The 123,821-nt window shown below is 38.8% G+C and overlaps 6 protein-coding genes across 8 annotated transcripts; 2 read left to right on the top strand and 4 right to left on the bottom strand.

The window, feature by feature from the left end:
* Positions 1 to 2,404: 2,404 nt before the first annotated feature.
* ndufab1b (NADH:ubiquinone oxidoreductase subunit AB1b) lies at positions 2,405 to 7,982 on the bottom strand. Its single transcript, XM_041778012.1, has 5 exons — positions 7,779 to 7,982; positions 4,867 to 4,986; positions 4,690 to 4,777; positions 2,780 to 2,895; positions 2,405 to 2,691 (listed from the first exon to the last, which is right to left on the bottom strand). Exons 1-4 carry the CDS (start codon positions 7,947 to 7,949, stop codon positions 2,804 to 2,806), a joined length of 471 nt encoding a protein of 156 aa, XP_041633946.1. The 5' UTR covers positions 7,950 to 7,982; the 3' UTR covers positions 2,405 to 2,691; positions 2,780 to 2,803.
* A 1,685-nt stretch (positions 7,983 to 9,667) lies between these two features.
* Positions 9,668 to 13,888, top strand: dctn5 (dynactin 5). The gene is made up of 6 exons (XM_041816909.1): positions 9,668 to 9,834; positions 10,008 to 10,076; positions 10,146 to 10,264; positions 11,628 to 11,739; positions 12,534 to 12,636; positions 13,101 to 13,888. The coding sequence occupies exons 1-6, from the start codon at positions 9,787 to 9,789 to the stop codon at positions 13,196 to 13,198; spliced, it is 549 nt and encodes a 182-aa protein (XP_041672843.1). The 5' UTR covers positions 9,668 to 9,786; the 3' UTR covers positions 13,199 to 13,888.
* Positions 13,889 to 15,812: 1,924 nt separating this feature from the next.
* Positions 15,813 to 33,388, bottom strand: c21h16orf72 (chromosome 21 C16orf72 homolog). The gene is made up of 5 exons (XM_041816976.1): positions 33,028 to 33,388; positions 31,845 to 31,925; positions 31,148 to 31,215; positions 29,140 to 29,350; positions 15,813 to 24,223 (listed from the first exon to the last, which is right to left on the bottom strand). The coding sequence occupies exons 1-5, from the start codon at positions 33,221 to 33,223 to the stop codon at positions 23,907 to 23,909; spliced, it is 873 nt and encodes a 290-aa protein (XP_041672910.1). The 5' UTR covers positions 33,224 to 33,388; the 3' UTR covers positions 15,813 to 23,906.
* Positions 33,389 to 35,818: 2,430 nt separating this feature from the next.
* usp7 (ubiquitin specific peptidase 7 (herpes virus-associated)) lies at positions 35,819 to 83,509 on the top strand. Of its 3 annotated transcripts, none has more exons than XM_041817351.1 (31): positions 35,819 to 36,826; positions 41,074 to 41,178; positions 41,265 to 41,463; positions 44,936 to 45,074; positions 45,276 to 45,364; positions 45,461 to 45,569; positions 48,707 to 48,837; positions 49,190 to 49,244; positions 49,351 to 49,431; positions 49,754 to 49,844; positions 49,998 to 50,080; positions 54,194 to 54,303; positions 54,943 to 55,099; positions 57,594 to 57,738; positions 57,851 to 57,981; positions 61,861 to 61,995; positions 63,789 to 63,890; positions 66,282 to 66,387; positions 66,709 to 66,801; positions 66,901 to 66,968; positions 67,239 to 67,339; positions 70,578 to 70,731; positions 71,082 to 71,149; positions 71,533 to 71,641; positions 73,794 to 73,871; positions 74,012 to 74,112; positions 77,771 to 77,870; positions 78,895 to 79,014; positions 79,120 to 79,191; positions 79,393 to 79,483; positions 81,537 to 83,509. In XM_041817351.1, the coding sequence occupies exons 1-31, from the start codon at positions 36,736 to 36,738 to the stop codon at positions 81,641 to 81,643; spliced, it is 3,321 nt and encodes a 1,106-aa protein (XP_041673285.1). In that variant the 5' UTR covers positions 35,819 to 36,735; the 3' UTR covers positions 81,644 to 83,509. The 3 variants fall into 3 exon arrangements, with proteins under 3 accessions (XP_041673285.1, XP_041673284.1, XP_041673283.1); XM_041817350.1 differs by having other exon boundaries at positions 54,943 to 55,120; positions 71,539 to 71,641; XM_041817349.1 differs by having other exon boundaries at positions 54,943 to 55,120.
* A 1,755-nt stretch (positions 83,510 to 85,264) lies between these two features.
* On the bottom strand, positions 85,265 to 98,108 carry si:ch211-157c3.4 (uncharacterized protein LOC561592 homolog). Its single transcript, XM_041778253.1, has 5 exons — positions 98,021 to 98,108; positions 88,619 to 88,665; positions 88,446 to 88,532; positions 88,147 to 88,348; positions 85,265 to 86,340 (listed from the first exon to the last, which is right to left on the bottom strand). The coding sequence occupies exons 2-5, from the start codon at positions 88,659 to 88,661 to the stop codon at positions 86,223 to 86,225; spliced, it is 450 nt and encodes a 149-aa protein (XP_041634187.1). The 5' UTR covers positions 88,662 to 88,665; positions 98,021 to 98,108; the 3' UTR covers positions 85,265 to 86,222.
* Positions 98,109 to 113,310: 15,202 nt separating this feature from the next.
* slc2a6 (solute carrier family 2 member 6) lies at positions 113,311 to 122,806 on the bottom strand. The gene is made up of 8 exons (XM_041816874.1): positions 122,328 to 122,806; positions 120,373 to 120,644; positions 118,976 to 119,072; positions 118,476 to 118,575; positions 118,171 to 118,364; positions 117,777 to 117,952; positions 117,268 to 117,545; positions 113,311 to 114,534 (listed from the first exon to the last, which is right to left on the bottom strand). The coding sequence occupies exons 1-8, from the start codon at positions 122,373 to 122,375 to the stop codon at positions 114,206 to 114,208; spliced, it is 1,494 nt and encodes a 497-aa protein (XP_041672808.1). The 5' UTR covers positions 122,376 to 122,806; the 3' UTR covers positions 113,311 to 114,205.
* Positions 122,807 to 123,821: the final 1,015 nt, after the last annotated feature.

Here is a 123,821-nt window from a genome sequence, read left to right as displayed (position 1 = left end):
AATGGGCAAAAAGCAAAGAGTGATAAAAATGCGAAAAAAGTGGCATTTAATGGCAAGGCGAAAAATTGCAAATAGCCAAAAGCAGGATAAAAGTGGCAAAAATGTGGCATAAAAATTATGAAAAGGGGCTAAAATGAACAAAAATCAGGATAAAAATGGCAAAGTTAGCTAAAAGTGTGGGAAACAAACTGATTAATGCAACCTGCAATGGATAATTTCCGTGGTCAAAGTTTCCCTTTTTTTAAGGTTTTCTGGGGGAATAATATTTCAAATTAAGATTAAGAGAGCCACAAATCATCACAAAAGAGCCTTATGTGGCTCAAGAGCCACGCGTTGAGTAACACTGTTAGGACAAACTTAGCTTGAACACAGATACACTACATGGACTAAAGTATTTGGCCACACCTGTTCGCCCCTTTAGCTGATGAAAAATATTTTCAGGTCCCCCCTACTCCTCAACCTTACATGTCAAAATGTGAAAAAATGAAAATGTATGACAAACCCACTGTCATTCACAATTTTTGCTTAAAAAGTCCTTATTTTTTTAGAATTTACTACAACATAAAACCTAAAAATGTTCAATAATGTGGCTCTGAAGATGAACAATTTCCCAAAAATAAGAACTTATTAAACATTTTTAAATTTATACACAATAATTTCAGTGATTATTGTGGGCTTATTTGGTGCCACAGATCTTCTTGAGTCCTGGATGCAGTTGTGAGGCAGCTCTCAGTGCATTTTCAATGTCCAGCTTTGATTTGTTTTTTAACTGAGGCAACAGTAGGAAAAAAAAAAATCTCAAGGCTCTCTTGCCTTCTTTTCCACTCAGCTCCAAACTACTCCTCTTCTACAGCGCTGAAGTCATCAGCTTGCCTTGCCACGCCCCCCACCATGGCCCCGCCCCCCCCCCAGGGGGGTTTCACACAGCCCACTTTGGGAACCACTGGTATAATGGAAGGGGGTCCCAAAAACCTTTGTCCATAAGGTGTACCATAAATCCATCTTATCAAAGATGGAAAATACATTTTCACTGAAGTGTACCTTGCAATACTTTGTTTAACCAGCGGGGGGCGCTGTCTGCTTTTATCGTCTCTTGCTCTACTCTAGGCTTCACAAAGGGTGAGCTGCTGCCGTCTGGTGGGCCCCAGCGGTACTGCAGACGGGGCACAAGGACTCATTTAGCACAAATGACAACCATACATTTAAGAATGAAAATAATCTTAAAATCACTGGTTCCCAGCCTAAGTCCAGGCGCTCCTAGGGGGTGCAGCAAAGATCTCGGGGGTCTCAAAAAGGCTGGACACGGCAATTTGACTCCATTCTTCTTTGCAAAACCACTCAAGCTCTGGATATGCATTGTTCATGTATGCTATAACATTCCTGTTTTTCCATATCTTATGTTTATCACCATATTCAACCTTATGTCACACACTCACTGGCCACTTTATTGGGTACATCTGTTCAACTACTCATTAATGCAAATATCTAATCAGCCGATTACGTCAGCAACAAATGCATTTAAACATGGTGAAGACAGTCTGCTGAACGTCAAACTGAACACCAGAATGAAGAAGAAAGGTGGTTTAGGTGGCTTTTATCTTGCTTATATCAACCAATTGAATGTTTCAGCAGAATAAAGACTCATCAGACCATGCAGTGTTTTTCTAACCTTCTATTGTCCAGTCTTGGTGAGTCTGGTGGCAGCAAAGATGATCTGCTGACATGCTATGGTTGCCGGTGCCAGAGGGTCTCATGAAGTATTTAAGAAACTGCTGATTTTACTGGGATTTCCTCACATGACCATTTCCAGGGTTTACAGGGAACGATCCGGAAACGAGAAAATATCCACTGAGCTGCAGTTTTCTGGGCCAAAACACCACGTTGATGGCCGAGGTCAGAGAATGACAAGACTGAGGCAACAATAACCACTTGTTGCATCTCTGAGCATACATGAACCTTACAGCCAAAGGTTTACAACAGAAGTCAACTTAAAACTGAAAACAGGAAACTGAGGCTACAATTCAGGCTAAAATTTCCACCACGCTCTGACTCTGCATACATAAAAGACTATTTTTTTTAAATCAAAAAAATGAATGATATTTACCATGGTTATCTATAAAAATCAATTAAAGGGTAAAAAAAAATCAAAGGGAGTAAATACTTTTTATAGGCATTGTAAATCCCCTTCTTCTCCACTCTGTTGCTCGGTTTGAGCCGAGATCATCTTGACCAGGTCTACATGCCTAAATGCACTGGTTGCTGCAATGTGATTGGCTGAACAAATCCTGATATTGAAGGCTTTTAACTCAATGACTGTCTCCAACAATGTACCTTAAGGTAACCGTATGGCTTCCCTTCTCTAGCATAGTTCTTCACCATTATTAAGAGCAGATGAGCACAGAACTTCACAGCATGTGTCTTTATTGATTTATTCATGAGAAATTATACATCAGAACCACAGGGTGGAGCTGGAAGAAGAACACAAAAATAGAACGGTGATAGAACCTTGTTTAATATTCTGTTTTGTCTCCACGCTCCAAAAGCACATGTTCATTTAAATACAGTCAAACACAAGACTGGCAGCCGACGATGACAGTGCTGTTACGGACAGAAGAGCTGACGGGGAGGAAGTGGGAAATGGTTTGGTGCCCATCTGCTACTTCCTGTGGGGTCACGCCGGGGTCAACCTCTCTGGAAGAAATACACAGTTTAATATTAAAAACTGAACAAACAGATGAGGTAATAAAGGAGCAGAAACATGGCCGACAGAGAGACCTACCTCTGCAGTGAGTTTGAGAACAGCTTATTCATAAACGTCCTTCTTGTCTGCGATATACTGTACAATCTCCTCAGGACTCATCAACTTTTCTGCTTCTGCATCAGGGATTTCAAAGCCTGCAGGAGAAACACAGAGTTCAAAATGACTGACTTATGTTACACAAGACAGACTGAACCTGGCTGCAGACATTCACACACAGTAACTGTTAATGCATGAATCTTCAAGATTAGACTGTATGAAGTGCTGAAGATGATTTTAAAAATTCCAGATACATCTCTGAAATAATTTCATGAAGTTTTATATCAAAAATAACAGCACTAAAAAGAGCACGATCCACTTTTTTGTTTGCATCAACATTAAAATGTTAACATGCAAAGGATAAACACATTAAAACCTGCTCAAAAGTGTACATGAAAAAAAAAATTCAGAATTCTGAAGTTTTCCACCACATGCTTTAAACAACCTGATCTGACGGGTGTAGGGTATCAGGACTCCTCAGCTCACAACCTCCTGACAGAAAGCCAAGCATGTTTGATTTTCAGGGTTTCTACACACTTAAAAAATCTAACTTGAAACTTTTTAAGACCTGAACTAAGAAAAATGAACACTATTTTCTGCACAGTCAAATATGAGAGGTATGTAAGATGTCGCGGTACAAAAGTTAATTATTCTATTAAACCAGGGGTGTCAAACGCATGGCCCAGGGGCCAAATCCAACCTGTGGTACAGTTATACACGGCCCACCAGATCATATTATATTTTGATTATAACTGACCCACTGGTTTGAGGTCTGCAGATTCCCTCCAGTTTAAAAAGGTAAACTTAACCTTGATGATTTAAAATATCTTTATAAGATCATACAAATAAAAAACTTAATTATATAAAAAGTCAGAAGTGTGGAAAAAATTCATTCCTATTTTCATTTCATATTCTTAATCTTGCATCTCACAGTTATGATGCAAAGTTATGGTTTTGACTTTTTATTTATTTTGTTGACCTTTTCAATTCACAATTTTGACCTTTAAGATCCTCAATTTTAAATTTTTTGAGTAATATTTTGACCTTTAAACTCATAATTTGGAATATTTTCTCTCACATTTTAACCTTTTTAGCTCCTTACTTTGACTTTTATCTCATAATGTGAACTTTAAGATCCACAATTTTTAATTTTGAGTAACATTTTGACCTTTAAAATTCAAAATTGAAATGTTTTTCTCGCACTTGATATATACAACAGATGATTCTGAATTTTATCTCATATTTTGACCATTACGAATCATGATTTCAACTTTCTATCTCATATAATAGCCTTTTAAAAACACTATTTTGACTCTAAATGCCATGTTTTGACCTTTTGTGCTAATACGTTCGAATGTTTATCTCAGATTTTGAGCCTTTAAATTTATCATGTTGACTTTTTTCAATCTCAAAATCCTTTTTTATCAAAGCTAGGGGTTTTTCCCCCCACAATTCATTGCTGGTGAAAATGAGGTTGACAGTTTATGGTTAAATGTACACGGTTCGGCCCTTAGGTGGGACCAAATTCAGAATTTGGCCCCTGCTGTGATTAAGTTTGACATCCCTGTATTAAACTATTAAAAAGCAGAATAATGCTTTTATCAAGTAAGACCTGTTAAAACGAGGGTGGGCTGCAGACGTATTTTTAAGTTTGTAACCTTGCAGCTTAGATGTAAGAGAAGTGGGACAGTGTTTTACAACAGTACAAGGTTTATGTAATGAAAGTGAAAACTATAAAATAAGAGGTGTTCACTGTCCAACCCCCAATATTCCTGAGAGTAGCTTAATTCACTAAGGACCAAGTCAATCAGAGCAGACCGCAGACAGGTTTTTAAAAATACTGGACATTTTACAGACGGGGAGAGCTACATGCTTACACATTACACACTCACCAAACTCATCCTCCATGGCCATGATGATCTCCACCTGGTCCAAGCTGTCCAGGCCGAGGTCTTTCATAAAGTGGGAGGTCGTCTGCAGCTGAGGAGCAGAAGGTCACACACATATTAGCCGTCAGTGTGCAGATTTTAGGCTTCTTAGACTCTTGGCTAGTCCCGGCTCACTCTTACCTTCTCGGGGTTGATCTTGTCGTAGAGCTTGAGGACGTACATGACGCGCTCTTTGATGGTCTCTAGGGTGAGGGGGGGCAGGTCCCCGTACTGTCGGCACAGAACGCCTACTGAAGGGATCTGATGGGGGAAAGAGAAAAGAAAAAGGGGTGAGTGGCAGATAAGATGATGAGGATGACCACAGTCATGTAGGGTTATTTTTCACTGAACTTTTCTGAATTTTAACTTGAGTGTTGCCTTCAAAAAGACCATGATGAGATGGAGTTCATATAAACAACACTAGAGTTCATTCATTAGGGTCAACAGGATGAGAACAACGCTCCATCCCTCAGAAAGAGGAGACGCTGATTGCTCATCTCCACGTTATTGAGACACAAAACAAGCAAACTGCCGAAGGCTGACAAATTTTATAGGAGTTTTGGTGCTTGAATGTGAATAGCATGATGTACTTTGTACGATTACTGCTGCTACAATCTTCTATCTTCATTCATCAGGGTGTCTTTAATCATGACTCTGTTATTTTGGTTGTCTATTTGTGTATCATTTACATTGGCGTCTCAATTTAGTCATTAAAAAGGTCAAATTCTTTTTGTCAAAATGTTTGTTTACAGAATTAAAACAACAGCACAACCTTGTCTCTAAACCAAGACGGACAATAAAGTCAAGCTGGGGCTACGTGTTTCAATATGGACTTTAATTCATTTTTACACCCCTTTTCAAGAGAATCCCCAGTGTCATGATTTAAAGCACACAGACCAGATAATAGGGCCACCTCTTAATGATCCTTATTTTTTTAACCTCTTCTTTCATGTTGTATTCATTGGCTGTTGCATAATTTAAACAAGATTACAAAGCTGTAACGCTGCTCTCTAGGTGTAGACCAATTATAAGCCTGGCCGGTTATCGATGCTGACATTTGGTTGATTATCAATATCATCATTTTATTTTACAGATAAATGACAGAATTAAGAAAAGGTGTGGTACACCACTGCAAGGTGCATCTTCCTCTCTGGCTTTTTACACTCATACAGTCTCATATTTTCTTATCTCTGTTCTTTACTGACTCCAAAAGCTGTCAGTAGCTGTAATCTTCATTCTCATGGATTCATCATGTATGAGATTCTTCGAACTCGCTCTGCCTTTGGTCAAAGAGCTTTCAATGTTTTTGCTCCATCGTCTTGGTCAGAGTTACAGGGTCATCTTAAACTTAAGCGTTGTGTTAGTTTAGGAGATTTCAAAACTAGAGAATAAAGGACCACTTGACCAGTGTGTGCACGTTTTTCTGCTGAAAGCTGCTGATTTGTTAGTTAATGTAACCTTTGTTCTATGTCCTGTTTAATGTCATGTATGTGAAAATTATCATGCTGCTGTCTTGACCAGGACACCCTTGTAAAAGAGATTTTTGTATGTGTATGGGAATAAATCCTTGTTAAATGAAGGTTAATGTCGCACAACTACCAGCCAATAAACACAGGGCTGAAATCTTGCATTTTAACTGAAAACTTCAATTCGAATTGAAAATTTATTGAACAATTACAACTATTTTTGTGACTTCTGCCCCAAACAAAGATCATCTATTCTCGCACGGTGTATGATATGCAGGTCAGAACACCTTTCTGCAAAATATCTGGATTTAAATTGTACTGAGATAAATTTTTCCACCCTGAATACTGCAAGTTTGGAAATATCATCAGTCCATTTTACAATTTAAACAACAGTTACGGATGCAGATTGTAAAACAATCCATCACTTCTTTTTGCATAAAATGCCTAGCATGCCACGCTGTCTTTCGTGTTTGACCATGACAACAGATCAGGGTTTGTCTGACTGGTCACCTCTTCTGCCATTTAAACATAACTTATTTGATTCAGCAGCTCGGTGGATAACTGACTGGACACAACAGCTAACATTCATAACTGATAAATGTTCATGCCACATCATGTGGCCGATGGCAGATGTTTGTAAACTGGACTCGTACAGATGTTAAGCCAATGCATTCCTGGGACTCTCCATTTATTTTCTGCCCTGCCCTTGGCTCTGACTGTGTAAATGTAGGTGTGTATATAATAATACAATAATAATAAAGGTAAAAACCTGAGTACAGCCTTTAAAAACAGCAGGCATGAACATTAAACAACATTTATTTTATAGGGAATAATGTGAAGAACATCCATGTTGTTTTCATTCAGGTCACATATTTTCATTGTGCAGAGGTGGGGTGCTGCTGACCTCTTGGCCGGGTCACCCTTGTGGAATAGATCTCGATTTTAACGAGTCCTCATCTAGTTAAATAAAGGTTTAGAAAGTCTCTAAAGCTGACTGTTGCTGTTTGAATTCATGAAATGTAAATGTTTCTACTTCTTTCATCATTTAAAATCTGCATAGCAAGCTTTAAGATCACTGATAGTTAGATTAAATCGACATGCTTATTTTTTCATTCTTGTCATATAATGAAAACAGTGACATTTATGTCAATACTACTTTATTTCTAAACGGCAGCGGTTTAGCCTTCTTTGCTAAATGCTTTTGGAGCATTTTCATTAAGGTATATCTCTAAGCCATGGACTGGATAAAGTCACTGACAATATATTAGAAGGCGTCCATGTTAAGTTAAGACATCCAGACTTCAGGTGAGGGATGAGCAACAACACAAATGTGTTCACTCTGCTAACTAGCGCGCTAGCTAACAACCAAAACATGGCTGTTGTGTAATCATAAATACGAAGTAACAAGGTTTACTGGATTTTGACCAGAATTTCACACCCACAAATATCCCGTTGTGGCCAAAGAAACACCCTGAATGTCGCTGAGAACTTTCAGCAGGCTGGGTGAGCCTGACAGTTTTGAAAGACGTCGGTAGGTCACAGCAGAGAGCGGTAGGCCACGACTTCTCAATGTTAGCGGACACTCACCGAGCTCTGTCCGAGCCATCGCGTCCTCCGGCTGTCTGCGGCGAAAGAGAGGGGTCGGTGGAGGGCTGCTACCGGGGCTGCAGCGGCTCTGACTGCCAGGTTAGCCGAGGACAGCCTCAGCGAGGGCCGGGCGAGCGAGCGGACACACTGCAGCAGGACACGGGACGCCATGATGGGGATAGGTGACTGAAAGCTCCCAGCGTGCACAGCGAAGAAGAAACGGGGTCAAGCAAGGGCTCAGCTGTACGCATGCGCGCCACGCACGCTGTTGCTTTATTTTTCACATTTTATCTGTTGTTATTCTGCATAAAGTAAAAACAATCGAAGACAATAAACATAATAATAACACACAAAATCACAAATAAATAAGCGAGAGGGTTTCACATTTTTTGCAGGCTCAACCACTCGATTACCGAATCGCATGAAGGATTAATTCTTTTTAAAGTCGACCCTTTTTTGTCTGTTTTTTTATTATCCCGTTTCCATTTTGGAGAAACTAGAGGGGACAGATTTTTCCAAACTCAGATTACAAAAGTAACTCAGATAACTTTAATTTTTAATAAAATTGAGATCTAAAACAATCAGCAAACTGTGGCGAAGCAATGCCAGAAGTTTATACTTACACTAAGATACAAAATATTAAACACAGATGATACCTATTTTCATTTCATGGCAATAAAAAAAAGTTATTTGAAAGTTTTATTTTAATTTAATTATATCTGACATGCAAATAAATATAATGATATAATTTTAGCTGATACTGATATTGATATTTTACTGTAGTTCAGACATAAAACATCAGCTATCGAAACACACAATTTAACAATTTGTAAACGAACAAGTCAAACTTCAGTCAAACACACTTAAAAGTTTAAGAAATAATCACGAATAAAGAAAAATACCTAAGATGACATTAGTCTGTTGGTCCAGGCTTAAACTCCATGAACTTTTTTTTTTTTTTTTTTTTTTTTTTTTTGTATGGCCGATAATTACAGCTAATATAGGCCGATTTATAACCAATATATCATGGTAAATATGGATATTTTCATGCCAATACCGGTATCATACTGATAATATCATGCATCCCTAATATGATACAATATAACACAACAGGATACAATGCAATGATGTGATACTGATGCACTTAACATCCCCTCAGGGAATTCATCTCAGTTTGCAGGTGCTGCATATGTCTTTTTGTTTTTTGTTTTTTGTTGTTTTTTTTTTTTTTTTTGCCTCAAAAGCAGTGTTAATAAATTAAGAAAATTAACAACAATCATTATATAGACAAAGTAATAAAGTAACAATAACATTACAAAAACAGTAAAAAGATAATAAAAAGAAGAGACAAATAGAAGTGATAAGAGACAGAATGAAAATGCAAAGGAGTAAACAAATATGAATACACGAAAACATGAAACATTACCATTCAATAAAAAGTGATAAAACAATAATCAAAGGTTAATTAAAAATCCCAAACAATTAGATGCCTGTACAATTTGAGATAAATAGACATAATAAGAGATATCATAATAAGAGATTAATAAAATACTTGGAAACATGTTATAAACATTCAAATGTGAAACAAAAGTGGAATAAAAATAATGGTGTTTTTTTAATTTGATAATCATAAAATAAGAAAAAACACCATGAAGGCCAGCCTAAATAAATTAGTTTTAGCTTGTGTTTAACAGTCTCGATACTCTCAGCTCCTCTCAGATACCCTGGAAGGCTATTTCTTGTAATGTTGAATTTTTAAAACATGCCGTAGGTTAATTTTTACCCACTGGTTTATTTATTTTTAAGCTGAAAACCAACTTTCTACCAGTCTGCTGCCCGCTGTCAATCGATGAATCGGCGCTCAACCCATACAGTCTGAAACCCTTTCAGCAGTGTATGCATCACAAGAGAAGAGGCTGACAGCATAGCAAAGAGCAAAAACAGATGCGTCTGTTATTAGTGCTTAATTAATCCACTTTGGCCTAGTTTTAGTTGTAAATCCACAAACATGGAGTTGTCTGAAATACTGTACAACAAAGCGGAGTACATAGAAACGGTAAGATGTTTGATTTTAGCCGTTGTTAGCTTGCTTGACGCTAGCTGTCAAGCTAACTGAAGCTAAAGGGGCGTTGGGCGTAATGTTAACGAAATAGCAGCTCTTTAAATTGACATTAATGTATGGAAATCAAATTAAAACGGTTATTTAATGTATGCGCTGTTTAATTTCAGGCTTCTGGGAACAAAGTGAGCAGACAGTCAGTGCTGTGTGGGAGTCAAAACATCGTCCTCAATGGCAAAGTAAGAATAAACAATAGATGAGCTTTCTGTGAAGGCAATGGTGTGTAACTGTGTGTTTATTTCCCTCAGACTATAGTGATGAATGACTGCATCATCAGAGGAGACCTGGCTAATGTGAGGGTGGGCAGACACTGTGTTGTGAAGAGCCGGAGCGTCATTAGACCACCTTTCAAAAAGTTCAGCAAAGGGTAAATCATCTTTTTTATGGCTTATATGAGGTATAGTTGTTTAAAAAACGAGACTAATGCTGTAATACAATTTTATTGAACGGAAACATTGTTTAGTGTCTTTCTCCTTCAATATACTCCCTCTGCATCATCAACAAACCGCTGCATTCAGGTCCAAAGCAGTAGGTCTTCTTCAGACAGTTGTCTCAGAACCTCTGTTGCTCTTTTATTTACTTCTGAAAGACTCAAAATGAGTTCCTTTAAGCACAGATTTGATCTTAGGGGAAGGAAAAACTCACAAAGTGCTAGATGAGGAGAATTGGGAGGGTGATCAAGCACTGTTTTGTTTTTGGGACAGAAACTGCTATACTGAGAGCGCAGTGTGAGTTGGTGTGTTGTCTTGATGAAGAATTAAACCTTTTTTCCACAGTTGTGGTCTTTGTCTTCAGACTTTTTCCTGCAGTTTTTCTGTTTATCCACCATTGACCCACTACTCCAAAATTTTACCCTTAATTTCAAAACAACAATCAACATGGCCTTGATTTAGACTTCCTTTGACATGCTTTTGTCATCCTTGGTGACGACGGTGTTTTCCACTGCACTGACTGCTGTTTTGTCTCTTGAACATATTCCAGGATCCAAGTTTCATCACAAGTAATCATTCCTTCTAAAAAAATTGGGTTTCTTTCAATTTGTTCCAAAATGTCTCCACAGGTATGCTTGTGTCCTTCCTTTGGATCAGGAGTCAGAAGTTTTAGGACACCTTTAACACACTTTTTTCATGTTTTTCAGAAGTTTTTGATGACCATGGGTGTCCAGAATGTTCATCTTTTGCTCCATTTGAACACATGTGCACATGACACATGGAAAAATGAAAATTGCAGCAGGACATGTTGTGATTTGATTTAAATTTCTATTATTGACAGGCTTTAATAAAACCCAGCTAATTCTGATTTAAAGCAATTCTAAATGTAGGAAAAGTCAGCAAAAATGCAAACATTGTGAGTTATTTTAACAATGATACATTCATGCTTTTCCATATACTTGTGCAGTGTGTAGAGGCATTTAGATAGATCTATCTGCAACGGAAGAAATGTCCCACATTGATATTTTTTCCCAGATTACCTTGAAATAACAATAACCACTCACATCTGTTTAATCTGAAGACTATGTCAGTCCTGGTATTCAACTTTGATCATTTAAACAATATGAAGCAAATGTCAGTCTCTCTTAACCAGTTTGCTACTACTAGTAAAGTTCCACTGATAAAAGTTTATTTCAGGAGTTTTGTTTTGTGATTCTGCAAAAAAGTTTATACTGGAAGATAGTCTGTGTCCACAGGATTAAACTAACACCTGGGCTGATTTTTCTCTTCCTTTTGCAGAGTGGCGTTCTTCCCTCTGCACATTGGAGACCACGTCTTCATCGAGGAGGACTGTGTGGTCAATGCAGCGCAGATCGGTTCCTACGTCCACATTGGGAAGAACTGTGTCATAGTGAGTGGGCTAAACACAGAAACACACATACGATGTAGTAGACAAAAGAAGGAGACACTGCTCTGCTCTGGCTTTGGAGGACACAGACAGTGTCAGTGTTTGGTCTTGCCTGTGGCGGAAGAGTCACATGCTGGTCATGATCTGAAGAAGAGAGAGCTGCAGAAAACACTGCCTGCAGGCAGCTTCCAGCACAGACTCTGCCCTGAAATATGAAATTAACCCATGTGGTGGAATTTTTTGTGTCAATGCCATTTAGCAGACTGCCCATCCTCAGCACAAAGACATTCCATGCCAAAACCCATTCAGTGAAGCTCCCACTGTAGTTTTTGTGCTTACATTAATGCCAGTGGAAGTTCAGCATTCTTTAGCTATGGAAATAGCAAAGCATTGCTGACTTTTAAGCACCACGTGCCTTAGCTGTTACTGACCCCGCTCTGTGATTTTATGTTGCCGAGTTGCTGTTGTTCCTAAACACTTCCACTCTCTGATATCACTTGCAGTTGACTGTAAAGGATGAAATTTTACCAAACGTCTTACTGAAAAGGTGGCATTAATCAGGGTACCATGCTTGAAGTCATGGAGCTCTTCAGAACCACCCATTGTATCACAAATGTTAGAAAAGACACAGATGTGTCTGCCTCCCAAGTCATTTAACATCCTCTTAAAAGTGTCAAATGAGGCCAGGTCATAAAGTTTCAGATCATTTTTTTCTGATTGCAGTCTATGACTTTTGCACTGTTGAGCTAAAGACCGATATTAAAGCGGTCAATTGATTCCTTGTTTTGTGTTTGTAGGGTCGTCGTTGTGTGCTGAAGGACTGCTGTAAGATCTTAGACAACACCGTGCTCCCTCCTGAGACTGTGGTGCCACCGTTCACTGTCTTCTCTGGATGCCCAGGTCCTCCTCAACACACAGACACAACAATGAAACATCATTATGAAGGCCTTTTTTGTCTACTTCCTGTTCATTGTGGTTCTCGAGGTCATAGAGTTGTCTTTGTTGTGGGATGAGGTTGTGAATTTACTCAGAAATTTTGGTCTGGAATAAACCAGAGAGGACTTTCTCTCAAAATGTATATATTTTTACAGTTTTATTCCCTAAATCGAGGAGAGTGCCAGCGGATAGAATTAAATTTTAAAGTTTTGTTTCTAGCCTACTTAGACTCCTTATTTAAGATGCTGTTGAGTCTGCACTCCTCTAATGATGATGAGTGAGAAGCTTTTCACCATTTCTTATTCTGTTATTGAAGCATCTAGAGGAGCTTGTTTGTGTTAGACTACTTGTTCTAAAGTTTTTCCTTTGTGTGTTTTGTTTCGGTTAATTTTCCCAGTCATTTGAATCCTCTGTTGTCTTTCTCTCAGGTTTATTTTCAGGGGAGCTTCCAGAGTGCACACAGGACCTGATGATTGACGTCACAAAGAGTTACTACCAGAAGTTTCTGCCCCTCAGTCAGATCTAATCTCAAACTGAACCTTCAGCAGGACCCACACCCTTTCCAGCCTGCTCCAACTCCAGGTCCAGATCTTTGTCCGGTCCCTAGACTTTGTTAAGCTTACCTTCTGCACTCAGAGGCCGTGGATTTCTCAGACCAAGAAAAAAACATACAGTTCCATTCAAAGCTAAAATATGAAGTTACTCTGGAAAAGCTCTAAAATCAAGTCATGCAGCCGGTGTGTGAATGCAGGGAGAGTTTTAAAGTTATTTAATTCACAGATCACATGTTTACACAGCATGTTTGTGCATAACATATCAACCAGTCCGGTGTGTAGAGAGATTCACGGTCCTCTGTGTAGCTGAGCAATCACTGTTGTAGCTTTATGTAGGTGGAGATGAAGAAGGGTGTACGTTTAGATTTGACATTCATGGACCAAAACAACAGCAAACACAACAGATGTTTGATTATTAATGTCTACACTTCATAAGGCAAATAATGCAGAAAAACTTAGACGAATGCTTCTGTTATTTTATTTTTGAGCTATCTTTTTTTTCTTTTAAAAATCTTTTTTTTTTCCTTTGCTTCACAGTTTTTGTAATTTGTCATGAAACTTATTTAATACTGTGTTTAAATTTATTTCCATACATTCAGGAAGTCCCATGTAAAGTCTGGAATAGTTCAACTATTGAATAAATACTAAATGGATACCTCTAAGGGGCTCACGTTGTCTTTTATAATGGAGGAAATGGGAGAACTGCAGGGCTATTTGACATTTCATTGCAGTATTATAGTACAAAACATTTTAAAAAATAAAGTTGAATGTTTGAATGTTTGTTTAATATTCCATTGTTCTATTATTAATATATAAGCTGATTGGCTTGAAATGTAAAAACAAGTTAATGCTTGTAACTTTAGTTCTTCCTGTGAGGAACTTATGATTTGAAGGGCAGATCATGATAGTAATGTTTAGTTTATTCTGTTTTAAATCTTTATCATACTGCTAGTTTTAACTTATTTTAATGCATTAACGTCCCTGTAAAGAGATTAAAAAGTCTTCATTTTAGGTTTGTTTTATGACATACCACTGTGTTATGAACCAACAGGTCAACTTTCAGTCATGAAAAGCATCTCTTTAGAAAATTAAGCTTCAAAATCATGAAAAATAAGGCAGTTATATCTGCTCTAAACTGATGTGGGCGTGTCGCTTTAAATGAGCTGAAGCCACGCCCACTCAGGAGAAATACAATCCTCCCAGATTTTTAAAAGCGCTTCTGGTCAGCGCAGCTCTCTGGCTCTGCACCACAGCAGAGAGACTGAAGTTGGGTATTAAATTTACTGTTTTCTGGCACAAATCTTTCTGATAGTCTTGATGACCTGTAGGCCACTGTGACTCACAGAATAGGAAGATTTACTCTTACTGAACAAAAACAATGAATGCAGTGACATCAACTGACAACATACTGTATTAAGATGAAATCTTATGTGATTTTATATTATTGTAGCGTTAGGGGGGTGAGGACATTCTTCATCAAGACTAGTGATGTCATGGGCTCATGTATTTGCTCAGCCCAATTTATACCCAGCCAGGAAAGAGGTGAATAACTTTCTAGCAGTCTAAATCAAAAATTCAGACACATGTAGATCTCAGTGTTTTTACATATCTTTTCCAACATATCTAGTGTGTAAAGACACAAAGTTTAGAATTTTGCCTTACAAGGACTTGCAAATTTTTGCAGGTTATAACGTGGAACTTCAATCTACAGCGCAAAAAACAATAAAAGGTGTTACACCTGTTCCTCAGAGCAGACCTGCTGATGGAGGGTTGAACTGCCCACTCTTCACTTAGAGGTTGGAAGAGAGGGGCGGGGTAAGAAGGAGCTTATTTGCATTAAAAGGGACACACCAAAAGCAAGCATCCTAAGAAAGGCTGTGTAGATCTGGTTTACACAGGGTTAAAAACCTCCTTTGATGCTGGATTATGTATATATTTTGCCCAAAGCACAACACAGGCACTCTAGAAAACATAAGGCTGTGGTAAAAAGTGGACAGAGACTATTATGTATTCTTTTGATGCTCTGGTACCATTCTGAACATTTTAGACCACAAAGGAGGGATTTTCTGTATTTTTTGGGCACTTGTTTCAGCTGTGTAGCTAGTTATGGTACCATTCTCTTACTCCATATATTTGGAAATTAACTTACATTTTTCAAGTGTCTGTGATTCGCTGTTTACATTTTACCACCCATGAAGATCAAATTTTCCACTTCAAAAAAATATAAAAATATTGTGGTTGAATATTTGAATCAACTTAAAGGGGACATATTTTGCCCTTTTAAGAGAAGTTTATATTGGTCTCAGAGGTCCACAAAACATGCCTGTGAAGTTTGTTGCTAAAAAAAAAAAAAAACACCAGCATAGGTTTTTGCATGTCCAAAAACCACTCATAAACTAAATTATGGATAACCAGGAAGGTTTTTTAAATCACAAGCCTGGATGAGTCAAGTTGAATTTAATAGAGATATAATGCTAATAAACTGGCAGATAAAATCCCAAAAATGTTTGAACATTTGGTCGTTTTTGTCAGGACTGGAGTTGATTAAAAGACAAAAAGGGGAGAAAAAATATATATAGTTAGTGAATCTGACTGCAACCCTGGATGGAATAAGTGGCTAAGATAATGAATGGGATGATGGATGTTCGTTGAAGTGTTAATTTTTTGTCCTTAATGAGTTAGTTCGATACTACACGATTACAAATTTCTCGATGGACATTTGACATTTAGTAAGCTGGTTTACCCAATGCTGTCCTCTGGCTCCCTCTAGTGGCCCAAAGGAATGATGACCCTAATGAGAGCAGCTAAAGTTGTTGTATTGGTCTTTTTATCACTCAGTTTTTTTTAAATTTACACATGTATATAAAGGATCCTGTCGTGCCAGCTCCTGTTACCAATATATCTCCCAAAACACTGACACAAATCTGAGTTTTACTGCCAAAAAATGTACGAATTTTAAAAGCTGTAACCAATCCTAAACTATCATACTGGGTTTGTCTTTTGGCATGGTGATTAAGAAAAAACAATTTTATTTTTTTTAAAAATCCAACACTTAAAAAGCAACCAAGTAAATCCACACACTCCTTTTACTTTCTTGTTTTTTAATGAAACATATTCCATCCAATTGCAACTCATGGTTTTATTTCTTTTACAATGTGAACCACATATAATTTTACCAACAATTAAATGTTAAGTATATAGATTAGCCATTTATTACTTTTTTTTCAACAAATAAGTATCAAGAAACAGCTGATAATAGTATTGGCTCCAGAGACACAAGGCATGGGTCAGCCTTTTAGAAACGGTGTGGATGAAGGCCGGCGACTGGCTCAGGGGAAGAGAAGGAAAACAAAAGCGCCCCCCCTCTGGTGTAAACTGGATAATCAACGCGGTTTAAATGCTGACATTTAAAGATAAGGATCTAAAGACAGCATAATCCTGCTCATAGCCAACTCTTTTAAGTCAAGTTTTGGACAAAATTATCAAGATTTTAAGTTAAGACCTCACTCTGCAAACAAGTTAATCATGACTATCACAAATTAATGATCTAGGAAGGAGAAAGGCTGTTTAAAAACTAATGTCATGATAAAGTCTACAGAGACGGGTGCCTTTAAGCCTCTGACAGAAAAACTGCTCATTGCATACTGACTTAGTTTGGTGTAAAGGTTTCTTCTTGTCCATTTTAACAAAGAGTTGAGTTGTTGCTGGCTTTTGCAAGGTAAACTGTGCAGGACTGGGTTTTATAAGCATAAAAATGTGGGAAAAGTGTATAGGAAGACAGAAGTGGAAAAAAGGAATCAAAAGAGGACGTACTTAGGCAAAACCTGGATTTGATAAGGGTTCATTGCATGACTTAACAAGGCGAGATTAAGAAACTCAAAGAGATCATTTCTCCAGAAAAAAAAACAAGAAGTACAGTAGCCTTAAGCAGACATGCATCTCATGGGAATAGTCATTTTCTGCTGATCTATGGAGCTGCCTTCACTAAGGCGGTAAGTCAAGCCTCTGTGCTGCTACTTTCAGAAAAAGGCATCAATAAAAGGCCCTTTCTGCAAGGTTTCATTGACAGAGGTGGAATGATGGGGATGAAAGTAGTCATGAAAGCATAGCAGATGCCTCTCAATGCTGCAACTAGGGATGCACTATTGGGATACCAATGTTTATCTGTTGTGTTCTATATATTCAGTGTTATCATTTGGTAGATCCAGCCACTGAATCAAATTTGAGGTTTTTTAACAGGGCAAAAGACGTGACCAGTTAGACAAACTGATCTGTTCTTATGGCTTGGCATGAGAGAAAAGAAGTAACTAAATCAACGGCCCTAATTTTCACAATCTGTGCATTTGTAGCTGTTACACAAGGCAAAACAGACTGAACTCTAACACTGCGATGCTGACATTCTGATGCTCACCTTGTTTACCATCTTTATTAAGCATGTGGCATGCTTGTAGTTAAATATTAGCAGTAGCACAGAAACTTTTCCATCTTTTAAGATAAACGGTGAGGAAGGGCGGATGTCCTCACTAGTGATGCCCTGGTACCAACCCTATTTTACAGCATTATTTCAGCATTAATTCACTAATGGGTGGAAATTTAACTTTTTTCGAAAGCTAAAGACTGATTGTATTCTACTAAAGGTAGTAGCATCTTTCCACCTTGGATCCTTGGTATGAGTAAGTACTCAAATGTAAGCAAAAGTGGTGCAATCTTAGTCTTCACTCTCAAGGCAATCAATCCAAATGTTTTCGATGTATTTCAGAATGGACCCGACATTCCTAAAGAATCATTTACAAAAGAAAAACCAGCTCCATCTGGTCTTATAAAACCTAAAGCATGAGAAAGGCACTACTGTGGAATCACAGAACCTATGTTTATGTTTTTGCAGTCTTAGAATATGAAATAAATAAGATATGGAGAAAACACCCAGACATGACTCTTTATCAAGGGAAAAAAGGATACTTAAAATGTCTAGATGTATGTCCTCTTAGGGCTTCTGTAGAAATGACAGGACGTCAAACTGTGTCAATAAACGTTCTCCTCTGGTAGACACAGCATGTTTATAAAACCCAAAGATGTGCTGAAAGCTCAGTCTGAAAGAGGTGACATTTATGATGGTGTCAAGTTTTTCCTCTTCAGGAGGCATGACTGACAAACATGTTGGACTGAGCAGGAACTCGCAGCAAGAGAAAAACATTCAAAGAGCAGCTTACTCTGAAAGTTAAGGGGATAGAAACCTTGTAGCAGTCGAGGCCAGGCAAGCGACTCTAATTAGACTTTAGTTCATGCTCTTATCCTCTGCCAGCACTTTACACCATGGTCTGTAACAATCCCCCTGCAGGGCCCATTAGTGTTTAAATAACATGGACACTAATGAGACTTCATGGGTGAGGTTCTGATTAAAGAAACATGTATTTTTCCTTTTTAAAACATAATTTATCAGACCTGCAATAGCCGGAACTAAGCAAAACTTACAAAACATTGTTTTTTTAAGCACAAGATACATTTTCAAACTGAGACAGTCATGAATTACCCTCTGAATTACTTATTGGCACTCCTTCACAGGAATCAGAGTCTCATTAGGCAAATCACATTACATTTTTCCTTATATTAAGGTTCAGCTGTCAAATTCAGTGGTTTCACTTGTATGAAAGAAAAAAACTTGAATTCTTCATTCGCTTTGATGGAATCGACGAATCTCAGCCTGGTTCGTTTCTTACTCTGACAAGCCAGTAATTATTCAGGAATAGAGAAGCCAACCAATAAACGCAAAAAAGTGAAATCTGTGACCAAAATGTAACAGAAGAACTGGCATGCTTTATACAACAAAAAGATAAAATTCCTGTTTCCAGGTTTTAAAGGTGAAGGGGAGAGCGAACAAGTCAACACAAATAAGGGAACACAAAGAGGAGGAGCAGTGAGATAGCACAAGTCAGTCACAGTGGGAGTTACTCCTCAGTGATGTTTTCAAGATGTTTTAAATTATTTAACTTGTAGTAGCTTCAATGCTAAATGAGTAGAGCTGCCTTCTTATAGTTGACCCAACTTTACCTAATGAGTTGAAAAGGTCTGTTTCAGGGAATCGCTGACAAAGAGAAACTGGTGACTGGTAGGTCTTTTAGGAGAGCTGAGTCTCTCCTGAGGTTCTCAAGGACTCTCCTCTCCTATTTTGGACACCACAAAACCTCTAGATAGGGATGCATATATTATCAAACATGGCTGATAATAGCTCAGAGTCATTAATTAGTGTAAGCAGGTGTGAAATGTTGGAGAGTGGTCTGGCTGCAGACCGTATGTTTCTGACGGTCCCTGTCACAGACTGTTTATCTTAGACGCCATATAGCTCAGAATGGAAGTGCTGCAATTGGCCGGTACAACATATTTCCAATTTAAGATGTTTTTTTTTTTTTTTTTCATAAACAAATCTGGCTGTTACATTAATGATATGACCACACACTTAGAAACATTTAATAAATAAAACAGAAAAAAGTTATGAGGTCTATCTGGGAATAAACTATGAACAGACCCATTTTGGAAGTAGATATATGAACAGTGGCTAGCTTTGGCTTCATCAGCTTCAGCTGAAGCTAACATAGCTCCACTAGCTACGTAATGTTACTCCATAAGCCAAAGTAGCCAAGTTAGCTTTAGCAATGTTAGTGTCAGCAGATGTAGCTAAAGATACCTTATCTATATGGATAATGTACCTACGTAGCTTACATAACTGCTTTGTGAGCTTAACTTTAGCTTTGTTAGCAATGTAGCTCTGTTATCTATAGCAAGTTGGCTTTAGCAAACATAGCTAAAGCTACCTTAGCTATGTAGATATGTAGCTTACGTAGCTGCTTTGTGAGCTTAGCTTCAGTTTTGTTAGCTATGTAGCGCTGTTATCTATAGCTTAAGTAAGCTTTAGCAAAATGAGCTTAGCAAATGTAGCTAAAGCTACCATAGCTATATAGATAAACATAGCTATATAGCTTATGTAGCTGCTTTATGAGCATAGCTGTAGCTTTGGTGACTCTATAGCTCCATTGTCTACTTAGCTTATATAGCTAAAGGAGCTACGCAAGCTACACTGGCTGCTTTAGTACAAGCGTTTTCCCTGTAAGCAGACTCTTTACTCTGCTTTACTAAACATTTTGTTGTTCCGGTTTTTGACTAATGGTATCCCAACTGTTACTTTAAACCCTTACCCTAAATGGAAGTTTAATACGATTTTATTTTGAAAGTTTTTGCGTGCATTTCCGTTCTGAGATATCCAGCGTCTCAGAAGAATGGTCTGTGAGAGATGGACGGCCTGCACCCAGACTGTCCTGAAAAATTCTGCAAGCATTTTCAGCCAAACAAATCAAAAGAAAGTGGCTGTTTTAAAAGTCACTTCAAGGTAAATGCGAAAAAATAAAGAGATGGAAGGGATGTTAGCTTGAGGCTAACACAGAAGAGAAATTGCCATTAACGGGCCTATTTAAACTTTATCTATTTCACTTAAAAACATGAATATTTAACACGGCTTATATATTCATTTACACAATAAATGTATTTTAGTGAAATAGATTATTTCTTGAGATAAGAGAAATGTAGTTAGTTTCTTAGCACCTTCGATTTTCCTTTTGTTAGTCAATGGCAGTTAGTTTTTACAGCCCTAATAAAACCAGGTGCCAAAAAATAACACTAAAATAAGGTTAGATTAAGGTAATAGTGGCAACAAATCATATTTGATTGACATAATGATCTTATATTTGAAAACCATTTCCCATCATGTGATTCATAAGGTAAGCTTGAAGTTGTGAAGTTTTAGGCAGACCCTTGTATGTATTGCTATTGAAATAAGTAGCCGCAAAAATGAATTATTGGCAAAAGTTCAACATTTCCAACATGCATCCCTTTTTTTTGTCAGTACATCATGTTCTAAAAATAGTACAACCATTGTTATATTAATGATTGGTAGAATCTTCAAGTACTAAAGCTTTGAAAACCTCGTATCTTAAGTCATTTATCACCAAAAGCTGCTGGGTGAGGTGGAACGAGTGGTTTCAACAACTATGCTGCCAACATATATGTTCAGTGTGCAGGACTTGGCTACAATTTTCATTCTCCAAAAACAAGAAATTACTCGATATTTAGTGCCTAGTCTCTTTTTTTGTTGTCATGGAATTGAAACAGGCTTCAACATTTGGGATGTAGCAATACACTCAACTCCTAAAACGATGATTTGGGATTGCTGCATTCACTTTGCAGTTAAACAATGTTTGCATGAGTGAGAGCAGACATGTCAAAGTCCAAGCTTTATTTAATAGACTGCCTATAGAATATTACTTCCTGTTTTGATCACGTTTTTATATTGGAAGGATGCAAAAGAAGTTCCACTCAACTTCAAAGGATCGTAAATGAGAGAAGTCAAAAGTAGACGTCGCAGTTTGAAAATACAAATCACCTTTTATTCAAACTGTCTCGGATGATTACTTCCAAATAGATTATGCTTGATTTCTACTAGTATCAGAGCAATGTTTACGTTTTTGTGTAGTGACAGGCTTCCACTATGAAGTGTCCAGAAAAGCTTGGATACATCAGAGTTGTGAAAAGAGAGGTGGATTGTGCTTGCATCACCAGTTAAATTAAAAGCCTGTTTCATACTCATTACCATGTCTTGCAGCTTTCCGGCAATACTTAGCTTAACTACAAGCTATGTTTGTCTTCCTACGCCAACTAGGGAACCACTCTTGAATTTGTCACCAACAGGCAGCTTGCTTTGTGTGTGTTCTGCTAATGGCTTATAATTAGTGTTACTCTGCCATGTAGCGCAGTGTTAATGTTTCTTTTAACATTCCTTTCAGCATTTGAACTTCTATTCTCCCACTCCCCTGAAATATTTAATCAGATAAATAAAATATCACAAGCACACAAAACACCTAGTTGACTACTGTTTTAAATTAAGAACTACTAGTTGACAGGGAATATTTTTAGTGTGGGCAGCCCTGGGAGCAATATCATATTCCAATGATTTGACAAGGTTTCTCCAATTATCTCCTACATTTTTGCCTGCATCAGTTCAGGATTGGCACACATTACTAAGCAATTTACCAAATATAATTCAAATTCTGACTTGTGTGATTTCAGTGTCTCCTCCTCCACTCCCTAAGAGAAGGATGGAAGGCAGCAACCATTTCAAGAAAGAAAAAGGCTGCTTGTTGCGTCATCCTGTACCACGTTAAATCAAACCCATCCACATCTTATTAATGCACACATCCCTTATACAAAGAGCAGACAGTGTCCAGTCCAAACATCTGCCAGCCGGGCCTGATTTACAGCCCCTTTTTAGCACCTTCTTCCATTTGTGTATTTTAAAGAAGCTACCTTTGTTAGAACATTATGTGATTCATACTTCCTTTACAGCACCAATTATCTTTTAAGTTAATTCTTCTGCCGGACAGCAAAGGACTTAGAGTCCCAAAAGCGCCACAACGTGTTCAAATACTTCCGAAGAGATTATCTGAAATCAAAGATGTGTGAAAGAGAGCTCAATTTCTATGTTTCCTAAGCACCAACCTGTAAGTAATGTGTGGTCCGACCACAGCGGGCCTTGTCTAGGGCTACAACTGGGATACAATGGAAGAGCCGATTTTGTTTGCATGAGTTAGAGGTGAAAGCTAAGTGCAAAAAATTCCTTATTGCAACTCATCAGCATAATCACGAGATCACATAAAACAGCAGCTGCTTTCATAATAAGATGAGGGTAAAGGAGGGAGAGGGCGTCGCAGACAGGAAACAGCCGTCTGAGAAGCTGTGTACACAAAAGAAAATTTTTAAAAAATCCTTTCCATTATCCTCAAAAACAAACAGAAAAACAAGATGGAGAAAGAACACAATGTTAACTTGGCTATCACTGCTGACAAACCGTGGCAACAAACCTAAGATTTAACACTGGTGGCTGAAGAATTGAAGACAAAAACGGTGACTGGATGAACTAAACTGAGCCAGTGTTGAAGCAGGAATAACAGCCTGAATGTTCAAACGCCTTTAAACGAGTGAAATAACTGGGAACGCGCGACAGGATGATGTCAAAGATCTTCTCCTGTTGGACAATTAATCTAAAAGTAACAGAAAGAGGTGTCAGCCAGTTACTAACAGAGCGGGAATCAACATTTGGCGAGATTCTCTAAATGAGAGACGATTTGATCATGGCCCTCACTTCCTTATTAAGGTGGCAGGTGAGGATGGGTGAGGTTAAGGTAAGGGAGGGAAGAGCACTAATGTGTCAAGGATCAAGTGGCTTTTACTCATCAAGCAGCACACTGCATGTTTACCCCCTTTGAGAACTGTAAGAATCCAAGAATGAGTTGGTGACTCCCTTCACTGTCTCCTTTCCAGGGCAGAGATGTGGTACTCACACCCTAGTCTCCCCTACACTCACACTATTTGAGTGTTCTGATTGCAGATCAGCGATTTGTAGAAATAATGTCGGGAAAGGAGACAAGGAACAGAATTCGTTCAACATCTCAGGAGAGTAAACAAGAGACCTTCAGTCTCTGTTTTCATGTTCAGCGGGATCTTTAGCACAGTCAGGCATCCGTACGTCTGTCCGTCCATCTGTCCCACATAAGCCCGTCCATCCCCCTCTCCTCTCCTCGCCTCGGCTTCCAAGGCTTCCCCCCACCTCCCTCACACACATAAGCAGGCAGCAGATCAGATCATCCTGTTGCGTTTGTGTGTGGGGGAGTCTGTGATGACATCGCTGCACTGGGTGGAGTTTCGTTTCCTGGTTCCTCCCCCTCCGGTGGAGGCGGAGCCTGTAGAGTCCAGATGCAGGGCCATTTCCTCTGAGATGAAAGTGTTCAGGTCGACGTCCTGGAGCCCGTTACGCCTGCTGCGGCAGACCGGCCCGGAGCCAGAGGAGCCGCCTCCAGCAGCGCCGCCTCCGTTACTGCTGCTCCCACTCACATGTGTTGGAGAACCGGGAGCTCCTGAGCGAACACTGATACTCGCCATGGCTCCACTCAGACCTGAGGATACAAGGAAAGTGAAACACTGAGAATCATCGGATAAAGACACAGGGCACCCTTGATATCCAAATTACTTTTATGAATTATGAAGTAGTTTTGCAAGACATCTTGATCTGAAATTTATACCAATGTCACTGCAAAACTGGCAAAAGTAAAATGAACACAGTGAGATGGTATAGATTTAGAACCCTCGGAGAGGACTGGTTAGGATTAAATTAGACTTTCCATAACAATAACTAAAAACATTAAAATGACACACCAGGGTGGGAAATTGGCACCCTCCACCAGCCAAACGTGGGTATTTTTGAGCAGTTTCGAGGGAATCTGCTCAATTTACCGGCCCTCGGGGCAGGGAAATAAAAGTCGCCTGGCCTAAAAGAGTGATTTAAATTAACGTCATAAATAAACCCCCTTTTCCCGCTTGTTCCTTCTGACTTTATGAGCAAAGCTGAGTGGACCTACTAGCTCACTGACCAAAAAAATCCCTGCCTCCTCCTCCTTATGCCAGAGCTGCTGCCAAATGTTTACAGGCAGCTGTGTGCTGGGATGATTTGACTCAGTATGATATCAGAGTAGTTCTCCATTTCAACTACAATATGTCTGCTCACGATGGGTTTGAACCAATGTCTTGCCTGATAAAAGTCCACAAAAGTTGAGAAAAGCCTGAATTCTGGCTTGAGACTGCTGAAACTATTAAATTCTAACGAGTCCAAAACTTAGAATTCAGTATTGTAAGCTATGAATTTACAGTGCCCCTGGAGAAAGCACAGCAAACTTTTACATCAGGGGTCGACTGATGTTGGTTTTTCAGGGCTGATGAGATTATAAGTAGATCATGAGAACGATAGCAGATATTTGGAACCAATATGCCTTTACTATGGTGTACAGATTGTAGTTAATGTGGCAATGGCAATATTGTAGGATCAAAAAATAAATGAAATAAACAACTTAGCCCAAGTACAACACAGTAGAAGCAGAAAAACTGTAAGTGATGCCATATGCTCCTTACTGTGTCAGTAGTACACAGGCTTAAGAGTAGCTTGGCTAGTGCTAATGTGACATCTTGCCAATCAGAATGTGTCTGACACAGGACATTTGTTCAGACTGTGGTGAGTGGAAAATAAAGTCAGAGAACAGTGTTAATTTCGTCGACCAAAAATGTTAGTCGACAGCCTTTTTCCATGACAAAAACTAGACTAAAACGAACAAAAACAGCTAGATCTGTGATGACTACAACTGACAAATACAAAGTTTAGTTTTCATCAAGATGACTAAAACTAGACTACAATATAATGTAGTTTTCGTCGGACAATCGAAATCCAAAATGATATTTGTCCACTTAGGGTAAATCTGTCAAAAACAATGCAGATGTCGATATTTTTCCTCTTAGCTGTAGAAAGCAGGGACCCCAGGTTTGGCAGGGTGCAGAGAACACACTACCATGATTTGGTACCTGATTTAGGCAAGAAAATAAATGCTTGGACTAAAAGTAAAGACTAAAATGTGAGGACTTTATATGGACCAAAACTGGACCAAATGTTTTGAGTTTTCATTGACTACAACTAGACTAAAACTAAAAAGGATAGAAATGACTTAGCTAAATGTGACTAAAACTAAAATGCATTTCATTTAAAGACTAAAACTAGGACTAAAATTAAAAATAGTTGCCAAAATTAACACTGCCAGAGAGGAATACATACTCTGCAGTGGAACCAAAGTAGCACCACTTTTGGATTAATTAACTGTATCTATAATTGGTCAAACAAAATGCAGATAGTGATAACTGGTCAAAGGCTAAATATCTGCCTACATAATCGGTCAGGCTTGCATGGTCTAGTACACGACAAACAGGCTGAAAAATGGGGTTTAAAATAAGCAACAGTTTGGATTACAACTTCCTCTTATTAAGTAGCCTATAAGTGGAATACTATAAGCCTTAATTATTATATCGTACCTTAAGTAATACGGCAGGTAAATGAAAAAGTGGCACACTACAAATTAAGGCTGGGCAATTTATTGAAACTTGGATTAAATGGTAATCTGTCCTACTGTAATGTTTAAATTGCAGATGATGCAATATTTCTTTGACCAGAATGTGTTATAAAATACCAGTTTAATACATTGTGAAATGCAGAGATTATGTTTTTATCATGCTTTTTCGTTTTATCTATATTTCATAAATATGTATTTCTGTCATGTATGCAGTACACAAATTTATGCTTTATGTTGCTTATCTGATTGTTTGTGTCATGATTTGCTGATTGTTCTAACTTAAATTTTTAATTTCAGTTCAGGTCAGGTTCAGATATAAGGAAATCAACCTGTTTTGGTTGAACCCCCTCGTACTCTCTCGTGTTAAAAGTACAAGGTGCTTGTTGGCATTTTCAGTACTGGGGTTATTTATTATCAGTTCTTTACACATCTGATATTTATACCCAGAGCTAAAAGTTGGTCAGTAAATAACTAAGTTGGTCTGCTATAACTAACAACATTTACATTGTGTACTTGCAAGTATATTCACTTTATCATATCAATATGTTACATATAAGCATGTGCAATTACTGTGTTCAAAAAAGATTGGATCTTTTCACAAACGTATATATAATCAGGATATATAGAAAAATTCTGACATTAGATTTAAGAATTTTAAGACCTTTAACATCTTCAATTTCTAACCAGTTACATTTACAACACAGCTATGTGTATGCTTAGTGGTGAGTGTAAGAAAAAAATAAAATTAAAGCTTAACACAAATTAAGCTTTTTTGGAGCAATTTCAGAAGAGACTATGAGAAAAAAATACCTTGTACCTTAAGCTGAATTGAAAGTCTTTTATTTTCCTTTTTTACTTTAGTGGCCTAAAACTAGCTGTACTGCAGTCTAGAAGTACATATTTACAAACACTGTGGTTAAAAACAAAAACCTGAACAGCCAACATATATGATATAAATGCCAATTTCAGGATAATTACAATCTTTAATTCTAATTTAAAAGCATTGATGTGTCAATGATATATCACTTTACTGGTGTAGCTAATCAGTCATGATTCACAATAACACAGTTGTGTTCATTTAATGATTTATCTCCAAATGTCTGGGAAGAATTCAGGTCAGATCTGGTGAAGTTTCAAAAAATCTAGTGTGACTGAATATAAATACAAAAAAATATATTAGGCAAAAACCCCTTTAGATGAACAGGCTACAAAATTAAATAAAAACAACTACATTTAAGACATTTCAGCCTCTCATTTACGACGTTTTAATACTTTTTAAAAGCCTTATTCTTGGCTTTATTGATTCATCAACCTGTAATACTTTAAGACCCCGCAGACACCCTGATAATACCATTACTCTCATTCTTACTGTGTTCATTGCTAGTATGCTTGTCATTTACAGTTTGTTACTTATTGCTTGACTGGCTTTCTCTTCTATTGTTCTCTACTAAGATGATGCAACAACAAAAATGTCCCCAATATGGGATCAATAAGGTCTCCTGTTATGTCTTATCTTGTTTGACAAACACTGACAAAAGATAATTTTTAAAATTTTCTCTAACATAAAAAATTGAAGAAATCGGACACCCTTCTTCCCTTGATTTTGCTCAAAAAAAAACCCAAAACTAACTGACCTGCATTAACACGACTATTGTTTTAGAACACAATTAGAAGCTGTTAAAACGTGTGGCCCTGTTTGCGTGAGGAAGGGTGCAGCTCTTTGGCTTGATTCTTGGAAGTCTCTCACTCATGTGGTTATTTCAAGGTCTGTTCTTGTCTTCACATTGGATTTCAGAGAATTACTTGAGTCACGTTCCTCTTTGTCAGAACTGCTTTATGGGGATGTTTCTTTAACACATCAGAAATTGACATAGCCATCTCAAAAAGACCGAGCATTACTTAGTGCCAATCACATGCACAAAATGAGTCAGAGGAAACTGATATAAGACATTCATGTCTGTGGGATCTCTTCTGGCATCAGAGCCTGTGACCTAAACGATGCTGAAAGGACATTTCTATCTTCAACCTGTGGGAATTTAAATGTTGTTTTGAGTGTCAGAGTCAAGAATGTAGTTCACAGAAACTTAAAATACGTTACGATCATGTCAATGCCAAGAATTAACATCTGTGTTGAAAGGCAAAAGGGATCTGATAACTGAGAAAGGAGACACACTGCAACCTTCTGACACACACTGAACTTGTGCGTCTGAAACCTAAACCAGCAAATGCCTCTCATCATCCACCCTCACTTCAGTTACACCCTAAAATGGCCCCTTTAAAAACGGAGGAAACTCCGGATAAGTTTGCACACTTATCACACACAGCTCAATAGAAACATCAACTTCAGATATACTGCAAATAGCCAGTTTCTTCTATATATTAAAAAAAAAAATAAAAATTTTGTTTTTTTAAAAATAACCTTGTATAGTGGAAGTTTTTTATCTTATAAACAAAAAACGTGCACAGGAGGGGCCGAAGAGAGGCCCTCTTTCACCATTGGCTGATAGTAACACACCCATTCACAACACACCCTTATCTCTGAAGCACATGTGAGTACAACAACTGAAGGGCAGACTTATTTTTTCACACACAAACACACACTCTCTCAGCAACACTCATATGAACTAAATCTCAGTTCTTGGAACTTCATCATTCAGGTAAAACTGTTGACTAATAATGATCAACTGGATGACATTTTAACCAGTTTTCCTCCCTTAGAAGACATTATTAAAACAAAAATAAGGCATACGTCTAAAAATAGACCTTATAACCTGTGCTAAGCTTCAAAAAATGTGAGACTGTCTACACGCATAAACAGATATCCAACATCAGATACTCTCTATAGTGACTTTAAAGACCAGCAGTGACACTGAACAAAGCACACTTAGTAAAAGGCCATTGAGGGTTGATTCCAGTGACCTCACCATGCAGTGCTATGGCCTCCCTGAAGGGCTGGAGGTCTGCTTCCACAGATGAGCCAGTCTCAGCTGGTGAATTAGCCCGGCTGGGGGCCACCATGGTCAGTCGGGTGCTGGCCCTGCTACTCCTGTGTGGTGGTGCTTTGCCACATAGAAAGCTGATAAGATCCTCTCTGCGTATAGTTCTCCTGCGCTTTTTCACCCAGGCCAACATGTCCTATGATCAAAACAAGAGCAAGAATCCATTAAACAAGGCTTGATTTAAATAAGAGCACTTACTACTTCTGGTTGAAGGATATTTGTACTGTTCCTAAAGCTTTAAATGGTCTTGCCCAGCATTACAGTGCTGTGAGTAAGTACATAACCCCTTCCTGATTTCTTATTTTTTGCATATTTGTCACACTTGTGTTTCAGATTCTCAAAAAATAGGAATTTTAGACAAAGATAACCAGAGTAAATACAACATGCGGTTTTTAAAAGATTATTTCATTTATTAAGGGAAAAAAGTGAGTTCAATGTCACTGGCAACACCAAGGCCTGATTATTGTCAGACCTGTTAGATTAAAAAATACCTTAAATATAACCTGTCTTACAAAGTGAAGTAGGGTGAAAGATCTCCTAGAGCAACCATCGTGTATCATGCTGCAAGCTAAAAAAATTCAACACCAGATGAGAAACAAAGTTATTCACATCCATCAGTCTAGAAATGGTTACAAAAAAAGCCATTTCTGGGGCTTTGGGACTCCAGCGAACCACAGTGAGAGCCATTATCCACAAATTGAGAAAACTTGGAACAGTGGGGAACATTCCAAGAAGTGGCTGACCAACATAAATGACTCCAGCCATCCAGGAGGTCACAAAAGAACCTTGTCTAACATTCAAATTTGTTTGATGATCTGAAATACTGAAGTGTGACAAATATGTGCAAAGATAAGAAATAAAAAGGGGGCAAATACTTCTCCACAGCAATGTCAAGACTTTATCCCAAAATTGCAAAAAAATAGAATGGTTACCAAAGTAGAAAATAAGGTAGACTGTAAAAAAAACCTTGTTTAGAAGTGAATGTAGTCAAAAGGGGCTGTCTTCTTGAGGTACATATTATAACCATGATTAATCAGGTTTTATTGTCCCTTTCAGCACAATTTTGTTGAGCCATGTCAGCATCTCCCTGCAGCCACAGTGATGTAAAATTAGTCCACCACTGCTCCTTAATTACTCAATTCACTTTAAACCTCACAGCAAACTCAGTGGACAAGTCAAAAGTCATCTGCTCCTTGTAATATCAACCTTTTTACTGTCCCCTTATTTCTTTTCCAATCACAACAAGTCCCCTTTCCGAGGTGAATTTCATGTCATATTTTCAAAGTTTCCTATTATCTTTCAAAATAAAATCAGCTCTGTATCCAAACAGGAAGTAAGGTAAACTCAGTTTAAGACAGCGGAAAAAAAAAACAAAAACAGTTTTAAATGCTAAACAGTACAATTTCAAAATGTGACAAAAGGGTGAGATTAAGTGTGGTTATCCACAAAAACATCCAGAGATGAATCATTAAAAAAAAAAAAAAAAAAAAAAAAAACAGTCATGTAACCACACAGAAAATCTTTGATCTCTTCTGCTGCCCATTCCCAGGATTTCTGGCTCATCCTGCATCTTATTCAGTTAATTGAAAGCTAGTCTGCTACTTGCAGAGTAAAAAGAGCATCCACTTTTTGCTTGAAACCATTTGTGAGCTTTTATAAGCATTGTGCTGTGAAAAAAATTCGAGGTGTCCTGTAATTATAAACTTTTGTGTCATGTTTTCAAAGTACCTGCCTGAGGAATGGACCACATTTATGTAGATGCACATCACTTATAAGTTGATTAATGAGCACTGTTCTAATTCAAGATTGAAAAACAAAATATGTTCCTATTAACATCTCTGTTGTGTAAACCTTTTGTTGTATGTAAACATCTGTCCAGGTACATAAGAAGAGGAGAGAGCAATAAAAAAGCCAAGAGAAGAAACGGGCTCACCTTATTGCGTCGTTGGTGTCCTATCTGGAAGCCCCTGTCAAAGCTCCTCTGATGGGCCTCTACACTCTCTGTGATTGAAGACAAAAGCATAATCATCATTGTTGATCGTAGACAATACCAACGGTCAAGCAGTAACTCTATTTTAAGCTGAAGACCGCAAACCATGGAAAAATCTTTGCATTATTGATCATAATATAAATACTGTTTTGTTGTAAAAACATAAACAAGTGGCTGCTTTAACAACTCAACATGACCTTTTTTCTAGAGGGTGAACACTTTTCATCCTTTTCTGGCTCTTTTGACAAATTTTGGGGTGGTACATTCCTGTTCAAGAGTGACATTCGGCCTAGTCTCATTCTTACCTAAACAAAACAGCTCTGTTTCACTGGTGGATTCCCGGCATTGTCATAAACAAGTTTTGAAATTGAGTTTTCACCTCATGGTGAACTTGTCTTTCACTGACATACAAAAACCCCACAGTGACAACATGATCAATACATCACTGATAAGAGTGTCAGGTCTGTGTTTGACACGTTAGGTGAGCTTATCAATAAAACCTATGACTATGTTATTTAGTGTAATAACAACTAGCTGCAGTCCGTATTGATCAGATACAGCACAGCACCAGTAGGTCTGCAGATCAATATATTTTGCCAAAAGGAAGAGGGAAAAAGGAAGAATGCATGTGGGGAGATACCTTTGTAGAGGTTGGTCACTGCTGTGGCAGAGTTCTGAAATGGCACCCACAATGACAGGCCCTGCTGATGACATACTCTGTCTGTGGGAGGAAAAAGGGAAATATGTTTTGTTTCTGTACATGATGCATTTGCTATTTAAAACCAAGCAACCGAGGATAATGTGACCAAAAGACAACAAAACACCAGAGAGGCACAAAAGCTAGAAGATTGCAGGGTTGAGGTGAAGATAATTTTCATTCGCCATTTTGTCTAGCATCTAGAATTGCATGGACAGGGTTTGGCGTATAAATAACTGTCAGCCGGCGCTAGATGGCCAACTTGGCAGCAGCTTGTTTAGCAAAGAAGCACCGACACACCAACTTAACTGCCCTCTCAGCAGGAAAGTTGCAAACCCATGTAAAACATGCATCACAGCACAAAGACATATAAAAAAGTCGAGCTTAATCAACTTGTCGGGGGATTTGCTCAGTCTGAAAACGACACAATCGAAGCAGATTGTAGACATACCACTATATTCAGGTCGAACCAATACTATCCTCGCCATTTTGTGATAATAACCTAAGCTCTCGTTGCCTTACAATCTGCACACTCAGCAGCAATCACTGAAACTGAACACAAATGTACACTTCTGTGTCGTTAACTCTGCAAGTTAATGCCGCATTTCAACAGCTAATCGCATCCGGTATAACAGATGGTAACACTGACAGTTTACAGGAGACTGTCATCTGGGAATGTCGCGTAGCTACGATTGTTGTTACCTTCGCCATTTTGTAACTAGCCCGGCTAGCGGTGGGTTAGCTAACCTTTCCTGTCTAACTTGGTGTCAACAAGCCGTTGACAAAGGAAAAAAAACATAAACCGGACGTTATATGATTTCGTTTCTTAATGTAGCTCTGGTTGCCCATCACTCGAAAATAATGCATAAGGCAGTATCTGAGTTCATAACTATTTTTGCTGGATAGCAGAAGCTAGCTAAATTTAGCATTGCAAAATCAGCTGTAAACGTTACCCAGTGCTGGTCAGCGAGTTTGCTAACGAGCTAGTTAGCATTCTGCTGATACTGACGCTAACGTTAGTTCCCTTTAACGGTCGATAAGTAGCCAGGTTGCTAACCAACAAGAGAAATGTACACTGACAGCGCATTATCGGACAAACAAGTACACAGACAGTGCTGATTTGAACCTTTGTATAACTGAGCTACAGCTGTGGCGGAGTTCTGGAAAAGATGCCACAGTTTATCCTGGTCGTTGTCGGCCTCCTCCTCGCTCAGCTCCCTCTGCTCCGCTTCGGCCAAACACTGCCGCTCCCATTTTGAGAACCAGTGCTCGGGTCCGTGTTCCTGAATCTCCGAGTCTCCGTCTTCCTTCTTCTCCTCCATTTAATGCACCAAACTCGATGGAAATGCGCTTTTAGCTTGTCAAAATATTGATATGTGGACACGGGTATGACGAATTATATGGGAAAACTTATGAATAATGTCAGTGTTATATTATTTCGCCCTGTAATGTAACATGAGCCCTTCGTATTTAACCATCTGTGGGGATAAGCTTTGCTAACTGTTTTCCCCAGTTGCCGACGTCGGTATATATACTTCGCAGACTATAATGCTGTTGACTTTAGTCCGCCTATTGCACTACATGTCAGCGGCTATTGGCTAATTGAACCTTGCGGGGTGGGCTCAAAGACCTGTTTCAGAATTTGACTGGCTCTCTGTCACGCTAATCACAGCGTTGACACAAAAGAACAACATTGAAATTCTACATAAGTAAGCTTGCAAGAGAGGGCAATGTTTGTCATGAAAACCAGCAAACTGCTTTTTGACACAAATAAAAAACATAGTATTAGGGCTGTTAAAAGAGCCATTGTTTCAATCGCGATTAAGCCCTGGATTCCGGTATTCATTCTCGATAAGTCGCACATCCCCCTACCACATTTTCAAATCCCATTACTTTTTTTCCATTTCTTTCCTTTTTATTTTGTTTTTTGTTTTGTTTTGTTTTGTTTTGTTTTGTTTTGTTTTGTTTTTGTGTTGTTTTGTTTAAATGAATGTTTTTACTGTTTGAAACAAGGGGTAATTGACTTCCTGTCTGGATAAAGCCCTGCTTTTATTGGTAGATCAAAGATTTTAACATGACCATAAACACAGAAAAGGGTCTTGCTTCGGTTTGAAAATAAAATTAGAGAACAGACAACGTTCTGACAACGTTCAGACGACTGAATTGTCCATCGAGCTTTTTATACGTTGTATTTCTTTATTTATTTGGAGTAAATTGAGACATCATGGGGGCTTTGGGGACTTGTCTTATATCAACGTGGCTGCAGGGAGATGCTGAAATGCCTTAACCAAAAGTGTTGAAGGAGAGAATAAAGCATGCGATTAATTGCGATAAAACATATAGTGCCCCTAATATGGACTTTGAATAATTGAGATTAACTTAATAAATCTTAACAGCCCTACATATAATATAATATAATATAATATAATATAATATAATATAATATAATATAATATTCAAGCAGGTCCATTGTCACTAGAACACCATGCACGCACATGAAAAAGGACAAGATGAGGAACTCAGGGTACTTGGGTTAAGAATAAACATTAATATAAAAACAAAAACTACAGTATATTTAACAAAATAAATAACACAATAAAAAATATACCAATACATATAAATATTATATGATTCAAAAAACTCTATAGATATCTATTAGAGGACTGAACAGTAAATACTTTATGATTTATGGTTTGATAAAGCAATAAATAATCCTCTTATTCAAGTGCAAACTTTTAAATGAATATTGTACATGTTAAGATGTGACTCGTATAGATATATCATTAAAATATAGCCCTGAAAATAAAAACAAACAAAAGCCGAGATCATGGCAAGACAATTAAAGCCTAGTTGGTTTTTACCACTAGGTGGTGCCATTTATTCAAAATCCAAATTTAACTATTTCATCCACTGCAGCTCTGACGCTCCAGTTGACAATTGCTGACACCTCATTCTCGATAGGATGTTGAAGTTATCAATATCCCTGGTTAAAAATAAAGTTATTCACCTAGTAAATCAAATAATGATCGCAGGTATCATAATTAGTAGTCGGAATTTGCTGGGCATGTACTGTATAGCCAATGTTTTTATTCTTGTTGGTGTATGTGTATATAGAACATTAATAAAATAACGGTAGATACTATTAAACAATTAACAAGATAATGCTGTTTTAAATACTTTAATCTGATTTTTATGAATTAAATAATTAAAAAAAAGGAAATAAAAGTAAACAGAATGAATTAAGGCTACAATTATTATTTTTTAAAGTTACAAAAAATATTATTGAGAGGTGCAATCAGTGAATAGGTGCAATAAAATCATATACAAATGTAAAATAATGGACTGAATGACCTAATATACATGTAAATGTTTTTCCCGGTAAAATAGAGGTATTTGAAGGACGACTTTTGCTCTTTGTAGACAGGTACAATCTGGTGATTATTTTATCTATTATGGTACATATGCTGTTTGTGGGAGCCAAACTTTCTAATCATACATGTGCTCTTTAACTTTGTTAAAACAGCCAGTATAATTCACCATTACATAAAAAGTATCGATTACCTATTGTGTCCGAAGGTAAATGATTCAATTTTTTGTTTTACAATTTAAAAAATAACTATTTCTACTCATATCAGTTGTTAGGTTTAGTCAGACAATGATTATTTTGCTCCAAAAGCAGAAAGTGTGATTTAGGCCATAATGCAAAACGCAGTATCCAGGCCCGGGCCCTCTTCATAATCTAAATTTTTGCCTAAAACTGACTGAAGTACTTCTACTCTTTCCTCCTGTATCATGAGCAGTGTACCGATCCGTATTATTTAATGTGGATGTGAACCTGGCTGGGGATGGGCCTGTGTTTGGATCTCCATGCGGATGTGACATTTCAGAGAAGAGCGCGACCGCCATTTTGAGATTTACCTCAGACTGAGCACATCTCAAGCCGTACGGGAGGAGCGGGTTGAGAGCTACACGGCTGGGGCTAACGTAGTGTGACCGGGCACCTTCTTTCCTAGGAAACCAGAGGTTAGCCAGAAATGCAACGAGGTGCGACTTTCTGTCATTTGTCATATTAGGGTCGGTTTGGTTAATGTTGGGCCGTGGCAACTCTCGTCTCCGCGAACTTCCAAAGCAACATTAACGTTAGCGCTATTCCGTATTGGAAACGGCTTTGAATGGATAGCTTTTTCCTCCGCTCTCCCCCAGACGAGGGACAATCGGAGGAGCACACGGACTGGGGATATCGTAAGCAAAGTTGTTGAATGTGTGTCAATATCAAATGAGCCTTTGTTTTCATTGTTGTTGTTCCTATATCAGCAGTTGGCTGCCTAGTGTAAGGTAGCTTAACGCTAACGTTAGCTATAAACAGGGTTTTGTTCCTCAAGGTGCAGGTCGTGCTGCGCGTTGTCTCACTAGTTACCGTTACCCCACATTTCCCGGGGTAAAGCCGGATTGATTTAGCTAATTTCAGCGGGCCTCCCTCTTCGGAGCCCCAGTCCATCCATCCCCACCCCCTGCAGTCAGACAGCGACTTGCACCCACCAACGGCGCCGCGATTGGGCGAATAGCGAGCAAATACGTCCGCGTTTCTCTACCCGCTCCCCCGCCGACCTCCCCTCCTCACTCCCCGGCGCTGACAGCGGACAAGGCCGAGGACGCAACAGAGCAGGCCCGGCCGCCAAGGCTCGACCTGTCCACCCCACCTCCGCATCCTACCACACCTCACCAGCAGTCCAGAACCCGGTTCCCAACCGAGGCGACCCTGGAAAAGGTCGAGGGTACCACAGATAGCAAGGAGCCCCGCATCACAACCACCACAACAACAGCAGCTGCGAACATGAACCACCATCATCACCACACGCAGCAGCAGCAGCAACAGAAAGCCGGCGAGCAGCAGCTCAGCGAACCAGAGGACATGGAGATGGAAGGTAAGAAAATGTGATTGGAAGGGTGAACTGGCATGTTAGAACCACATTTTTCATTATTTTATAGCTGCGTGAGAAATGTAGAAACTTGAAATCGTGCAGACTGCGCTCAACTGTACAGTAAACATGAAGGCCCAAAGCTAGCTAGGATAGCCGGCTGCATTTTTGCTGATTGTGCGTCCGTTGCAGCATACTTGTGTGGAGCTGACCTCATTTTGCGTTATAAGCCAATAGACCTTGTTTTTCCGCGTATGCCTGGACGTTTCAGTTTTATTCTAGATAACCCAAAACAGCTGTTCATCCACAAGGTTGGAGATTAGCCACACAAATCATTCATTTGGTCAGGCCAAATATTTCTTAACAAGCTGTCAAGTTTTCCCTGTGTATTCCAACTAATGAGATGCATTTGCCAAATCATCCCTGTTTTGTCACCATGCCGTTAGGCAATCACATTCCTGTCGTTTGTTTGTAACCTAAATGTTTGTAAACAGTCTGGCACTTAACATGGAGGTGAATTAATCTTGATAATGTGACTTGTTTGTGCGCATTGGGTCCATTTTGACAGGTATCGGCACCTGTCTTCCGTGACAAAGTCAGCTTTACGTAAAAAGTGACAGTAGGTTCGCTTTCTTGTCCATGACGTTACATTTTGTCGTTTTAAAACTGGTTGTTTCTTTTCATCAGCTTCAATAACATTGTGTGTTAGCATCGTGTCTGACGGCTTGTGCAGCACATACAGGCCTGCCGACTGATTTTGGTTAACGAGAGGTTAATATCAGTCAGATTGCCCTCATAGATGATAAGTATTTTCAATTTATCTTAATATCTTTGTGTAAGTTGATGTATTGCGGTTAGTGATGCGAATCTGTTAATCGGTTACATGCGTTTATATAGCTGTTAAAAACGTTGTGCAGTGCTAGCGGTACAGCTAATTTAGTGCTAGTAAATTAACCTCCAATCACAGTTTTAAACGTTCATTTAGTGGCTAGCATGCTAGTTAGCTCCTCGGCTAACCCTCACAGAGGGGGTGTGTGGCGTTCCAAAATGGTGGCTTGTATTTTGCATCGGTCGATTTGGCTTTTGCTCGAATGTTAGGCCTTGAATATCTGCCTCACGTAATCAGGATTTTTTATATTTACTAGAATATTTCCCACACGGTTTGATGTACACATTCTTGATATTATTATCACTCTAACTAATATTCCAGCTTGCTCGCCGGTAGAAGTGATTCAAGCTAATGTTAGCTAGTAACGGCCTGTAGATGAATCTGTGGCGAGTGCTTGCTGGAGAGCTAGGAAGCTAACGCTAACGCAGATGCGTCAATCGTGATTTGCCAAATTGGCTGTGGAATAACAAGTTCAGCCATTCTTTTAGATCATATGACAGTGTGAATGTGGATTATGCTTAGTTTTAGCTGTTTGTGTTAATGATTATTTGTGTCATATGAGACGTATGCACGCTGCTGGCAATATAACGGCAGTCACCGCTGCGGTAAGCCAGGCCCGCACAGGGGCAGCGCGGGGATTTGCTGCTTCATTGTATGGAGGACCAAACGGCATGGAGCTCGCCATTTTTAATGATCTGTGTTTTTGTTTGGCAGAATTTGAGACAGGACCACCCCTGTCTCAGTTTAGCTGGTGTCATACATCAGAACCACCCGCCTCACAACAAAGTTTTTACTAATGTCAACTTTGACCAGAGAAGATGCTTGATGGAGCCCTCAGCATCACTGCGTCATTTAGTGCTGGGGATTTTATTACGTTTGCAGACATTTTTCTCAGTAATCGACTGCACCATTGTATTGGGCCTCTTTTTTGAAGAAAGACATAGGCAATGAAAAACTTTACTGGATGGCATTAATATTTCTCTGCCTTTCACTTTATATTCATCTTTCCCCAGACATTATCACCCCTACTTTGTACTTCACCCTCTTTTCTCGGTGCACTGCAGCTTTACAAGGGCAGTGAAAACAAGTTTACATCATAAACTCTTTATGTTTTTGTATAGCTTGTAAGTGCAGAAACAACTTTTTTTAACAACACAAAGTGTGCAGTGGCATTTAACCATCACCTGCTCTGCATATCTAATTAATTTTATTTGTTCAGGAGAAGTAATTTTATTGGATGCCAGGTTTTCGCTGCGACACAATCAACCCAATGTTTATGCCAGTAGAGGCTCCAAAAATGCATGAATCATTGTAAGTGATAAAAAGCCAAGTGTGTGTACTGTCTTTTAAAAGAACCTACGATTAAAGTCCATATTGTCTGATAAGACAAGATTGAAACTTTTATTAGTGAGCTGGTATGAAATACTAAGAGTTTTTTTGTGTGAGCTGAGGATATTGCTTGTTTAAGGGAGTCACTTCTTATCTGCTGTTGGAAAGGGAAAACTTATAGAAAGTTTGATGCATTTTAGCATCTCAATGCCAGAGCATTGTAACAGGATCAGCGGTGCTGTCATAAGCTTGTTGCTGTAGGTTAATACATCTGGAGTTGTGTTTCCAACCAGATAACAGTGTCAGCAGAGGAGAAACCTTTTCTTGTGGAGGGTTTTTTAAATTCTATAGTGAATTTCATAAAGTAGAGAGGATAAAATACATTTGTGTAACTCCTTTGCTCGATTTGAAAGATGGTTTTGGCAACCAGAAATGTCCTTTGGATAGAAAAGAAACCTGAAATGATGGTCCTGCAGGCCAACTTTTCAGTTTTGTCTTTTTTGGTTGCACACCTAAAGAGATAAAATATTTGCATTTGCCCCTTTCTTTGTCTTTGTTGATTTTGCTAACATGTATCAGGTTAGAGTACAGATTTCATCCAGTCACTGCGATGCTTTTTAAAAACAAAATCATGCAAAGTAAATCGGCTCTTTGTCCTGGCGGTACTTTTAAGTGCTTTTACAGGAAAGTGATAAACTGAGCAGTTACAACATTTTATTTTTGATATTAAAAACTGCATGTAGTTCCAGTCTATGCAGATTTTAGCCTCTTATCTGTCAGTATGGACTTCTCAGAGGTTTCCAAGTAGTGGGCGGGACAAGAACCTGTCATGGGGTTGACTGACAGACCCCATTAACAAGGTGTAATCCACTTGGGTAAACCAGGTCAGTGTCCCGAAGGACTCCGTTGGTAAAATTACCCGAGGAGGCACTCACTGACACCGCTGCTTCTGTCAGTTTTGAGGAAGCGAAGGGAAAAAGAGGGACACATACAGAAACAGATTTCTGAAGTGTGGCTTCTGAAGCGTCATTGTCCTCATCACAGGGCTCAGACAGATTTCACACAGTCCTTGAAGTCGACTCAAAGCCCCTCTGGTTCTGTTATCAACATGTTTGAATTGATGAGACGGTGCAGCGAGCCGCCTCATTATGCGACTGGGATGATTGTTGTTCTGCCTGTGCGTTTGTTTTTGTTTGAGCGATGACTTGCAGCTTAATCCTGTATTGTGTCCATAATTACCCGGCCTACTGTAATGTCGCATGATCCGCGATACACACAAGCGCACACACATTTCTCTCGCTGTGGCCCTCATTCAGACTGCCAGTCTGGTAAAGAAGACTTGTCATGCTGTCTCAGCAGGGTTTTCCCACTGAAAAAGAGTGTGCAAGGGCAAAGGAAACATCACTGTGTGTGGATGCGTAGGACATGCAGAGGGAGAAAGTAGTCGTCCATACCAGATATTTAAACATCAATACAAACCTGGTTAAAAAAAAAAAAAAAAAACTAAAGGATGTTGATGCCTGTTTAAATACTAAGGCAACAAAAAGAAGTCTTAGGCACCCAGTATTGAGTCGTGCCTTGTTTTAAATGACCAGTAAAGCTGTTTAGACAGCACTTTTCCCTTTGTTTGTTTTGGCGCAAACTGTCATGAAGATAAGTAACAAGTAGATGTGTATTTATCTACCACCATCTCTACTACCATTAGACATTTATTTCCAAAACTGAGATCAATCTACATGTGCAAATGTAATCGAAGGAAGTATTATCATGGCATGAAGTGTTTTTAAACATTAACTGTTTCAGCAGTTGTTTAGACAATCAAGCAGGGTGTCTGTTGTCCTTTTTGTGTCTTTTCTGGCAAATACAGACAAATACGAATTTAAAGAAAGGAAGCCTTACATGTGGCCTTTTACAGCTTTTAATAATTGACATTGCCTTTGACCTTCTGATTGCACATAGGCTTCAGCATCCGTCCTCCAGTGTCTCATCTGCTGTCCCTTCCCTCCAATAATAATGTCTTGTTTTCTCTTTACAGCTGGGGACACAGATGACCCCCCAAGAATCCCAGCCAACCCAGTGATCAATGGTAACGTGGCCATGGCAGATGGACACAACAACACAGAGGAGGATATGGAGGATGGTGAGGATGATGTGCTTTTAGAGAAACAAACCCCTTTATCATAACACATTCACTGTCTTAACTAGCTTCTGGCCTCCTTCCCGCAGACACTAGTTGGCGGTCAGAGACAACGTTTCGCTTCGTGGTGGAGCGCTTCAGCCGCCTGAGCGAGTCAGTTCTCAGCCCGTCCTGTTTCGTCCGGAACCTCCCGTGGAAGATAATGGTGATGCCCCGCTTCTACCCGGACCGACCACACCAGAAGAGCGTGGGCTTCTTCCTGCAGTGCAACGCAGAGTCGGAGTCCACGTAGGTTTCTTGTTGGGACGGGGATTTTAAGGGGCACACACATGCACACCTTTGATAGCCCGGTACACCAAATCTTCCTACTTCCGCAGTGAAAAATCACTTTCAGAGGCATTACCTGTATGTGTAATTTCTAACTGAAAGGTTTGGCTGCTTTTAATGACTACAGTTAAAGTTTTGAGGTCAGACTATGAGTTCAGGACATGCAGTAAAATGTGCACATAATGGAGTGTATAGAAATTGCTCCCCTCCCACACATGCCCACTCTTCAGAGTTTTATAACATTGAGTCACAGTAATGGAGTTTTACTCTTTGATAGTAAAAGACTATTTCATGTCAGCATGAAAAGATATCAGCAAATTTCCTGAACTTAGTACAGAACATAGAGCATATTCTTCCATATCTTTTAGCCAATTTTTAGCTTCAAGTGTGACACAGCATGTTAGCATGCCCACAGTATGTGTCATCACCAGCAGCATGGTGTGTGGTGTCTGGATTATATCAAACGTAAAACTCACCTTCAGTGTCATCAAGCAGACAAGCCTTTTTTAAAACTGTAGAAGTTGTCCTCTGGTAGATGATAGTCAAGATGTAATTGGTTTTTTTTTCCAACAGAGTCAGTCTTTAATTTTACCCAGTTCAACTTAATATCTGTAACATCTTTCATGTATCAAAGTATGAAGCTCAAGTGCTTCACAAAAGAGCAGAATCAACGGAAATGATAACTCGAAGTGACAGCAATAGATACATTTTTTAAAATACTATAGCAAGAGAGAATTTAGAGAAATGATTAGAGAAAAAGTGAAATACACAAATTAAAAAGAACCAATGAAAAGAACTGAATATACCAAAAAGAAGAAATCTGTAAAAAATCGAAAGCCCCAAATAAACACTAGAAATGAAGCAATTATTAAAGCAATGGTAAATGAACAAGGCTATAAAATTACTTCAAATTAAAGACCACATCACTGAGATCCTGAGTTAACTTTATTATCACATCAAGTGGCAGGCAATGCATGCACATGCAGTTAGGAAAAGTTGAATTATGTTAGTCCAAATTAAACTGGAATTTTAAAATGCAGGTAAACATGTTGGCCCGACTGATATAGTACAGTCATTTTTCCTGAAGGAGCTCTAAGGTAATACAGTTGGACATCAGTGTTCTCTTGCATTTATACGAGAGATGTTCCAGTACCATGTTTCCTCCCTGACACTGATTCTGATGCCAGAACATCCAATTCAAGTGCCAATCCAATACCAGTGTAAACATTCTGAATCACCTGTGCTAATCTCAGAACATAACTTAACAAATAGAATCATAATGTACAGCCTCTCTGTTACACTTGAAGTGTTTTTACTGCTAATTGTTGTGAGTTGTACTGATAAATATTGAAATAACATTAACACAGAGGGCCACATCAAGGCCCTCTGTCTATCTTTCTCTCCATTATGCGATTCAGGTTATCTCCAGACGGATCTACATTTGAGCATGCAGTTTGACAAAGCATTTTGAGAAAACAATATGGCTATTAGCATTCAAGCTACCTGCAATAAATATGATTTATGGTTCAAAAGTAATTAGTCTTTTATATATATATTTTTAAGAGCTGTTTTTGTGCCTTTTCGTGCCTTTATTGGATAGAGGAGGACAGTGGATAGACTCAGAAACAGGGACGAGAGTGGGGGAGAGACATGCAGCACAGGGCCTTCTGTGATAGGGTTTTTTTCTTGGTATGTATTTAACAAATACATACCAAGAATCACAAATGTCATTCTGCATCCAAGCATTGCTGCTGCAGTGGGTCATTTTCCCCTCCTTTGTTTTGTTCTTCTTCGCTGCTATAAACACAGTAGCTTGTGCGTACAGTGTTTTCAAGCAGTGAAGAAGAATTCATTTTCTGTTTATAACACTAACGTATAGCATGGCTAAATTAAGCAAAATATAAACTTAATCAAAATGGTATCTGATAGGTGCATAAATATGTGTACTTGGTGAAACCAGTACCTGCATTTTAAGCACTATCAGGCATATTTCCAATACTGGTAGGGGAATCAGAACAACTTTAAATTATATGCTTGAATCAGAGCCTAATTGGACCCTGTTCTACATGCTAAACAGTGTGACAGTTGGATAACATACATGCTATGCATAGCAGGAGTCACGTTTTTGTCTGCCTTCAGTAATCATCATGAGCTCCTTCTAGTGTCATGAATGAAGTTTCCTCAGTTTAGATGGAGGGTTTAAATGGAGCAGCAGGCTTTGATGCAAACTCCCTTCACTGCAATGGAACAGCTTTGGTGGCATTTCCTATTTTTTCAATAATTTTACAATTTCAGTCTGATGTTTATAAGATGATCAGTTTTTTTCAGTCCATGTAAAATGATAACACATTTGTTTGCCAAATTTGACTATTAGATCCTGATAGTAGATTTTTTTTTTACATTTTAAATCTGTGTGATACTGTTTGTTTTTTTAAACTTTTTTAGATTTAAGTTCTTGTGGGTGACGACATGGGTAACAGGTGTTACACCTGTTCATCAAGTTGGCATCTGTGCTGATTCTCTGATGCAGGGTTCAATACCGCACTCTCGCTCTACACTCAAAGGTTTAGGACAGCTCTCAATGTGGCGAACCCTCAATGAGAGTGGACAAATGGAGTGGAAGTGTGTAGGGGGAGAGTGATGGGAGTGGTTTTAGAAAGGCCAAACCAGTTAACGAGCTCAACAGAAAGAAGGTCCATAGTAGCAAGCTGAATCATCCACTCCTGTCAATAATTAATTCTCCCACTATGCATGTATACCAGAACAACTAGAGTTGTCCAGTTAAACTACCAAACCAAACTTTAGCTCGACTTTACTATGCATGTTAATGCCTATCCAGTGCTCTTTGAGGAAACTACCTAGCTCCAGTATGGCTGTAAGCTCAGCCTAAAGAGCCCACAGTTCCTTTAGATTCCAGTAAGAATATTGATGCTTTATCTTTACCCCTGTTCACTACTTCAGTTATTTAAATGACTGATAGACAAAAATTTTTCCAAGATTGATAGACCCTCCTTTAAATGAAGAAATGCTTTTTAATGTGTAGATTTTTAGTGAAAATTTTAGGTTAAAAGTTGCCTCTAAGAAGCATTAAAGGAAGTAAAATTAGCCTCTATAGCCCTATAGTTTAATTTAAATACTGGTTATTGAACTCATCCTGTCCATAACAGATGCAATGAATACAAGGTCACAGTTGACTTTAATAAACCTTATATTTTTTGCCATATTAAAACGTGTAAGGTTCTTTATCAAATGTGGCATGCTTTGCTGAAATGTGTCAAAAATTAAGCCTCTATATCTATTATGTTTGTTAGTCTGAAAGCTAATTTGTTGCACCGTATCTGCTCAGTTCTCCTTTAACAAAACATGTTAACAACTGAATTTAGATCCGTTTATAAATGTAGACTGAACAGATTTCTGGTTCCTGTTCTTTCAGGTCATGGTCATGCCATGCACAGGCCATGCTCAAGATCATCAACTACAAAGATGATGAGAAGTCCTTCAGCCGCAGGATCAGTCACCTGTTCTTCCACAAAGAGAATGACTGGGGCTTCTCAAACTTCATGTCCTGGAGTGTAAGTACAGAGAGTGATGGAGAAATCAATGCCACCTTAATATGGACCGTACAGAACATGGTATAGATTGTTAAACTTCCACCAAAGACACACTTTTTAGTTATTCCAGAGGCTCAAATGTAGAATTACAGGTATTATCTAGACATTTTTTTTTGTACCTTAGTATGTGAGTTCTTCTAACTGTTTTTTGGTTTGTTTTAGGATGTGACTGATCCAGAGAGGGGCTTCATTGACGATGACAAAGTCACCTTTGAAGTCTACGTTCAGGCAGATGCTCCACACGGAGTGGCGTACGTACTTCTTAATTTTCCTCCGGGGTCTTTTGATGTCCTTTGTTTTTAGTTTCTTGAACTTAAATGTTAACACCAGCTCTCTTTTCTAACCAGCTGGGACTCAAAGAAACACACAGGCTATGTTGGTCTGAAGAACCAGGGAGCCACGTGCTACATGAACAGTCTGCTACAGACGCTCTTCTTCACCAACCAGCTGCGACGGGTAAGGTTTTATCTCTGTCTGTGTTTGTGTTGTGCTTTTCTTTGTTTCTGAGATTAATGCACAGGTTAGTCTAAGAGCATTGACATAAGATCACCAGATAAAGCTGTTCTTTTAATGTGTAAACACCAGCCTTGTACTGATGCTTGTAAAAGAGTCAAAAATTCCTTTGGTAGAGGCTTAAAAGGAATACCAAGTATCTGCTTGTACGTCATTCTCTGCTCTGGTTTATAAGCTGTGGAAAAAACTTTTTCAAGGAAAAAAATCTTCTTTGTCCCTCAAACGCAAATGCTACACAGCATGTTGAGCTATATTGCAATAAGACAGTTTAATTTATGACACTTATGACATGGCTGTATTAGCCTGAGGCTAGCGGCTACTGTTATAGGCTTAAATAAAGAAGTGCCATTAGGTAAATAATCCTGTGATGGTTAGGAAGCAACTGTAGTGGAGTGTAAGAAGAGAGTGTGACATTATTCAACTCTACAGTTTTTTTCCATTAAGTTTCGGTAACGTCAAACACATTGGCAGACATGACACATTCCAGGAGCTGTGAGGGGAGCTTCAGGTAGCATTAGCTCAGCTTGTTTGTAGGTGTTTTGCTTAGTTCATATTCCTCCAGTTACATAGAGCCAGTCTTTCCTCTTCCATACCAAAACTGACGAGCCATCATAACTTGGAAAATGCTTTGTAAATCAGTGTCATGTTTGAAATCAGTGCATATTATGGAGGATTTATTAAGATTTATTTGATACAGTAAGATCAATGGCATTTAATACCTACATGCTTTCCACATGTGACTGTAGCTCAGTAGGTAGTCTGTTGTCTCTCACCTGCAAGGTTGGGGTTTTTCTCCCTATCTCCTGCAGCCACATGTTTGTGTGTCCTTGGGCAGGACACTTCACCCCAGACACTGCTGTCAGTGATGTGTGAATGTGTATGATTAGGATTAGCTAATACTCATGGCAATTTTCCACTGTAGTCTTCTCCATCAGGGTGTTAATGTGGAGTAAGTGAGAGTGAATGGTTAGTGTGACCTGCTCTGTTAATGCCCTGTGTACAGTCAGATGATTATAAAGGCGCTGTAGAAGCTCAAGTCCATTTTCTCATTTACTTTATAGATTATAGTTAAAGATTAACCAGAGCCAGTTGGGAAGTTGATTACTTAAATAATTTCATGTAGCCACGAGTCAATGCTCTTAAGTTTCATATCTTACAGTGGTAGAAAATTAATACTAATTTCTTTGAAGATAAAAGGATCAGGTATTTATTTTGGAGAAGTGATAGGAAACTTTTCTAATAAATTTGTCCTGGTATTTTGAGCCTTTCTTTGTACCTTAGGTCCACATATTAACTAGGTTTTAAATGTATACAACACAGCTGTTCCTGGATTTTATTGAAGCAGTCAGTATGTTTACATGCACAGTAAAGTTTAGCTATGTTTATAGCTGGATTAGGATCTTAAACTCTCTAAGACCAGTGTTGTTTTCTACAACAAACAGAGACCGGTTATAAGAAGTCAAATAACTTTTGAACCATGAATCGTTGCCACTTATTTTTCCCTCTCGAAGCCCTTCGTTTTGATGTTCTAATGCCTTCTTACCCCTTATTGAGGCTTTTTACCCCTTATTAGAGCCTGACTGCAACTCAGTGTTGATGTTTACAAGCTTTTTAAGATAATAAGTCCAGGCGAGACACAATGCTTAAAAAATAGCTTAGGTCTCAGGGGGTCTGGACTGGACTAAGGTAAGATAAACTTTATTGTCATGGACATAAATGCAGCGCTGCTCACAATCAATACATTCATCACAAAGAAAAACAAACAGGCAATTACACAGAGACAGACAGTGGTCCACAGTGACCCAGATAAAGAGAGAGTTACAGGTAGAATTTTGCATTGCACCTTCCTGGTTATATTGTACTGGTTTCACTGCGATAAGCGAATTGAAATATATTGCACATTCCCCTAGTACAAGATGGCAAAATGCCTGAAGAAAGCACATCATGACTGGCTCGTGACAACCTGGTAGGAACCAAAGCAAGTTGAGACGTACAAATTATACAGGAATTTTTTCAAACTATCATGTCAGACTCTGCAATGTTAGGTGGTGACATGCCCCCTTTCATCTAGTTATCTTTGGACCTTCTTCTGGCTGACTGCTAGCAAAGTAGCAGGCAGCTAACCATTTGTATGTCAGATGTTGAAAATTTGGACAACAGCACATTCCCAGCAATGTTTAGCTGTTATGTTGTCCGACTTCTGGGTCAAAGCCGGGTGCAGAGGCTAGAGTACGTGCTCAGAGCACGTAGGCCAATTTGGGTACAAATGAGGTGCAAACATGCAAGTGTAAACTGATCTCCAACCGGATTGTTTGGGTTGGACTTTGAGAAATTCATTTGAGTACAATTTCAGTGGGACTAACATGTTTAAATGCATTTTATGGTGCATTTTTAGTCAGACTACATGTCTGTTGTGATGGCCTCTATGTCAGAGTGGGAGCCATAGCCATAAATATGTGCCATGACCTGACTTTCAGACATGACAGACTGCACAGTGAGACACATTCAATGGCACTGGAATGAAGAGTCTGTCTAAATCTCACACTTTGGCATTGCCTTTTGGTGACTTTACAGAGTGCTCTGTGTTCTTATTGGCCAACTTATCTATGGCTATGGAACAAATCGGAGCAGGACAAAAATCAGACGTATTGGCCTTCCTGTCAGGAGGCTGTGAGGTGTCTTGAGACATGTTCTTGATCATCGCTCACTGAAAGAAGAATGAAAGATTTTTGGGACAGACAAGTCCCTAAAACTGTTGGGTTTTTTTTTTTTCTTTTTTCTTTTTTTTTTTTTTTTGCTAAAATCAAGCTGAGAACATGCTGCCTTACCTTGCGTTCACATAATCCTGTGACTTTTTCTAACTGCATTTAAACTTACTTACTGTAACTGCTGTTATCTGATTTTCTGAGGACCATAAATTCATCATAGACATAGACGTTGGATAGCACTCCTACAAATGAGCACCTTTCCTTTTTTTATGAAAGGTGGAGTAAATGGTGTTAAAAAATAATGGTACAAATTACTGACCTTGCTATTTTACAGTCTCTAATCCTGGTGTGAATCTTCCTCATTCTCTCTAGGCGGTGTACATGATGCCCACAGAAGGAGACGACTCATCCAAGAGCGTTCCTCTTGCACTGCAGAGGGTTTTCTATGAGCTGCAACACAGCGACAAACCTGTTGGCACCAAGAAACTCACCAAGTCCTTCGGGTATTGACGCTATTCTTTTATTTATCACAGTTAATGCTAAACCTTGCTCTGTGTGAGACTTCAGCATAAAGTGGTAGAATGAGAGCTAACACCAGAATTTAGCCTTTTACATTCAGTAATGGTGTTACCTCATATTCTTTGGGTTTTTTGCTGGGTTGTTAATGCTCAAAGCAGGTAAGACAGTGAGATCCCTGTATAAAAACTTTGATCAACCTGAGAGAAATTGTGATGCTGCTTTGTACCATGTTCCCTTGAGTTGGTTTCAATGTATGAAATTCCTGCCACTCTGCTTTCTTTATCTGAGTTTTTTATTGAAATGCCTTTTGTGGTGTCTTCTTTCTTTTTTCTGAAGATGGGAAACACTAGATAGCTTCATGCAACATGATGTGCAGGAGCTGTGCAGAGTGGTGAGTTCTCTTATGCTGACTTGAAGAATGTGGGTGCGTATGCTTGCTGAATCATTACTGACCTATTGTTTATATTTGTGTGTGTGTGTGCCTGTTTGTGCTTCAGCTCTTGGACAACGTGGAGAACAAAATGAAAGGCACTTGTGTTGAGGGAACAATCCCTAAGCTCTTCAGAGGAAAGATGGTGGTATGTTTTCTCTCTCCTCGCCTTCTTTTGTTGCTGTCTTTATGGCTACAGTAGCATTCTGTGAAGTTATTATTATGTGGCACAAACGATCATCCTTGAGCTATGTTAAAGGGGAAAATAATTTTTGAGAAAGGAAGAGTACAAAAAAGCAGAATTGATACTGGCTCATGATTGGTCTCAGCTAAAGTATTGATAAGCTTCTGGACAAAGAGTGCTGCTAACAGTTTTGTTGCAGCCTTGATGTATTCAGAAGCATTAAATTGATACTTTTTTATTTTCCATTTTCATCATAAAGTCTGACATTTGTGTGTTCTTTTTTCAGTCGTACATTCAGTGTAAGCATGTGGACTACCGGTCAGAGCGGATAGAGGACTACTACGACATCCAGCTCAGCATAAAAGGAAAGAAGAACAGTGAGTGGAAACAAACATTTCTTGTTTCTTTGATAGATCAGCCATTTTATTTTGTATTCTGGTTCTGAATAACCTCAAAATTCCCACACACATTAAAAAGATACTGTGTAGTTTGCAGCTGTTTACATAAATTTTTTTTCTGCTCTTTCCTAGTTTTTGAATCTTTCAAAGATTACGTTGCAACTGAGCAGTTAGATGGAGACAACAAATATGACGCAGGAGAGCACGGCCTGCAGGTGAGACTTCCCAATGTGTGAATCTAAATGATTAATGCAACTTTTACTTTCATCAGCATTTTTTTGTGTTTTATGTTGCTCCATAAGCCTGCTTAATTTAGTGTTTTTTCTGATCTTTCAATACTAGATGAAGCTCTTGAATTTAAGAGAAATGTACAAAATAGATAAAAGGCAAAACCTTGCCAAGCAGCTATTCCACAGATTTTAAAAAATCTCTTTAATGTGGACTTACTTTTGAATTCTCTCAATTATACTATGTCCAAAGTAAGTGATGTAAAAAATCAGCCTGATTACATTGATTCTTATTGTTGTATCCTATCAGCCTATGAGGGATGAAGCACAACATGATGCGGTGTATTTCCTATTCCTATTTTTCTCTCTGTCACTTGTGTTAAGATGGCTTAGAAACAGATGACAAGGTGTTGGGAGTGTTTGACAGAACATTTCCTTCTTTCCTTCACTTAACTCACTCACTAGAGTTCCTTAGCTTGTTTAACAAAGTGGGGATGGTTTTGACTTGTGTCACCATGTTAATAGAGTTGGGGATCATTTGAGTTTTTTCTGATTTGAGTGCAAAATTGATACTGTTTATACATCGCTGGGGCCTCAACAGTGCCTGAATCGATACTTTTAGACAGGTTGAAGTGTGTTAGAAGTGGGCTAAAGAATAAAGCTGTCTCAGTATACAGAATAATATCTGAAAAAACATGCTGATAGAACATAGGGTAAAAGGAAACAGGTGTTATCGTTTTTTTTTAAAGAGGCTCTGGTGGGGGTGCAGATGGTCTAGTGGTTTAATGGATGTCTGTTCATGGGCAGTCCGGGTTTAAATCAGGCCTGTGGCCCTTTCTCGCATGTCTCTCCCCACTCTCGTACCTGTTTCCAACTCTCTCCACTGTCCCTCTCTATTAATAAAGCCACAAAACAGCCCAAAAATTAATCTTAAAAAAAAAGGCTCTGGTGAAATAAAAACGTTGACCTGAATCGCACAAATTCCATTACTGATTTCTGTGCCTTTTATTTAGAGTGGCAGTTGGTTTGGTCAGGGTAGCAGGGTTCCATAATGAAGTATTGAAATCTGTGTAGCTGTTCAGTCCAGTAGGTATTGGATGTGTTGGAGTTTCGATGCTCATCCCTACGTGTGAGCAAAACTATGGGGCCTACTGTCGAATTCTGGACAATTAAAAGCACCACACTTTCCTTTGTCCACATTCAAAACAGAGGTGCAATCACGATAATTAAATAAAATTACTCACAGGTTATGTATGGGCGATATGTTATCGTTTGCAACATACCGCGAAAAAACGTTCCACGACGAGAAAACAGCATTCAACGATAATAACAATAAACTGTGGTTGATGATGTATGTGTCTGCGATCTTTGCACACACATACGTCATCAACTGCGACGCACTCGTAACTCACATGCAGAAGGGAGTTTGTTGCTAAACAAGGAGTTCCCTCCATTATCTGGAAATGGTTTGGTTAAAGGAAATCAGACATGGAGCAGACAACGGTAATTTGCACAGTGTGCTTTCTTTTGCGATCCCCTATTCCTCCGTTTCACAGCTGCGCAAATTATGCACCACCCCACTGTTAGATATGAGTAATAAACTCACTCTCATGTAGATTTTCTATAAGTTAGCATAATATAAAATTTACAGCAATATGCAATGTATATAATATGATAGATGGCATGATGCATGTTTCTTTTTATCAGTGCTGTGGGTTCTGTCTTTTAGGTTCATAGGTGTCTGTCTATAGTAGACACCTCACAGACAGCAGACAGACAGAAGTGTATGATGGAGGAACAGATAAACATTAAAGCACCACACTGTATACTCTATATCTGAAAATGTGACTGTTACTACTACTACCACATTATAAGCTTCAGTGTAATTATACACCATGGACTTAATCAAACTTAATTAAAAATAATGCATCAAATTTACTTATTTTTATTGTCATTAATTTAACAACAAGAGTTACAACTTGGATTTGCAGTAAGTGACTTATCTCTGTAAAAACAAACGTGGTGGAGCCTGGCAGCTCTGCTCCACTGAAGGAACCTCCAGACTTAAATGAGGATATCAGACTGCATTTTGGATTTAAACACTACAAAGACAGAGGCACACTGGACAAAAGAGGCCATTTCCAGGATGGGCCACATGGAGGTAAATAGAAATGTAAATACTTGTAGTTTAGGGTAAATTTTTAATGCAAACCCTGATATTTTTAATAATATGCCAAGTTGGAACATTCTTTGTACTGTTTCCAACTAAATTTCTCTTTGAATCTCTTAAATGTAGAAGCAATATAGGTTTTTTTGCTGAAATATTCCAACATGAATCAATATTGAATCAAATCGAATTGAATCGAGAACTGAATCAAATTAGAGCCTTGAGAATTGGAATTGAATCGATTCAGGCAATCAGTGGCAATACCCAGCACTAACTTATATGTAGATAGTGTAGTTAAGCAGCCCATTTGATACATTTTACCCAGCCAAAAAGGTTGTGTTGAATGGTGCTTTTTTTTTTTTTAAATCATGATTTATATCACTGCAATAATACAGCAAAATATCGCGATAAATTTTTTAGTCTATATGCACATCCCTATCAAAGATGTATGACAACATTTGCATTGCATGGATTTATCAAACTTAAACATTGCCTTGAAAAAGAAGCAATCCATGAACATAGACCAGTGAGAAAAACATGTAAAATGATTATTTAGAGGTGTATTCTCTACTTGTCTAAGTGAAAAATGTCTCATGAGATTAACAAGCTTCATAGATACAGTGGAGCTGCTGCCATTAAGCAGTCCAGCTGAAGTGAAAAGTGCCCTATTACTGCTCCACACACTTTAATATTGTTTGTGTGGCAGCTGGTAATGACACAGAGACCAGCTGATCCTTTCTGATCTGTTTGAATCACTGCTGCGCTCATCTGAGCTGCAAGTTACCAGCGGTCCAAAGAAGTCTGCAGTAAATCTGCTGCCGCTAATAGTCACAGGGAGAGGAATATGGTGTTTAGTTAGTGCGTTATGCACGGAGATTGTCGTGCAGAGATGGTTGGTAAAGTGATGATGCTAGTTACTTTGTGCCTCAACTTCCACACAGCTCCTCTTGTAGCTGCCTCAACTTTACTCTGTTTGTCCAATCATATCTGTTGAACATTAGCGCCCGTTGTACACTTCAGGGTTAAAGTTTTAAAAAAACTCAGCTATAGATTGCTTTGTGCGAAACCAGAGACAATGTCCCTAGTAAACAGGCAGAAGAGGTACACTCACAGCTACATTAATGAGATCTAGCATCAACGCCCACAAGAGAAAACAGACCATAAACGATTGAAGACAAAAAAATATCCTGCAGAATACAGCAAACCTGTTAATGACAAACAAGTGTTTGTAAAGGTGATGGTTCTGATAGAGGATGAGAAATAGCTCCATTGAATGGATGCAGCTCTTTACATTTTAGTTTGTTACCCTCATTTTTTTTTAAGTTTCTCATCTTTATTTTCATCAGTGTTCTGGGAAGTGATGTAATGAGGATGTGACACAATTAATATGTATGAATAGTATATGATATGTTTGAGTCATAGCAACACAATATAAACTGTATGTAAGCAATGTCATTTAGTGTAAGAGGATTAAGAGTTAAAACTTTACAAAATGGACATGCAATCTTGACATTATGACTTTCACTTTAATAAAAAAAAAACTTCCTGTTACAAATTCTGTTATCCAGGTGTAAAAAAAAGTGTAAAATCTCTTCACATAAGCTTAGTGTCTCGCCACACTCTTAAAATTAACAATAAAAAATAAAAAACAAAGAATAACTTTCATGGCCCAAACATCTCTCTACAAACACGGAAACATTTACCACATGGCATAACCTACAAAACAAAGCAAGTGTAAACTTAGATATAAGGGCTATTTTTAAATGTTTGATTTCTGTGTTATTCGTTTGGGGTTTTTTATAGCTGAACAAAGAGAGCAGTATAGTCAAGGACTGTTCAAGAGTGTAATGAATGTATCATAATGAAAAGTAAAACTCTTGGTTAAACATAAGGTAATTAAAGGTGTTGACATGTTTTGGTTTTTATGTTTGCAGGAGGCAGAAAAGGGAGTGAAGTTCCTCACCTTCCCTCCGATCCTTCACCTGCAGCTGATGAGGTTCATGTATGACCCACAGACTGACCAAAACATCAAAATCAACGACAGGTAAAAGAAGCACCTCAATGTAAACAGCCCTTATGTTTTCACATTTGAAAGACACATGCTGCTGCTCTCCTCCCACAATGCATCAGTGGCAGGTGCACAGACAACTTTAGAAACAGGTCTGATCTATACGAACGTAGGTTAAAGGATCAGTTTATTTCCAGAAACAGGACAGTGAGCGGCACGCCCTGGCTTCGTGCTCTGACAGTGAGAGAAAGTGAGTCACTGAAGGGCTTCCCTGCTGCCTGTATCACTGTGTGTAAAGATTCGTGAGCTCTAATGGTGTTTTATCAATCCACCTGGATAATGTGACGCTTTGGGAGCACACACACATAAATAGCCATCCAGACGAGCTGATTCTCTCCATCGCATTTCCACAAGCTCTGAGTCATCCTTGTGACGACATCCCAGCCCTTGGCCTCCTCAGGGCTTTGTTTATTTACACACATGCGCACACACTTTAAATTTTATTTTCTCACATATGTTGCTCCCTGCCTTAACCTTTCTTCTTTTTTCCATCTTTCCTCTCACTTTTCTCAACCATTTCCTCCCTTTCCTGCCTCTGCCATACTTGTTTTCAATCATCTCCATTTTCTTACACTTCTCTGACAATCACTCTCCCCTGTCCTTTCTCCTCAATAGGTTTGAGTTTCCAGATCAGTTACCCCTGGATGAGTTCCTTCAGAAGCCAGACTCCAAGGATCCAGCCAACTACATCCTGCACGCGGTGCTGGTGCACAGCGGGGACAACCACGGCGGTCACTACGTCGTCTATCTTAACCCAAAAGGAGACGGCAAAGTGAGTGTCAAGGAGCCAATAGTGAGAACATTTTTTTTATACACCTTTCACCCAAAAATTCAGTTGGCATGTTTGGGGTTTCTGCACTCAACACTGTCTAATAGAACACTGCCAGTTTTCAGGGGTTAGTTAGCCCAAGGGTGCTCAACCAAGACACAGATTCTCTTGTGTTAGTACAACCCCATTTCCAGAAAAGTTGGGACATTAAAATGCAGACTGTAGATGGAACAAAATGTGCTGTTTCCTGAAAGATTAAAACACTTAAAAAGTGTTGTTAAAGAAGAGGGAATGCTTGCAAGTGGGAAGCATGACTGAGTCCCAACTGTATAAATATATTGTGTTTGTGCATTTTAAATTAAATATGGTGTTTGAATGTTTGTAAGTCATCACTTTAAGTGTTGATTTGCAGTTTACACAAAGTCCTAACTACAGTCACTGTTAAATCTGGTACATAAGGTCCATTATGAAGTGGACTGTCTCCCATATATAAGTGCTGAAAAAATAAAGTACAGATGAGGATGAGATTATTAGCCCCCCATGAAAACTTCATTTTTCAAAAGTATTAATAACAATAATTGTCTTTTTTCCTTTTAAATTGTTAAAACCTGCACAATTTTGATTGCAAGTGCATTCACCACCACTACCGGTCACGATTGAAAGCTCGCTATCGTTCACTGTGTATCAGAAGCACCTGTGTGCAGGGATAGTCAACAACCAGGAAGTTGCTGGCTGTGCTTATTTTTAACAGCTTTTGTCCCTTGTTCGGCCATTTAAAGAAAACTGTGGTAAATTGGTAAATAAAGTTTGTGGAAGGCTGGTTTGATTTGTCACTGAAAAACAGCTAGTGACCTGCGAGGTTGGGCAGAGCAACTCCTGGCCAATATGTCACAGTTCATACCTCAACTTCAGCTAATGTTACTGAAGGTTGAAAGCTCAACTATCAAGCTATATTTCAAGTTCCTCATGCCAATGGTACTCGAAAGAGTTAAGCTGGCTATACACCGGGTAATTATTAAATCTTTAACAATGGGAGACCACAGACATGAGGACAGTTTCATATGATTCTTCTAGTAATCCTCTGAGCAACCACACTAGATAACTGGGCTGGACAGTGAGACCACAAACCTGCTGTCTAATTTAACATTTTCATAGTGAAGATTCCCCACATAAGAGATCTCACAGAAATTTGTGTGTTCAAATGTGACTTTGAAGAAATATCATCTGAGTCAGAGGCAAATCTGGTCTAAAGTTGACTAGTGTGAGTCTAACACAGAAACAGCTTAACTGTTGTGGACTTAATTGAATGCAATGAAAGTAAGACAGTTTAAACCCTCTTTTTCCCTCTGGGTGATTGCCAGAAACAGACTGTCTTATGTAATCATGTGACTTATAGTTCAGATTGTACTGTAGGTACTTAAACACAATAAGATGTGTAAGAGTAGCCTTTTTATGTAGTATACTACAGCCATTAATCATGTATTGTGTATCTTCAGTTCATATCAGACCTTTTAGAACACGATTCTCAGGCTGGATGCAGAGAGTCGACAGAAATAACAAGATGAAAATATAGCTGCCAGTTCTTTTACTCTGACAAGTTATTCCAAAAATACACAAAAGTGTCAGAAAACCAGGTGAATCATTTGCCGATCTGCCCACTCAGATTCAGAGTCGGCCATTGATGGTAACATGAGCTACTTGGCAGCAGGGTGTCTCTCATATCTAAAGAACAGATTGTTTAATACCAGCATTGAAATAGCAACTCAGTGGCATAAGTACTGCCTGTCAGGAGTGGGGTATAACCGACTAATATGCTTTTGTGGCTGACAAAGCATGTGACTTGTGGAAGCTAAGTCCTTTTGTCTATGTTTCCCACACTAAATTTTAAAATTTCTAGTCTGCAGTATGGCCCTACAGAAATAGGAGTAATGAAACCCATACTAACACCTTTTCTAAGGTGAAAATGTCGTAGGTTATCAGTATGGAAATGATTGTTGCAAATACTTGAGCTTGAATGACAGTAGATCTTTCTTGCATGGATTTTAGACCACTTTTACTCTTCAAGATAAAGTCTGTGTAAGAAATTACTTGGGATAGGAATGCTGAAAGATGTGATGATGTTGATCGTGGGATATGTTTGACATCCCTCTGGGAAACAGCCCATACACAGTGTGAAGGAAGGGCAGAAACTTTGAACAAACTTTCAGAATGATAGAACAGATGTTATCATTCATTCACCATGTAAACGGGTTGAGCACCCCAGTTGTAACCCTCACAAAAGAGGGACAATGGAAAGTTTATGATATTTAATATTCGAAGATGAAATTGTGGGGATTCATGACATTTGGGTTCATTGAGAGAATGTCAGGATTAGCACACATAAACCGTTGTCTTAAGTGCTCTCTGGTTTCTCCTTCTCTCCCATCTCTTTCCTCCCTTGTCCTCCTCAATTCTGTACCCCTCTCTCGCCCATTATTCCGTCTCTCTCTCTCTCCAGTGGTGTAAATTTGATGATGACGTGGTGTCACGGTGCACTAAGGAGGAGGCCATAGAGCACAACTATGGTGGACATGATGATGACCTCTCAGTGCGCCACTGCACCAACGCGTACATGTTGGTCTACATCCGGGAGTCCAAGCTCAGTGAGTGGCACTGAGGATTTTTCATGGTTTCTGTTAAATCCTGCTTTGGTCCTTTGTGCACTTGTGCTGCCTACAGCTTTGATTGAGACTTGCATCTCTGCTCCAATCTTAGGTGAGGTCCTCCAGCCAATGACTGACGTGGACATCCCACAGCAGCTGGTGGAGCGTCTACAGGAGGAGAAAAGAGTGGAGGCACAGAAGAGGAAGGAGCGCCAAGAGGCTCACCTCTACATGCAAGTCCAGGTAAAAAAAAAAACATCAACTGTATTTTTTTGTCTTTAGAACAATGCTCCTGCAAGCTTCTTAGGGCTGCTAGAAAGAGTTTATTTTAGCTTCGTTCAAGTTTTTAAAAGTATCATTGTATAACTATATAAACATTCAAGATCAGTAGTCTGGGGGCCTGCAGAGTTTGGGCTTACATATTGTGATGCAGGACAAGTAATGCTCATTTAATTAGATCTGCTTCCCTTGCAGCAGAGATGAGTTTTTATGTATCATATGTTGCAGTGGATATGATGGCATTAAAACCTTTGCTTGAAGTCTATGCTGCCAGATACTAAGATGAAAAGATTCAATATAAAAATGAAAAAAAGTGAGTATGAAGCTGTACTTGGTTGAGGTTAACCAATGAACTGCTTTCGGCAAAAATGAAAAAAAAAAACAAAAAAAAAAACACCATTATGATGTTTTCTAGTCCTGTAACTTGGCCTAGATACTGACTGATGCCTGTACATCCCCCACCAGAAGGCTGCACAGGCAGTACAACTTACGGGGAAGGACATCAACCAAATGACTGTGTTTACCTCTTGGAAAAAGACACTTTAATGGTAAATCACAAAGATGAAAGGTTGTTGGTAATAAAGTAGCTCTGTTAATGAACCACACTGCTGTTCTGGGAAATTTTGTCGTGGCTTTTCTACTAGCAAGTTCTAGCTCTTTGGTCCCCAACCTGGCATGGGTATTACTGGTCTCAGGGTGGCTCAAGACTCCGCCTACCTGAGGTTGTTAGATTTACACTTGCAGCACTAACACGAAAACTGTGATGATTCAAAGCACTTAATTCAAATAAAACTCAGAATTATGAGAATACTATACAAGGCACATATATAATTCTGTTTTGTGTGAGGAATTAAATTTATTACTTTCTGACATCATTGTATCACTTTGTCTTGGCTTTTGGGGACTCATCTTGTCTTAGGTTTGTTAATATCTTGTGATAACGTCAGTTTTGGGCGTTCGGATATGAAGTTGACCACGCAAAGTATGTGTGTCTTCACTTTGCATTTACAATATGTCTCCAGTGATGACCTACAGTCAGAAGTCTCACACCCATACATCGTTGCCATGGCTCCCAGGCTTATTTATTTACGTATGTCTAGCTTATAGTTTTGTGTCTCTTTATGCTGTGTGCAGTGAAGCTGCTGGAAATACAGAGTTTTTTTAACCTGTATTTAACCAGGAAAACTTTGAGATCAAAATTCTCTTGTATATATCAAATTAGCTGGCACAAGACTTATGAGTCGGTTAAACTAATTACTTACCATGTGAAGGTACGCTTATTCATACCACACTGATTTGGTGCAGGCCTCTGGATGCAGTACAGACATGTACCAAACAAATGCATGTAGAACTAAGCTCATACACTGACAGGAAAAGGGGGGGGCACAACCCACACCATCCTGGCAACCCCACAACCACAACAAACAATACGATTTGTCTGAATATTCCCGGCAAAAAGTCGCTTGGGAACACTTTGTTTCCTAGTGAAATGCAGAGAAGTGAACTAGACTCTCACTTCTTCATCAGCTTACATGGGCTGTGAAAAGTGCTTCCAAAGTTTGTACTAGGTCCCATCAGTTAAAAAAGTGATCCAGTGCTGAAATCCATGATGAAATCAGCTAGATAGATGTTTAGGTGCACTTAAGAAGCAAACTAGCAGTTATATTATGATGTGTTCAGAGTCAGCTTGGAAATTTGAAAATCAGATGGAAAGGTATCAATATGCCAATATTCCCCCTTACCTTTACGCACCTACTAATTACCTATCATTTTCTTTTTTTAAACACAAGCCTGAATTCCCTGTCAAAAATTATTTTGGGGGTTTTCTGCCTTTATTTTGATAGGTCAGCCGAAAAGAGACAGGAAATATAGTTAGTGAGAATGTGGTAAGACATGCACCAAACAGTGCATAGACTGGGAATTGATCTCACAACCAGTGTGTTGAGGACTTTAGCCTCTATACATGGGTGCTCTACCAGCTGACCTACCGGCGCCTGTCAAATGCTCTTTTGAAACTGTAATGAAGCCTCCTGCCACTAGTAGCCGCTGTAGCTTCAGTTATTGACTGCTGGCTTCCTGTGAGCAGCACTTCTGGTTCTTCCCTGGATGTAAACATGAGAAGCTTAGCAGTTAGCATGTGGTAAGAACAGTGTGATGAGACTGTCTTTTGAATGACAAAATGGAAATAAAGTTATATGTAGGCTGTCGAGGATTATACTCATGTACACTCAACAGCAGCAAAAAGAGGTCACATCAAAGCAGGACATTACTCTGCAAAGAGGAATAAAGGCTGGCGAAGCTAGCTGCTAATTTTAGCCATGCTCTACAGAGCATATCTGGCTCATATCATACCTGCTGACACGATGACCCTGTGATTGATTTGACTGTTTTCTACATATTTTCTTCTCTTTAGACTAGTTGGTCAAACTCAATTTAAAAAAGGCGTTTAGCTAAATAAGGATATAGATGACTAGCAGGATCCTTACTCAAGAGTGTCCTTGCCAAGAAAACAGCAGTTAAGAGTTTCAGACAAAGCGCTACCAGACACAGCAAACACACAAGATATGCAGTCTAAATGCATAAAGATGAATGAGTGCAAATTGGCACAAGCTTACCTATTGGCCTAGTGGCTCATCTTTTTCTGCCTTTTCTCCTCATAAAATTACTTTTAAACGAAATTGTTATATTGTCCAGCAAATAAACCTTGTGGCGTTTTGGTTAAATTGAAGCATGCCAATTTAAGATGACTTGTGATGAATGAATAGTGATGTGTCACTCACTAACACGCTGCTACTGAGAGCCGGCCCCCGTTTAAGTGCCAGTTTCTTTTTTTCCCCATTTTTGTTGTTGTTTTTGATGTAAAAATCAATGAGGAGCTGTTTGGAGCTGAAAGACCTGCTCTTACTACTGTTGATCCAAATGATTCTGATTTTGAAAAAGGGATTTCAACGACTATGAGGAAGGCTGGACAGACATAAAAAAATGCCATGCTTTTTAACTAACTTAACTACATTACCAAACCAGCCTTGGTGAAGGCATCAGAGGCCAGCTCTGCATGCTGTCTGAGCTATCAGATATATTGTTTTCAGTAGGCATTGAGATATATCCAAATATAACATTAAAGGATGCTATCCAGATGCCCAAAATGGATGTTTATTAATGTTTTAAACAACGTTTTTGACATAAGCAGAGGGAGCTTCATGGTAAAATTGTCACAAAACAAGCAGCTGGCTATTCTTTTCTGAGAAGCATATTGCTCTAAGGCAGAGAAAACAACTGCACATTGTCAGCAGTAGGCAATGTTGGGAAGGTCTTTAGGTTAGGTTTGGTGAGAAGAGCAGCACATTGTGAGGAGGAAACAAAGATAAAGAGATAAAGTTGCATCCTGTTCAGTCATAACTCTGAGTGAGAGAAACTTTTATCCCGTCAAATGATAAAAGCAAAGCTGGTAGAAATTTAAGGCTTAAATTCAGGGCAATAAGCTTTTAATGCATTATTACTTTACTCCAGAGAAGAAAAATTGGAAAAAATCGGACTAGGAAAAAGGTGTCATTACTCAAAGGGTTCAGGTGCTGTAGAATTTTTCATTGCTTTAATCAGTTTCAGTATAGTCAAGGTTTTTCAGGGAAAAAGAGGCCTGTGTTGTTAAGGCAAGGACTTCATATGCTAAAAGATATAGCAAAAAATGCAAGACTAGTGTGGACCTTCAGAGAGTAACTTTAGTGACCTAGTTAGAAGTCAAGACTCAGCCATATGTTAGGGAAAATATCCACTTATTGTGTCGTTCTTTATCCAATTATTCAGTCACTAATATGGTTTGCCTCTTTCTCTTCCTCTCCACAGATGGTGACAGAGGACCAGTTCTGCGGTCATCAGGGCAACGACATGTATGACGAGGAGAAGGTGAAGTACACGGTTTTCAAAGTCCTGAAGAGCTCAACGCTGCAGGAGTTTGTCCAGAACCTCTCTCAGACCATGGTGAGAGGCTTGTGTGTGTGGAGAAACCTTTCAATTCTGTGTGTGCAGGGATGGATAAAAGCCTCCAGACTAACCAAGCTGCTGTGCAGCTACTTCTTCTAAGTCAATTCTACATGTAGTTTAATCAAATAACCTCTGCTCTTTGAGTCAATTATGTACTCATTCAAATGGCCATGAACCTATTCATGCTGCCATTCTTCGAAGCAGCTCTCTTTCTTTCTACGTACAGTGAATGTGACGTCACTCCTTTCCACGCATCATGGGCCTCTCTGAAAGAGAAGGCTTGTTGATTTTCTTGTTTGTCTGTAATGTGCTCGCTATAAGCCAAGCATAGAGGAAAACATGTACAGACACTGTCATGTATTCTCCCTTCTTTACAGCATGCAGAGTAGCTCACAGTAAGTGGGTGAAAATAGCTTGAAGTCCCTGTAAAGTGCTAAAAAATCTTTATTTTAGGTTTGTTTTATGACCGTCTGCTGTTTTATCAAACAGCAGGCCAAATTTCAGTCGTAAAAACATCTCTAAGTTTATAAAACTAAGCTTCCAAATCAGGATGGTGTGGGCGTGTCAGCTGAATGATCCTTTCAGATTTTAAGAAATGCTACAACCTGAATGGAGGAATCGTCTCTTTGCTGTGCTACTCTGTTACAATGCTCTTTTTTAAGCCACCAGAGAAACAATCACATTTATGTCACAACAGGCTGTTTAGAGCTAGTCAGTTTCAGTTTTTTGAATCCTGTATTTAATTCTTAAGATATTCCATAGATATAATTTTCTGAGTTAAGTGGTTATGTTTCTCTCCCGTTTATGAGGCGTCTTTGTTGCAAGTTGCGGCTGAAAACACTCCCATTTCTTTATGTTGCTCTTTCAAAATAAGTCTTCAGTGATTTATAGCGTTGGAGGCTTTTAAGGTTTTGCAGGACTAGAACACTTCGATAACTAGATACTTCACTAAACTTTAGCATCGGGATTCTGACAGACAAAAGGGATTAAACTGTAGGTGCTCGTAGAGAGACAGTCACAATCTGATTATTTTGACCATCTAGGATTGAAGTTAAGTGAAATGTGGATTAAAACACACCTTTAGCGGTAAGATGTTTGTTCCTGCCGCGTCTGGTTCAGGTGAAAAATAGTCGAGCACTCCAGCAATTAGCCTGACCCCTGATCTTACGGTGAACTCTGGTGAGAATGCATCCACCTGGCTGTGTGTCAGAGTAGAAAGACAGAAGTATGGGATCAAATTTACTGTTTTCACAGATCTCTCTGTTATGAAACTTTTAATCACCTGTAGGTCACCAGATAGATTTGGTAAATTTTCCTCACACAGCATGTAGCTGGCTGTTAACTTTGAATAAAGGAAGGTGACATCAGCTAACTGTACTGAGATTTACTGCCCTGTGATTTGAAATCATTGTAGCATCAGTGGGTGGGGTAATTCCCCCATAGCGGCTATATTAAACCAAGCCGGGAAAGAGATGAGCAACTTTATAACCGTCTGAATCCAAAATTCAGTCACACATAGATCAGTGTTTTCACATGTTTACAGTAACCTTATTCCAACATATCTAGTGTGTTGAGACACAAATTTTGTATTTCACTTTACAAGGACTTTAATAATGGCTGAATAATTACATTTTAGTTGCTCTGCCTTTCCTGCCTGGATGACCCTGTCCTTAATCTACTGCAGTCTCCACAATCTATTTTTCTCATTTGGTTGCCACTTTCCACCCCTTTATGATTTTGTCCATTTTTTATGACTGCAGTTTAAAATAAAGTTACCTTTTTCCCTGCAGGGTTTCCCACAGGACCAAATGAGGCTGTGGCCCATGCAGGCCCGGAGTAACGGAACCAAGCGACCCGCTATGCTTGACTATGAGGCCGACTGCAACAAGTCTGTGAGTATGCATATCTGTTTGTACGGTTCGGATATTTTTTTTCCTATTTGAAACAATTCATGCTGCTGCTTTATCAACACTCAGGTGAGAGTCTACAACTGAAGCTTGGTAATGCATTCAGTGTGATAGATTTAATTAAGCTTTGCTCACACAGTAGAAACAGCGGAGAACAATGCTGTTATCACATGTTCACATGCTAAAAGAAGTCAAGCTGAGGTGTGAGTTGATAAAATAGGCAGGAAATAATGTGGTAGGTTTTTCTGATTAAAAGTGAAAGTCATTTTTTTAAAGTGGAAAAAGAACAAGAATGTTATCCTTCAAGCTTCAGTCCACCTAAAGTTCAAAAATTTTCCTGAAGGTTAAAGTTCTTTTTCTGTTAGGAATAGTACAGAAAATGTATGTAAATGTAAGGTAATTTTGGTTCTGTTTGTCTTTAAAAACAAGTAAAATATTAAAGGTATTAAAGCGACACTAGCAGGGCTTGACATTGTTCAGCCAGCTGGTCGATGAACCAACCGACTGACAGTGTGACTCCTTATTGATTTCACACCCAGCCACAAGCTGATACCTGTATGATAAACACAGATAAAATGACATAAGTCAAAGTATCATTTGAAACAGTTCCACCACAACAATGAAATATCAGCACTTATCGGACAGTTTCTGTGCAAAACTGTCTTGGAAATACATTTAAGACTTACTTTACTTCCTGTTTGCACTGTAGATCGATCTGCGGATCACATGTGTGGGGTGACCTGAATGGATCACGGGTCAGCTGTGATCCTTGACAGAACTAGTTCTCAGTGTTTGATTCACTGAAACATATCTTACTGTGTGCATTTCATTTAGGCCTGTAGTCAACCAAAGAAAAACTTTGGTTGATGGAAATCACACCCAGACACAGAACAGTTGATTGGTCGTTCAGGTAACAATAAAAAGAGAGAGAGAGAGAGAGAGAGAGAGAGAGAGAGAGAGGGAAAACCTTTCCTTTATCTCCACGTCAGTGACGCATTCGTTTAGCCTTAACATTTCTGTGATCACAGAATGATAAATAATTTAGCATCATATAATAGGTCATTAATAGGTCTTACTTGTACCAGTCCGTGCTGTGTAATTTACAATAAATCAGACAGCATGCAGCATTTTCTTTACGAAGGTGAAGTGAAAAAAGTCCACTGGTTGGGACTTAATGAGCAGAGACATCATCTTTTCTCACTTCTGCTCTCTGTCTGTAACAGACATTAATCCTAACGTGTACATTTTAATGAGATGATAAAGGGACTTACTACAGAATTACAGAATTGACTAAAAATTTCAAGAATGGATATTTTCAAATGTGCTTTATCACATCCTGAGTGCATTTTCAACATCTGACACACTGCTGGTATCACCCTCAGTGTGCCGTCCCAGCTGCAGGGAAATGTGTGGCCCATTAGCTGTGCTGTTAACATTAGCAGCGCTAACTCTCAGTGTTGGCAATATTTACTTTTTGTGTCTGGCATACTGACTTGGTGCCTACTCTGTTTATGAAGCTGTGAGCTGTCCTTTTTGCACAAAAGAAAAGTTGTCACTCACTGTGGATTCTACAATCCAAAGTAAGAGGCAGCCTTACCCAACATGGTAGCTAAGTGTGCTAAAGTGCATCATCTTCAAGAGTGTCTCATGTCTGAGATCACATCATACAGACGCGTTTTACTGGAGTAAAAACAATCAGAACATCAGCCAACAACTTCTGACCTGCATGGACAATAAAAATAGGATCTTGTCTTTTTCCTGTTACCGATCGGTGTTATGGTTTAACGAGTGACCAGGTTAACTGGTGACTACACACCAAGTGTATCTGGGATAATGGAGAAAATTTCAAGAGCCCCCTTGCTTAGGTTTTTACGAAATTCATATCTTCTAAGGGTATATTGGACATAACAGAAAATGATCAGTGTTTTAAGTATGTTGTAACTATGAAAAACAACACCACACTCAGCTGAAAAGTCACCAGTTAACACGGTCACTAGTTTAACCATAACACCTGCTTTCCTACAGCATCTTAAACAGTGAAGGCTGTCGATTTGTTTTTTTCCACTGCCAAGTTTCCAATAAATACCTCTCCTGCCTAAGCCTAGACATTTCATTCATTTTAGATTATTTTGCAATTCAACCATGATTGCTGTGTTCTTTATTACTGTAATTAGCTGCTAAAAACAATGCAATAATCAAATAAAAGCATTATGTTGAACACATTTTATCATGCTTTTTAAATATTTTAAGATTGAAATCTGAGGTCAGCCTACTTTTGTTAATTGAGCAATGTAGTCTTTATTTGTGTTGATGTGTGCAACAGTTTTTATCATCCTGGTGGAAAATAAGGATTTTTTTGTCCATATGAATTTACAGATGATCGACTTGAGCGACAACGAGAACCCCTGGACAATATTTCTGGAGACTGTGGATCCGGAGATGGCTGCCAGTGGGGCCACGTTACCCAAGTTTGACAAAGACCGTAAGTGCAACAAAATCTGTTTATGGCAGTTTGAAGGCTATGATGGAAAGTGCTCAGTGACTTTATACTCTCAAGCCCATAAAGTCCAGTAATGACAAACACAGTGCTATGGTTAACATCACTAACAATCCGATGAATATTAATGCCCCCCTCTTTAATTTCTTAGTCTGTACCAGGGACTTAAGACGAGAGAAATCAGAGAATGATTGATTATCTTCTTTACACTTAGTTGCAGTCAAAGGTCTTGGAAAGGGGGCATACTCTATCCCTAAAGAGCGAAATGTTTCTAACTTTCCTCTGTCCGTGTTTCTTTCTTTGCAGACGATGTCATGTTGTTCTTGAAAATGTACGACCCCAAAACCAGAAGCTTAAATTATTGTGGACATATCTACACACCTATATCCTGCAAAATAAGTAAGTGATCACAAACTCAGTCGTTTTATGCTTGCACTCAGTGAAATTGCTTGTTAATTAAAAATCATGTGTCTGTTGCTCTCCTCTTGCTGTGAACAGGAGATCTGCTGCCAGTCATGTGTGAGCGAGCAGGGTTTCAGCAGGAAACTAGCCTTATCCTCTATGAGGTGATCTATTTATGTAACACTCACCCTCAGGCACATTCCTCTCTTTTTTTCACTCTGTCTCTTCAGGCGCTCCTTCACTCTCACATTCTCACGCTTTCTCTGACAGACACTCTTGTGCATCCTCTCACTCTGTCATATGCAGCATCTCTATTCTTCCTCACACTTTGCCGTCTGCTGATTGAAATTTTTTCTCACATTCTCACTCAGATTCTGTCTTGCACTCAGCAGCTCTGCATTGACTACATATCCATTGTGCCTTGTGTGTTGCAGGAAGTAAAGCCCAATCTAACAGAGCGGATACAGGACTACGATGTCTCTCTGGACAAGGCCCTGGATGAGCTCATGGACGGGGACATCATTGTCTTCCAGAAGTAAGTCTCTCTCTCTCTGGGTTTAATGTGTGGGATGGGCTGTGGAGTGAATTCATGTCATGGTATTTTAAAATTTGTTTCATTGTTCAAGATGCGGAATGAAGACGTGCTGCATAAAAAGTATTTTTTTGTGCTGATATAGATAACCAATAATTACCTACTCATGATGACAGATTTCAACAAGATAACATTGTTTTCGGTGATTTTAGAAGGAAGTTAATTTTAGGTAGTGATTTATGAGCATCTGATGGTAAGAGGGGAAATGTCAAATCTGACATTTCAATCAACTAAACAAGAATTCAGCCAACATGATAAATCAGGCATGTTTTCCTATGAACACAGTTTTTAAAAAATAGAGTGCAGTTTTCGAATCAATGTGCTAAATCGGCTGGCATTTAGCCATCAGCTTTGCACTATTGCTGGTGTCTACTACTTGTATTCCATTAATACTCAGTCATTAGGATGATGACTCTTATTTGACTGAAAAGATCAGTTGAAAGTCGATAACTTTTTTCCTTCCTTTGCTGGGCGTGTTTTACAAACACAGCTGTCTTATCTTCCTCTGAAACATCAGAAAACCCACGCCAGTGATACATGTTTTCTGTTATAAAGTTGTTGCAGCTGGGCTGTTTGTTGCTTCTTCTTCTTCTCTGTGCTAAATGGTGGATCACATACCGCCACGCCACCTGCTACTGCGCACTTTTATCTTTAGATTATGTTTCTTTCCAACAAAAACAATCAATGAATCATTCTATATAATAACCAACACAATATTAGATAACACTAGAGCTGAACAATTTTGAAAAATATCTAATTGTGATGATTTTGACTCATGTTGCAAATGTGATAGGAATTGATGTATTGAAGGGAGTTATAATTTTTATGTCATTCTCATACTTAATAAGAAAAACGTTTAAAATTTTGGGATTTTTGTAGACTATTCTAAAAAACTGCTTGTGGATGATTGCATGATATGTAATGCATAACATCTTTTCTGCAAATAAAGTTTTAAACTGCAATTTGACACAAATTTCAGGTTCTGCGATTTAAAAATTACAGCAGGCCGTATGGCAGTTTAATCTGATTTTTGATTAATTGCCCAGTCTTAATTGAGATTATAAAATAATACAAAGTATTTACAAAATCAGATGATAATCTATTGGTACCTTTATATATTTTGCACCCCTAACACCGGCATACACTGTGCGATTTCAAACCAACTCTATGACAGTCGGGTTAGAAGGTCAGCTTATACTGTGCAACTGGAACGCTTATGACCGCCGCACACAACTCATGTGCTCAAACTACACGGTCCGACGATCATGCACGACCTGAATGCTCATACTGTACAAGTGAAGTCGGGATGGACTGTGACTAAAACCTTTGGATTTTCCTTTGAAAAAGTCTTGCGTACTGAGGCTGAAGTCAAATCTAGTCCTATCTTCTCAACACTATCTGTCCCTCCATCTCTCATTCTCTAACAGCTCTGCCACCTGTGTCAGCTGGAAGCGTATTACCTGCTTGTTTAATTCCTTTATTATGGGGTGGCATTAGAAAATAATACCTGCTGTTTTCATAGGGATGTAGGTCACTGTCTGACAGTTCACAACGGAAAGAAATGCCTCAAAGTTTAGGATCCTGATTGTGGCTCTGCGCTCACCATGGGAGTTTTTGGAGTCATACACCCAAAGTATCAAAATCCATCCAACCAGTCGGGAGCAGCTGGGTCATGATTGGCCATCGTATCCTTCTGTACACAGCACGACAAGCGATGCATGATCTGGATCATCTTCCAAGTGATTCCTATGGCTCAAAACTCATGTCTGGATGAAATTTGCACAGTGTACACTGGGCTTTATAAGTATGACAAAAACACTGTTTTCAAAAGAAGCCAATGTCTAGTAACCTCACAAAGCAGATTGATTGAGCAGTTTCCATGTCTGTCCTCAGGCAGATCCATTTCGCAAAGCTGCAAACTGAAATGTTTTCATTAAAATGTGGAAACACTCCCATTATGAAATTGTCTTTTTGTAGCAGAATTAAATGGAATAATAATAATATCATTCAGTATCAATTGAAGGCTAAAATTGATGCAGAATTATATTGCGGCAGATTTTGTTATATAGGAAAATATCATATCATCCAAAGAAATTCTATCATTTCTTTTCGTGAAGGAACTGCTGATTTACACCTCTGTCAGCACACTGGCCCAACCTGTATGGCATCATTTTAAAAACACCAGTGTTGGGATTGTCCTTTAGTAGCAAACAGTCAGATTACTGACAAGGTTTATGTGCCTTTAGACTGTTTCAAAATTAAACCCAGAGAAAACAGAGTTTTTTCCAGTTAAGTAAGGGGCCTGCTGTTTGTGCCACTTAAGGTTTAGGGATGGAGATTGTTCATTTTTACTGATATCGACACCTTCATCGATGCTTATCCTAGGTCTTATCAATACCACTATAGATACTTTGATAATGTTTGGTGGAAAGATAAAAATGATGACAAAAGAGTAACAACAGAAGCAGCACAAGCTGAGTAAAGCTCGAGTTTAAAAGGTTATGATTCTTTTGTCTATTTTATATCCCTGAAAAACAGACACATTCCCCATTACAGCTTTATTGAAGTTTCTCATCAAAAACAGAATTTTTGTTTTCTTGTGTGACATTTAAACAGCTTGTAATGTCTGCTAGTTAACTTTTATCCTGCTGATTTCACCACTTATTTCTACACTGGATTAAAATTGTTAACAACAGGACTTGCTACAAAGTTTGGGGAGACTTTTTAACATTGATCTAAGCAGATGAGGAAGAAAATGTTGCCAGGGTTATGACTGCATGCTGCTCACAGCACAGCCTGTACATTATTTTGGTGCAAGCCAGTGCGCATTAATGATGTGCTTTGAGTTTATGCTCCCCATGAGAGAATTGATGTAGGCTCTTGCACCGGTGATATTAAAAAATAATGTTACAGAGCCTGTGAGACTAAATAGCAATATTAATAAGCTAAAATGTTTTTGATTTTTGGACCCAGGTTTTGATCCACTAAAGTTTTTCTGTCTTCCTGTTGCTCTGCTCCCTTATGTCCTCTTCAAAATGTCTGTCACTTGTCATGCCTCCTGCTACTTTCCCCTCTCATCCGACCATCTGTCTACCCCTGCCTCCTGTTGTCTGTTCTGCCTTCTCCTTTCAAGAGTTTTCCGTACCCCAATTAATCAGTTTCTTTTCTTTGAATCACTCAGGGACGACCCAGAGAACGACAGCAGTGAGCTGCCGACAGCTAAGGACTATTTCCGAGACTTGTACCACCGTGTGGACGTCATTTTCTGTGACAAGACTATCCACAATGACCCCGGCTTCGTGGTCACACTCTCAAACCGTATGAACTATTTTCAGGTGTGTGCATCTTCATAAGTTTTACAATTTACTTCAGGAATGAATTTAATGACAATTTCGCTGTGGTGTTGTTTTTATGGTGAAGAAGCACTGTGTATTCATGCATGCATGAATTTGTAGCTACCTTGGATTTATTATGGTTATTTACTAACATATTATTTCAGATTTTGTTGAAGTAACGGGGATATTTTGAGGATTTATGGACAAAGAAAGGCTTCCTTTTGAATGTTTAAAATATCTTCGTGAACGTTCCCGGTGCTCTGATGTTAAAATAAGCACCAACAGAGGTAGAAGTAACCTAACAGGATGCAGTGATCCCTCTTCAACTGACTGTATTGTGTGTTTGTCAGGTGGCGAAGACAGTAGCGCAGAGGTTGAACACAGACCCCATGCTGCTGCAGTTCTTCAAGTCACAGGGGTAGGAGGCTTGTCTCATTCATACTCGCACAGAAATATCAGAGTTAGTGATGTTAACGAAAAATCAAGATGTGCCTTTGCCGGCACACATCTTTCAGTTTGTGTCAGCATTTCTTCTGATTTGCATACATATAGTTGTCAGTAGAAATGTTGCGTAACCTGTCCCCCCTCCACCTTTCTTTGTTGTTTTCCTCTAACTCCTCCCGCTCTGCCTCCCTCTCCTCCTCTCTCTCTCCTTTTTCTGCTTCTGTTTACCCTCTTATACCATTTTTTCTGTTCTTTATCTTTTCTTTTTTTCCCCCACCCTCTGTCTCTCCTCTCCTGTCACCTTCTTCTCCCTTCCCTGCGTCGTCCTCCCCCCCTGCCTGGTGGTGTGGTGGCCAGGTACAGGGACGGTCCAGGGAATCCTCTCAGACACAACTATGAGGGAACGCTGCGGGATCTGCTGCAATTCTTCAAACCTCGACAGCCCAAAAAACTGTACTACCAGCAGGTAGGAGCCTAAATGTGTATTTTATGTCCAAAACATTTGATGAGAGCAAAAAAAAAGGAAAAAAAAAGATGGTTTTAAAAGGGGAGGAAGTCCTGTTGCTGTTCTTCTATTTGTTAATACTATGTCTATCTTAATATTGCTTTAAGATAGATGCTTTTTTAGTGCCTGAGCACTGACGCAGGATTAAGGATCCCATTTTATCTGTATGTTTTACTTTTTCTTTTAGAAGAATTGCTAATTTGGGTCTTTAACATGCTGGAAAACTCACCAAACTTTGCAGGAAATTTTCCCCTAGTGGAAATGTTTGTATTTTGTTGCCATTGTGCAAGTCTGTCAAACAGGGGCCCCAAACTTGAGACAGGGGACTGGGTGAGGGTTATATGCATGAAAATTGGTGCACGTGTATCATGATTAGCTGGGAAAAAAATCTCTGAGGACCATCCTCTATAACAGGGGTTCTCAACCTTGGGGTTGGGACCCCCATTGGCCTTTAAAAAACTAATAATATTTTTAAAATTACACTGTTACCACTTTACACCGATTTTGTCACATTTTTTACTTCTTTTCGTTATTTTTCCCACCAACTTGCCATTTAACTCCTATTTTGGTCAGTTTTAAACTCTTTCCACCACTTTCGTCTGCCTTTTTTTTTTTTACCACTTTCAAACCAATTCTTGCCACCTAAGCTTAATGTTGCCCCTGTTGACCCATTACTGCCATTATTAAACCCTGTTTACACCCGGTTTTTCCCATTTTAACTACATTTCACCATTTGATATGTCCAATTTTGGTAGTTTAACCAATTTCTGCCAATATCTGCCTATTTTTCCTTTCTCAGTTAACCCTTTTTTGCCAGTTTAAATCTATTTTCCATTCCATTTCACCAAATTTCCACCCATTTTTGCCAATTTAAAGTCATTTCAGCCACATATTAACTCCTTTTTACCACTATTTTTGCCCATTTTGGCCACTTCAACCCATTTTTGCCTTTTTTATCTAATTTTTGCCAGTTCTAACCCATTTCTGCTACTTTTAAAATCCACCTTCACCACCTTTTTCACCATTTTTTTTGCCATTATTAATTTTACGACACACATGGATAAATAAAGGTATTTGTTTCTTTGATAATAGTGGTTATTATTCAGGTCAAATATAAAATATGCGTATTACAGCTTAACTTTTCAATGGACCATGGTTTTGCTGAAACTCCATGGACCCCCAGTTTGGCTGGGCACCAGAAAGGTCTCCCATTTATCTTCCTTTATGGACGGCCTTGTCTGCCTATGACTATTCTGAACTGTGCATGGCTGTTCAACCACCTTCAGGTACAGTGGGGTCCCTGGTCTCTGGCACCTTTATTTTGGGGGTGGTGTGCTGAAAAGGTTGAGAACCACTGCTCTGTAATGTTAAGGACGCGCACTACAAACAGCTAAAGGTCTAATTTTAGCATTTTTGGGCAATTCACAGGTTTCATATTTTAGCAAACTAGTCCAAGGGGTTTCATCCAGTTGACCCCAGAATTTTTTGGCTCATAATAGACAACATGGAGATATAAGGTTGTGCTTAGTGTGAGTTTTCATCATAGGGTGGGGCCATGACTGGTGCCCAAACTTAAACTACCTTTTGTACATTTTTTTGCAGTGAAAATACACCAATAATTCCCTGTAACTTTTTAGTGCTCATGTCAATCATCACCAAACTTCACAGAGATGATCACACATTGATCATGAATACATTCATACATCAAATTCATTAGTCTGTCACAGCGCCCCCCTCTGGCAACATTTCCGCTGCTGATTTTTAAAAAATTTTCCATTTAAACATTCAGCCTCCACACACCACTCAGCCTAGGCAAATGATTTTTGGTCTGTATATGGGTCATCATTGGACCTACAAAAAGCCTTTTGGAGCCATGCCTAAATCCCAACAGGAAGTCGACCAGCTTCATCTCACTTTCAAAATATGGCATTTTTGATGATGCCAAATGACTTAAACCTATTAAAACTTTAGTATACAATATTCTATGATCTTCTGCTTGACATTAATAGCTGTCCATACAGTGCTGCCAGCTTTGTCAACAATGAACAGCTTTCTAAATTAATCTCTCAGGATAACACAACTTTGATATCTTGCATTTTCTCTCTTTCCACAGTTAAAGATGAAAATCACAGACTTTGAGAACAGGAGGAGTTTTAAATCCATTTGGCTCAACAGCCAGTTCAGAGAGGAGGTAACGCACTCATCCACACACACATAATCAGCTCCATTATGCATGTCAGCCTGAATCAAATTCCTCCTTAGAAACATGGAATATGTTATTGCGATTCCTGCACACATAGCTTTCATAATCTGCATATGTGTTTGCTGCAGGAGATCACCCTCTACCCTGACAAGCACGGCTGTGTTCGTGACCTTTTGGAAGAATGTAAAAAGGCAGTGGAGCTCTCTGAAAAAGGCTCTGAGAAGCTCAGGTAAACACCCTATGTTTGTGCACACACAATGGCCATCATCTCTTACTATGTCTGAATATTGCTCTTTTTCATTGTCATCTTCTACATATTCAAACTGGTTTGAATATGGAGGTTAAGTCTGGCAAAGCAGAGATGTTTTTAGGAAGACATAAGTGAAGATTGTGAAAGCCTTTGATTCTTTGATATATTTTTATACCCCATGCTTTAAAACAATGGAATCTCGGTTATTTTAAGGATGTTTGATATCAGAAAGTTTTTAATTTAAAATTACTACTGATCCTCAGTCATATATTTAACTCAAAGCTGCCTTCAAGTGAGACAGCACTGCCTTAATTTCACCAATATGAGCAGTTTCAGACTGCTGCTGAAGTGTTGCTATTACATTTGTTCAATTAAGATGTTGTGCAGGAGTTTGACTGCAGTTCTCGGGAAATAAAATCAAGAAATTGCCTTATATTGGTTGCTTAAGATTTCCATTTTCAGTTTCCTTTGTAAAGAAGTACATATAGGCTGTTGGCAGATCCCAAAAATGTCAGATGGTAGACAGGAAGTAAAGATCAGCAGTTATGAATCAGTGGGTACAATAAGTACCACTTAGTTTGTACATTATTGGGGCTTTTCCATTACATTGCCCAGCTTGGCTGTCCTTGGTTTGACTGAGGGCGTGTCTAGAGCTGATGATCCGGTGTTGTGGCCCTCATTGATCCTATCCATAGTCACCAATACTGCATCTGCTGAGACACCTGTGCAATTTCACGACTAGATTAACATTTCTTAATGACAAAACAAAGAAGGAAAGACAGGAGTTGGAGCCAAATATTCCTTTCTGATCTGATTGCCTTTACATTATCTTAGAGCAAAAATAAAGCTGTTTCGAAGCTAGACTGGCAAAAAGAGATTTTTTCTACATAGCAGTTAAAGAAAAGTCTTCTGATTATTCAGTTATGGGTCGCAGGAAAAGAACACAATTATACGTTTGGATTTGGCACAACTGTATGCTTTACTAGCAGCAGTTGATAAATGAATGTGACTCCTTAGTTGTTATGTAGGAAAGACTGTCTGTCGTGGGCTAAATGTTTCAAACATCTCCAGCATCACTTTAAAAAAAGTTTAGAACCTACTCGTCTGTAGAAAGGGCAAAGGGTTAAACTTTTGTTATCCTGGTGGTGGGCCTGGTCCATCCTGATTTCACTCGTCAGCATGAGAACTTCTGCTGTGTGCGACTATCAGACCGCAGTATGAGCACTTAAATCTCAAGTTTTGGTTGTGTGTCATAAACGTTTCAGTCCCACAGTGAATGCTGACATTAGACCGCTGTTGTTAAAGAGTTGGATACATTCAATCTAAGCAGGGATAAAACGTATCCCCCTTGGGGATGAAAATTTTTGGGGCATCAGAAGCCAAGGGGGGAAATCCCCTCTGGCAAATCGCACCCTGCGAACCACTTTGACATCACCGCAGCCTGTTTGAACCCTGCTTCAGTGCAGGGCCATTCTAGGCACGGCTCGGCATAGCCAAACTGGTTATGGAAAATTGGCCAAAAGTCATAGTGGAAAAGCCCCGTTTATCTCCAAGAACAACTTCATGCTGCAGTTCCCATCAGCAAATTTCTTCACACATTAAGTATAAACCCTTCACATTACAAAAATGAGGATTTTCCCATATTTTAACTGAGTAACTTGGCATGGAGGCAGTCAGTATCACATATTACTTGGTGAAGGAGACCTCCTCCTACACGTTTAGCCAGATGGAGGTAAAGAAGAGTCTTGATGAGTCTTGTTTTGAGCTAAAAGGTAACTTGCACACCATTCACGTATTTTCTCCCTCGTTTAATCATAAACATGCTTTTAATGGAAACGCTGGTATACTATAAGGCTTATAAACTCTGTGGGGCAAACAACAGAGTAGATGGGTAGGTAATGTATTGTCTTTACATATTTCTACACAACAAAATGAAGTTAGGCAACAATCACCAACTCAACAGTTAATGATGTTAATGTTTCTTTCACAAATGAACTGGTTCTACGAGCCAGCTCCTCATTGTGAACTACAGGAATTGGATCCTGTTTGAACCAGTTTCCTCTCCTCTGTTCTGTTATTTAATACACATTTGAGAAGCCAAACTGGTACCAAATGAAGAGCTGTTTTGGAGCCAGTAAACCAACTCTTATGATTGAGTTGAGCCAAATGATCCAAATCTTTAAAAGGAGACATATTTCCCATCACGAGTGAGGCAGGACAGACGTCGACTGTGAAAACACAATCAAGCGCAGCGTTTAGTGTGCCAAACTGTAGTGAAACCGTGCTATACATGAGTGTTGTCTGGCTCCATCCTCCGGACTAGACGGAGGCTTTTTAATCCACGTCTGCTGCCAGTTCTCTGTGAGCTTCTTCAAACCTGAATGTGTCACTTCTTTCATGACTCGAAAGTAGCTCGGTTGTTTTTTTTTTTCCTGCTGCAATTTGAACGGTTGGAACTTTAGCATTTCAATAGCGCTTATTTATGCCGAAATCACTCCAGCTGCCCCTTAACTGGAGTTCTTTGCTGTGACGAGGCATCACCTGCAGACAACCTATTGATATAATTCAGGATTTATTCCAAAATCCTGATATTGTAATGTAAAATGTGAGCCAATGTCGCTTTACTCTGGCAGACTTGTCAAGTATGTTTACAACTCTTAGTTTACTTGTCTGCCCTTGAAGTTTTTTGTATTATTTGCAATGCCTGCAAGTTTGGAGGTTACCAAGCTCACCTATCTGACCCTAAAAAGTAGAGCTAAACTCACTGTTTTACACTGATTTGTTGAAAGATTGTCACTTTATGTGCAGCTGCATTACTGATGACCTGAACATGCCATGTTTTACGCTGAGCTAGGACGCTAACGTGTTTTTTTTAATAGTTCCTCTCCCTCTCCCCTCCCTCCCTTGTCAAAAACATGATTTTAAAGGAAACAGTGATGCTCTATGTGGCAGATGAGCTTTGTGGAGTACTTGAGGCTGAAATGAACATTCAATTCAAGATGACAAATGACTAGCAGAGAGGTGGCTCTTCTTGTTAAATTACAGTTTTTCCTCACATCTCGTTACTTTGGTGATGTAAAATCTCTCTTTTACCACAGAAAGAATCTTTTCTCATTCCTAAGCAATTTTTTGTTCATCCAGTCATCAAACTACCTGTAAGTGTTTGCAAAAAGCCTTTTTTACTCCCCAGCAAACAGCTGCTCGGTAGCTTTTCCTAACAGCTACAGCTGTCTACCCCAGGTTGCCCCTTCAAAGCTGCAACATATGGTAAAAAGGCGGTCTTTAGCTTGCATTAGAAATTGCTCAGCTGCATATAAATGCAATCATGAGATATTTCTTATTGCCACAGTAGAGCAATTAAATGCAGAGATTTCCATCATCTATCAGACATTTTTCTAGTTTATTTTTAGTCTGGAGCAGGAAAGTGATTGATTCTGTCCATTCTGCTGTCAGAGGTCCTGAAATCTAATATTTGTAAACATGCTGTCTGGATCAACTCTGGGCTATATTCTTAATTTATTGACTAATTCATGTTATCTGTTGTTTAATGTGATTTAACGCTCTGTAAATGGGTTCTTCTTTGAAGAGCCACTGTATGGTATTAATCCTCTCGCTCTCTGTCTGTCTCTCCCCGCAGGCTGTTAGAGATAGTAAGCTATAAAATCATTGGGGTTCACCAGGAGGACGAGCTGCTAGAATGTTTATCTCCGGCTGCCAGCCGCACCTTCAGAATAGAGGTAAGTGTCTGAGAGTGTGTGAGGCGATCCCTGTGAGGTTTTTTAGTTTATATTTTTGTAATCCTCTCCCCTGTGGACGCTTCTCCACTTAACAGCCGTCAACATGACACTCCTATTTTTTTTGATGCAGCCCGCTCAGTTTCTCCACACAAGCAGCTGTCATTTTCAGGCTTTCACTTTTTCAAAATATTTGTTTAGACTTGAAAGAAAACTCAGGATGTAAAATCTTCTGTCCGACAGTCAGATGCACTTAAAACAGCAGAGATGTTTGTGGTTGCGCTGCGAAAATTACTTAAAAGAATAACTGTATTTTCAATGATGAAAAGATAGATGGATGAGATGTTTCTACATTTTGATTGGAGTCTATCTGTGGTAAATTGAGTTGATTGGACATGATTTTGAAGGCACATACCTCTATATAGAAGGCCTCACAGCCGACAATGAATATGAGGTCAAAGGAACAGCTGCAGAGCTCAGAGACAAGACTGAGGAAAAGGCACAGATCTGGGAAATACTGCAGAATTCTGCTGCATTGAAGGTTCCCAAAAGCACAGTGGCTTCCATTTTTCTTAAATGGAAGAAGTTTAGCACACCAGGACCTCCTCCAAGAGCTGGTACCCCAGCCAAACTGAGCAATCGGGGGAGAAGGGCTATTAAAAGAGAGGTGACCAACCTGATGGTCACTCCAACTGAGCTCAAGAGATCCTGTGTTGGTCCACTTCCTCTCTCTCTCCAACTGTCCTGTCATAATGACCACAAAAAGGCCCCAGATAATAATCTTTTGAAGTAAATACAGTGTTACAGTCCATTAATAGTCCCAGCTTTTGTGAGCAGAGTCAGGCACATAACATCAAAATATGACCTGTCAAGACTCCTTAGTGCTGAGAAATAGTGTTAAAGCAAAATAAGATTTATGTTTTTTACATAAACTATGCCCTCAAATAATCATGCAGACAAATTTTCCAAAGGAATGCTTGTGTTGGTGGTGTTGACTCAAGCTCTTCTCTGTCTTTTTTCCCATCAGGAGATTCCTTTGGACCAGGTGGACTTGGACAAGGACAGTGAAATGCTAATTCCTGTCGCTCACTTCCACAAGGAAGTCTTTGGCACCTTCGGAATTCCCTTCTTGCTCAAGATAAGACAGGTGCGTGTTTCAATACAAGTTTGCCATCCAAATATCATTTATAATTTACTCACTCATACTCTGTTTTTCTGCTGTTTTCCATCATTCATATCACTAACACCTCAGGGTGAGTCATTTCGGGAGGTGATGAGGAGGATCCAGACCATGCTGGAGATTCAGGAGAAAGAATTTGAGAAGGTACAGCATCACAGTTTGCACATTGAGGAATAATGGCAACAAGTTGTTTCTGATGAATATTTGGCAATTTGCCAAAATAACTGACCCACATTTTTTCTTTAAAATGCACTAAAAACGTCTGAATATTTCTTGAGCTATCATGGTGTCTCGTGATCAAGAGTGGCATCTGTTAAGTGTGCATTTCTGTCTGTTAATCCTCAGTTCAAGTTTGCGATTGTGATGATGGGGCGGCATCAGTACATCACTGAAGACGAGTACGAGGTCAACCTGAAGGACTTCGAACCACAGCCAGGTATTTATTCTCTATTTCTTTTACTGGCGTGACCTCTGTTGCTTTTCCAGAATGACTACAGAATAATCCATTGTCAATCCAGTGTTTTCCCTTTGAAACCATTTTAAATCTAAATTTGTGATAGATTTTTTTCTTCTATTGCGATTGGCACTAAAGGGAAGACTGAAAACAGCCCAGTTAGTCCCAAAATGCTGCACATCAACTGCAGAACCAAGCAGAACAAACTACAGGATAATGCCATTGGGCAATATCAGACTGAGTTAAAAACAAGAGTTAATAGATGGGTTATAAGACGGGATTTTAAGTTCTTCATAATAAAACAGGATTTCAAGTTAAGCAGAAGATCATTATAAGTTTGGGGGAAGCCTGTTACTTTTATACTTCATGTGTGAGTCAGACTGCAAAAGCATTTTTAGTAAAAATGTATCATTAAAAAAACAAGAGGCTCTAAAGTTGAGCCCTGTGGGATGCCTAATATAATATTAGCTGGATAGAAGGAAGAGCAGTTACTAAGATTACTGAGAGGTTCTTTATGCTGCATTTCTGTGTGATACCAGCTCGTCATTCCACAATAAAGATGGTACCTGCAAGTTTCCAAGGGAGCAGAGCCAGCCCTAACATGTGAATTCAGTTTTTGCTGGCTACCTAGCTCTTACATCCATTTAAATACTACAGACATTAACAATTAACTGTCGGTACATTAACAGAGATGCTCACTGGTTTGTTAGCTCCCTCATGTGGCCCCTTAAGGAATGGCTCAGGCAAGATTAAAATACATATTTAAAGAACAGAAATTAACAAAAGTAAATTGATAGGGATATTAAGATGCACAGGTCACCAACCAAGTTTTTCCTTTTGAAATGACAGCATTCAAGGTTTAATGGCCTGATGATAGAAAGAATGAAAGAATAATGGCAGTGGCAGCACTTATTTTCAATTTAAAACCAGTGTAGTCCAGCGTTCTGAGCGACCAGTAACCAGGGCAGAAAAAGCCCCCTCAGCATCACATGTCTTTGTCGCCAGGCTTAGAGCACTCTCAGTTGCTTTAAAAACCGTTCAATGTTCAGTTTGAAAGCTGTTCAACTTTTGAAACAGCCCTGTGCTCGTCAGTGTCACATCTCCCTTACCTGCCAATCAGAATCAAGAAGGGGCGGGACTTCTGACGATAGTGGAACAGAAACCTGTCCGACTTGTTTTTTTCACCAGTAGTTTTGGGGTCTGCAGCTGCTGCCTGTGTTAGGGCAGGATTCCTTTACATTGTCTGCATGTTTTCTGTGTGATATTTTCTTGAAATACAGAAATATGAAGCTATTTTAGATGACATCATAGACTCTAACAAGGAAGGCGGGATTAATTTTTGTAATGTAGCAACAATGAACGCTGGTGAGAAGTGCTCTAAAAAACATCAGCTATGGACACAGGCCCATATTCTGCTTTTTCAGTAATCAAACTGATTTAAATGAGCTCAGCACACCTGCTAAAATGATTAATGATCAATATTACCATACAGTATATAGATAGAGTAGTGGCATTAGATTAATAATCGCAGTAGAATAACAAATAAAATGATAACACCAATAAAGTCCTGGCTTGTCAGTTAAGGTTTCAGAAAGGTAAAAAGTCACATATGATTTTTAAAGGTTTGCAGAAACACTGTGTAACCCTGGTGCTGACATAAAGGGCTAAAAGAAAGCTGACTGTTATAACCTTTATCTCCCCTTCTAGCTGTATTCAGCAAATTTTGGTGTTATTAAAATCAATAACTCCTCATTTAAAACTTTCTCTGATACTGGAGTTTTTATTAGAAAAGTTGCAATTACACAGTTTATCCAGCAGGGGGTGTTGTGACCCAGTAGATTGTCTCAGCTGTTGTCTTGCAGAAGTTTGTCAGATGATAATGCAGATGATTTTCTGCTCTACAGTTTGTCTATAATGATTATTACATTGCACAGTGTTTAATTAGACTACTTTATTAAAGCAGCCAGATTGTTTCCACGTTTCCTCTGCTGATGTGTAATAACTTTTTTGAATTTGCTGCGATTTTTCCCTCCAGGTAACATGTCCCACCCACGCCCCTGGCTAGGGTTGGATCATTTCAACAAAGCTCCAAAGAGAGGACGCTACACCTACCTGGAGAAAGCAATCAAGATCCACAACTAAAAGCTGCCCGCCCTTCCTCTTTGTCCTCATCATCCTCCTCCTGCCTCCTGCCTCTTCCTCCTCCTCCTCCTGCCTCCTGCTCCAGCTCCGCCTTCCTCCCTACCTACTTTAACACACCATAACCACAGACTGTAACCAACCGTGTGAGTTTGTGTGTGAGAGACTGCGCGTGTGCGTGCGTGCGTGCTTGTGTGTTCATCACTTTTAACACCCGCCTGGACACCTCTACAGCTCTACACCGGCACTATGTCTTCGGCAAAATGGATTTTGCTGCAGCTGATGGATTTTTCCCTCAACCACAAAATAAACTGCACCAACCACCTCCTGACTGTTGATTTTGATTATTTTATTCTATTTTTTTTTTTTTTTTTTTTGAATCGTCTCCCTCCACGTTTGAGGCTTTTTTTCTGGCTTCTCTACCTGTTCACTGCCTGTTTTTTTGTTGCCTGTCTGGAAGTGGGAGAAATGAAATTGGATTTTAACATGAAATAAGCAGAGAGGGAAGGGGAAGTTGGACACAGTATAAATATAAGTGTATATATATATATACATAAATATATATATATATATATATATATATGAACTTCTAGACTTAGTTGTTTTCCTTTCCCCCACTCGACTCACTAGCTTTTTCCCCATCAGATTTTTTGGGAAGGGGTGTTTTTAATTAAATATTTTTGCAGAGGCACCATGCTGCTGTGTGGAGAATGTGATGGAAGGATGCTTGCAAGGACAGAAAGAAAGGGGAGGGCCGATGTTTTTCTTTTTGCAAAAACAGCTGCAAACTGGGTGTTCGTCCTCTTTGAGTTACCCTGATGTGGTTCTTTACAATATTTTCTGCCATCCTTTGAGTGCAACTAAACAAGTATTTCAAAGTTTACACACAGTTTTTTCTTAGTTTGGTTGGAGGAATATGATTTTTTTTTTGTCTCTTTCTGCAGATCTTGTATAATAAAATAAAAATCCACAGCATCTGTTTAAAAATAAATGGAAAACGGAGGAAATTTGTCTGTATTTCATCTTGCACGTTGGCACTTAATGTCGGAGGTTTCTCAGGACTGGCAAATGTACAGTTTGGTTGTTTTTTTGAGTTGCTCCGTGACTTAAAGGAACACACTCACATGCATGGACATAACCCCCCTTGACTTTCTCTTCCATTTTTCTTTTTCTTTTTTTTTTTTTCTGTTTTCAGGGGGGTTTAATGTCTTTCTCAGTCATTCCTCCTCTGACCACAATCACACAAATGAGCTTTGGCATCTCCTCTCTTGATTGAAACTGTCGCCTCCAGGTGGTTTGGAGCAGTAACTGCGCTGTGCTTGGTAGGGAGCTGCAGACACTTCGAGCCCGCAGGTTTGAGGATCATGTAGAGACAAAAACCAGCATTGTATGAAACACTTAAAAGCCCTATGAATTTATTATTTTTGTTTGTTTTGTTTCTTTTTTTAAAGCACAGATGGAATGCTCCCCTAATAGCGCATAGCTGGCTCTGTAAAGACAACATTTAAGAATTGTATATTTAAAAATATGAACGTGTAAAATTTAAGAGAAACACACGCCTTTGTTGTTGGGTACAGAAGGAGCCAGGTGTTCATATTTCTTGTGTGTAGGGTTTTATCTCTCTTTTTCTTTGCGTTCCTGATGTACCATTGACGATTTTTTTCTGTTACATTTGGATTTTTTTCTTTCAAAACTAACTGCATTGGTTTTGTCTTGTTAAAAAGTGCAGTACAAAGATGACCTGCAGAATCACACCTTAATTTGATCTTTTCCAGTTTAAAATCCTCAGTGTAGCAGCAGTGTACGACAACTATTCCTGTATATTGCCTTTTTGCTGGAAAATGTATGTTGAATAAAATTTTCTATAAAACCAAAACCACTGCTGCTTGTCCATGCTAGTGTTCAACCTGAAACACTTGAAAGCAACTCCAGACATTCAAAATACACCCGTATTTCTTCTTCCATGTGAAGAAGGGAGAAATTGGAGCCAAATGCTTGCCAGTTTATCATTTTAAAAAGTTGCCAGAATCTGTACAGTTGCGATAGACTGGAAGAGTTGCAGATTTCAAAACAGTACTGATTTAAATCAGCATGCTTTGAATGTTTATAAAGATGGACACATCTCTCCTCCCAGTTGCACAAAAGTGAAGCAAAAAACCTTGTGATAGTTGTTGACAAGATGCCAATTTTGAGCCAGGGTCTGTACAGTCGGAATTAACTAAAAGTAATGTGGTCTCAATATCACACTGCTGTTTTATAACTGTATTCCCTTGGCATTACATTAAGATGGACAGTACATCTTAACCTCTTTTAGTTGTGCAAAAGTAAAGCCAAATGCCCCAATAATGGGCATTTTCACATTTCTCAATTTGAACCAGAGTTTGAGCAGGAGGAATCAACATGAAGAGTAAAGGTGGACAATAAATCTTTACCACTTCCAGTTCCACAAAAGTGAAGCCAAACACCCCTATGATGGGTGTTTTCATAGATCTCATTTCAAACAAGATTCTGCAGTAGGGCAACCTGACACACACAGCGTTTGGGAAGGGGCAGCGCCTTTGAAAAACAACTCGGAGGGGGATTGGATGAACGTTTTGTCTGTCACATCTTTACAGGCCAATCAGAGCAACAAAACACGTGACGTAGCCGCTAACAAGCTGCGCCCCTACCGAGGACTTAACATAGGGAACTGCATAATGCGAACCATGTAGACATGTCAGTACATGACTTTCGTCATTTTTGAAAAGAAAAAAACTCAGTGCTGTTCTTTGTTCTTCTGTTAATGAAGAAATTTCATCAAGTTCTGATAAAACTGGCGCTTTAGCAGCATCCACAATAATGTCTTCTGCCATAATTGCTCCGTTTTCTTGTTGCTGCTTGCATACATCACGACTCCACTGCGCCAGAAACTTCTGCCCCTTGACACTGATTGGTCCCGTCACTTTCTAACCGGGCCTAACGGGTTCAGACGGGAGCTTTGCAAGATGGATTCGCCAGTGAGAAACACTGGCAGGAATCGGAAACGGGCGTATCCATCTGCTATGTAAGGTTAGCAATAGGGCTCAACTTGGCTTAAAAGGGCAGTGATTAAAATCATCTGCATTTGATTGTTTATAGACGTGCCCTCTCTCTCTGAGGTGCATAAAAATGAAGCCAAACACACCTATGATGGGTGTTTACTAGGCTTGTAAATATTAATGCGTTAACACTTGTGATTAATCCGGAGAGCTTATTCCTTTAAAAATTTATAACGTAATTTAATCATATGACTAAGTTTGGCCACGACTTCCTCCTTTGGTCCTCCTGTGCAGATGTTTACATTCCTGGGGTGAAAAGGTTAAAGGCGGGTCAAACGCAGCCAGAATTCTGAGATAAAAGTCAGAATCCTTAAAAAAAGTCAGACTTTTTCTGACTTTTCTCAGGATTCTGGCTGTAATCTCAGAATTTTGACTTTAATCACAGAATTCTGACTTTTTCCTCACAAGTGAAATAAAAATTGCACCACAATTTTTTTTTTCCAGTGGCCTTAATCCTCTTCCATAGATACCATATTAGCCCAAAGTCAAAAATAAAATCTAAGCACCACAGTGACTGTTATTCTATACAGTGTATTTTTATTGGAGAAATAATGATATAAAATAGATAATAATAGCAATAACAGAAGTTCAAACACTCAGTTTCATCCAGTGGAATATGTGCAAAGGAATCAAATCCCTCGTAGCATTTCCTGCTTTCTTGAAATCATTTTTAATACAAGCTAGAACAAAAAGGAATCAGACAAAAATCCATTTCCTGTGGATGTTATTGTAACACAGAGATGGTCATTTTAAGGAGTCAGAATATGCAGTGTCTTGATCGGGGACTCAACAAACATGGTGGCAATCGTCACCATCACTGAACACATCATGGTGTAGACTTGCTTTCATCTTGCATTGTTCTTTGCATTGTAATAAATTAAAATGACACATCTTTATTTGGAGGTAAAGAGTTATATAAAGATAATCATATCAACAGCCTATCACTGCTGAGTATTATATAAACTTATTTGAACTTGCTGCTCATTATCGCCCATCATCCCAACACGTTAGAATTAAAAGAGTAATTTATGGATGTAAACAAATAAATATGACATTAAAGGAGGCACAGCGGTTTAGTTTATTCTCTAGTTCTATGTTTTGTGTTGGCTTGTTTTTAAGGAGTATTTTAGATCCCTAAAAATGGGACTGCTGGGTTTTAATTTAAATCCAAAATCTCTTACAATACAGTTGTTTCAAAGTTTATGTACAAGCCTTCATTTTTAATAACATTATGTATGCAGAATATTAACAGAGGAATAAAAGAAAGTTTTGTTCTGCTAAAACAAACAAAAAAAAACAGCTTACAAAAAGTGCAAAAAGGGTGTTTTTCGGTTTAACTCGTCAGAGCATACAATCACTCCCAGTCTGTTTGCTAGTAGTATGTTAGGTTTCAAATAGGCTAATGTCATTGCACATCCATAGAAATAATCAAACATCCCAAACACACACACGCCAACAGGATGTAGCGTCATATTCCTATTGGATCTGTTTTGCCGTCGTGCTCATCATTTACAGCATTTTCTCTTCTCAACGTGCAGCACTCTGTTGCAGCGGGGGCATGTGTGGTAGGCGTCCTTGAACCTCTTCATAAAGAAAGGAATCAGGCAGCAGCACAGGACCAACCTACAACAACAACACACATGGTCAGTTGTTGCACAGTCTGACATGGTAAATGAAAAAAAAAATCATACAGTCTGGTCTGACTTTAAGTGTGAAAAGCATTAAAAGTCATCAGACAATCAAAAAGTGCTATACAAGCTGAAGTCCAAGACATGCATGATTTAAATATGGTCAGCTTTTAATCTAACCGTGCCATATTTGAGCTTATATTTAAAATGTCAAATTATGAAAATAAACAGCATTTCAGGACAAAAAAAAATTAACACTTATTTAAATAAATAACAACCTTCATTAACATATGGGCCATGTGTTAATACGGAGTTGGCCCGCCTTTTGCAGCTATGATGGCCTAATGAATTTAAAAAACCTACAATACAACAAAACATGTACTCTAGAATCTTTAATAAAGGCATGAAAAGTTTTATATGTAAAAGTGTTCATGATTTTAAGTCTTTGTCCTGGAGACTCCAATCGTGTAAATGTGGTTGTGCCAAGCTACACTGCGTTCCACATTATTATGCAAATTGAATTTTAGTGTCATAAACATTCAATTTTTTGTTTTTCAATTAAACTCATGGATGGTCTTGTGTTTCAGGGCTCTTTGGATCACTGATCAATCTCAGACACCTTTAATAATTAGTTTGCCAGGTGAGCCCAACTAAAGGAAAACTACTTAAGAAGGACATTCCATATTATTAAGCACCACAGGTTTCAGCAGTATGGGAAAGAAAAAGGATCTCTCTGCTGCTGAAAAGCCTCAAATAGCGCAGCATCTTGGACAAGGAATGAAAACGTTAGATATTTCATGAGAACTTAAGCGTGATCATCGTACTGTAAAGAAATCTGTGGCTGATTCAGACTGACAGGTTTGTGCAGATAAAGGCTTAATAAGGAAGGTTTCTGCCAGACAAATTCATCGAGTTAAGAGAGCAGCTGCTAAAATACCATTACAAAGCAGCAAACATGTATTTGAAGCTGCTGAACCTCAAGGTGTAGGATCTTCCAGAGGCTTGCAGTCATGCATAAACCTACTATTTGGCCACCCCTAACCAATGCCCCAAGCAGAAACAGTTGCAGTGGGCCCAGAAATACATGAAGACTCATTTTCAAACAGTCTTGTTTACTGATGAGTGCTGTGCAACCTTGGATGGTCCAGATGGAGGAGTAGTGGATGGTTGGTGGATGGCCACCAGGTCCTAATAAGGCTGCGACGTCAGCAAGGAGGTGGTGGAGTCATGTTTTGGGCCGGAATCATGAGGAGAGAGCTGATAGGCCCCTTTAGGGTCCTTGAAGGTGTGAAAATGACCTCGGCAAAGTAAATAGAGTTTCTGACTGACCACTTTCTTCCATGGTACAAAAAGAAGAACTGTGCCTTCCGTAGCAAAATGATCTTGCTGCAAAGAATACCTCTGTGTCATTGGGTGCTATGGACATAAAAGGAGAGAAACTCATGGTGTGGCCCGCATCCTCAACTGACCTCAACCTTATTGAGAACCTTTGGAGCGTCCTCAAGTGAAAGATCTATGAGGGTGGGAGGCAGTTCACATTAAAACAGCAGCTCTGGGAGCCTATTCTGACATCTTGCAATGAAATTCAAGCAGAAACTCTCAACAAAAAATCTCACAAGTTCAATGGATGCAAGAATTGTGAAGGTGATATCAAAGAAGGGCTTCCATGTTAACATGTAACTTTGCCTGTTAAGATGTTTTTTTTTTTTTTTAGTGAAATAGCTTTTGATTTTATAAAGCCTTTGTCCTGGAGGCTCCAATCATGTAAATGTGGTTGTGCCAAAGTAAAGCTCAAACTCACCCGCAGCAGATGAAGAGTAAGCACATGAGCCAGGCGTATGTCCCTGCTTTGTAGGTGACGTTGGTCATGACCTGCTGCTGGCAAGAAGCGCAGGTTGTCATTCCTGGAGAATCCCCGAGCGCCGAGTCGTAGCTCACAAACCTGCTTTTGCCATCACCAGTATCCAGACCTGAGCCAACACCACCGCCTCCGCTGGTGTACACTGAAGGAAGGAGGGAAAGAGTGTATAATAAGTTAAATGTAGAACAAAAAGACAAGTTTGTGACTGGTAAGACATGTAAGGTAGAGTGTGCTTTTACCTGGTGCAACATTAGCAGCACTGGCACTCCCTCCTTGATAGTTGAAGGGAGTGTGAGCTTTGTAAACCCTCACATCTGCATCTCCACCTGATGGACCAAAGAAAAAAATATGGAGTCAGTGATCCAGTCACGCAATGACGATGATGCAAAGGTGCATGATGTATTTGTGTTACCTGATATGTTGTAGGGAGGGAGTGGATTTTGCCCATCACTCATTGTGCTGCAAAGAGAGACAGAGTGGATCAAAGGTACAGTCAAATAATGAACATAACTTAACCAGCAGATCTCTACTTTGCCCTAAACTACTCTTCTTGCCTCTAGATGAAGCTAAATAAAGACTGGTGGGGGTTAAAAACAACACCTGTGTCTGCAATCTCTTCCTGATCAGTGCTCAGTAATGAATCAGATGTTGGTACAGGTTATGTTTACAGCAGAGGTTTCTTGTCAGTACCCCTGAGGGAAAATGCCCAGGCGGGGCTCAATCTGAGGTGTGTTGATTGACAAGTTTCAGGTGTGGTTGCTAAATGAAAGGTTGTTTGCATTTTAGCGTCTAAGTCAATTCACTCTGTAAATCTAGCCAGTTGTCAGAGAGCTGGGATTTAGAACAATGACTCAAAAGGTCATGTATTTCATCATTCTCTTAACAGTGGCCGCCAACTTTTTTAAGCAGATCTGGCCCCGGAAGTAAAATTCACCAATCAAATCCTCCATAGACATTTTGTAAAATCCTTATTACAACACTTTTAATGCATGGCCCAAGCTAGCAACCTACCTGAATACTCAAAACATTTGATTCAGTGCAAAACTGGCGTACGAAAACAGAGAGAAAGGCAAAGGAACACTGCTGTATGGACATTTTTTTACAAGGAGGAAAGAACTACGTGTCCCACAATCCATTGCAGTTGTTTTCATCCATTCTTAATGATAGCTTTCAAAACATATATTTACCTCTTTGTACTCTATTTTTATTTTAATATGTACGTTTGAAATTATATCTCATTTGTGTATTATTTCTTCATACTGCAGCAGCATGTATTGCTGTCATCAATAGACATTTAGTAGACATTTCCGTGGTAACCGGAGTCCCCTCCAATCAGAAACATTGCTATGACACTCAAGGGTTGTGGATATTGTAGTATTTATGGCTGAGATTGCAAAAAACTATGCTTTTCTTAAAAAAAAAAGGTTGATATCTCCCAAACTCCTGTCTCCTACAGAAGCATATACCATCATTTCACACTCAGGTAGCTCATGGTAAGTCTAATTCCGATATTTCAGATAATATGACTGATAATAATGTACACTATGGAGAAAAAGAATAGTATTTTTCTTTCTAGAACCACACTGTTGAGCCCTATTTTCCCTTATGTCTACCAAAAAATATGATTTTGGACACACCCAGGAAAAGCTAACCCAGGTGATTACAAAACTGAATCTGGACCGTGGAGTTCAGTACCCCATCCATGTTGCTCTACCTGAGTGGGAAACTTCACTTACAGTGCAAAAGTGACTTTAAAAAACCTTTTACTCTCCAGTTTTTAGTGTACGTAAAATGCTGGATTACACTGCACCAAATAAAGTAATAGCATGAAATATATCAATATTTTATCTCTAATAAAACCAATCATCAGTCAAGTAAACCTCTAGTATAGCCACAGGGAACTGGTTATTAAAATAGAGCTTTGCAAAATTTGTCTTTTTTCGTTGGTATCATTACCCACGGAAAATGGTGGACTTCGCCACTTACAAATTCGCCATTTAAGGTATTATTCAGGAAGCCAAACCTATCAAACACAGGGATGAATTTTGTCAAAATTTCAAGAATTACATTTTGGGGAAAGAAATTTTTTTCCAGCAACCTCTGTACATTGTCAAACACTCCAGATCAAAAAATCCCCACGAATAATCATGGCACTACAGAAAAACTGAAGCACTAAGTAGACAACAGCGTTGATATCTGTGCCTTTACGTGACAAAAATAAAGGTACAAGTTGCTCCCTGCTTATACTGGGATATGGATCATGAATATATTTGTAATATCAACAACAGAACACCCACGAATCATGGGGACAGGCAATCAGGATTTGTCATGCCAGACACATTAACTCTAATTACTGTAAGGATATTACTCTGTCACTCACATGAGAAGCATCTGTTAGAGACAGTCGTAGACTAAAAAGAAGACATTTTAAAATCACATGATGTGAAACCAATCTGACCTACTAATTAGGGATCAATGACATTGGATTTACTGATACCTAGACAATATTTTAGACAATATCCATATCAGTACGAAAATGTAGGTAACTTCAGTCCTGAAAGCATGCTTTAAATTTTTGGATTAACAACAACAAAACAAAAACTGCAGTCCTTAGAACACTTTAAAATTTGCGAAGTTAGGAAGGAAAAGACTTCAGCTGATGGAGGTCTGTATGTCTGTTGAGATCTCGTTGGTACATTTATCGGCCTGTATTGTGTGTTAATATCTACTGTAAATACTGGTCCATATTTTTATATCTGCTTGTACCAAATATTCACTTTTAAGCTAATATCTGCCAATGATATAATGCAGCCATACAATTAATAGGCTGTCTAGTTATGGCATGGTATTATATGACAACACTGGTAGGTTCCCTGCATTTTCTGTCAAAAACAAATATTGTACTACAAAAAATTCTTAAGGGGCATTGACTGATGTGTTAAATCCCAAATAAAGGATGATCATGTACAAAAATGGTTGCCTAGCAGGCAGTTGCATGCACTATTTTTACACAATTTTAAAATATAAATTCAAATTTAAACAACCGACAAATCTAACATAATTCAGGCAACAACGGTGCTGTTAAAACTCCAAAAACATCCCCCATGTTTATGTTGTTTTTTTTCCCGAATCCATTTACACTAAAGGCATCATTACCACTCTAAAATCATTAGAAACCATGTTGAAAGTGTGATCATTTTTACTTCTGGCTCCTTGAAATGTCTGATATTATTAATTTTTTAAAATTTGCATTGCATAGGGTAAGAATTTGATATACAGGTTTACAACTTGGATGTACATTTTGAAAGAAGGAACATAAAAAGCAACATATGGGGTTACAGATTTAGATTTTTTTTCTCAAAATGTTAACTTCTTAGTACAGAAATTAATACAGAAATTTTGCAGTTAGTTGCAATAAAAACTCCCTTTTTGAAGTTGAACTAATCTGCATTTAAAAATGTTTTTGTGCCAATTAAGATCTTTTTATTGTCTTAAACTAAGGGTAATTGACTTCCTGTTTGGATCCAGACTTGATTTTATTTTGAAAGAACATAAAAAAAACCTTGCATAGATTGAAAGTTATTGCATTAACCTGACCACTGAAAGAGGAGCTTGCTATGGATTATTTATGACATATGGAAACAATAAAAGATATTATATTTATAAAATAACACACAGTTGAGATGACTTTAGACATGTCCACTGAGCTGTCTGAGTTTTTAAACTCAGATGACACATTAAGGAGTGGTATTAGATTTATTTTTCATAACATGACTGTCGCTGCAGGGAGAGTGGCAATACCAAAGTCTGATAAAAGGGGCAACAAAGCGTGTGATTGCTGCGAACAAAAAAATAGATATATATACTGCACTAAATATGGACCTTAACGTTTTGTGATCAGTACATTAAATTATCCACTACATATTGTTATTACTTACCCTCCCTACATATTCACAGATCAATGGCTTCACTCAGGAACTGTTACTATTAGGCTGATGTCTTCACAGCATTTCATGTCTGACTGGCTTTAAGGCCATGTAGAATAATTAAGAGTCGTGACAGCAGTTTGATCCGTCCATCCCATACAGGAAAAACCAGCCTAAAAGATGCACATGACTCTAACTCATCTGTGTTCGTCTCTTCTTCCTCATTGTAAAACTCTTTTTCCATATAAACAAACAACACTGGAAACATGCCCTGATATATCAGTCTTAAGTGATAAACGGGACTACTGTGTTACATGTTTGGGGGGTGGGGGGCTAATCAAAAGGCAAATAATGCATTAAAACATTAAATTAAGATATAAGATTGTTTCCATAAATTGCAAATTGCCCAGGATTCACACAGGAGATTTCACATAGCACTCAGTTCGGAATAAGAGAAGATGTTTTTGCACTGCTGGCATGAGTCTTATCCACCAACAAGCTCCACCGTTCATAATCTACAAAAGTGCCTGTCTGATGTGCACATGCCAACCTCACAGGGGACATCTATCACAAACACCTACAAGCTACATTTGGGGACCACAGGGTATATGCCAGCTTTGATCTCTCTCCCTCTCTTTTCTGTCTTTGGCACACAAATAAGCCCTGTCCCATTTCAGGGGCTGCATCCTTTGGAGGTCATAAATAAAGACTGTCTACGTCATTGGTTCTCAGCTGGTGGGTCCAGACACAAAATTGGGTTGTGGAGCCCTTTCAGTGGGAAAAAAAGGTGTCATAAAGTCCATGAAACTCTCTCAGAAACATGCTTGTCCTGTTCTTTCTCTTAGAGTTGTTTGTACTCTGTGAGGTCCAAACTGTGCTATTTTTCACTGAATGAACATGATTGGTTGAAAGGTATCCGAAATTTGGGTTGCAGTTTCTGGAGTTGATGGTGGATCCTGAGGCTTCACAGCAAGCTGTCCTGTTTTGAATGCTTGTTTAAATCCCCCCTTTTCCCTGCCAATGAAGGATCCATGTAGAGCATCTTTTGTGGCCCAACCTACCCTGAGATTCATTGTGTGCCAGCCGGTGGACTCTCAAGTGGCTGAGTAATATCCCTTTAAATGTGAGGCATTAGTTTCAGCTTAATTGAATAGCCACTAATCCTACTGATAAAAAATGTCCTTAAGACTTCAAATTATTTTTTAATACACGGTTTAGTTAGCATGATGTTTGTTATGTCAGGTAGTTCTGGTTCTGCTGTTGAGGCTGCTGATCATGGGCATCACTTTAAAACAAAAAGTAGGGGAATCCTCCGTGGACCAGATTGTAACCTTTCAGGGAAGGTCTACAAAGTCTACACCTTTCGGGCAGAGAAAGGGGTTAGGCTGTTCTTTTGTCTTCATGGTGTAATGGTAGCCAAAAATACAGATTAACCAACACTCATGAAATATATGATTTTTTAAAATTATTTGGTTCGTGCTTTCTCTTGAGGAGAAGTTGGTGGGTGACAAAAGAAATGCCGTTGAGCTTGACCTTGGCTGTTGATTGACGCACGTGTGTCAACGTATCAAGCTTGACGCTTTAGTGCACTACTATGGGCTTTTTAGAGAAGCAGGACATGTGGGGAGAGTAAGTAGGGGATGATTTGCCAAACAGTGTCAGAATTGGGAGTGGCATCTTCTGCCAGCGGGACAAGGACTATGTCATATGTATGTTGGGTAACTGCCCACCCGAGCTTTACCAGCACCACACAGCTAAAGCATTACAGTAAGAGGGTATTTAATCAGCAATTTGACCCAGAATGTGATGCTATCAATCTCAGGTCCTCGTACGCACTAAGCAGCAACATTTTAGTGGATTTTCATGTTATCATGATGTACAGTTTATCAGCCTTCCATGGTACGCAGGCTACGACACGTAGCCACAGTTTACTGCTTGTCTTTGTAATCTGGACCTGGGGAAGATGACAGACTGCTTTTGTCATTGTGTAACAATCCCACCCAACACAGAAAGAACAAGTGTACGCCCATATGTTTGTGCAGGAATGCCACTGAGCTGCATTCTTCTCCGTGTCACAGACTGCCTTACAAAAACCTGTCTGAAACTCTTTCTTTTGAGCCAATTCAAGTGAAAAAGGCTGATTTAATATTATTTTAATGTTGTTTCATTAAGAGAATGCATTGAAATTATTCAGAACTATTCGGATCATCCTGCCTGAGCTGCTCTTTCTGTTTCCAGCTGTTGAAACATAATTTTTGGGAATGTTCGCCTCATGTACGACAAGGAAACATTTCAGTATGTTAGTTCGGTATGCCAAAAGGTTCCCGGCAGCTCTATAGTTTTAGGTAAATCACTGCTCCCGGCTGTGGTGCATTCCAGATCCCTTGAAGATCTATGAGCAAAAATAAAACTCTACAAGTATGAGTAGAATCTGTGACTGTATTTATTTTTGTCATCTTTGGAGTTGTAAGGCTGCTGATGGAAGCAGCGACTAGGTGTGGCTGATACATTTATCTACAACATTGCATAGATGCTTTAAAACCATACAAAAGGAAAGTTATAAGCTGCTGATCAAACTATACAATCCTGTAAAAGATTCAGGCTCATGACCTCAGCTCAGACGGTGTCGTCTGAATCTGGGAGGGGATCAAAGGAGGAAGGACTGGGTGTGACCGATCGAGAAAAACAGGCCCATTATGAACCAGCTTTCACCTCCATCCATCATAGAAATAAAATGTTGACACCAGCTTTCCAGTGAACACAAGAGGTCTTGATATTTACATGTCAGCTGATAATCCACACAGCAAATCAACCAACAGCTCTGGTGAAAACCACTCTTTCTGATGCTGAATTTACACCTCCAAGTCATGGGTGTGGTCTTTCTGTAATCTCTGCTGGTCAAACCAGACTGAGAAGGTTATGGAAATGTTCACAATTCAGTCATCAGCTGAGAAAAAAAGGGGTCATTTCAGAGTGGAAATTACAAAGTTAATGTAAGGATGATCTCTGCGAGTATGAACACATATGGTGTTGATGACTCTAAAGAAGACAAATACCAAAATATTTTAGGATTTAATGGAAAGACTCGTTACATTTGTAATTAAACTTTTACATCCAGAATAATGGGGTGAAAATGGACGGTTTTCATCTGAGAGTGGCCTTTCATTAAGTGAGATGAGGCTCTCTAGCTTGATTGGTCTCTCACATAAAAATCTTAAATCTTTTTCCTTAAAACTTGGGGCCATAAAACTTTTTTTAAAGATATATTTTTGTGCTTTTGTGTCTGTATTGATAGCTGAGGGCTGTGAAAGATTGGAGGTAGGATGAGGAGGACTTGAACCTGGAACACGCCTTAAGCTGTGCCCAGATAAAACTTTTTTATCTAATGTTTTTATATCATACCTTTTTCTTTACATTCGTTACTGTGGTGTGCATTTTCTAAGTATAACAGTTGGCGTGGCATAGGGCCAAAACCTCATATCTCCAAAACCACCAACTTTAAGAGAATGGAAAAAAACACTGTTTATTTCAATGACTTTACCACTGAACGGTAGTAGTCAGCATATTTTTGACACTTTTTATTGCTAGTGGTTCAAACCCTCTGACAGATGTAAAAGGTGATAGCACTGATTTATGAGAAAAATGTGAAAAATGGTGATATGAGGTTTAGGCTTGACCCCAGTGAAATGTATTATAAAACCACTTTTCAGTTAGCATGCATGGTACATGCACGCCAAATCAGTGCATGTTACTTAAACATTAAAAAGGAGAGGTTTTAAGTTTTTCTTCAGTAAGGTGCTCTTACAATGACGTGGTCTGTGCATCTGTAGCTACTGTCAGACATTATGTATGTTTCTAGCTCTAGTCTTTTTTTTTTTTTTTTTTAAGTTTTATTTTTGGACCTTTTCATGCCTTTATTAGATAGTGAAGGACAGTGGAAAGACTCGGAACGGGGATGAGAGAAGGGAGAGACTTGCGGCAAAAAGCCACAGGCCAGATTTGAGCCCTGGCCACCTGCGTACATGGTGCACACCTTAAACCACTCGACCAGCTCTAGTCCTTTTATGTCATTTGTAGTTGACTTGACTCAAGCTTTCTTGCCTCTGTCTTGATGGCTATATTTAAATCTGTAAAGCAGTCTAGGTGTAAAAAGTATCAGGACAACAAAAACAAGACTCATGTCTGCATCTTTCAGAAGTGACAATCCTGATAAATGAAGTTAGATCCTTTCAATTGAAGATTTAAGTTATTAGTATTTTTCTTTATGTATCTGCAAATACACAAATATGTAAATGTACCTTCAAAATTATTAAGAATTAAACTGATTATAAGATTCACTCTTAACGCTTGTGCATGATTTTAGGAAGCTTAAACTGGTTTTGTAATACATTTGGCTGGCGCCAGGCCAAAACCTTGTATCTCCATTTGTAATTTCATTATGTTTTTTTTTAATAAATCAGTGCTATTGGGCATTTTTTATCTGTCAGTGGGTTTTAACCACTTTTAAAGTAATACAAATTGAAATCTGTGCTGATTTAAAGGAGCTGATACTGGTTTCGTAATACGTTTCAATGGTGTCAGGCCAAACCTTGTATCTCCAAAATCACCACTTTTCAGGGAATGAATAAAATGCTGTATTTTTCCAAACAATTTAACATTAATGGTCATTGTCAGCATCTTTTGGGCATCTTTTATTGCTTTAAAATTGGTTAAACCCCACTGACAGATATAAAGGAAGACCAATAGCACTGATTTACGAAAAATATAAAATAATGAAAAGTTGAGACAAGGTTTTGGCGTGACGCCAGCAAAATGTGTTATAAAACCAGTTGCAGCTCTCCTAAAATGAATCACAGCAAGTGTTTAGAGTTAATGTTAGAATTCAGTTTAATTCTTTAGAATGGTTTCTTTGGTAGGAGGTTATTTTTTAAGGGAATTTACACATTTGTTCTTTTTTTGTGACACTTCTTGAAGCTGGAATAAAAACATTTTGTTTTTTTTTATTTGCAGATACATAAAGAAAATGACAAATAATGGAAATGTTAAATCCATTTGAGCTGACTTACTTTTCTGTCTTGTCCTGATACTTTTTATTGTTAAACTACTTGATTTTAGTATAACCATCAAGGCTGGGAAAGAAAGCTTAATAGTCAATGAAACTGCAGATAAAAAAGGCTTGGCATGTAAAGAAAGCTGGGAGCTTACATAACATCCAGAAATAGGTTAAGATGCATGAACAACTTTATTGCAGAGAGCACCTTTGCTGAAGAAAAACCTCAGAATCTCTTCTTTGCAATATAATCTTTTGGTACGTATATACCACAACCTTACAGATCCCATTCAAGCTTAATGAAATAAACCTGAGCGTGATTAATCCACTGAACAAGGCATGGACTATTGTCAAAGCTGCAGCCGGGCTACACCCATAACTGTAGGAATAATTATGTCAAAGTCAAATTGTCAAAGAAGAGGAGACAGATTGCAAAAGAATGCAACAAACAGGAAATTTATGTTAAAATTCAACTTTGTAAATATGTAATTTGTATTTCCTTCAATATAAAGAGATACAACTTTTAGAAAAATGTCTACTTTTGAAAAGGTTTTTTCGATGCATGACCAGGAATAAGCACCAAATAGTTAAAATTCAACTTCTAAAATGAGCTGATTATACTTTTGTCATAAAGTTAAAAATGTTTTCATCTCACATTCATTTTTAGTGTAGAATTTGTTGAATCTCAGTCTTCCTAACATCTTTCAAGGTATTTTTTTGTGTCTAATTAGACGAATATGTCAAATCTAATTAATATCAGCTTTGACTTAAATCCCATCATCAGTTTGAGATACTAACCCACAACTCTGTACCATCAAACCCTTCATAACAATCTTACCTTGCCGGTTGTTGCAGTCCCTATGCAGTGATGTTAATGTAAGCTGCTGCCGCTGCTGATGTAGAGTCCAGATAACTGAGACGTCCACCTGTTTCACCTGTACCTGTACAAGGCTCTCTCCGGCTCCGCCCACACCGGCTGTCATCCACAAAGACGTGAATACGCAGCAGGAATGAGTCACACGACGTTTTAGGTGTAGCTGTACTGGTCGTCCTTTTTGGCTGGTTCTTTGTTCTTGGCAGATTATTGAGGGAGTGTGTTTGTGTGTGTGTGAGAGAGAGTGAGAGACACAGAAATGTGAAAAACCAGTTCCACTCCCGCTGCTTTGTGTTTCCAAAAGAGACAGTTTGATCTCAGAAGGCCAGGAGGCGATGGTAGTTTTCAACCTGGAATGTGACCAGAAGGCCAGTGAGAGAGTTTGAGTGGCATAAGTTTATGCATGTTGACAGATGCATGACAATCTGACCAATTAAAACATAGATATCTGAGAATCCAACATTGTTTTATGAGAAAAAGTGTCAGCATTGCAGGGGTAGTGTGACTGAAAATTAAAACTGCACATTAAAACCCATATTAGAATATCACAGTGTACGATGGCATGAAAAAGTATTTGCCCCCTTTCTAATGTCTAATTTTTTGCATATTTGTCACACTTAAATGTTTCAGATCATCAAACACATTTCAATTCTAGACAAAGCCTAGATCAAAATTGCAATTTCAGCTGAAATTGCTTGGGGATTGCTGAGATTGCAATTTTGATCTAAGAATTGCTGAAAGTGGCCAAAAGCTCAAAATAGCTGAAAACAGCATAAAAATAGTATAAAATTGCATAAAAGTAGCTGAAAATGGTATTCAATAGCCCAAAAAAGGATAAAAAATAGCTAAAAGTAGCCTATAAAAAGCTGAAAATAGCATAAAAAATTGCTGATTTTGGCCTAAAAGTAGCTGAAAATTGCATTCAGTGACTGAAAAAGCATAGAAATAGCTGAAAATAGCATGAAAATAGCTAGATTTTAAAAATTATAAAAATTAGAAAATGAGAAAAGTCATAGCAGTCGATTGACAAAAAAAAAGGTTTTTTTTTTTAAAGTTCAAACTGTGTCAATACGACAAAGTATGAAGGAGGAGATAGCTGGCACAGAAAAAGCTTAATAAACAAAATGGCCGCTGTGAATAAATCACGTAAATACATAATGTAGTTTTTGAAAGATGATTTCATTATTAGGGGGAGAAAAAAACATCCAAAACTACTTGGCCCTATGTGAAAAAGAGACTCTTTTCTGAATCCTGCTCCCACCTGTTCCTGCCAGATTTCAGACCATTACCGCCCACTCCCATGGCACATGCCACCCACTCCCAACAGGTGTATCAAACCCCACCCTTATCCCGCACAGATTCTGATAATCCATGTTAAATATTCAGAATGACAGACAGAGCATTTAATTAACAGCAATATTGACACCTTCACTTATGCACAAACCTGGTAAAGTTAGAATAAGGGAAACTAAACTTTTGATTTATTTACAACATTTTAGTGAACACACTTTTTGTGGAGCTCTAACACCAACGCCTGTAAGATCTCCTGTATTTTCCTGTTTAATATGAGCACAGAGGATTGCTGTAAAGAGAGCTAACTTTGGTTGGGGAATATCTGGTAGCAAATGAACGCAATCAGTTCAGTCATTCCAGCCCTGACATTCTACTTCTGAGGTAAATGGAACACAGCAGAAGTCCCCAAATGATGACTTATTAAACTTTTTGGGATTTTATTGACAATCTGTACATATTTATGATTTTTTTCATAGCACCAGTTTCAAACCAGTACACCCAAGAATTCTTCTGAGAAGTATCAAAGACAATATGAGCAAAAGTGTGGCTTGCAAATCTAGACAGACGGACAGACATGCCACCAGTCAATCCCTAGTACTAACTGCACCATTAACAAGATGGTGATATCCTTGAGAAAAAACAGAACCTGTTGATGTTTTGCAAGTTGGTAAGTGTCTTGAAAGATTTTACCTGTGATTAGACCTCATAGTAGAAGGTAGGGTTTAGGCAGTAAATAAGAAATGTGGGATCTTTGTTTCTAAAGTTTGAGCAAAATGAGGAATGCTCTGTCCAAAACTCGTAGTTCATATAGACGCCGACAGAAAATTTGTGGTAGAAGGAAAATTATAGTGCTTGTTCTTGGCATGATTATCCTTTATAAAGCAAAATTAACCATAGCTGACTTATGGTTGCCAGTTCCCGGTTTGGAGAAGATGTTGACACTTTCCGGGTCAGCAGGGATTGGATTTGCTTGGATATCCATCATGGTGCCACACTGTCTAACTTCGGAAAGTATGGCCAGTACGTAGTACTTGTGCTCCAGAGGACCAATATCACTAGTACATTGAGTGTTACTGGTAGTTTTCTAGTTCCAGTGCTGAAAATAGTAGGAAAAAAAACTGTTCTGTGTTGTCTGCAAACCATGGATGGATTGAATATAAGTGAATTAGTGTTTGTTTTAAAGGAGGTGTTACAAATCAAGTTGTGAAGAATGTTAGGCCACATGTAGAATTTGGAGTAGGAAGATAAAATCATTGTGTACGAGGAAGCAGTTAATGGAAAGTGAGAGGTATACAGTAGACTTGCCCTTAGGGAAATAGCTGTGAATGTTAACCTACTATAGAGGAAAGGTAGTAGGAGTAAGGTGTAGTATAGGGCCAGGAGGACACTGAAGATTGAAGGCTGATTTATTTTACTTTCTCTGAATAAGGAATGCCACCTCATGGTGGTTAGACAGGATGGGGACAAGGGTTTCTGTGTGGATGATGAGGAATTCTGGGCCACTTTCAAATCATAAGTCAGTGGACACATACAAAAAAATTCTAGGCATTGAAAGTCCCCTGGAGTTCAGTTAAATCCATGTTCAAGAAATGTGTAAATCTGCCAAGATCAGGCCATTCTCCGGCTGACTTTGCCATGTCCACATACTAAAATGTTAAATATTTTACAATATCACATAACTGCAAAAACTTTTGAAAATCTGTGGCAAGGTGGGTCTCTTCTGGCAAGAACAAAGCAGAGTGTCAACGTCATAGCAAGGCAATGCAAACTGATGAAAAATATCGATATGAATTCTGTACAAGCACCTTAATCCACAAGCGGAAACTCTAACTCAATAGATAAAATTCACTCATGGTGAGAATCAGTGTTAATTTTGGCAGCTGTTTTTCATTTTAGTCTTAGTTTTATAGTCTTTTAAAGAAATGCATTTTAAATTTAGTCACATTTTAGTACTTTATACCCTTTTAGTTTTAGTTTAGTTTTAGTCGACGAAAAATCAAAACATTTTAGTCTAGTTTTAGTCCATAAAAAGTCCTCACATTTCAGTCTTTACTTTTAGTCCAAGCATTTCTTTTCTTGCCTAAATCAGGTACCAAATCATGGTAGTGTGTTCTCTGCACCCTGCCAAACCTGGGGTTACTGCTTTCTACAGCTGAGAGGCAGAATAGATACAGATGCATTGTTTTTTGACAGATTTACCCACAGTGGAGAAATGTCACAGATTTTGAATGTCCGACGAAAACTACATTACATTTTGGTCTAGTTTTAGTCATCTTGACAATCAATGATCTATTTTTGTTAGTCTTAGTCTAGTTTTTGTCATGAAAAGAAGGCTGTCAACGAATAGTTTTAGTCAACGAAATTAACACTGGTGCAAATGTGTCTTACATCAAAAAGAACAACAATATACCAGAAACATGAGCAAAAGAACCTCAGGGATCACTGTACAACAGAAAACGTCCTAACAAAACTAAACACTCTGCCCAAGGGCATGATGGAAAACTCCACATATACATTCCCTAAAGTTTGACATCCGAGTGGTGGAGCTCAAATCAATTGACTCTAAAGAGTTGAGCTAACACTGTCAAACAACTCCAACCCTGAGGACCATTTCACTCAGAGTTGTTAGAATGACTCTACTGAGTTCAAATCAACTCAACCAAGAGATATCAACACCCCAGATTTTGCTGTGTAAGACGGCTGTTGGGATGCGGAATCACTGTCTCATTATGTGCTGCTGTGTCATCAACCATAGTGGAAAAAGTATAAGAGTATTGTGCTCAAGAAAAAGTACAGTTACGCTGTTAAGACTTATCTAAGTAGAAGTAAGTACTGATTCCAAAATGTACTCCAAAAAGTACAAGTACCCAAGAAAGCTACTAAGTTACAGTCATTTGAGTAAATTCCACCCCTGGTCTCTATGCAGTATATCCACTTTGAAATCCCCTCCCCTAGGATGGCAAAGGCAACAAACAGTAACTGGAGCACAGTAGTGAATTGCTTTGTAATGCATTACCCTCAATGGTCTACTGCTGAAACAGTTTACTCAAAATGCAAACTCATTTAATTTTTTTCAGCCTGTAACCTTAGGGCTTGAGGTTTAGATAAAATCTGCTCTTCTGTTGCAGTTGATTTCTTAACAATATTCACTTCCTAAAGTAGCAGAAGTAAAGTGACAATGCAGCCACACAAAAGGCCCATTCTTAAATGAACTTAATATGCAACATGATCTTATGTCTTTGCTATAACATGTGTCCAAAAAGTTGTGTTTAAGCTCAAAAGATGACTTGGAAGTTTTGTTTTTTCTGTAGTCAGCTGGGAGCAGGCCTGTTGGACCACATTTTTATACTGTTGGTCATCGGATCGCAAACTTCTGCTGGGGGTTTAGTACATTCTTTAACTACACCTTAAATGTTCTTGGAGGTAAACTGGAGCATGATTTTGAATTCCATCATGTCTAAGGATTCAAATGAACCAAAAGGCCATTTCCTAAAAGCAGGCAGCATCAGCCCTTTTCACCTTTTATCATCTACAGACTGATGCTGCACTTGTGCCTAAGAAAAAATGTCAATATGAAACAAATATCCTTTTCTGAAGTTTCCTCCACCCCAAAACAGCTACACTGTAAAACCCTCGGTATCAAAGGTGTGTGGGGTGTTGCCTCTGCTTGTCATTTCAACTGGGTGAGTCGGGTGGAGGTGTGTGCATGTTTATGATGTCCGCTGTCTGTGCGAGTGTTCGAGGGCCTGATGGACAACATTCCAGAGAATAAACCAATCCCTTTAGAGTTTAACATTCCTGAAAGGCTGAGGTGTGTGTTGTCTTTTTTTATAAACTAGAACATTTTTCAGAGATTACAGAGCAGAGGCTGTTCCCTTTTACCATTAGGAGTGTTGACACAACTTAAAAGCAGATGCTAATGCAAATGATAAGAATCCACTTAATGTGTCCAATTAAAGGAATTATTAAGCTTAACCTATGACACTTTTGAAAGCACAGCTATAGTAAAAGTACCAACAATTGGTCAAATATGATGGAATGAGGAGGAGGACCTGTGATATGATCACAAAGCTCAGATGACCTGACTCTGACAACACTATTTGTCACTTTTAAGACTTCGTCTTGTTTTCACCCTCAAGCAGATATTTTAACAGATGCACAAGGCTTTAAAGCAAATCTCTGATCTAACGTGGGTTTAAATATGTAGGCTTGAAGCAAAGCCATGGGGAGTTTGACAGGTTATCAGCAAAATGCTAAATCAGTTCTTGGTCCTAAAACAACCTGTAAAGGAGTAAAATGGGGAAGAATTATCTGTGCAAATGCCTCTCTAAGTGACCCTGTAAACAAAACTAATCTGAATTTGGCATCCAATTTGGAAAAACATGACAAATCAGACAATTTTCCTTTATTAGGGTTAAACTAGCAAAGCAGATGGATTTGCCAGATTCCATGTCTGTCATCAGGCAATTCAGTAACTACAGTCAGGGCTTAGTTGTACCACAAGCTGATAGCAATTGCTGCCACTGGTGTAGTGATGAACTTGGATGTAGCTATAGTTTAGCAGCGTTTGTATCAGAACTGGGCCACCTTTCTTTATTAAAACAAGAACAAAGAGCCACACCAAAAGCTTCTCTTGGCAGAAAAGATGTTTTTGCACTTCTCCCGACCGGCCTCAGTACGAGTTTCATCCACCATCAAGCTCCACTGTTCATAAACTTCAGCAGCGTTTGTCTGTTGAGCTCAGGTTACAGCTGAAGCTGTGCAATCTTACTACCTCAAGTCCTGCCCTTCCCAAATACTTTTTATGGGAGATTTCTTGTGTTACCGTAACTGCTATAATACAGACTAACATCTGAACTACTGCACAAGTACAACCACCGAATCTAAGACTGAATCTAAGACTAAAACACATTTTACAACAGAAATTACTATTATAGGAATTTTCATCTTTATAAGATACAGCAAAGTGTCATCTGCATAACATAATAGTGGAACCACTGCTAAACTGCTGAACTACACTTCTGCAATTACCAAAGCACTCATACCCTAGATAAAAATCACAAGACTAAGAAGCTGCAATGCTTGTATACAATAGAAATTGGAATTGAAGTCGCATTGATCAACAAAGATTCCCACTCTGACTGTGATGTCAAGGGACCATGACTTCTTTGTGAATATTGTTCTTAGGATTTTGTGAGCTAGGGTTTAGTGTCTTCTGCATAAAATCAAATAATATAACTGAGGTAATGTATCTGACCTCCAAGTTCCACATACTCCACCAGTACCGCGATCCAATCTCGTAGCGCACTGCAGAATAAATCGCACCCTTTATAGCCATTCTTTGCAGTTCCACTACCCAAGCCCTGGTCTGTTTCCTACACGTCCCAAAAGGGCCACTCTGCGCTGCTTTGCCAGAGATGCCTGCCAGGTCTTTTTTCAGGACTGGTCACTGCCAATCTGTGTCAATCCATGTAAAGCAGATTGATCCAAACAGCCAGAAAATTTGACAAAGTATCATCTGCAAAATACAACACTGTGCACTGACTCCAGATTGTAAATCATAACAGGTCATCAGGTCAGTGCGCCACAGAACTACCATGGCACCACTTATGAAGAACTGTTAACTTTTGAGGTGGAAAATCACAGAATTTTACATGAAACCACACTTCCAGTGTAGAAAACATAAAACTTTATTATGTACTCACTCATGACTGAAGCAATAAAATTATAGAATCATGTCAAAATGAATGGCAAATCAACCTCAGGAGAGCAAAATAATTAACTGTGTAAATTCTATTCCTGCCTGAACTCTAAGTTCTCCCATGATCTGGTGATCTTAAGCTCTTTAGAGCTTTGTTAAATTGGGTAGCGCTCTAGACACACCTCAAGTGTGTGAGGTTGTTCACCTTTATTTGGAGCAAAGCGTTGCGCACCTGAATTGTGGTACAGGTGGAGTATGTGGAAATTGAAGGTGAGTCTTAGGGGACCCTAATTAAAAACAACATTTTTGCTGAAAACATACTGTTGGGTTAATTTTGCCAACACCTTATTAGAAGTATTACACCAAAAATATTTTAGAGAGCTTGTTCCCCAACATAAACAGATGGCAATTATTAAAAAAAGAAAAAATATTTGTGTGAACAAAACCACAGTTGTTGGTATTGCTGTCAATCATCGTAAAATCTTGGGTAGTGTTACCGTTAAGAAACATTTAACACTCAAGAAACTTGAAAAAATTGCAGTTACACAAATAATACACAAATGTCATTACTTCAGTTTCAGTGAGCTGTAGAAAGGCTTCAAACTCTGGCTCAGCCTTCCTCATTCTTTTTCTAACATCTTTCCAGACTCTTTCTCTGCTTTTCTCTTATTGTAATAGACATTTTTAGTTTGTTTGGCCTTTGATATTAAGAATGTGATAATACAAAAAGTTCTCTAGGGTTTTACAAGCTGGTATGAAAGGGAGTGTCCTGGGACACCAGAGCTAACTACCAAGTCTTTCTGAGATGTCATGGAACTAATGTGATGAAACATCAATGAAGGGAGGTTCTTGCTTGATAATAATGTTGATGATTGTCTTGTCTCAGGTGAAGGGAGGTGGGATCAAAAGAGGCTATGCAGGGTGATGGAAGGTTTTTATTAGCTGGAGCTCCCGGGGCCTGGGTCTGATGAGGGTGAAAATACTGTATGGGTTGTGGTGTTGGGAAAGTTATCAGCAGAGCATAAACATTCTTCACTGAGTGAAAGTATCTTGTTTTTATTAAAAAATTGAGGGTGCAAAAGTGAACATACAGGTAATGATGAAGGAGGAAGTGATGGAGAGGGGGAGGGGAAACAAAGAAGGAGGTGGGTATGGTCCAAAAGATAAAAATAGCCTCTGACTCAGCTGGTATTTAAATACAGCATCTGGATTTTCCCAGTGTCTTTGCCGTCTGCACCTCTTTCTAGCTGTCTACTTATAAACTTACTGAGCCTTTGTTTAAGTGGCTAATTTATAGCTCATCTGACTCAGTTTCCTTTTCATGCATCTTGTGTTGTGTGTAAGATCAACTTTGTTATTTATTTCACTGTATTTAATTCAGCATAAATCAACTCTTGTACATTTATTTACATTTACTGTGGTGTTTATCAGTCTTGCATAATCTTAATTCATTATTTTACAGGGTAAAATACTTATAATGATTGTATTTTTTGTCCTGGTGTTGCCAGCACTTTCTTTCTTGAATCATCTTCAAAAAGAGTAACATAACATCAGCGTTTATCTCTTGCTTAGCAGTTTTATGGTGTCAATAAAAGTATTTATCCCCTTGGATGTTTGACTGATTTTCTTGATTAAAGAAAATCAGTCATGGTCAGTGTAATTTGGCTTTTTTGACAAGAAGAAATTACAAAAAATGTTTTGATGTCAACGTGAAAACAGATTCTACAAAGTAAGGCCAAATTAAATAAAAATGTGTAAGGTAAAGTAAGTGACTGCATAAATATTCACCAACTCAAAAGTGACTGACCCGATTCAACAGAGGTACAGCCAACTGTATGGTCTCAAAATTAGTGAAATGAGGATGAGCTGAGTGCAGTGAATGTGTCTCAAGTGATTGTAGTATAAAGAAACTTGTGTGTGGAAGGTCCAGTTACTGGTTCATCCGTATTCCTGGCTACCAATTACGAAGACAAAAGAACACTCTAAACAACTCAGAGAAAAGGTTATCAACAAGTAGGAGTCAGAGGATGTCCCCGAAAGTCCCCCAGAGTTCAGTTAAATCCATCATCAAAAAGTTTGCCAAGATCAGGCCAGCTTCACAAACTGAGTGACTGTGCAAGGAGGAGACTAGTGAGAGAGTCCACCAAGACACCTTTGACTACTCTGAAGGAGTTACAAGCTTCAGCAGCTGAGATGGTACATACAACTGTTTCCAAGAATCTTTACCAGTCAAAGCTTTATGGATGGCAAAGAGAAAGCCACTGTTGAAGAAAAATTCATATTCAATCTCCGCTAGAGTTTGCAAAAAGGCGTGTGGGAGACTCCATGGTCAAGTGGAAGAAAGTTCGTTGGTCTGATGAGATCAAAATGGTTCAAGATGGTATTTTTGGCAGAAACCAAACACTGCACATCACCACAAACTAACCATCCCCACTGTGAAGCATGTTGGTGGTAACATCATGATGTGGGGATGCTTCTTGCCAGCTGGCCCTAGAAGGCTTGTAAAGGTAGAGGGTAAAATGAATGTGGTAAAATACAGGAAAATCCCATAGGACAATCTCATTCAGTCTGCAATAGAACTACGGCTTGGGAGAAGATTTAAAACAATGACCTGAAGCACACACCGAAAACTACACAGAAATGGTTTAAAGATAACAAGGTGAATGTTCCGGAGTGGCTGAGTCAAAGCCCAGCCCTCAACGCAATAGAGAATTTGTGGGTGGACTTAAAAGGGTTGTTTTTGCCCAATTCCCTTGCAACCTGACAGAGTTTGAGCGGTTTTGCAAAGAACGGAGTAGCATTGCAGTGTCCAGATATGTAAGCCTGATTGAGACCTATCCACTAAATACTGACTTTGAGTGGTGAATATTTATGCAGTCATTTATTTTACCCTACATATCTTTATGTAATTGACATTACTTTGGAGAAGTTTGTTTTCACTTGGAAAAAGGTTTATTTTGTAATTTTCTCGTTCAAAAATAATATTAACCATGATTGATTTTTAAAATTGATTAAACGGTGGAACTTCCAAGGAGATAAACACTTTTTATGGGCACTTTATTTATCATAAACCAAGACTGTATCTTGTAACACCTCAGTTGAACCAGCAGTACACACAGACAGTTACCTTAAGAGATGACTACCTGCCATAGCTACATGTATATTTTAGCTGTAGGAGTGTTTAATGACTATCACCTTCAGGTATCACTGAAAGTAAGGACTCGAGGAATGTGCCTTGTCTAACCAGCTGATTAATAGTTTCCTGATGGCAACTACAAGTTCAACAGGGTGCAAAAGCTATTGTGTTAGGTTGAACAAATGTTTCTTTTACCAGTCTTGATCTAAATTAATAAACCAGACCTACATAACTATTTATCAGAATGTTGGGAAAGTTATATAATGGAAACACCAGTAATAGTCAGACATATTTAATAGATAGAAAGCTTCAAAACACAGAAAAACCCTTAAATAAGAAATGAAAACACCACATTTATGCTACATTTATTTTTCTTTCATTCATTATTTCATGGGATTAAATATCTCCCCATACCTCCATGCAGATCAGTCATCTCTATATCCAGACATTTTTGAGTTACCAATGAGTGACACATTTAGGAAATTTATCACATTTATCTTTCACAGACACCAAATGTTTCACTTCTTGAGCATAAAGTTTATTAGCATAACAGAAAAAGAGGTTGTACTAAAAGAAGTATTGTACTTTTATAAAAACTACACCACATGAAAATATAAGCTGTGTCTCATTTCAGGGAAGCATCCTTGGAAGCAACCAGCCCAGCATGCATGGACTGCTCAGGCTTGAACGGAATCAAGCTGCACCAGATTCTTTAACAAAACTCACTTCATGTAAAATTTGTATTTTTGACTGACTAGACATCAGTAAGTTACATTTAGAAGGGAGATAGCCACTTCAGAGTTCGCTAGCTTGTTTTGACTGGAGCACAGTGAATCAAGACAAATGTTTGAGTGCAAAGGTTGCATTGGAATCCAGGAAATGTACATTTGTAGGCTCCATTTAAAGAAGTCTTCAAAATGGGATTGCCTTAGATACATCACTACCATGTGAAAGATTTTAAATTCCACCCTCTGAAGGATGTAGCCCCTGAAATTGGACATAGCTGTAATCTAATAGCACGCAGGAAATGGTCCACAAGACTATGAAAACTAATAATTTCCAATTTGTATATGAGTTTTATATCCATAAGTTCTCCCAAAGAAGTTTTTAGTGTAAACGACTGAAAAGATAGTGGTCAGAAAGGATAATATTAGCTACTCTTGTACATTGAGACAAGCCTGATTCTAAAGCCTCTGAAGTAAGCAGCCTTTAAAATGGGGCATAGCCTTAATCTAACAGCAATACAATGAACAAGCTATTATCTAACGGACTGTAGGAAATGCTGGATAAGACTAGGAAAACGAAATAAGTATTGTTAGCCTATTATATGGGGTCACCTGGTGCAAAAAAAAAGAAGTTTTTTTCTTTTCAAATATCCATGAGTTCCTTAAGGAAAGTCTTGATTTAATAACTGCAAGATAGAGAATATCAAAGCTAATCTTAGCTATTCTTGTGGCTGACAATAGCCTGTCTTTTGATTTACTCTGTGATGGCCCCTTAAATGGAACATATAGTCATATTTCAATGGCATGCAAGTTAGCCACAATCCAATAGCAATCTAAAGGATATGTGCTAACCTAACTGCATGACAGCTAAGACTAGGAAAAAAAAAAATCAAATTCTAGTTTTATATGTTTTCACTTGGTACTTTAAGTGTTAGATATATAACCCCCAAAATATCCATGAGTTCTCAGAGGAACATTTTACATCCAGCAAGTAAAAATAAATGTTAGCAAGGCTAATGTTAGCTTCTGTTGTGAAGGTTAGTCAAAACAGAAACAAAACAGGACATATTCTGTTTAGATGACGTTAACAACGTTTAAACACTGAAGATTTTGTTAATATTAGTCTAATTTGACATTAGGCTGTCAGGTAAACTTGAGCACCTTTCGCAGACATTAGCAAAGCAACCATGTAAATCAAACAATGAAGAAAAGTTTAGTTGGACCAATGTGTTACACTGTTTTAGAAATGTTGTAGTAACAGTTTAGAATATATTAAGAACAAAAATAAACAAATTTCCTGATTAGAAAATGTATTTCTGTTGGAAGTGGTTGTTGATGTTAGCTAGGCATTAGCTTCAAACTGCTACAGCGTGGCTAGCTTTGGTAGCAGAAATCTTGTGTGAAACCAAAACACTATGAAGTTATCAGTCAGTGATCTCAGTATAGTATCAACAAAAGATTGAACTGAGGAGAAGATACATGATTTTGGTGAATATCAGTCCAGATGAGGAGCTGCTCAAATTGTGGAATAGCTGCTTATAGCCAAACTTACTCTAAACTTTTAGGAGACAGGTCGTTTTGCAGTTATCATGTTAGTTTCATAAACATTGTTTTGCTTGATTAATTACAGTTCATATTTAACAAATAATCCAATAAAAAAGTGTGACAATGAGCTCAGACAGAGGTAAGAACAATTAGGCTTTACAAGCTAAAAATTACTGTGCTAATGCTGTATTAAAAGTTCTATCTCGTCTGTTACTATGAACACACTGCTTTAGCTGGGTGTGTCTAAAGATAAAACACATGCTTACATACCGAAACTTGAGTCGTGCCATGCCTTGTTTGATAAACTGGTCATGGTATTCAAGCATTGTGCAGACATCAGTAATTTACATAACAATGAGCAATCTTGTAATTATCACGTCATTGTGGGTCAGTCCTTTCTGACACCATGAAGTAGGTTAATAACAGGTGATAGCTGAAATACAAATGCAACTCCTGATAGTTTGTAAGAGGCTAAAAATGTTTGATTCTGTTTAATATGATGTACTTGAACTTAATTTACAAAATCTCTGTTTAATTCTATGCTTTACTATACAGTATAGTCTCCACTAGAATCAGCAAAAGTAAAGTAGACTTTCACTGCATAGGTTTGTACCAGACCAAAAACAAACCATTTCCATGTCAGTAAAAGTAGCAGTAACTAAGTAAGCAGTTATGGTTATGGCTGCAAGGACAGGGCGGCGATGTGCTTCACTGGTTATGAGTCAGAGTCAAAGTGATGACTCTGAGCGCTCTCTTCGGCATGTGACCTGGCCTGCTGAGCAGCACCGCTTCCTGTCCTGTTTTTTTACTGCCTGTAGACAGCACATCAGTCATTTTCACAGACAGCAGGCAACCCTTTGTCCATTAAAAATGCTGTCACTTCCATGTAAATTTAGTGTCTTTAGCTATATATGACTGATAATGTAAACCATACTGTAAAGTCATGCTTTAGTGCTGCATCTTTAAGACCTGAAGACTGTTGGTTCATCTCTATATTGGTAATTGGTAATTGGTAAGTTGATCTGATGAGGCCAATGTCATCAGGCCTCATTTTTGTTCCTGAACACAATTTCTCAAGAAGGCCAAAGGTCATAACATACTCACAGCCCTTTAAGAGATCATCCTCAAACTTTACACAACCATCCACTCTGACTCAAGAATGATCTGCTGAGATTTCAGAGGTCACAAGTCAAAGGCTAAGGTTACTAGGCCTCATGCTTATTGGTTTCTTAAAAAAAGGGAATATCATGGATTATTTGAGGGAATTTCCTTAACCCGTCCACAAACGTCCACTCTGACAGAAACATGAACTGATTACATTTTGAAGGAGAGGGTAAAAGTTATTTTGCCTTATGTTTACCCCTTACTTAGGTTTGAGATCCCTCATGAATATTTCTTGAGTTTTCCTTCAACTTCGCACCGAGGTCCACTTTGATGCAAGGATATGATTACATGTTATAGGTGAAAGGTCAACGTCCTCTTCAACCTTTGCACAGAATGTCCACTACAATGCAAGGATAATCAGACTCGATTTTTGAAGTCTCTGGTATAAAATTAAGATAATTTGTCCTCTTTTTGACCCCTTGCTTGTGAGCAGGATACCTCATAAACACTTCAAGTGGTTTTCTTCAACTTGCACAAACATCCACCCTGACTCAAAGATGATCTAATAAGATTTTGAGGTCAGGGTCATTCAACATCATGGTCTTGTGTGGCTTCAGATATTACAAGAAGACTTTGAAGCATCTTCTTCAAACTATGCACAAACATCCACTCTGACTTAAAGATGACCTGATTTAAATTTGGAGGTAATAGGTCAAAGGTAAAGATAACTGGGTCTCATGGTCATCCCTCACTTGGAAATACAATATCTCATGAATTCATGGAGAGATTTTCTGCAAAATTTGCACAAACATCTCATTACACACCACAGATTAACTGGTTTGATTTGGAGGCCAGAGCTTAAGATTACTGGGCCCCATGCTCCTCACTTACTTGTACACCTTTATACTAGTTACTTCTAAAATGAAACAATCAGGATGTGGGAACTGGATACCACTGATTATAAATGCTGACTTTTTAAGATCAAATCATTCGTTGTGTATTTATATGGATGGTGTGTTTTATTCTCCTAGCATGTACAAAAGTGACACCAAAACACATCTGCAACAATTGTCAAATTTTGCACTGGTGTTGAAAGTTGTAGGCAAGGCATGCTTGGTGGAGCTGTGAAAATTGATGCCACTCCCTTTCCACTTACTAGAGTACACATTTAACTGACAGGTGAAACATAAAAGATGACTCAGATCAGTACAGTTCAGAGCAGAACATATTCTTGTGTGAGTTTGGAGCAGATATTCATGTTTACCAAAACGCCAATCTCTATTTTTTGTTTTTATTACATTTCCTGTTACTTTTCCTTCACAAACCAGCATCATAATAAAAAACTTTTTTACCGTAACCAGTCAGCAGGGGGAGCTCTAAATTGTTTTGCAGGGGCCTGTTGCTCCCTGTTAATTTGTAGCCAAAGGCTCAATACACAAGCCTGTAGCTATATATTCAAATTTAAACCATTAAACACGTGAATACAAAGCAGCAACAAATACTTCCACAAAATGTACAGTAGAAACTTTTTTATTTAGATTTTTTCTGACCAATCCATGTATCTAAAAAGAAAACACTGAGGTATTTTATCTCACCATCTCTGTGGTTATTTGGCATAGGAGTACATGCCATCTACATCCGTTGTCAAACTGAGCAAAACTATGTTTGAGGTTTGTTATGTGTTATCTAACCTTATTTGGAAGAGAATGAACTTACAACTGAGGTAAAATAAGTCACAACACACTTAAGATTGAGATATAGTGCCTATGAAAATATTTGCCCCTTTTTATTGATTTTATAAAGAAATCATTGTCCATATAATTTAGCTTTTTTGACAAAACATGATAAAAAAAAACCTCTTAAATGTCAAAGTGAAAACAAATTTCTAAAAAGTAATGTCAATTAAACAAACATGTAAGGTAAAATAAGTGACTGCATACAGAGAAAGCTACACAGAAATGGTTTAAAGACAACAAGGTGAATGTTTGGAGTGGTTGAGTCAAAGCCAAGCCCTCAATCTAATAGAGAATTGACTCGAAAAGGGCTGTTCCCCCCTGATCCCGTACAACCTTACAGAGCTTGAGCAGTTTTGCAAAGAAGAATGGAGTAAAATTCCTCATCATTAGAGCATACAGGAGTGCTAAAGCATTAGAAAGTTAACTGTCAGCTGTCACTTTAGTCTGTGTTCTGGGGTAAAAATGTCAGTTAGAAGGTGTTAATTTGTGCTCAAGTAAATACAGTAGAGTGTACTCCTTTCTTTCTTTCTAAGATAGGACGTACAGGTAAAATCTGGGCTTGTCTCCTCATCAGTTGGTGCAACAAATTGAAGGCCTGGGACCAAGAGGCCTGGGATCCTGGCCCAGCGTTGCCTCAGCTTGGTCTTGCTTTTGAGCAGATAATCTGGCCTTCAATTCAGAGGTAACAGTGAGGTCCTATTGGTGAAATAGTCAGGCGTCTAAATACCTCTGTTCATATAGTGTATATCAAGTTTTATTTTTTTATGACATGATTATTGCATGTATAGATGTAGTAAAGTGACCTATTTCCCTAAGACCATTCTAGTTAGTATAAAGTTCCAAAATCACCCTGTTTTAGCTAAACGAAGTGCAAAAATTCTGCTTTTTGTGCAAAGATATCTTGAGATTTTAGCTGTACTCTACTTTTGAGTGACTCCTGTTGATGGTGAATGATCGCCCCGTCCTGAAATACTCCTCGATTTCCTCCAGCGAGCGACCTCGAGTCTCTGGTATGCACACGGCATTGAAAAGCAGACAGAGAACACACACCACCATGAAAAGCAGGTAGGGCACATACAGGCCGTAATTGTCTTCCAGGTATGTGAATGCGTGGGTGATCATGAAGGCCGTCAACCAGCTGACAGTGACACACAGACCTGACGCCACGCCCCGGGCTGCCAGAGGCAACACCTCTGACATCAGCAACCATGTGATCGGGCCCCATCCCATGGCATATCCTAGGAGATAAGTAACAATGTGATGAGAAAGCGGCTGACGTCACAGTATGACGAAAGTGGCTAAAGTCATGGAGGGTAGTGAATGGTCATACCATCCTGTGATTTTTCCTCATTAAATAAGGCGTGAGATCATCATTAGGACATTTAAACAAATCAGGACAATTATGAGGAGACTTATGGCTGACTCACAACAGTTAATTATGCTGTAAGAGCTCAGATTAACTAAATTACCCAAGGGTATAACAGGTCTTAACTTGTTGGGACAAAACAAAACATAATATACAGCAAACAGCACCACATGATTCAGTAAAAACATGCACACAGGCTTTACAGTTATCAAACTTAAGTTGCCAAAACTCTAAACATGTTTAATGTTATTTCATTTATAGATTGGGCTGGAAAATTGACCGTTCTGAGAAAGGCTGCTAAGAACTGATTTATACAGTTGTCATCTTGAAGCAGAAGTTTCGTTTAGACCACAAGGGACTGTGTTAAAGGGGGGAAAAGGGCCATGATATGTCGCCTTTACACCTGGGGTTGTCTACTCGGAGAACTACATGGGACACAGTCTAACTGCTAAGCCATCCGTGCCCTGTTTTGCTAATTCTTTTAAGATTATTTCTTGTGTGGACAGAATGAAACAACTGAAAGTTGATGCATAAATGATGAAAGTTAAAAAAAGACAGTCTGGCTGCAGACCACAGCTCTTAGACGCTGCCTCTGTAAGCACAAGGATACACGCTAAAACTTTCAAAATAAAACCTGATTAAAGTTCCAGTTAGGTAAAGAGTTAGGGTTAAAAGTCAAAAACCTGACCCACAAAAGCTTATAACAAAATGTTTAATAAAGGCAAATAAACAGTCTGCTTACAGGAAAAAGCTTTTCCTGAATGAAAACACAATATTGCAGCTAACATGGCTGAGACTAAAGCCTAAAAAGCTATGTAGCTATGTTAGCTACATAAACTACGCAGGTAACTTAACTGAAGGTTAAACACATTTTAAAGTTATGCAAATCTCTTAAAGCCATATTTCATTATGTCGTCAACTACAGAACAAATGTAACTAAGGCTTAATCTAACAAAGCAACAACTATGTTATGTAAGCTAGGTGGGAAACAAAGCTGAAGGCTGTACAACTTTTCAGTTTTGTAAATCTCATTAACCCATGTTTGTCATGCAAAATAGCTATAGAACTAAGGTAACTATGGGTTAAGCTAACAAAGCTACGTTACCTACATAAGCTACATAGGTTACGTAGGTGACAAAGCTGAAGACTGTACAACTTTTACTGTTTTTCAAATCCCATTAACCCATGTATGACTCATGTAAAATAGCTATGGGACTAAGGTCACTAAGGCTTAAGCTAACAAAGCTACATTAGCTACATAAGCTAAGTAGGTAACAAAGCTGAAGACTGTATAACTTTACTGTTTTTTCAAATCTCATTAACCCATGTTTTACTCATGTAAAAAAGTTATGGAACTGAAGTAACCAAAGCTTAAGCTAACAAAGCTACGTTACCTACATAAGCTACATAGGTAACAAAGTTGAAAACTGTACAACTTTTACAGTTTTGCAAATCTCATAACTCATATTTTATTCCTGTGAAATAGCTACGAAACTAACATAAATAAGGCTAAATCTAACAAAGCAACATTAGCTAAATTAGCTATGTAGATAACAAGGCTGAATACTATACAACTTTTCAGTTTTGCAAATGTCATTAACGCATATTTTACTCATGTAAAATAGCTATGGAACTCATATAGCTAAGGCTAAAGCTAACAAAGCTACATTAGCTATGTTAGCTACATAAGCTATGTAGGTAACAAAGCTGAAGACTGTACAACTTTTATAGTTTTTCAAATCTCACTAACCCATGTTTTACTCATGTAAAACCGCTATGGAACTACGGTGACCAAGGCTTACGCTAACAAAGCTACATTAGCTACATAAGCTGCATAGGTAACAAAGTTAAAGACTGTTCAATTTTTACAGTTTGGCAAATCTTATAATCCCATGTTTTACTCATGTAAAACTGCTATGGAACTCATATAGCTATGACTAAAGCTAACAAAGCTACATTTGCTACATAAGCTATGTAGGTAACATAGCTAAAGACTGTACAACTTTAATGGTTCAGCACATTTCATTAACCCATACTTTATTTTTGTAAAATAAATACAGAACAAACATAGCTAAGGCTAAAGCTTACAAAGCTTATTAGCTACCTAGGCTACATAGGTCACAACTTTAACAGTTTTGCAATTCTCATAGACCAGTATTTCATTTAGATAAAATAGCTACAGAACAAACATAGCTAAAGCAAGAGCTATCAAAGCCAGATAAGCCAATGCTATGTTTGCTAATACTCATTTAGCTAACATAGCTGCGCTGGCTTACGTAGCAATTTTAACCACATAGCTACATTAAGCTAACAAAGCTAAAGTGAGATGCTGTAAGCACAATTACCTCTAAAACCATTCTATATGTAATACAATCCTGGATTACACCTCTGACCCTTTTTGTGTGTTTTGAAATGTTTTTTTTTTGTCTGTGAACCCTGCAATCTCCACATTGCACTTTGCTTTACACTTTGCAAAACTAATTCTTGTTTTGGGACAATAAATAGATCTAAATCTACACCTGAATGTAATTGTATGGCTATAAACCAAATATTTGATTAGATGTAACATGGGCATACAACAGAATGAGTTTCCCCAGATACTTACCAAATATAAACACCATGGTGCTGATAAGAGGCAGAAGGCCTGTAGCAGCGTCTCCGACAGCATTATGGGAGCTGTAGTCCAAACTCACAGTGACGTTTGGAGGGATTAGGCCTCGAGCACAGTCTGCATTGTGGGAGATCATGGTCAAGGTCAGGGTGGACAGGAACATCAGCATACTGGACGTGTACAGAAGGGCTTTTCGGCCCGCCTTATCCATCAAACTGGCTGCCACTATAACAGAAAGGAGACGAACTGCACCCACGATGGCGGCATCATACCTGACAGAGACAGGACATTGACAGGACATTTACATTTTTACATTTTTATCAAACCTTTTTAAGTGAAGAGAATCAAATATGTATGTCTCTTGTTTGAAATAAGTGGTAAAATAATGACTTGTGATATCCCCCTACAATTAAAGTCAAATCAAAAGAAAAAAAATGAACTAATAAATGGAAAAATAAATATTAACACCAAATAAAACAGATCAGTAAAAGTGGTGTTCTAACTTTGCCTCCAGGGCGACTTTGCTGTGGGAAAAGATGAGCTCCAGGTAGACCAGGATCGGTGTGATGCCTGTCATCTGCTGCAGGAAACGCATCACTACTGAAATGAGGATTGGTCGGTAGTAGAGGGGTGTGGCTAAATCAGACCATGAGGCTCTCCCCTGTGTGTTGATGCTGTACTGTAAAGGAAGACCCCAAAAAAGAGAGATAAATAAATAAACATACATTATATGGACAAAACTATTTGGCCATCTGAGTTTTCAACCAACAGGGATTGCATTCAGATACATGTGCTTAAAAACAAGACCACTTTTATGTAAGACTTACTCTCCTACAATGCACCACAGAGCACTATAGGATGTCATTGCAACTGTGGACTAGGTTCAATGTTATTTACCTTAATGGCACTGAGCTCAGAGAGAGTGTCGTAGTGTTTCCCCCTCAGCCAGCGGAGGGCCCTCTCAGCTTGCTGATCTCTACCCAGGGAGAGCAGCCTCCTGGGGGAATATGGCATAAACACCAGCAGAACAACCATCAACAGAGCCGGTATCTCCCCAGCCACAGCCAGCCATCGCCAGGGCACCTTCAGACCTGTGCATCACATGTGATTAACAGATAAAGATAACAGCAATAATAAGGGCAATATGTCTTTAATAAAAGCAATCCTATTTGTGCTGATGCAGCAGTATTGTTTGTCCTTACTCAAGGCGTAGAGCGCCAGGGCCCCAAACACGGCAGTGATCTGTGGGCAGGAGCCCAGAGCTCCTCTCACTTTCTTGTGGGAGATTTCTGAGATGTAAACCTGCAATATGAAGACAATAAACACAAACACATCAAAATGTGCCATATGAGTTAAAGGCAGAGAGCCATGAATGTAATACATCTCTGTCCCTGCTTTCTTCTACTCCATCATCCCCATCTCACTCTCTATCCCTGTTTTCTTCTCCTCCATCATCCTCATCTTCATCTCTGTCCCTGCTTTCTTTTCCTCCATCATCCCCATCTGTCTCTATATCCCTGCTTTCTCTCCTCCATCCTCTTCATCTTACTCCTTGGTCATGTTATGCAAATGGTTGCATGGTTTAGGAACCATAGCTTTGGCCAACAAGAATAGTCTTGGGAGTCTTGTAAAAACTGCTGGCAAAACCCAGGAGAAAGGTTTGGGTTGGTTTGAAAAAAGCTTCTGTAGTGAGGTAACCTACTGGAATGGATGCTGCAGTCACCCCCCCAGCAACACCAGTGAGGAAACGTCCCAGTTGGAGCATCCATAAGTTCTCAGCCCCAGCCATCAGCATGTACCTAACACATATAAAGAGATACTTTCAGCACTCATAAATAGATATAAAAGCTAAGCTGTACATATAAAACAGCAGCTATGAAGATACAGGGTTTTTCTGAAGAGTATTAGAAGAATGTATTAACTAAAGTTGATCTTTTTCAAGGGCAACATAAGATGGGATTTTTTTCCTCTTGTGCTAATAAAAGGAAAAAAAAAAACATCAGTCAGGGCTTGTAGTCCTAAAGTGCCTTGCATTGGTCCTAAGAACACTTTAAATCAAGTTTATAAACAGAGTTGAGGAAGTGGGTTTTTTAAAGTTAAGAAGGGGACCAAGGAGGGAACCTTGGGGAACACCTTGGTTGACTGGGGCAGGGCAGAACTGGACTCATTGATGTTAACAAACCATATCCTATAGATGTAATAGAGAGAGCTCCACTGGTGAAAATGATGTATTCAGTTAGGTGGTTGTGAAGGATATGTGAGACTGTGTTACAGATGGGTCCATGGCAGCGCTTTTCCAGTCTTGTTTTGTCCAATTTTGGTGAGCTTGTGTAAATGGTTTCCTGTTTTTAGTTGATATCCAAGGCATTTTGGCACAGATAACTACTGCTCACTAGATATTTCCTTATTTCTGGACCATTTTCTGTAAACCCTTGAGGTGGCTGCGCAGGAAAATCCAGATCAGCAGTTTGTGAAATACTCTGACCAGTCCATGTGACACCAGCGACCATAGCACATTTAGAGCCACTTATATTAAATTTCTTTAATTTCTCTTGTGGATGCTAAGTTTGAGCTGCAGCTCACCATCATGTCTGCATGTCTAAATGCATTGGTTAGTTGATTGGATATTTGTGAGAATGAGCAGTTGGACAGGTATACCTAATGAAGTGGTCAGTGAGTGTATAATCTGTTACTATAACAGATGCATTAAATTATAAGATGCATAAATCTTTTCTACTCACTTCTTTTGCTGTAAGTTAAATCAGTAATGACCAGTATGAACTCTTTCCAGTCTGTGCATACTAATGGACAAGACTCCCAAAATCACATCTTCTTCAATTTTCTGCATTTGTTTTGCTGTATATAATACAGAAAGATTTGTAACCCCATAATAAGTCTTTTAGGGCATACAGTGCAACATGTAATTACAAAAGAGCATAACCTAATGGTCTTTGTATTTTGAAGCACCTGTGTGACCATCAGGTAAACTGTAAAGTGAAATAGTATATGATGAAAATACTTTAGTAAATGTTGTCTTCATGCTCCTGACGTGCAGCACTTGAGTTAGTATGTCTTGCTACATTCTGACTGTTTACCCACCCAATAGTCGATGGCACCGCTGACACCATGATGCTCAGCTTTCGTCCAATCAAGTCGTTAAGCAGCATGGCCCCCAGCCCCCCAGCAGCTGCACCCAGTGAGTAGATGGAACCAAACAAGGCGGCCTGGTCTGTGTCCATCCTGAGCCGAGGGTCTGCATCAGGGCTCTTCAGCTTAGGCAGGACCGGGGACGAGAAGACCAGGGAGTAACCGAAGTTGAAGTTCCCCAAGACGGCCGCAAAGACAGCCAGGAACAGTTTGGAGTTACTGATCTGTGGAGGACAGATGAAGGAAATGTTAAAACTTATAGATAGTTAAAGGTTAGGTTCATGGGTTTTGGGATCGACCATTGCTGAGCTGTTTCTACACCTTGACTGAGTCCACCTGTGGTCAATTGAATTGATTGGACATGATTTGGAAAGGCACACCCCTCTCTCAAAGGTCTCACAGCTGACAATTCATATCAGAGCAAAAACCAAGTCATGACGTCAAAGGAATTGTCTTTAGAGCTTAGGGACAGGATTGTTGCAAAGCACAGATCTGAGGAAGGCTACAAAAAATGTACCAAAGATCACAGTGGCCTCCGTAATTCTTAAATAAAATAAGTTTGGCGCAACTAGGACTCTTCCAAGAGCTGGTCGCCTTGACAAATTGAGCTGAGGAGAAGACCTCATATAGAGAAGTGACCAAGAACTTGATGGACTTCACTGACCCTAACCCAGTGGTTTCCAAAGTGGGCAGGGAGCCGCAGGGTCATGATGGGGGGGGGGGGGGCGCAAGGCAAGGCTGCTGATGACTTCAGCACTGCAGAACAACAGCAGTTCATTGATGTCACCTCAGATTCAACAATGTTATTGCAGTTCAAGTCCAAGATATCTTCTGCATTTTGGATTGGAGTAGAAAAGTAGTACAGTATTCACTGCTTGGCCACTCTTTCCTTTTGCAACATCCTACCAGTGTGAGATAGGTTTTTCCACTGTTGCCTCAATTAAGACATAAAACAAATCAAAGCTGGACATTGAAAATGAATAGAGTTTGGCAGTCTCACAGCTGCCCCCAGGAATTGGGAAGATCTGTAGCACCAAATAAGCCCATCGTCGTCAGAATTTTTAGGTTTTATGATGTGGTAAATTCTAGAAAATGAGAATTTGTTTGCAAATGACAGTGTGTTGGTCATACATTTACATGTTTTTACATATTGATATGTAAGTTGAGGGGTAAGGGGGGCCTGAAAATATTTTCACCTGCCAAAGGGGGGCCCGACAGAAAAAGTTTGGGAACCACTGCCCTAACCCTACAACCTAACCCTAATCACAGGCAGCCTACTCGCCACATAAACACCTTACTTCAGCCTAACTTTTAGGCTCATATGTGCCTAAAAGTTCTGCACAGTACTGTGCACATGAGGGCAACATAGCAGAGGATGTGGGCAGAGCTGAGCAGCATGTTTCCACTAGTCCTCTTTGTTGTTGTTTTGACTGAAACCTCCGGCAGCAGAAGTTACACATGCATTAAATAACAACATCCCTATGATAGTTTTATGTTTATAGTCAAAGTTGGTTATGATGAGTGGAGCCTGAAATGCTGAATTAACAACTTTTTGAAAGGGTATGTGCAGAGATGATTCATGCCACCCTTACATAAGAATGCCTCAGTTCGACATCTAAGATTAAATCAGGACACACCCCTGCATTCCTTGTCTGGAAAACCTTTACCTGATTTACCGACAAAAATGACTTGCCTTGGGCATTTCTTACACCAGACATAAATGCTGTCCATTGCATAAAGTCATCTGGTCCTGTACTTTTTTATATAGACTGGCATTAATAAATAAGCTTGAAAGATGCCAGTTCATCTCAGGGATGACTTCATAAAAGTCTAACTTTTAATACACTCATAAATCTTATCTGCTTTTGGGTACTAATCAGATTTAAAATCAATTAAAGTTTTCCAACCTTTGGTTCAGATGGTCTTCCATTCAGCAGGGGTGTTCCTTCATCCATGTTGGCAGCGGGAGACAGCACAGCAAACAGGAGCCCTTGTTGAAATGTTTTCTCTTCTCCTGCAAAGCTGAAATTTAACTGAAATTAAAAATCACCACTGTTAAAGTCCATCTGCTTCTATGATGCTCCTGGAAATGTTGTTGCTTCTTTAAAAGCCAGGATGAGAAAATGAAACACTCTGATGAATGGCACAAGATAAGGTTGCTGGGATGGAAAAGAAATGATCGCTCTGATTTGATGCGCCTGAGCTTCCTCTGTGCAGTGTGGGCTGTCCAATGTTGACGAACAAAAAGAACAGGCTGGCTTCATGTCAAGTGGTCATAAAGAAAATGAAACCAAATCTGGACTTTCAAAAGTTTAACTACGTTCATACTGCAGCTATTTTAGTGTCACTCAAGGGTTTTTTTAATCCTGTAACCCTGACTCTAAATGGGAAGGGGACTTAAGCGTGACATTTTTAAAGCCACAGTGTTGTAAACTGGGGTAGAAAGCAGAAGGGAGTGATTGCAGGATTGGACTGGTTTAAAAGAAAGCAGAAGAAGAGGAGAGCCTGACCCCCCCGTGATGAGTCAGGAGGAAGATGGAAAGTACAGACTGCTGCACCAGCCCACACAGGCCTGCAGCCAGGAGGGGTTCAAAAGGAACTCCTTCTCAAGGCCAAAGGTCCAGGATGTACATCTTTTTTTTTTTTTTTTTGCTTCTTTGCCATCACACACAGGAACACAGCTCAGGAAATATACACTTATGAGACTGATGTAAATGCATGCTATTTTGTCAGTTTATTGTCAGTGTTTAACTAGAAAGTGATGGACTAGGATCCTAAAAAGGCCCATGCATTTTCAACTGAATGCCCCTATTTTTCAAAAGCAACACCAATCAAACTGTCATTATGAAAAGAAATAATGGTTAGTAATAAAATGGTTTGTGAAGTTTCATCCTTGCTGGATATTGACAAACTCTGTTGTCTTTTTGGCTCTTCTGAAAACTCCTGTTCATAGCAGACACTTAAGCTTTGCAGTCAACTGTGTGATAGTGATATTAGAAAGTGGAAGCGTTCAGGAACAACAGCAACTCACGAAGCAGAAGGGCAACACTGCTGATTTCATTTCTGAAGCGTTCTGAGGTTCCACTGGCATTAATGTAAGCACAAAATCTGTGGTGGGATTGATTATAAACATGAAGGGAAAGACTGTCCTGTCAGTGTGAGCACAGAGCTGAGAACAACAAACCCAGACAGAGTTTTATTTTAAGAAAATCATAACTAGAGGATAAATTTAATTCAGAATGTTGATATCTTCTATTTCAATGCCAAAATTATTGCATATTAAACCTTTATGCATATGGCAAAATTTGAAATACACATCGTGGCCTCTATCTGGGGAAGCAGACATGCTTTGAGGCAACTTTTGTAACCAGTAACAAAAACTGAATGAGGCTGTGGGTGCT

This window comes from Cheilinus undulatus, linkage group 21, assembly GCF_018320785.1.
Source record: "Cheilinus undulatus linkage group 21, ASM1832078v1, whole genome shotgun sequence".
NCBI lineage: Eukaryota > Metazoa > Chordata > Actinopteri > Labriformes > Labridae > Cheilinus > Cheilinus undulatus.
The sequence above is the reverse complement of the archived record's forward strand: the minus strand, read 5'-3'. Positions and strand labels throughout refer to the sequence as shown.

Coding starts and splice junctions, on each gene's coding strand:
- ndufab1b (XM_041778012.1), bottom strand. CDS start 7,949: ATGGCGTCCCGTGTCCTGCTGCAGTGTGTCCGCTCGCTCGCCCGGCCC. Junction 4,987..7,778: donor GATGGCTCGGACAGAGCTCG/GTGAGTGTCCGC, acceptor TTCCCCCATCAG/ATCCCTTCAGTAGGCGTTCT. Junction 4,778..4,866: donor ACAAGATCAACCCCGAGAAG/GTAAGAGTGAGC, acceptor TCTGCTCCTCAG/CTGCAGACGACCTCCCACTT.
- dctn5 (XM_041816909.1), top strand. CDS start 9,787: ATGGAGTTGTCTGAAATACTGTACAACAAAGCGGAGTACATAGAAACG. Junction 10,265..11,627: donor TTCAAAAAGTTCAGCAAAGG/GTAAATCATCTT, acceptor TTCCTTTTGCAG/AGTGGCGTTCTTCCCTCTGC. Junction 12,637..13,100: donor TGTCTTCTCTGGATGCCCAG/GTCCTCCTCAAC, acceptor TCTTTCTCTCAG/GTTTATTTTCAGGGGAGCTT.
- c21h16orf72 (XM_041816976.1), bottom strand. CDS start 33,223: ATGGAGGAGAAGAAGGAAGACGGAGACTCGGAGATTCAGGAACACGGA. Junction 31,216..31,844: donor AGTGACCAACCTCTACAAAG/GTATCTCCCCAC, acceptor CTTCAATCACAG/AGAGTGTAGAGGCCCATCAG. Junction 29,351..31,147: donor GACACCAACGACGCAATAAG/GTGAGCCCGTTT, acceptor TTTTGATCATAG/GACATGTTGGCCTGGGTGAA.
- usp7 (XM_041817349.1), top strand. CDS start 36,736: ATGAACCACCATCATCACCACACGCAGCAGCAGCAGCAACAGAAAGCC. Junction 57,739..57,850: donor CATCCGGGAGTCCAAGCTCA/GTGAGTGGCACT, acceptor CTCCAATCTTAG/GTGAGGTCCTCCAGCCAATG. Junction 66,802..66,900: donor ACCTATATCCTGCAAAATAA/GTAAGTGATCAC, acceptor TGCTGTGAACAG/GAGATCTGCTGCCAGTCATG.
- si:ch211-157c3.4 (XM_041778253.1), bottom strand. CDS start 88,661: ATGAGTGATGGGCAAAATCCACTCCCTCCCTACAACATATCAG. Junction 88,533..88,618: donor CCCTCCCTACAACATATCAG/GTAACACAAATA, acceptor TTGGTCCATCAG/GTGGAGATGCAGATGTGAGG. Junction 88,349..88,445: donor TGCTGCTAATGTTGCACCAG/GTAAAAGCACAC, acceptor TCCTTCCTTCAG/TGTACACCAGCGGAGGCGGT.
- slc2a6 (XM_041816874.1), bottom strand. CDS start 122,375: ATGGATGAAGGAACACCCCTGCTGAATGGAAGACCATCTGAACCAAAG. Junction 119,073..120,372: donor GCGGTGCCATCGACTATTGG/GTGGGTAAACAG, acceptor TATATGTGTTAG/GTACATGCTGATGGCTGGGG. Junction 117,546..117,776: donor AAAGTCGCCCTGGAGGCAAA/GTTAGAACACCA, acceptor TGTCTCTGTCAG/GTATGATGCCGCCATCGTGG.